Below are 143786 nucleotides of genomic sequence, written 5' to 3' on the forward strand. Positions count from 1 at the left end.
ATTTTAAAGTTGAATTTGAGAGACAGTAATTGTCACTTCCTTTTCATTTTACTGTCCGGAAAAGATTTATTCTGATGAACACCAATCTTTGGTGGCAAATACAACGTATACAATTTCAGAAACGTAAAAGTAATAATTATTTTAAAGTCGATCAAATGCGTCCAGTGTATGTAAGACCGTGTGCGTTGGAGCAATCGCTGCTGACTGGAGGAAACGACGGAGCGAGTGAAATTTTTTTCTTCAATTACCGTTCTCATTTTTAGTTAATAAAGGGACGGAAAGCACTAATATACTTAAAATGCCTCATAAGCGCCACTCGATTTATACATTTTTCGATAATCGTTCCATGGGTCCTTTTTTAGCATTAGAGTGCCCTTCAAACTTGGTTTGACGAGGTTGGAAAATGGCAAAACTTAAAACGGATAAAATGTATTATTCATTCAAAAATGTATTTTACACTCGTAATATGGCACAAAAATCTTATCATTTGTATATCATACTAAAAAGGAAACAACAAGTATAAAATTATAAATTAAATTAAAACAAATAAAAGATAGAACAATGTTAGACTATAGGAACTGGTATGAGAACTCAGCGAGTTCAAAATAGCTTGTAGGTCACTCAGTAGATGGTGACGTACCCTCACTTGTATATTTGATTTTTGTATGACTTTTCGAAATATTTTCCGGCAACTGTTCGTGTGAGGATTGGAGTTCAGGATGTTTTTGATCATTTTCTGTAGGATGAGAACCGAATAAGTCTCACTTCAAATTTTTGGCAGATAAAATTTAAGACGATGTAAATAAATTATACTAATGTAGAATCTTTGGTGTCACATCAATCAAAACCTCTGAAACCCGCGTAGATCAAGTAGATAAAGTCAATTAAAGAGCTCAAACATGAATTTTTTTGTAAAACTACAAATTTTGACGCTTGTTTTGTCAAAATGATACATTTTGAGGGACGATGCTGTAAGAAGATTTTACGAGAAAACCAATGGGATCATTTTTTAGACCTTAAAGTCTGTGAAAACGGAGTTATGAGCTTTAAATGCCACAGTCGTTTTCACACAACACTCTCAAATGTCGTTTTCACTGACTTACAAGGTCTAAAAAATGATCCCATTGGTCTTCTCGTAAAATCTTCTTACAGAATCACCCCTCAAAATTTACAATTTTGGCGAAATAAGCATCAAGATTTGCAGTTTTACAAAAAAAATTCATGTCTGAGCTCTCTAATTGACTCGGTCTACTGTGCGACGGTACACGGGAAAAAATCCTCTTGCGTGGGACCCGAAGTTTAGGTCATATGGATCTCTAGAGGAAGTTTTCAGATTGAGCATCTAAACACTTAAGGTCTAACTGTCGAGGTTCGGATCACATATCTGAAACTTCAGTTCACATCTGAAGTACTTCAAATGTGAGAACCGAAGTTTTTCGGATGTGAAAATCGAAGTTTTTTGGATGTGAAAACCGAGGTAACTCAGACGGAAGAACTGAAGTTTCAGATGTGTGATCCAAACCTCAGCAGCTGGACCTTAAATGTTCGGATGCTCAAACTGAAAACTTCAGAGATCCATATGACCTAAACTTCGCGTCCCACGCACGAAGTTTTTTTCTCCGTGTAGTGCAGCTTTTGGCTCAGAGCCCGAACTTGTTATCGGGGTAGCGGCGGTTCCTCTTGATATGCTCCTTGCGGCGGCGAGTCTTGTGCTTGCGAAGGAGGACGCACCCGATGGCGACGACGACGAGGACGATGGCCGCGAGGAGGACACCGGCGATGAGGAGCTTGTGGTCTTGGATGATGGCCGCCGCGGAGGGCGCCTCCGGCTCGGGCTCCCCGAGGGCCACCCCCAGCCCCGGGGCAACCCCCGCCGCCTGGGTCAAAAACGGCATGCTCCGGCCCCGGGCCAGGCTGCTCCGCGAGGAGTTGCAGAAGTCCTGCCGCTTGTACCAGTGCACCAGGCGCTTCCCCTCGTACTCCTCCGGCGACGCGCAACTGCAACGTGAACAAAGGAAGCTATCGTCAAAAGCAGAGTACTTATATGGAGAAAGTACGGGCATGTTGGTAATGGAGATGTTGCATGTGCCGCAATTTGCCGCAATAAATCTCTAGAACGAGCTAGGACAACCAATTAAAATTTAGGGAGTCGGAGAGAGAGGGTGATCCAATAATTCCGCACAATTAGCACTGGTGCATCACCTCTGCATGTAACTTTTGAACAAATTAAGGTACAGACTTTAAATGGAGATGTTACATGTGTGAGGAATTTGCGATCTGACTATTAATTCTCATGTAAAACTTCGCGCGAAACACGATGGTGCCACTAATTTTCTCTGAAACCAACTCCCCAGCTCAAAGAACTCTCTCAAAGTTGAGGCTGTAATGGAGGGGATATCCCACGCTATCCTGAGAGTCCACGTCTACATCAAGCCGACAAACTCTCCATGCAAAGATAGGGAGCAAATACATTAGCAGGGTTGCCGTGTTTCCAGTTTTGGAGTCCCCAAATAAAGTGGCAGCCCTGTCAATGTATTTGCTCCCTATTTTTGCATGGAGAGTTTGACTTGATGTAGCTTCGGATATCCCATCCATTACACCCTCAACTTTAAGAGCTTTTTTTGAGCTAAGGAGTTTATTTCAGGGAAAACCAGTGGCATTATCTTGCTTCTCGCAAACTTTTACTTGAGAATCAATAGTCAAATCGCAAATTCCTCTCTTATGCAACATCTCCATTTGGACGTATTTCTGCCAAACGGAACTACAGGCGAGTGGGAAAGATGGGATGTGCCCGTTGAAGCTCCATAGAAGACAATGTAAAATTTGGCCTGGTTCCCTTTGGAGGAATGGAAAAGCGGGATTTTCAGTCAGATTTTTTTTTTTTCAGTCAAACGGAACTATGTGCCAACTGAATGCGGCACTCATGAGCCATGCGCATGGCAAAAGAGCCTTGTAAACAGGACTCATGAGTTAATGCGGCGGAAGGGCGACCTTCGTCGCTGCTGACGTCACTGGCGCTTTATAATAATTCCCATTCATTTTTACGGCCCTCGACTAGCGAGCACACCCCTTCTTTTCCACCTGTCTCTGGTTCCGTTTGGCAGAAATACGTTCATAATAGGACGTATTTCTATCAAACGGATCTATGTCGATTATGACGTGACCCCTGTTATGCACATATTCTTATGGGTCTCAGGGCTCATGTCTTAATGCACAAAGTTCCGTTTGGTAGAAATACGTCCAATATGCGAAAAGAGGAGAAAAGTCAAGGAAGTTTTCAAGAAATTACGTTGAATGGTTTTTCAAAGAGAAAGTAAAGTGTGAGAAAGAGTCTAAAACTTCACAAACGGAGGTACGTGGTTTCGCACCTTGGCCATCGAATTGACAAAAATTGTTTAAATAGAAAAGTCACATCTGGTAGTTTTACGACTGGCACGTGTTCTTTTTTTTATCATAAACGGAAATTTCTAGTTAGATAAAGAAAGTTTTTCATTTCCACGCAAAAAATCTCGGGAGGATTTTCTGCTTCGTACAAACTGACGAGAGTTATCTTCACCGAAAATTACGATTTTGTCGCCTTTTTTCACACAGTCAATGCTATCTCATCTACAACCCTGAGTTAGTCAATATCACTTCTACTCGTGAATCAATGGGTTGATTAACTGTTACTTTTACTCATAAATCACCCTCAAACGAGGACGAAGATAGCAGCCTCTGTGAACGGTTGCGGTGAAAGATCCTGGAAAAGAACGGGAAATCTGGAGGAAGATGAGAAAACGACGGAGGCAGTGACATTCATCGGAACTTGAAAATAACGCTCGGTGATTGCTTGTGAGGGTTGATCGTGGCTCCCTCGCGTGGTAGGGGTTAGGGGTGGGGCGGCGCTAGTCCCGCGGGGGAGGAGTCTCAAACTAACCCCCTCCCCGAAGAGGGTCCAAAGCCGCAGAACGCGACGTCTCGCAAGGGTGAGATCAGGCGCATTACACCGTGTAATGCGCGTGTCCTCCTCATCCTTTTTTGCAATGGACCACTCTGCCGTGTTAAAGAAAAACGTCGTATGAACCTTCAAACGTTGCCAAATTTCCTTTGATAAAACACGAATTTCCTGGTGAACTTGTGAATGTTTTTCTTTCAACTTTTTAGATAATTTTGTTCGCAATTTGATCTAAAGTTCCTGAAAATTTCAAGTAAAAATATTTATAACATTCCTCAAAAATAAACATTTTATCGGAGGAAATTTGGTAACTCTTGAATGTTCATACGGCGTTCTTCCTTAGCACGGCCGTTTTAAGGAAAAACGTCGTATGAACATACGAGAGTTGTCAAATCTCCTTTCATAAAATGTTTACTATTGAGAAAAATTATGAATATTTTTCCTTGAAATTTTCAGGAACTTTATAGATCAAAGCACGAACAAAATTCTCCGAAAAATTGGAAGAAAAATATTCATAAGTTTCCCAGGGAATTCGCGTTTTATCACAGACAATTTGGCAACGCCTGAAGGTTCATACGGCGTTTTTCCTTAGCACAGCAGCACTAGACTACCGCGGTCGTATGCTGTAAACCTTCAGACATTGCCAATTCTCCTTTAACAAATCGTGTATTTTCGGGAAAATTTGAAAATATGTTCCTTTCGATTGATCAGAAAATTTTGTTCGTATTTTGATCTAAAGTGCCTAGAAATTTCAATGAAAAATATTCATAAAATCTTTCAATAATAAATATTTTTTAGAAAAAATTTGACAACATTCGAATGCTCATGCGGCGTTTTTCCTCGGCACGGCAGTAAACGGAGTGAAAAATTGAGACATTACAAAAACGTGTTCTTGCATCAAAATTTCACTTGAAACGTGATGGAGGCATTTTTCGAATAGTGACCATCTACAAGCATGGGAATCATTTGAAGAATGTAATATTTTCATCTGAATGATACTGCACTGGTCATATGACCTATGGAAAACTGAACTGAGGCCATATTTATGGGTCGAAATTGACCTTGGTAATGACACGAATGTGTGCTTGAATTCATGTTTTGTGCCTTCAATTCTTGGCGACGCAACTTTAGGTACGCTTGTGAAAGGTAACCATGCACCTATACCTAAGGGGCTCAGTGCTGATGTTAGATGCAAAAATGTACACATTTTTTTTGAAGTCCCAAAGTATATTAGGCGAGCACATTAAATATATAATGTAAAATTTGTAAAACTACAATTCTCTCTTAAAATGCGATGGTTCTTTCTATGATTTCTCTGGCACATGGGTATAGTCAGTAAGACATGCGAAAAACAGTGCTACTTGTAGAGTAATTAATTTTTATACCCATTCCGTCACGCTTTGATCATAGCATTACTAATCTCCATTAGACTGATGTAAAATATAAAAATTTGAACTATGTAAAAACTAAAATAGTACCTCAGATCGTTCAGCAGGCTTGGGGAAGACTTCATTAAGAATGGAAGCAAAAAGTCAACCATCCATTTTAGCGAGCATCGACAGTCAAACGGATTCCCCTGAAGATCGATTGTCTTGACTTTGTTCCAGTTGAACGCTGACTGCTCAACCGTCGTCAACTTGTTGTTGCTTAAATCAACCTGTAGAGAAAAGAATAATTAAATTTTATATGACGCGGGAGCGCCGACTAAGACGGCTAAATTTTATTAATAATACTGCGGATACTTCTTTATCATGTCTGAATTCTAATTTTCTGCTTCATTCTTTTCAGCTCATTTTCATTACATATTTATTTATTTATTTTATTTTCGTACGTTAAATCCCCATTATTGGAGCTATGGCACAAGTCAAAGAACACTAGGAATCACAATATACAATAATTAAAAATTTAAATTATAATTGTAAAATGTTAAATTAAGTGGTGGTTGGTAGAATGTTACTCATCAGCTGAAGTCAGGAATTCGTTTATATCATAAAATGCCTTGGTTAGGGGGAGATTTCGAAGTAAATTGAAGAATTTCTTATTAAGATTTTAAGCCCTGATACAGTAATGGAATTAATGTCACCACCATGAGGAATTATTTCATGAGATTTTATAGAAGTTAGTTTATTAAACACAAAACCCCGTCACTCCTGACCTGTTGCTAACTTAGCACGTTCAGTCTCATGGCCTGTGATGTGCCTTCCATTTCAGAGGATAGGCAAAACGCGCTCCTCCGTGTCAAAATAGTTGCATCTTGAAATACTGATCCAAGCGTTAAGCATTCTGATAATATGTGAAAGGCAACGGGTGACGAAAAAAATTGATTGCTATGATGGCTTGTGCGATACATTTGCAACAATTTATGTTATTTTCAAGAATATGATCTTTTAGTCACGAACTTGAACCAGAAATAAAAGTTTACAAGGACTTACTTGGCATAAATTCTTATCCGCAAAAGTTCCAATAATACTACTGAGTTCAGGATTGTGAGACATATTTAAAACCGCACAGTCAAGCATTATCATCGCTGAAACATTTATAGAGCAAATATTATACTTCCTACATAGCCATTCAATACACATTTTCCCAGGAGTCAGAGAATTCCATGGCATTGATATGTGGCTACTTATGATCTTAATTACAAGCGTGGGCGATGAATCTTAACATGAGGGCAAAGTTGATTTTGGTGAAAAAAATTGCAAATTTCACATTACACAGCATTAGAATTTATCAACTTCTTTTAAAAAATGTACACTTTTATCCGTTTTCATGCAAAAACCACTCATGATTCAAGCTAAAAATTATCGCGTATTCGTTTTTGATTTGTGAATTAATTTTAATCACACTTAAATGATTCCTTGAGATCCTAATAAAGGAGGCAACTTTTTCAGAGACTCTAACGGAATAATTGTTGTTTTCCATTGTGCTTAGGTACATCTAAATAAGGAACAAATATCAAAACCACTCTATAGAAATTATCCCACTTTTTATTGGATTAGAGGAAATTAATAGCAGATGTAATCAAAAGTAGAGTAAAGAACACAATAAAATTGAAGGACAACTCTATTAAGGAATAAGAGAATGGGATATATGTAATGAATTGAAATAAATGTCTCATCTTCACTTTATGAAATAGGCAAAAAAATGTCTCTCAGAAGACGGAAGTGTTTTTGCAATTGCAATCAGGGTCTCCCGACTGTATTTCATATAATTCATAGATTTACCTAGGCGATTTTTTTTTTTTTTTTTTTTTTTTTTTTTTTTTTTTTTTTAACAAATCATAATATAGCTTTATCCTCAATGGTACGGCTGTGTAAGCTATAGAGACTTTGACTCTTGAACCAAACGGCTCATCCCAGACACGTTTTATGCTTATTCTGAGTTTTCAATGAACATATCTTTGATTCAGGCAACACTGCTCAAATTTGTTCAGTACTATTGGACGTATTTCTGTCAAACGGAACTATGTGCATTACAACATGAGCCCTGAGACCCATAAGAACAATAAATAAAATGGCTCACGTCATGATGCACATAGTTCCGTTTGACAGAATTACGTCCCTTTACGAGGAATGAGATAGCTGTTATCACCAGCAATAATATTCCATGGCTGATAATATGTTGCTAAGGAAATGACTCCAAACTTGATATCTCATGAGGAAAAATCTTAGTTTCTCGCTCCTGCCTGAGATTCAACAAATGGATTCTGTCACGTTACAATAATTTTGGAATAAATAAGTGCGGTTTGAGGTGATCTTGGATATGCTCTCATCACACCATCGCAGATCTCAAAGCAATCATCAACTGACAATTGAGTGGTATTCGTTTGTTCAGCAAATACTTACGATCAAAGACTGACGCTAGACTTGATGTGTGGAAGTTCTCCAGCGTAGGAACGAAATTCAAACTCAAAAATGTCAACTTATGGAAACCAGAAATATTGAGTCGGTCACCGATCAAAGGATTTCCATCCAATATCAAACTCTTCAGTTCACCGTAAAATTCAAAACAGTTAATAGTTGTTATATTGTTCCACGAGGCATCCAAATCCTGAAAGCATGTCATTTTCAATTTATATTTTGCATTTAGCGTAGTTAATTGTAAGACCGCTGATACTTTATAAGTGATAGGAAATTATTTTGGATGTTTTAGAACTAATTAGAGTTACTAAAACGTAAAATATTCCGAAATTGTTCCTTTTAAACGATGTGGATTTCGGTTATTTGTCGAAATTATTTGAAAAGATCCAAATTTCTAATTTTTTTCAGACATCATGCAGATAATAAGTTAGACGTATTTATGCTAAAAGGTACTAAGTCACCAGTGAACCATATGCGCATTGTTCCTTTTGGTATAAATCTGTCAAATTTTTGAAATTTCTGTTTTTTTTTAAATTTTCTTAAAAAACCCAATCCTTTGGGATCTTATAATGAAAGTGTAGATTATCATCCGTTTCTCGTGATCCAACGCGGAGATTCACTGAGCCGATTTCAATTTCTAAGTCTGTCATTTATTTTTGATCGTTTTGAATAGAATCCATGAAGCTGTTCTTTCGAGGGCGTGGCGCATCCACCGGAGGTTAGGCGGTATTCTACCGTGCTAAGGAAGAATGCCGCATGAACATTCGAGAGTTGCCACTTTTCCATTGATAAAATGTTCATTTCTGAGGAAACTTATGGATATTTTCCCTTGAAATTTTCAGGACTTTTCGGCAGAATTGCGAGCAAAATTATCTGGAAAATTGATGGAAAAATATTCGTAAGTTGACCAGTAAGTTTGTGTTTTATCAAGGGAAATTTGGCAACGCCTGAAGGTTCATACGGCGTTCTACCTTAGTACAGTAGTATTGCGGCCGGAGGGTGCGACCCTTAATGAACTGAATTTAGTAGGTTTTTTAGCAACACGAGATTTTTGGATTTAGCCAAGGCAATGGATTTAATAAATGGATATAAATAATGAAGATTACTTTATTAATGATCCAAATTCATCACCCTGGCTAAATTTAATAATCTGTTCTTAATGAACTGTACCTCATTTTGCAATTAGGAGCTACAATTCCTGGCTCAGTCTAGACACAATGTACTTGTAGCAGGCAATTAGCAATCGGCGGCAATTTACAAGCCAGTGGTAAATAAATATAGAAAAAAATAAAATTCAAAAATAAAAGAACAAGATTAGAGTGCTGATAATGTGAATAGACACTTTTCCATCCAGAGAAACACGGCAGGACTATGCACGCTCAGAAGAACGTGTAGTGAACTCCGTGACATAGTTGGGTTGAGATCGGACAGGCAACTGAACTAACATCTTGACAAAGCGTAGAATATCACAAAAAATGAAGGCGCTTCAAGCCGAGCTCATACTTTTGGAGACCGTAACCCTTAAAAATTGCATTATGCCTATGCGCATTATTGCGATTTATTGAAACAACGTATAAACCACTTGCAAATTACCGGCGATTGCTAGCTGTCAGCGACTTATATACCGTTAGTTTCCCGATGCACATAAGTTGTTTTATGGATGAGCCAAATATTGTAGTTTCTAATCGCAAAAAAGGTACAATTGATGGCAGTGGAAGAGAGGATTGTTCCTTACCTCAAGTTTGGGAGAAACCTTCAGGACAGCCTCCAGGCTGGATAACTGGTTGTGGCTGACGTCGAGCTTCGCTAGTTTCTGAGCGACGACTTCATCCAACCTCTTCACCTCATTTCGGGTGAGCTCCAAGTTCTTGAGCGAGAGGAAGGACCCTGCTATCCCAGCAATCCGGTTCGACGCCAGGAACAGGTCCTCGAGCCCGTCGAGCGCCCGCGGCGGCTCGAACCGGAAACTGACCAACCGGTTCGCCGACAGGTCCAGGACCCGCAACCGCGGCATCCCGGCGAACGTCGCCGCCGTCACCGCGTCCATCTGGTTCCGCGAGAGGTTCAGGTGCGTCAGCTCCGGGAGCCATAACGCGTCTAATGACGTCACGTCTGACGTCGTGACGTTCTCCAGAACCGGTTCCCCGGGAGACGGCAAGGAGCAGACAACGCTCCCGAAGAGGAAGTTTGAGGATAGGTCGAGGATTTTGAGTCGCTTCAGCTCGAGTTTTTCGCACCAGAGCTTGTTGAGCTTGTTTTGGCTCAGGTCGACTTCCTCCAGAAGCGGACTGTGCTCCAGGACGTTCAGGTCCAGTCTGCTGAGGGCGTTGCGGCTGAGGTTGAGTACCTGAAAACGGGGAAAGAACAGTGAAATTTAGCTATTGCATGCCATAGGGATTAGCAATTGGGCGTATTTCTATCAAACGGAACTATGTGCATTTAGACATGAGCCCTAAGACCCATAAGAATATATTCATAACAGGGCTCACGTCACAATGCACATAGTTCCGTTTGGCAGAAATACGTCCAATTGGACATATTTCTATCAAACAGAACTATGTGCAGAGGGAAAGATGGGGTGTGCTCATTAGTGCTCGGGCCAAAAGAATGAATGGGAAATATATAGCGCCAGTGACGTCAGCGGCAACGACGAGAGAAACGACGACCGGGAAGGCGGTTTTTGACTCATGAGCCCTGTTCACAAGGCTCTAGATACATGTCCACGGCTCATGGGTGCCGCACTTAGTTGGCTCATAGTTCCGTTTGCTAAATTGGAGAAGCAGGATTTTACGTTCTGTCCAACGGAACTGTGTGCACAGTGTATGAGCCGTGGACATGTGACAAGAGCCTTGTGGACAGGGCTCATGAGTTAAAGACCGCCTTCCCGATCCTCGTTTCTCTCGTCGTTGCCGCTGACATCACTGACGCTTTATATTTCCCATTCATTCTTATGGCCCGAGCACGAACGAGTACACCCCATCTTTCTCTCTGCACATAGTTCTGTTTGATAGAAATACGTCCAATTAGAGGATATCGATGGCCGAAGTGCGACACCACATATCTCCATTGTAATGTTTCAAAAGTTCCGTTCCTATTTTATTTTTTCGCAGAGGGAGAAACCAACTTTATAGATTGAAATTTACACGGATTATGTTGTCAACAGGGAGGAAAAATCAAATAAGTTTTTAAGAAATTACGTTGACTGGTTTTTCAAAGAAAAAATAAAGTATGACAGGAAGTCTGCAACGTCTGAAATGGAGATGCGTGGTAAAGTTGCAATTCGCGAGTAGAAATTGTACAACACTGAAATGGATTACATTTTACAATAAGGAGCCACTATTTCTGGCCTATTTTAGAAACAACGTATATGTCATTGATTTCCCAATGCAAATATGTACTTTTATGGGAGAGCCAGAGATAGTGGTTCCTTATTGCAAAATGTAATCCAAATGTAGTTCCGTTCTTTCGCGAGAGAAACGATAATATAAGGAAAATAGATTCACTCGTTACCTGCAAAAACTCCAAACTCTCAAACGCCGCATGCTCTATCCGGGCGAGCAAGTTACTGGAAACATCCAGAAATTTCACCGTCTCCAGGCCGGTGGAAAAGTCCTCCGGGAGACTCTCGATAGAATTGGCCGCCAGCGACACCTTGCGGTAAGCCACCGGAGTCTCGGCCTTCTTCAGGTGGTTCAACGCATCCACAGACGTCAGATTCAAACCCTGGATGAGCAAGTCCACGTTGTGGATAACTCGCTCGGGAGGAACGACCTGGTCGGCCTCCACCACGAGAAGCTTTCTCTCGTCGAGGGCCCCGGGGCGCGGTGGGCCCCGCGGAAGGCCCCGCGGGTGAGGGTCCTCCTCGCACTGCACTTCCAGAGTGTCTATCACTCCGTCGCTGAGTAGTTGCTCACGGTCGCAACTGCACTCCAAACACAGGAATTTCAGGTCCTTGTAGAAGGCGGCGAGTGTCGCACTCACGATCCAAAGTTCGAGGAGGAGGAGGAGATGCACGTTGCAGCTCATTTTTTGTTCGGTTTTCAGAGTGGCTTTCACTTTTTTCGTCGCTTGAAAGCGTAGCGCTCCGTTATCATGGCTGATAACCTCCGGTCGTGACGGAAGCTCGTTAGGTTAATCGTTGCTCATGACCTAACCTCAGTTGATTCACAGAGAGGCCGCCATGCATTAGGTTGTTTCGGAACAAGAGCTGGCTTCGCTTTCGGGTACTTTTCCTCTCGTTCGGAGGGAGCGGGCCTTGAAGTGAGCTGGAAACGGAAAAGAAAGAGAGTGACGAGGGAATCGAATGTAACTAGGTATTATGAGAATACACGAACCGATTGCGGTGCGCGCACGGGTCGTAAAGACAGTAAGTTGGAATTTTTTGCCAACGTGCGTTAAAAATTCAGCATTAAGCTGAAAAGCTCAAAACAGGAGAGAGAAAAAGCTCATTTCAGCCAGGGCCGGATTTAGGGGGTGGCCACATGGGCAGCGGCCCATGGCGGAAAATTTAGAGGGCGGCAAATGTTGTAATTTTTTCAAATGTAGGTATCAAGAAAAAAATCTGATTCAGAAAAAAAATTACAAGCGAAAAAAGGCGAAAAAATTTCTCATTTCCTGAGAGATAAAGTATAGAAATTTCTAATTTGTTCGTCTTTCGCTGATACAAGAGATAAAGCCTTTAATTAGTCTAGTTGAGAGAGAAACCAAACACGCAATTCGGCCTGGAGCGGCACGGCTGCGAGCAATGATGACGAGGACTTGAGATGGAAAAGAGAAGCCCTCGGCAAGTCGGTCAGCATGAAATACATATTAGCGCCTATAAGACTCCATGAATACTTCACGCATTACATCAAACGGATTGCGGTCAGTAGCGGTTGGCGTGAAACCCGAAACAGGTAGGCGTGATAGTGCCTACTAGACTGCATGAATACTTCACGCATTGCGTAAAAAAACAGTGCGATCAGCAGCGGTCAACGTGGAACGCATAGCGCCTACAAGAATGTATGGATACCTCACGCATTTCGCCAAACACATGGCGCGATGGCGGAAATTAAAATCATTAAACCACATTCATGTTCATTCTTTCATAATTTTTTCGTTCATTTCTTATAAATGAAAGGCCTCGTCCACACAGAGATAGGTTCACGGAACGTAATTTTCGCGCAAAGTTCCGTGAAATTTTACTAGTGGTTGAGAGGGTTTTCACATGAAATGTGTCCAACACGACTAAACGCGTCTCATGCAACCCTCCTCCTCCGGCACGTTCACTTGATGGTTTTTTATCGATGTTTCAAAACGAATGAGAAGGGGTGGCAAAATACAGGCGGCCCATGGGCGGCAAGTAGATAAATCCGGCCCTGATTTCAGCACAGTTTTCCCTCAAAGAGATATGCTGTTTGGTGCAACACTAGTTACGTCCATCCAGGAACAAATCTCTTTGAGGGAAAACTGTGCTCAAATGAGCTTTTTCCCTCTGTATTGAGATATTCAGCTTAATGCTGAATTTTTAACGCACGTTGGCAAAAAACCCCGAACACAAAATGAGAATACTCATACAGAGTAATTCAAAAGGCCTGCACCACTAGCGGCAGGCATCTACCTTACTACTTTTGAACAAATTAAGAGAGACTGACATTTTGTAGTTGCTCCTAGGTAAATGGAAACGACTCTTGGGCAGCCCTAAAATTGTTGAGGGACCACCCTGAATGTGCGCACGAATCTGAAGGGTTACAAGGCTGTTGTGGGAGACTTTTGAATCATCCTGTGTGCAGGGCCGGATTTACCAATAGGCTACATAGGCTATAGCCTAGGGCGCAACATTCTGAGGGGCGCAACATTTTTGAGAATTTATTAAAAAATGTGACTTTTGTTACTTCTTATTTTCCAAAACCAACTTGCAAACGGAAACGTACCTCAAAAAACTGTTTAAAATCGTGTTTTTTTAAAGGTGAATTTGAACATTTTCCTGACACCTAGCACTCTCCTTCTGATCTATAAGGGAGGGGCGTCTGTGACCCCCCCCCCCCCCAACGAGAGCGCCTTCTTTTATGGGCGCCACCCTAAATTTAGCCTAGGGCGCTAAAAATGTAAATCCGGCCCTGCCTGTGTGAGGAGGTTTAACAAAAACGAAAAATCTATTTGCAATACTGCCGTGCTAGGGAAGAACATGCGCTGCAAAATGCAATTAATAATCTAAAAATTTACAATGGAACGTGTATATATTTTTCTTCAAATTTCACAGAGATTTTAACTCGTAGTTGAATCTACGATTCCTGGGAGTTTCAAGAAAATATATTCAAAATTGAACGTATTTCTGTCAAACGGAACTATGTGCATTATGACGTCAGCCCTGTTATGCATATATTCTTGAGGATCTTGAGGTGGGGCTCATGTCTTAATGCACATAGTTCCGTATGACAGAAATACGTCGAAATTTCTTAAAAATGAGCATTAAAGCGTTTGGCAACATCTGAAGGCTCACGCAGGTTCTTCATCAGCACGTTAGAATCATATTAAGGACTCCTATCGTGAATGGACTGTTACAAATTTTGGATTGAAATAAGAGGCCGGAATAAATACAGGGTGATCCCGGGATCAAATCGCTAAGCTGCAGGAGCGGTCTCAATATGAGTCAATATAAGGCTTTTTACCACTATAGACTTTTTTTCATAAGTGACTCAATTCGTAACTACGGCCGCCATCCCTCCTGCTCTCGTAAAAAAGTTTGAGAAAGTCATCATTTTTTTTCTGAATTATACGGCAGTTATGAATCAAAACTCAGGAAAAATTACTATTTTCTACCTGTAATTGCACCACTAAATGCATTCAAGGCCTTCAAAATATTGAAGTTTTAAGTTCAAGGGAGATCTCAAAGAGTCCAAATGATGGGGAACCAAATTTTTACCTCAGAAGAGTTGAGATCCCTTGAAATGACCATTTAATTTGAATTTTTGAGATTTTTGCGGCTATGACTGAAATCAGCACTAAGAAATATATCGTGGACTGTTTTCTCTTCTGAATTTGTTGTGACGTAAACATTAAACAATGACGGCGTGTACACAATGCTCAATGAGACATTATCATATCCACAGACAAGCATTTCTATTCCCGGAAAATCGAATCCATCTCCATTGGCGTTCGCTGATAGAAATGTAATCTCGGATCCTTTTTGATTCGCAGAACGGTAATTGATCCCGACTAAGTCGTCGCTGTGCCCTACATTGCCGAGTTTCCTTATTCGAATTTTTGATCGTAAATATTATGATCGCATGGAGTGGAATTTTCATTTACACGATTCATTGATTCCTCTGGGGAAATAATTTTCTTAGCATATATCACAAAAATCTAAGATAGTCTATTTTACCTGCTATGGTCGAAAGTAAGAAATGCTATACCTGTAAATTACTTCTAAATTTTCAAAATAATAGCATGCTGATAACTGGACAAGGAAATCATTTATTTCTATCTGTAACATTGCAGATTTTCCGGCACTCTTGTGCTTCCCATTGGCGAAGGAAATAATGTTTTTTTCCGCGAATGTTCGTGATTTTTTATTTTTTTTCAGGAGTTTTTTATTATAAGAAACAATTCATGGGGCTTGGTGGTTTCCTTTCATAAATATAAAATAAAAACGTAAATTGGGCGTGATTTTGCAATTACGACCTACAATTTTTGGCTCACTCGTAAAAACACCAATGTGCACGTAAGGAAACTAATAGCACATACGTCGATTCTAAAGTGAGCAGGATATTTTAGTTCCAAATTGCAAAATGCAGTCCAATTTTAAAACACCGTGATCGAAACGCATGACACCTCTGTTCAGTCATCAATATCTTTCAACTAGGCTGATTTTGGATATTAATGCTGATGACAGACAATTTAATTGTGGCCCACCCACGAGAAAAAAAATTAGACCCATTCAACTAGACTCAGTGTAACTGCTTCCCACGTTGCCAGATTTCCACGTTTATTAATTTCCAAAAAGTTCTAAGCATCGAGACTCTACAAAAAAACATAAACAAGATAGAAACCTAGTTCTTATCCGTAATGGATTTTGTATGAATCACACAGACTCTGTTTTAAGGGCTTGCCGTTCGAGAAGACTTCGATGCTTAGAGGCAGCTCTAGATTGATCACTTATCCGGACAGCAATTTGTCACTGAAAATCAAGGAGACCCTCACACTGAGCACGCACATTTTCACAAGCCATTAACTATGAATGTCTTTGCATCGGTTGCAACGCGAAGTGGAGACAGAGATGTTGAATCTCACAATCAGCCACACAAGACACTCATCCAGAACCGGAAACTTGAAAAGTGATAATTTGCAAGTTGCTCCGTTCTTAAACAACTGTTGTTTTCTTTAGTCTGCTTTTAGCTCAAAATATAATCATTCGGTTGAATTATCCTATGAATCATAATTTTGCCACAGGAAACCGCTCTTATGTCACGCAAACGGGGGTGAATGCTGCTGTGCTAAGGAAAAACGCCGTATGAACATCCAAGAGTTGCAAAATTTCCCTCGATAAAATGTTTATTTTTGAGGAAAGCTACATGTATTTTTCCCTGAAATTTTCAGGGACCTCGGGTCAAATTGCGAACAAAATTAGCTGAAAAATTGGAAGAAAAATATTCCCAAATTTTCTCTAGAATAAGTGATTTACGAAAGAAAATTTGGCAACGCCTGTTGGCTCATACGGCGTTCTTCCTTAGCATGACAGAATGGGGGGGAGGGGGGTCTGCTTTTGAGTGATGGGAGCATAACCACTGCGAGGGAAAGGGCAGGAGAGTGTCTCATATCACGTGACATTGCGCAAAAATTGTATGAATCTCCACTTTGTCAACAAAATTTGTTGGCCTTCTAAAAGTATCGACCAAAAAAAATAATAAGGATTTCTTTCTGTAAAATGAGGGTCCAGCGATGCGTATGACGTACTTTTTCAGGGAGGGGATCTACGCTACAAATGTGTGATGGTAAGAGAGAAATCAGAGATTTTTAAAATTACAAATTTCATTGCGTTACATTTCGCATCATTGAAAGTTATTACTCATAGTGCAATAATGTGAAAATCATGAATGCATTTGTCTGTTGAAGTTTTGCGATTGAGACACATTTTAGTATTGAAAAGGAAAAATAACTGATAAGAAAAGGGTTCAATGGAGTTCATTCGTCAACATTTCTGCTTGTGTCAAATATGTACACAGTGACAATGTTGATTATCATCGGTGAACTCTGATCCCAAGCAATCAATCAATTTCAGGTTCAAAATTGCATTTGCACCAATACAGATTTCTGTGGGATTTTCACAACCGAATTTGTAACAACCAAAAACGTTTGGTGTTCACCTTTGATGCGAAAGTTCTGTTATAAAGGGCAACTAAACTTTTAATTTAGAAAATTTTCGCAACTTGCAACTGGTCAGCCTTGAAAAACTGAGGAAAATTATTTCCATAAGATAGGTATGGGGAAAATTGTTAAAAATTCAAATTCAAATGCAATGCAATCAATGGGTCAACGGGCATCGGGCAAAGACACCAATCATGGTTTTTTATTAATGTTTCATCCAGCAGAGACAAGTTGCATACAGCAGAGATGATAAGTTATCACACTCAATCACACTTAAATGAAGATACCACAAAAAAACACTTTTATTTATATCGAGCCTCGCTCTTGTTTGCGTAATATAATATGACCATGACATTGTTAGATACGCTCGAGATCAGAAGATAAATTGGTGAAATTTTCAGCTCGGAATTCTCAAAATTATCCTGGTAAAAATGAACTTTGCACTGGGGAATTTAGCAACATTGAAATGCAGTTACGTTCTTTCGTGGGGTTATTTTGACTCCTCTTTTGCAGTTCACAAAAATCGTCACTAACACGGAAAATCGTTTTTCCCGTCGCCGACACCATCGGAACTTCATTGCTGATCATCATGGAAGTGCACTTCTGCCGTAAGGAAAAACGCCGTGTGAGCATTCGAGAGTTGCCAATTTTCCTTTACTAAAATGTTTATTTTTTTAGGAAAATTATGAATATTGGTCCTTGCAATTTTCAAAAGATTTGGATCAAATTACGAACAAAATTATCTAAGAAATTGGTAGACAAACATTCAAAAATTTTACTGAAAGTTAGTAATTTGCTAGGGGAACGCCTAGAAAGCTTTGTCAACGCCTGAAAGCTCATACGACGTTTTTTTTTCTTTTTTTTCTTTTTTTTAACCACAGGAGTAGACGCAAGATGCGATGGAATCGGAGCGACACTTAGGTCAAAAACTTATCAATTCTCAATGCTTATACATTTAGCAATTTCAGAAACAACTTTCTCACTAATGGGAAACTTTTTCGACCAGGAACTTTTTTTTAGATCCCGGAATCGTGCGAAAACGAAAACCGCGATGAAATTGAAGCGAAGATAAGGTCGAAACCACAAATGAATCAGTGAGAACGGAAACACACCAACTCGGTAACTTGAAAATACTCAATTTTCATTAAAGACAGTCAATTTTCCCAAAGGTCATTGAAGTTACCGTATCTGTTCCAACTTGGACATTTAAAGTGTCCTTAAGTACTTGTACTTCGGCACCAAACATATTTGTCTTAGACCAATTTCTGTGCAATTTTGTAAGTGTCTTGATTATTTACATTTTTTCGAGTTGGTGCGTTTTCGTTCTCACTAATTCAAATAGGAACGCATTTAGCAAAAAGGAACCAGCGCGTTTACAGTGTTTTGAAAATTGTGAAAATCCTCCTTTCCTTTAAAGAATACTTGAGATATGTATACTTTTAACATTTAGACGATTATTTTCCTTTAAAATTGACAATTTCTTGTTGGGAAGTCAAAATTATTTGCTATTCTGGAAGATTTTTCATATAATTATGAAGAAGCAACATTTTTACAACACTGTAATCGCGCTGAGTCCTTTTTGCTTAGCGCAGTCGGATTTATCCTGCAATTGAAATATTACTCAGTTCCTCAAATTTGAAAGCAACATATACAAAAAAATAGCAAATTTAACTTTTCAGTTAAAAGGCTTACCTTCCAATCTCTATTCACAGCAATATGAGGAGAAACTATTTCACTTATCGCGAACTTTTCGATTAGGAACTTTGTAATCGATTCCGAAATGACGCGAAGACGGAAAACGCGAGGGGATCGCGGCGTCGCGACGCTTAAGTCGATTACTCTCGGCGAGGCGTGGGCACTGTTGCGGGCGTCGGGCGTTCTCGATTACGGCGGGCGGCGCTGCTGATGAGGCGCTCGGCGTTATGCGGGGCGCTATGCGATCGCCTCACCTGTGTGAAATTGACTCATTTAATCTTATCTATTGTTTGTCGGACCATCCTTCCATGCTCTAACGCTGCGTTTCCGACGACGACGACGCCGTGTTAACGTCGACCAGGCTTGCTCCCGATCTGAGTCACGGCCGCCGCACAGCCCGTCCGGGGTATTCGAAATCCAGACAATGCACTTGGAATCCGACTCAAAATCCATCGCAATTCTGGCGTGCTAAGGAAAAACGCCGTATGAGCATCCCAAAGTTGCCAAATTTCGTCTCTGAAAATCGTTATTTTTTAAGGAAGTTATGAATATTTTTCCTTGAAATTTTCAGGAACTTTAGGTGAAATTGCCAACAAAATTATCTGAAAAATTGAAGGAAGGACATCTACAAATTTTTCCGAAAATTCGTGATTAACCAAAGAAAATGTGGCAACGCCTGAAGGCTCATACGGCGTTTTTCCTTAGCATGGCGGTAAAGGACGCAATGAACATATACGGACCACGTTAAGCGGATAGGAACCAAGCCACATCAGCCATTGCCAAATTTAATGCGGCAATTAAATTTTTTGCATGCAGACGGTTGTGCGGATTTAAATGCAAATTTCGATGAATTTTCTACTTGGTGCGAAGTAAATTCCTTTAGATTTTCAAAGGAATCCGCATAAACGTTCTCTTGTGAAGAATTGCATTGCCGTGTAAAATTTGGCAATATATCTGACTTGGCTTTGTTCTCTTCTGCTAAACGCGGTGTATATGAGACAGGAGTCATTTTCTGCTATGCTAAGCAAAGAACGCCGCCTGAGCATTCAAATTGGACGTATTTCTATCAAATGGACTATGTGCTTTATTGCGTGAGCCCTGTTATTCACACATGCTTATGGGTCTCAGGGCTCATGTCTGAATCCACATAGTTCCGTTTGATAGGAATACGTCCAATTTGTCACTCCTCTGATGTAAAGGCGTATCTCTATTTGCAGGCGAGCCGCGGGAAGTAGAAAGTAATACTTCGACTCACGTGGAAATTGAAGCACGCCCTCAGGTCAGAAAAACGACGAAATGATCTTTAATGTCCCCCGATTACTTTTTCCTTTTTCGGGGAAATAAAATCAAACTTCAAGCCATCAAATTTGTACATAAAACAGACTAGGAGTCGCATTCATGGTCTTTCTTGAAACAGCTCCTTACGAGGGGAAGCATCATATTATTTACATTGTGATTAAGGTCAGCTAAAAGGAAGATTCATCCAAAAATATTTGTGTGCAAATTGTTTAAATGTACAAATAATAAAAAAAAATGTGATTAAGGGAAACTCTTAAAACAGAATCATAAAGAGGACAATTTTTGCCAACCTCGAGTAAAATTCAGCCGCATAAGTACCAACTTCTTCTTCAATTGGACCGCGTTTAGCAGAAACAAACCAAGCCACATCAGCTATTGCCCAATTTAACGAGGCAATTGAATTTTTTACGAGAGAAATTTAAAGCGGATTCTTCGAAAATGTAAAGGCATTTGCCTCGCACTATGCAAAAAATTCATTAAAAATTGCAAAACAATCCGCACAACCGTATTTGTATAAATAATTATATTGCCTGATTAAAGTTGGCAATAGTTGATTTGGCTGGGTTCCTTTCTGCTTAACGCGGTCCAATTTCCTCGTCTTTCTAATTCCTTTTTCCGATTCTATTCTGGCAAGCTTTTTCACTTCTGAAAAACCAATAGGCATTCTTCAAACACTGCGGCAAATTATTGGGAACTTGAGCACACAAAAAGGAGCATGGTGGTGATCAAAATCCTTTGTAATAGAAGCACAGCAATATGTGTGAGGTGCCAAATGCGAAATCCTGCTCTGCGAATGGAGCTACGGCGCTTTTCCTGTGTAGGTTAGACTGCGCTCCACTGTGCGGGTGGAAACCGCGCTGAATAATCTGACAGTGCGACAGCATCCTCTTGGCTCGCTTCTCGTGGACAATGGTTGGACATATCATCGCATTACCAGTGCAGTGTGACGCTTTTTATTTTTGTTCACTGCCACAGTTGATAAAATAACTGTTCGACTCGATAAAGTCGACTCACAGTGGACCAATTTTGAACTTTTGAGGACTTTTACGTGACGATGGTGAAAGTACCAATCCACGTGTCCCTTTTTGCAACTTTAAAAATCTCCTGTCATATTTGCCTTTCCCGAAAAAAGCCACATCATAATTGTGTACGACGCTTCGTTTGATTAATCTTCGCATTTTACAGTGCGGCCTAAAAATTTATTGCACCCATATATTTCTTCAAAAAACTTTAATATGAGCGGGAGTTTGCAACACTGCAATCGAGACTCGAAGTTTGGTAGTTTGAGTATCTATGTGCGATTCGTGCAAGTTACCGCAACCTCTTTGTAGTTCGCTTTAAAGAAGAATTTTACCACTGTTTGGCGGGTGCAACAGGGTCAATTCCCGGTTCATATCACTTATCTGTTACGTCACAAATTGAAAGGAACAGAAGTTCAGATAAAACGTGTTAGATAAAAAAGAATGATAAACGGGTGTGATACGGTTAAAGGGATGAAGTCCACAATTTTGGATTGCATTATCTTTCTTAAGTAAAGTGTTTCCTTTTCCTTCATTTCCGAATTTTCAAAGAAAACTTCCGAAACCAATTTTTATCAAATTAGCCTGCCTTCTTCAATTCCCTAGACCAATTCCTTGATCAATACTGGGATATATATTTCACATTTGCAGACTCAACATCAATTCCAGTAATGAATAAAATAGACGGGAACAGACACAATATGGAAAAAGAGCTAAGAATAAGATGCGCGAGGATGACGGCGCAGAGATACAATTATTCGTACTTGATGGATGTCCGTGTTGCATATGTAAAATTGAAGGCGCGATGGCGCAGGGCGTGAACTCGCAATGGTGGGCTCTATGTTGCTAGTGAGGTATCGCTCAGCTCAGATTTGGGAGAAAATTTAAAAAATGGGTCAAATTACATCCCTCCTATCTTCAGTTGTGTTGCTCACGTGGTCCTTAAAGTTTCACTACAGATATTTCGAATCATATACAAGAAAGAAATCATATTCAAGATCACCTTGAAAGTATTTCTGTTTGAAACATTTTCAAGGCCGCAAAATGATAATAAATTATACAGACAGTAAAAATAAAAACAACTTTATTTACATTTAAATTCACATATTCACAATTCACATGAAGAGTCCTCATTGTATGAGCAACTCTACGCATAGGCCGAGATGGAATTGAAAGGTCTAGTAGTGCATGGACCTTTTAAATAAAATTTTATAGAAAAATCGAGCTAGGGCCCTTTAAAGCATCTTTACGAGGTAACAGAATGATAGGTTTACAAATAAGAACCAAAAATTTGAGGATTTGACCGCTATAAACGACCCATGAGACGAAATGAATATGTTTTCCCCAAAGAGCGTACGGCATCATATCTACCCCTGGCGTTAATTTATATAATTCACAAATTATGCACTTGGTAGATTCATGTAATGACCTTCACTTTAAAAGCACCCAAGGGTCAGGGTGAAAAAGGGCCTCATCTCACTTATTTTTGGTTCACGAAAGTCAAATTACAATTTTCAGCTACTTCCTCCGTGGTATCTCTGACAAATTTGTACTTATTGTTCCGTAGAATTCTCTTCGTTACTGATATGGAGGCATTACGGTGCCTCCCTGATGAAAATTTGGGAATGCATTAGTATACGATTCGATTATTATCAATCAGTTAGACTAGAATAGAAAACAAAGCACTTATGAAAAAATCTACATTAATGTTCGACATATTTGATCACGCTTCAAGATTTGTAGCAAACGCAAGATGCAAATTTTGAATTAGCAACTATTGCTGCACAGAGGATGCTTTCTGGCCTACCGCAAAAATCGAGGGCAAAGAGGCAAAAAGCGTGATCTTTGTACTCTTTTCTTGTCTCCGCGTCAATTCTCCTTCCTTAGATCAGATAGCACCATAGTCCGCACGTGATATGTGTTGGCAACCTCCCTCCATTTTATAGTGTGAAAATCATTGTACAGGTACTTCTAACGAAACCGATTGAAGGGTCATGTTTCATGAACTTGAGCAGGGACTGGAATTGACATTCCAGGATGATCTGAAAACGGGATAATGGGAATAAACAAAATGCATGAATGAACAAGTCAAAATTGTGCAATTTAAAACGGACCAATCTGTTTAAGAGTCCGGTCAATTTTAGGATTAGAGTTGAAATTAACCCGTTCAGACCAAATTTTGTCATCATTTGCTGTCATAAATTAAGAACGAAAAGATGAAAAAACATGACTCAGCCTGAAGTCAAAAATTGCTTTTATGTCCAATATTAGTAGGTAAAATTGCTTTTAGGTTAAAAATACTGTAGGAAAACATTTTTGGCGGTCAAATTGTTAGGTCAAATGACCTGTAGATAATATTTAAGTCAAACGTGAGGTAACCCTGGTTCCGTTTGGTAGAAATTCGTTCAATTTGGACGTATTTCTATCAAAGAGAACTATGTGCAGGTGAGAAATATGGGGTGTGCTCTAGAAAGGTGGATAAGAAACATTGTGGTCAGTGGGCGTGATTCCTTTTGAAGAATTGGAATAGCGGAATTTTAAATTGAGCAAAGAGAACTACGTGCCAACTAAATGCGGGATATATGAGCCGCGGGCATGGCACGAGAGCGTTGTGGACGGGGCTCATGAGTTAATCACCATTACGACTGGCCCCGACGACGGCATCCATCTCCGTTGACGTCACTGGCGCTTTATTATTCTCGTTCACCCTTACGGCCAGAGAACTGATAAGCACACCCCACATTCCTCACCTCCACATAAATCTCTTTGAAAGAAATACGTTTAATTATTCTCGACGATAGGAATAATTATAGGAATACTAACCAAGGGCGAGGAACTTAGATGAGCTGGCTCTTTAGGAGACTCACACGCAGGTGTCGATATACTGAGACTCCCGCTTGAACTCGATCATCTCGCAGATCTTCTCGCTCTGGTCGGCCTTCTGGTACTTGATGCTGGACTGGACGGAACCGTGGAGTCGGGTCTCGCGCCGGGGCCTCAGGCTGAGGAACCAGAGCCGGGGCATCGCGCACGGGGGTGAGAGCCGCCCGCTACGGATGAGGAAGGCGCTCAGAGCGGCCAGGATGAAGATCCCCGCCACCAGGGAGGTCATCTGGAGCTGCGTCTTGCTCGATGTCAGGGGGTGACCGCCGCTCGTCGAGAAGTGGCACATCGTCTTGATGTGCTCGATCAGGCTGTCAAGTCGGTAGCCGCGCAACCACTCCGGTGAGGTGCATCTGTGTCCACGGAATCAACGAATTCAACGAGTTAATTGGATCAAACGGGGAGGGGGATAAAAAAAGAATTACAATAAGCGAACTAAATAAAATTCATGGGAGAAAACTTTAATTTACATGCGATAACACTGAAAAAATAGTTTTGTTCACACGGCTCCTGCACGTTTTTTGTTACAGCTACAAACGTTTCCGTTGTGGGGACAGAGTACTCTATGTGCTCAGACCGAAGTTTCCTGCAAGTATAACAAAAAAGTGCCTACTTGAACGCTGAAAAAAGTGCAGGAGCCCTGTGAAAAGAAGGCTCTGTCTTCAGCATTGACTATCTTTTGCGTGAATAAGAGACAACACACAAAGTGTCCCGGGGTTTTTAGGAATTTGAAAATTCGAATATTTTGAAGTAACAAAACTACTGACTATCAATTTGAAGGAGAAAATGTGTAGGAAACTGCAATCTTTGTATATAGCATCCTGCGTTTACGTGTTTGCATGTATTAATTGTGTCCACAAAGTAGCTGAAATTGCCCGTCAATCTGTTTGAAGGCACGAGGATGTAGTCAAGCATTAATGAGGCAGCTGCAAATTAACCAGTATCTTAAATATTTGAAAATGTCAGAGCAAGTGAGGCTTAATCGCACTGGAAGGGTCCAAAACTTCACCCAAAAACCTGCTTATTTCTTCATATAGGGTGTTTATCTTTCGTATCGAAAATTTCAGGAAGTCTTGAAAAATTCATGCAGGGAATTTGCACAAAAAATATTTCAAACCATTTTTGAATTAATTAATAAACTATTGAGCTACATTTTGCAACGCAATCATGCTCTGTTCTCTTCATATAGGAGGAGGGGGATTTCTAATCTTACCCGTGCTTGAGGTAGGCCAACTTTTTAACTCGGCTTAAACGAACATAGGTTTCACTCGAATTATTCTTGAATTTACTGTAAAAGTAATTCTAACCTCAGCTAATTCAATTTTGAAAAACTAAAAGATGGGATCCTAATAACGGCAAAGTAAAACTATCGGGAAGTGTGATTAGAGTGCAACTAAGACAATTTTAATTTTTTCTGTTCTTACTTTACTTCCATGAAGAAATCAGGGTCTTCATACGATCGCATCGCTATCAAGGAAATCAACCAGCCCATTTGACAGTCACAATTCCAGGGATTGCTTTGCAAATCCAAATTTCTCACGTGATCCCATTGCGTTACATCCTTCAACAGCGTAGATAGAGCATTATTCCTCATGATTACCTTGAATAAACGAAAAGAAACTGATGATTTGAATTATTCGAGTAATCAATGCTACTGTTAATGATTCATTGGATTGGACGAATTGCAGAATATAATGAATGGAAGGACCAGATTACACCTTTTTTATTTCGGAAAAAGCGTCTAAAATTGAAGAACGGCGCCGTATTTTATGACATAAAATATTGTGTGTAAGTGGAATAAAAACAGACTGCAGCACGAATCCATATTTAGCAAAATTGCGATGGTAGCATTTCGGAATCTTTCTGCTCTAAAACTTAGAGAAAAATATGTTACAAAATATGAGACAAAAAAATCAGTTTTAGAGATCTAAGAAGGAAAATGACCCCAACAATTTTTTGAAACAATTCTAGAATTGGACTAAAATCCGTATGCAAACATGAGAAATAACCATACAGCAACATCACTTGCTGACACCCTTAAAACATGTTTCTTTCCACATTAGCTGTATCCACGGCCTACAAATATTAGAAGACACATCTAGAAAAAGATAGAATAAAAACCGCGAATATTTAGTGTGATACAGGTGACAGTGGCAGGTTTTTATGGACAATTCTCCTTACAAACCAACCGCATAAATTTTGTGATTTTGCTAAGAAATGTTAAAATCATCTCTGGCGCAACAGGACCGTTTCTCGTCGCGAAAATCTGACGTAATACGCTCGCCTTTTTTAGGTATTTTAAAAATCGGAATATAAAGAAGTCCTCATTTAAACTAAATACATTCTAACATTAGGAAATGTAGGTAACATGCGGAAAAATATATGCTAAAAGGAACTATGTGCATCGGGTTCGCATGTAAGATAGTTCCTTTTAGCATAAATATGTCCACACAATCGATGCCTGAGGGCTATAATGCACCCTCAGACGCTGAACATGTCAGGTTGTTGTTCGTGCCCACTCGTTCAAGTCTCTCAATCATTCACTTAATTCTCTGCCTCCCTATCATAAGTTTTCAATTCCTTCCACTCCAACGGGGAAGCGCCTCTCAGGGTCTTAAACAGTTAGGTTTTTATATTTTTGAAGCAGCTACGATTACCAACAACTATGCTCGAAATATAGGGTTGTTGAATTGGAAACATTTTCACGCCAGGTTAAAATCAGTGCAGAAATCAAACAGTCTTTGTATTGAGTCAGGATTCGAAACCGTTCAAATACGAGGAGTCGCGAGCCGGCGAAACGCGTCCGCAATTTAACTAATTTTTATGTGCAAGTGAGTTGTACAATTTTATTTGAACGTTCAAATACTCAGAGAAAAGCACCCTAGATGTTCCTCGCAACTTAATTTCAAAAGGAATTTGAGTATTGCTTCTTGCGAGTCGAATGACAGTCGCGGAATGACCTGAGATAGGGCTATTTTAATTTTTTGTCAGGCTCTACGATTAAATGGACGTATTTATGCTGAATGGAACTATGTACAAGTAGAAAGATGGGGTGTGCTCGTTAGTGCTCGGGCCATAAGAATGAATGGGACTTTAAAAGCGCCAGTGACGTCAGCGGCAACGTACAAGGAGCCACGACGAGGAGATCTTTAACTCATGAGCCCTGTCCACAACGCTCTTGTTACATGCCCACGACTCACGAGTTAGCGCTCAGTTCATTTTGATTTAATGGAAAATCCCGCACTTCCATTTTCTCAAAAGGAACTATATCCACTTTTACATTGTTTCTTATGCAGCTTCCACGAGCCCACCCCATCTTTCCACTTGCACATAGTTCCTTTTAGCATAAATACGTCCAATTGTAGGGGCAGACGCATGTTGTACTGCTTAGAGAAAAAAAAGGAGGTGTTCGCATTTCGGGCATCTTGGAATTTTTTTGATGACGTAGATCGGTACAGCGACGTTTATCATCGATTTTCTTGGAAACGGTGTAATTTATTGAAAAGAGTCATTCTATAAAAAGTGCTTGAAATTATATCATGAGTTGATTTAAGCAAAAAATGGGACACTATGGTCCTTTTTCCTACTTCGAATTCCGGATTTCGCTGGTCAGGTTGTACCGACCTACGTCATAGGGTAAACAAACCTCAAGATGCAAACACCTCCTTTTTTTCTCTATGGTTGTACTGACCTCCTCCGGTGGATGATGGAAGAGATGCGGGCCGACGTCGGTGAGGACCGGGTTGTAGGAGCAGACGAACCTCCTGAGATTTGTGAGATGGACGAAGGACCTGGCCTGGATCCGCCTGAGTCGGGACATGCCGCTCATCTCGAGGTCCTCCAGCTTGCCCAGGTCGCTCAGGTCCCCGGCGCTCACCTCCATCATGAGATTGTCGTTGAGGTTGAGCGAGGTCAGGGTCCGCCGCAGCTCCCCGAGCTCCGAGGGATCGCCTCCAACTTGTTCCCGTTCAGGTACAGCGTCTGGATCGGGGTGTGTCGCAGCATCTCCCCCGGGATCTTCTTCAGTTGCGTGTAACCCATGTCCAACCACTATCAAGAGATTTGAATTTGAATTTAATTTATTTTTGTTTTAGTACAGAAGTATATTCAAAGCTTATAGACAAATAGGTAACAAAAAAAAAAACAACAAGAAACGAAAATACCCAAAAATAAAACACCCACTAATGACACATGGACATTGTTTCGCGTGTAGCCTCTTTGTTTGATTTTATTTTATTTTGTTTCATTTTTCCCTTTTTCCCTTCTCTTTATTTTTTTCCCGTTTCCCCTCGTTTTTCTCATGGAAAAAATGAAATTGCTGCTTTAACAATTCTGTAGTCAAAACAAGTGCCCGACATGTTTCAATGTAGATTTCACAATAAAAAAATGTCAATTTAACCACCCTCAAGGTTAAGTAAGCTTTCCACTATTGCAAAATGGACATTTGGAACATGTCGGACATATTCTTTAACAATTTAATTGTTAAATCAGCAATCCGTGATTTGCCGCAAGCAATTAGCAATATCCGGCAATTTTCAAAGGGATTGTTCCGATAAATCGCAATAATACGCAAGGACTTGAAGATAATTTCATGGGCCTTTGAAAGTACGATCTCGACTTGGAGCGCCTTCAATTTTTCGTGATGCTCTACGCTTTGTTGCGGAGTTAGTTTAGTTGCCCCTGGGAATTCACTACACACTCTCCTGGGTTTGAGTGTGCCTGTTACCATACCACATGTTTATGCAGCACTATTTACTCTACGAGCAAAGTCACTGGTACTGTAGTCTTGTTCCTTTTATTGCTGAGTTGTCAGTTTTTCTTTGGTGATTTGCATATTGCTGGTGACTGCTGATTACTTGCGATTTACGCAATTTTCACGAGGATGATTTTCCTTGAGTTTTAACTTAGGATTATCCCCTAAAATTGTGAAAGTACCTCAATTTTTTGGATGATATGGACATTTCCAATTAATTTCTGTAATACCACAACTCAAGTAGGGGTAGTGCGACAAAATTTAGATTAGTAATCTAATTAATTGGGGTATTGCCACGGTTAATTGGAAATATCCAAGCTGGGACTTATACCTCCTACCTCTTTGTGCTGTGAAAGGTAGCAGCTTAGTTTCAGAATTTTTCTCTTGTCCTTTTCCATCTCACTACAATCCTTTTCTATCGAAACCTCAGCTTTTTGTGATTTTCTCTTCTCTTTTTCATGTAACGCTTTATCAAGAACTTACTGTCAAGCTATTATTGATCGTTATGATATTCCATTTAACGTCCAACTAGTCAAACGCTTCTTTGCTCATGAAATTTTCTGTGACGTCCTTATTACTATAAAAGCAACCGTCTCCCACATTTTCGGCCTTCCGCCTGTCAGTCTTTTTGGAGCTCATAGCTTGTGATTTCATCTTTGTCATTCGTTGTCCGATCGCTTTCACACCCACGGCGCTACCCAAAATTGCGCGTTCCGCGATTCTTCATATTACAGTTGGTTTCCGGTTTTCTCTTTCTTTTGCGCAACTGTATCTCCGAGAGACGAAATCCCGAATAATTTTGCGATGCGAAATAATAAGGTGAGAAGAGTTTAAGGGATTTAATTTAATTGTAGCGCTTAAAGTTCGCCTTACTACTAATTTATGTTATTATCTGTTACGAGATCGACTTATCATCATTTTTTAACTCAAAATTTCATCGGATTTTTGTCACACGTTGCACGTTGAAAGTAAAAAAATATTGAAAAATTCCAACCGCTGAAAGAGTAGATAAAGTATCAAATAGGTATGAAACTTCGCACCGTTCCAATGAAATTCATTCTCTGCGGCATTGATCCCTCCCCAAAGAATTAGACGGTTTTAACCGAAATCAGCCTACCTGCGTTTCATGCTGTCTAATTCGTCATCCCTCTACCGTAAGGGCGTATCCGTGTGAGCCCCGTTTTCCACATAATTCAATCCCTCCTGAGGCTCACGCATAGAAGCAAGTACTCCAATGTGCTAGAGGGCTGACGAATTTCCTTTCATGTTATAATTTGTTTGATAACTGAACTACTTAACGCCATTCTGCGAGGACATCAAGGTCCAAAAATTAAAAGAAATAGTATTTCAGTTAAAAACTGAACGGTGCTAGGTCATTTTTCCTAATTTTTTCCCTTGTCACAAGTTTCCCATTACTTTTTTCAACCCCATTTTTTTATCCCATTACAGTGAGTCCTACGAGTGAGATGTCCTACCAGCTTTCTTCCTCCCCTGAGTTAGGGTACAAGTCCTAATTGTACCTGATACTTTAACATGATTAGAAGAAAGGAAAAAGTTCTCAGCCTTATCTTGCAACTTTTATTGGTTTCTAGGAGAAACCCTCACTATTTTAACGTATATTTTTCATATTTACTGATCGATTAATTGGACGTATTTCTGCTGAACGGACGAGTAGGAAATGTGGAGTTTGCTCTAGAAAGGTGGATAAGAAACAAAGTTAAAGTGGGCGTGATTCTCCTTGGAATAATGGAACAATCGATAAATGGAAAAGTGGAAAAATGGAAAAAATGGAAAAATGGAAAAGCGGGATCTGACATTCTACCAATGCGGCACTCATGAGCCGTGGGCATGGGAAAAGAGCGCTGTGGACAGGGCTCATAAGCTCGTGCCGACCAAGAGGGACAACATAGACGACTTCGTTGCCGCTGACGTCACTGGCGCTTTATAATTCCCACTCATTCTTACGGCTCTCGATTAACGAGCACACCCCTTCTTTTCCATCTGTCTCTAGTTCCGTTTAGCAGACATCCAATTGAAATTAAGATGAATCGGAGAAAAATTCAGTGACATTTTCAGTTGTAGATGAATGTCTTGAATTTTCCTAGTGAAAATATAATTTGCGAGGAAGAATTTTTCAATGCTGAATTGTAGTTATGTTCTTTTGTGAGAGAATCGACGAATTATGTCCAACTATATGACCAAGAATTTTAATTGTATTAAAAATACATTTATCTATTTCCGCCCAATCAAGGTGTAGCTGGTATTATGCAACTCAAACCCACAAAAAATGACTTCCATTTGGAGGACTGTACCTTAAGTCTGGACAAAGTGGAAAAAGCTAGTGTCGTGGTGTGGTCGACGATTTTGATGGGGTTGTTGTCCAAGTCGAGTTGCTCCAAGAACTGAAGATGCTCGAAAACGCTTCGGCTCAACGAGTGAATTTGGTTCCCGCTCAGATTCAGGATTTTCACCGAGAGCGGCTCGTACAGTTCCCGACTGAAAGCTCCGCGAAACACATCAGGATTCAGCGCCTTCCCTACGAAAAAAACATTGATTTAAAGAGGCCTCAACCAGGCATACGGGTATTGATATACCATCAGCAAGGGATATACTATCAGCAAGGGATATACCATCAGCAAAGGATATACCATCAGCAAGGGATATACCATCAGCAGGGGATATACCATCAGCAAGGGATATACCATCAGCAAGGGATATACCATCAGCAAGGGATATACCATCAGCAGAGGGGGGAAGGGGGAGGGCAGGTATGTTGGAAATGAGAGAGAGGTCCGAGGAGGAGGACAACTTGACCTTAGTACCAAACAAACAGAGAAACTATTCATCCCAATTTCTCTGTATGCATGTACGTACTTAGTAATCTTCCGGAGTGAATGATCCGTTGCGAAGGATATGGTTTTGATTCTCTCAAGTAGTTATAGGTTCTCTCGTTACGTATGTAGCTCGGTGATTTTGTTTGTAGTAGTTCAGTTAAATTTTTCAAAATGTTGTCTATCCTTGTAGAATCTAGATTCTTGCCATTTGCAGCGAGTCTCTCTCACAAAATTTAGGGGGAAGGTGGAGGCCGTTGTTCGCGTATTTAATGACCGGCGGCAGTCAACACGATCAGTTCTTTGGTTTCTCTCAACTTCTCTGCTCTTCTAGTTTTGGAAGTCAATTTCGCAAATTTGATTGACTCATTCAGGATTTTGCGAAAGAAATCCCAATTCGCCGGCCAGGTTGGCCTGGTGGTCAGCGCGTCTGACTCTAGGTCAATAGGTCCCTCAGTGGTGGCGACAAATTTTCATGAAACTGACGAGTGGATCTGCAGAAACAGATTCCACTCGGCCTCAATCCCTGAAAAATTGAACGCTTGGAGCATGGATGTGCACTAACCCTAACCCGATGCTCATTTAAGGTTGCAGAATCCTCAAATGGATTAAACACCTCAAATAACTTTAAAAAGAAAAGAAAAAGAAAAAAAGATAGCCTAATCCGTTGTGGAATCGGTGGCTTGACTCTTGCGCTTCAGGATGATTTGTCAGTTTGCCAGTTGATTTGAGTATAGTAGTTGAATTACAAGTTGCATTAATTTTATTTGAGTATAGTAGTTGAATTACAAGTTGCATTAATTTTATTTGAGTTGTATTTTGCGTGGAATAAAAGGTTGAGGTTTATTTGTCTGCTTAGGTAATAGTTCTAATTCTAACAATGAATTTTGGTATTCTTTCTTGTCCTCACTAGGTGAGAAATAACATGTATAAATTACAATATTTTTCCATTTAATAGATACGATATTGTTGCCATGTCTTTTTCTGTGATTCTTCCTATCATACTACAATTTGACTACACTGCTACATTTTAAGCGTGCCAGTAGGGCTCGCTTTTTGAAATCACTCGGATGTACCATAGTACAGCACACAGATCAACCAATGCTATTCAACGGGTCGTCCAAATACTTTTTTCCTCGAACCCCTTCTTTGTCTTTGAACCATTACACTGTCAAGCCCTGGTGGTCTTTTACCAAAAAATCTAATGAACTGCTAATTGGAAACCATTGAGAACATTTTTCTGTCAAAACCGTATTATTCAATTTGACAGGAACCTCATAGGAGCTTTCTTACGCTCGGAGGACTCAACTCTAGAACCTTTTTTCCCGCCAAAACTCTATAGCCAATGAGCGTCTTGCACTGTAAGTGCAATCTGTGATGAGCCTCGTGACTCATTATACTATGTACTAACCATGGCCCCTGCCGAAATCCACTTAAACCACTACAGTTATCTCGCGATATAGCTTTGGGTGTCCGGTTTCGAGCAAGGCAATAAAAGACGGCGAGGCGATTAACCGATTAACCATTCACCGTGATGCCAGGATCCACCAAATTTTCTCAAAAATTGTTTTCCGTCTATTTAGCGAGTTTTTCTTTACTTTCCGTTGAAGTACAAATAAAAAGAGACCTCATTTGTATACAAATCGGCCGAATAGGAGAGAAGTTACAGTTCGAAATCCAAAGAGATTAACTGAACGCGATTTCGATGCACGGCAGTTCGCCCAAATCACGGTCGTGCGCAAATGCCGCATATCAGCTTAAAATCAAGATAATTGGACGGAATCTTTAAAATTAATTTACATTCAACGTTCATGAATCAATATTTTCTCCCAAATTTAGCAAAAAGTACCAATTGATGCAAAAAGCAAAGACGTGAAAATAAGAGGTATTTGTCCAACATTTCAGTTATTCGGCACGCTTTTCCAACATACTCATGTTGGATTTTTTCTTCTTGTTTTTTTTGGTTCCATAACTAGTATGAGACCAGCGTTTTCTTCTATCGAAAGTTGTTTAAACATATTGTGTGCTGAGGGTCTACCATCTAAATTACAAACTAAGGCAGTGAATTCATTACATGTATTTGAAAAAGAGGTATGATCGGATTCATCAGTTACTTGATCTCTTGCCGTTTGAATATTATTTCTAGTTGTGTCATTTGTGTTGATAAAAGTGTGAAATCTGTCATCTCAATATTCTGTTCTTCTAATTGTAGGTGCTTATTTACGTATTTAAGGTATACCTCCACATGTCAGTCATTTCATCCACATGTTCTGGAACTTTTGTTCTATGCATTACAGTATACCGGGTAGAATATACTGGTTGGTAGATGTTCTAGATTGTCTGGGATCTTCTTCCTTATACAATTTGTACATTTTTTAACATTTTTACATTCATTAATTTTACGTCTGGTTTGCCCGCATTTTAGGCAGAGAGGTTCTTGTTTAGAGTTTGGATAGTTTTTGATTTAGTAGAATGGATCTAAACAAATTAGACAAGGTGTGATCAGTATGATCGGTTCGGCCTGTGCCATTCCAGAATAACTTCTCAGGAAAAATTCCTTCTGTTCTACAATTGTTTTAAGTGCAAGTAATTGCACTCTCGTGTACAGCGCCACTTTTCCGGGGAAGTTATTAAGTTCTTTTTCCTAAAAATATTTATTTTTTCGTCTAATCCCTCTCCGATTGTCTCATTTATTCTATTCAAAATCTGTGTCCCGCTCATGTTTTCTGGAATCGGACTTAGTTTGATTACTTCGGCTCTAATTACTTCTTCGACTTAAACGCCCTCGTCTGAAATTTTCCCTCTATTACTTTTGACAGTTTTTTTATCATTAGTCAGAATTTTTACATATGTTTTCTACCCGTCCTTTGTTGAGTTATTAGCAATTATTTTCGTATTCTCAGTAAGAAGTGCTATTTTTTCTAGTCGAGTTCTTAAAAGTTCTGGTTCAATTTTTTTCCTGCTATTTTCAAGGTGAAAGTGATGGTCATTTCATTTTCTTTAGTCATATCATTTTTAAGCATTCCATCATACAATTTTCTGGGTTGAATCAGCGGAGAGAATGGAGATTTTGCACGTGTGAGGAATTTGCGATTTGACTGTTGATTCTTAAGTGAAAGTTAGCGAGGAACACGATGGTGCCACTGGTTTTCTCTGAAATCAACTCCCAAGCTCAAAAAAAGCTCTCAAGTTGAGGTCAAAATGGAGGGGATATCCTGCGCTATCCTGAGAATCCGCTTCTGCATCAAGACAAACTCTCCATGCAAAGATAGAGAGCAAATAAATTGACAGGGCTGCCACTTTACTTGGGCAGGGCCGGATTTACTTACTTGCCGCCCATGGGCCGCCTGTATTTTGCCGCCCTCTTCTCATTCGTTTTGAAGCATCAATAAAAACCATCAAGAGAACGTGCCGGAGGGGGAGAGGCGTATAAGACGCATTTACTCGTGTTGGTCACATTTTTTGCGAAAGACCTCTCAACACTACTGGCAAAAGTTCACGGAACTTGGCGCGAAAGTTAAGTTCCGCAAACCTATCTCTGTATGGACAAGGTCCTCCATTTATAAGAAATGAACCAAAAAATTATGAAAGAACAAACATAAATGTGGTTTAATAATTTTAACTTCCGCCGCCGCGCCGCGCTGACCGCACTGTGTTTGGCGCAATGCATGAATTATTCCTACAGTCTTACATGCGCTGATATGTGTTACATGCCGACCGCCGCGCCGAGAGTTTCTCCTTTTCATCTCACGTTCTCGTCATCATTGCTCTCTGCACCGCGCCGTTCCAGGCCAAATGCCTTGTTCGGTTTCTCTCTTAGTCTTAACTCGACTAATTAAAGGTGCTGTCTATTGTATCACAGAAGGATGACAAAATTAGAGATATACTCTCAGGAAATGAGAGATTTTGTCACCTTTTCTCGTTCGTAATTTTTTTTCTAAATCCGATTTTTCTTAATAGCTACATTTAAAAATATTGCAAAATTTGCCGCCCCCTAAATTTGCCGCTATGGGCCGCGGCCCATGTGGCCACCCCCTTAATCCGGCCCTGTACTTGGGGACTCTAAAATTGAAAACACGGCATCACTGCTAATGTACGTATTTGCTCCCTATGTTTGCATGGAGAGTTTGTCTTGATGTAGAGGTGGACTCTCAGGATGGCGTGGGATATCACCTCCATTACAGCCTCAACTTTGAGAGCTTTTTTGAGCTTGGGGGTTGATTTCAGTGAAAACCAGTGGGACCATCGTGTTTCTCGCGAACTTTTACAGAAGAATCATAGTCAAACTGCAAATCCCTTACACATATGCAACATCTCCATTCTCTGTTCAACGCTCTGCCGCCATCTCTTTACGGGACGCCCCTGTCGCTTCATCCTAGGCGGTACCCTCTCCTCTCACATGCTTTGCAGAAGTCCATGCTAGCATAACTGCCTGGACATGACAGAAGTATCATATTCTATCGGAGAAATTAGCTTGTTGTCTCTAGAGTACCTGTATAGGGAGAGTACCGACAGATCGGTTCATGGAGGGCTTAGGGCCGAAAAGTGCAGCCACCCTTCTAACCAACTTCTAACGCACAAAATTTCACTGCCAGTCTGCAGATTCCAATTCTAACCAAGATGGCCAAGAATGTACAGAAATGAGCGTTCTTCCGCGAAATTGAGTAAATTTATGCAAAAACTGAGTCAAACACGTGCTTAATAAAGGACGGTTCGTAACAATAGTATCAGTAAATCGCTCTGGATAATTGAAATTCATAGGTTGGCTGCCCTTTTGGGCCCTAACTTTATTCGCGGAGGCATCGGTGAAGGCCTGATGGACTTTCGGAGTTTCAGATCCGTCGGTACTTTCCCTATACAGGTACTCTAGGAGAAATGAGCTTGCTGTCTCACCTGTGATGAGGTTATGGCTGAGGTCGAGCTCGTGGAGGTTGGTGAGGTTGGTGAATGCCCCTGGGAGGATCTCCTGGATGAGGTTGCGGCTGAGGGAGAGACGGCGGGCGCGTGGGAGGTGCGGGAAGACGCCGACGGTCCTGATGGCGTTCGAGTCGAAGCTGAGGGTGAGCTCGATCTTGGGCTTGGCCAGGAGCTCGGCGAAGGTGGCGTGCTGGAGGAGCCAGGTCCCGAGCCCGGCCGTCGAAGCCAGCGCCTTGCCCGAGCAGTTGAGCACGACCGCCCGCTCCAGGTGCCCGAACCCCGTGTCGCTGTAGCAGTCGAACGCGAACGTGTCTTCGCTCGCCACCCACCCGCACAGCAGCACCGGGATCGCGACGCAAGTCGTCAGTAGCCCCGTCAACTCCATCTACAACGAGAAAGAGAATCAAAATACCTCTGCGGGCTCGTTGTTGAAACCGATACACACGGAGAAAAAAAACCTCGTGCGTGGGACCCAAAGTTTAGGTCATATGGATCTCTGAAGTTTTCAGATTGAGCATCTGAACACTTTAGGTCTAGCTGTCGAGGTTCGGATCACACATCTGAAATTTCAGTTCTTATATCTGAAGTACTTCAGACGTGAGAGCCGAAGTTTTTCGGATGTGAGAACCGAAGTACTTCGGATGTGAAAACCGAAGTACTTCAGATGTAAGAACTGAAGTTTCAGATGTGTGATCCAAACCTCAGCAGCTAGACCTTAAGTGTTCGGATGCTCAATCCGAAAATTTCAGAGATCCACAAGACTTAAACTTTGGGTCCCACGCACGAAGTTTTTTTTCCGTGCAAAACTGTAGACAAAGAAGACGAAAGGGATATGAGAGGATGCTATTAGTGGAAGCGAGTGGCTACAATAGACAAAGGACGTAGGTAATGGACTAACTAACAGCGACCCACGACAGACCCAATAGTCAGTCCATCATTAACTCCCTTAGTCTATAACAAACACTCATTTTATCCAATAGAATCGCTCCACAGTCCTTATTTCTCCTTTGTCTATAGCGTTGTCTATCTTCTCTAATCAGCCCGCTGCCGTCCCATGGGAAAACACTGTATGAGCCTTTTCATGCTGCTAAATTTCCTTTGATAAAATACGAATTTTTTGGTGAATGGGCCTGTTGCATGCAAGAGATACAGCCGTGTGAATAGACTTTTAAGAGGTTAAATGACACGAAAATTACGATGGTCACATTAAAAAAGTCTGAAATACACTCCTTACTGCGCAATTTGCGTTTTTAGGAACGCGCTTTTTCAAATTTCCCGCGTCTGGGGGCAGTTTTCTAACGGAAACAATTAACGGCAACTCGCGGCTATTTCCGGTCAACTAAAACTGACAACATAACCTAAAAATCGGAGCTCGTGATATCGTGAAATGAAATGTAGAAGGATTGCGTTGGATATTTAAAAGTTGATCAATTTGGTTACCGCATAAAGCGTATATGGACCACTATAAGAGATCACGTTGGGTTTGTAAACAAACTGAAGGAAAAAATAACAACAACAACAACGACTCGGCATCTTCCGGAAATCACCGAGCCCGCCGTTTGCTCGTTTCCGGTGATTAGAAAACTGCCCTCAGACGCGGGAAATTTGAAAAAGCGCGTTCCTAGCAACGCAAACTGCGCAGTAAGGAGTGTATTTCAGACTTTTTTAATGTGACCATCGTAATTTTCGTGTCATTTAACCTCTGAAAAGTCTATTCGCGCGGCTGTATCTCTTGCATGCAACAGGCCCATTTTAGAATATTTTTTCTCCATTTTGTCAGAGAATTCTATTTGCCATCAGGTCTAAATTGTCTAAAAATTTCAAGTGAATATATTCATAACTTTCCTTCAAAATAAACATTTTATCGGAGGAAATTCGGCAATTTTCGAATGTTCATATGACGTTTTTCCCAAGCACGGCAGCGTTGGCGAAAGGCCAACTATGGAGAGTTGATCGGAGGAGAAACCAAAATTAAAATGATGCTACTTAACATTCTGGATGTAAAAAAGTGTGCAACACTTTACAAAACGTTTAGTTAACCGGCACGGCAGTTTTTATAGCAATGTCAAGATGTATAGAGCTTTGTGAGTTTTCGCACACTTTATGACGTCCAGAATGTTAAGTTAGCATCCCTTTTTTTCGGTGGAATAATGCGAAAAATTCGAAGGAGCATCAATTTTGACATATTTAAAAGTAGATAGGAAAATTAAAAAATGAAATACGGAATCGATGGCCGAAGTGCGAAACCACGTATCTTCATCGCAATGTTTTACAATTTCCGCTCATGATTTATCTTTTCGAAGAGAAACAAGCCAACTTTAGAGCTTGAACTGTAGACAGAATATTCTCCTAACAGCGAGGAGGGAGAATCTCGGAAGTTTCCCTTCGGAAAGCTTTCGTTGGATTCATAGATTTTTTTTTTCCGAAGGACGAATCAATAACAAAAAAGGGTAGTGTGGTTTGAACTGTGGACAAGCATTCTTTAAAATGCAAGTGCAATCAACAATGCATCAACAACGCACAATGACAACGACGACAATCAACAGCGCAATCAACTTATGCATTGTGCATTTGTCAGTTCATTGAACATTTTGTCCAAATTATTTCAACTATTTTCACAGAGGTCCCTCCAGGCTCCAATGGTTCCAAAGTTCCGCAAGATACTGAGCAGATATGAGAGCAGATATGAAGAAATTGGCGAAGGAGCAACCTTTCTAAAGTCTTAAATCCAGGACCTTATCCAAATTGAGTCAAGAGGGGGTCTTCTTCAATACACCATACCGAGAATGTTTTATTGGTTTTGTGCTTCTGTGGGCATGGTTAGGCATGGTTTGGTAGCTTGGAAGAAACGATCTCCCGCCTTGGAGATAAAACGGTTCTCAATGTTGATAGGTCTCCTCATAGTTGTATAGGTCTCCTCAGACATGCTAGGTTGTTGTCTATCCTTTTCATTCCATGTTCTTCAGTTTTTTTGTTTGTTTTTTAAAATTATTTTGTGTTCTTGTACAAACACTATATTTACGGTGTAAATTGCAATTTTCTCAGCTGTAGATGACTTCATATTGCTCTTAACCTAAGGGCTTAGAACCATTTTTTTTTTTATCCGTATGTCAGAAAATACATAGTTACGACGTAATTATTATCCCTGCGCCGCTCTAGATGATAATTTAATTAACTCACCATTAACAATGAGGTATCTTTCCGAAAGGTAACTTTGTACAATGGCAACTATATAATTTGGTACAAGGTTTTTAACGAGACTGTCAATTACATCCTTCCACCTCAAACTATTGAATGCATTCTTAACATCAATCCCTATGAGGCAGAGGGATTGTCTCTATTTAAGGGGGACGATTCGATTGTCATCATAAATTTAGAACTATTTTTGTAAATAAAAATATCCACCTTGCACGCCCGTTTTCATTTTTCTATCTCGTCTTTATACCTTCCACATTCATACATACAATTTGAAAAATAAGAATATAGAAATAAGAGAAGATAAGTGAGGTAAGCCATGGAGAAACAAAAAAAATACAAAAATACGAAAAGATAAAATAAAAGTAAAAGTAAAATGGCATCTGAATTAGAAAAAATGGCATTGCTTTATGACTAACATGTCAATGCAAACTATAATCTTTGACAATTTAACAGGATAGTGACAATAGAGCTACCTGTAAGGTGGTTTCTTGTGAATGTCTTTACTAGAGCTCAAGACTTCGTATAAATAGGCGCTTCAGCCGTCTTATCTTGGGGTCGACGTTTCCCATGCAGTGAAACTTTCACGTTAAAGTTTCAGGTGCAGCAGGTGATCAGGATTAAAGGCTGGAAACAACCTCTTTACACCCGCTCCCACCCAGTTTAATGGTGCTTTCCTCCACGTCTATTCAAGTTAATGTCCGTGTTTTAGTAATATTTTAAAGACTTTTTCACAAAAAATCTACCGAAAAGCTCCGTGGAGAAAAGGAATCGCGGATAATCGAAGCTCGGATAAGCGAGACTCTACTGAGTAACAGTTTTACGTGTTGGAGAAGTTAAAACATGCCTAGAAATGGACTAACTATAAGCCGATCGATACACGATGCATTTGAGTGAGATTCGAGGCAGCTTGAAACGCCTTCAATATTCCATGACGCAGAATGCTATACCCACATACGACGAGGCGAACAATCAATTGCGAGCGCAAGTCATTGCTTGCTGATGTTTGGGATGTGTGAATCAATCGAGCACGTATGAGTGCACGGTTGAAGTTGTGCATGTGCGTATACGTTCCATTAAATTGTCTATGGAGATAGACAACCTAGTGACTTAGTCCACGGAGACTTGTAAGTCTAGAGGCGGGTTCAGCAATTTAGCAACACCGGAAATCCTCCATGTAAACCTATGTTAAATAATCGCTTCTTGTCGGAGCACCTGGCCCCTTTAAAAATCGATACGTTTTCATGGGTTTAAAGGGAGAAAAACAATGTTGCCAATTTGCTGGATCCGCCAAAATAAAAATTAGATATTTAAATGTTTTTTCCCCCGCAAGTCCATTTTTCGGACTGCATATTTCAATTTCTCACACCTTCGATTCAATCTGATATATCTGAACAAATTCTGTCGCAAAATAATGGTACAACTCTCCTCCCTTCTTTGGTATCAATTCTCGTCGACGGTGAAACATGAAAAAAATGCCATTTTCGACCGCGGTTTTTCAAAATCTTCATTCCACTTTTGACAGATCACAGGAGAACGAACCAAAACTGATGCTTAAAAATTTCACAGAAGGAGAGAAAACAGGGAACAAAAAAATTACATTATTTTTACATTTAATAAATAAATCATGACAGGAAGTTTGCAGCGTCGCAAAGCGAGATTCGCGTATTTTCAGTGCCGACGACATGCATAAAATGCCAATTCATCGATTGCTAAATACCGATGATTTTGAAGTAAGCATATTATACAACATAATGTCATTAAAATACTTTCAGAATTCATAATTAACTTTCCAGGAAGCAGCAACGAATGGTATGCATTAATGCATTATTTGATAAAAGCTTCCATAAAGACTGCAGACAATGTTTTGCTTTTTTTTTTATTAGAAATAAAAATGAAAGATACCGGCATAAGTGTACACTTTGAAGTGCACATATCAGAATAGACACCTTAATTGCAATGATCATGCACTGGCAAACAACCTGATTTTTCCTTCTCTCGAGACCGAAGACAAATCAAGTCGACGCACATTCAACTGACAGTCGAGGCTTCAATGACTCGTCCACGCTACTGACCTTCCTTCGCATGCGTAACTCGCAATCGTCCAGTATCTTATGCGGAATTGAAGAACAGTTTGCAGGACTGATTCTGAGCGACGATTTTATAAAACGTGTTTTTTCCTCCTCTCTCCGAGCTTCAATCTACGATTTTGCAGGTTAGCATGGCTAATCAAGAATAAGACAGGCAGGTTTGATAGGTTGGCGCTGTATCGAGATATCGACGGTGAAACTACCAAACCACGTATCTCGTTTGCAATGTTTAAAAGTCTACGCTTACATTTTATTTTTTTGAAGTAGACCAAATCAATATCATTCCTTGAAATTTTCACGGAATTTTCTCCGCATTAAGAGGAAAAATCACAGAAATTTTCAAGACTGGATGTTAAGTAGTTTTTCATTTAAAAAATAAAGTATGACAGGAAGTCTGCGACGTCGCAAACCAAGATACGTGGTTTGGTAGTTTCACCGTCGATATGCGAATTCGCGAAAAAATGGATTACATTTTGCAATAAGGAGCCACTATTTCTGGCTCATTTTAGAAACATCATATATGCCATTGATTTCCCTATGCAGATACGTGGTTTTATGGATGAGCCAGAGATAGTGGTTCCTTATTGCAAAATGTAATCCAAATATCGATGACTAAAGTGCAAAATCGCGAGTCTTCATTGCGGTGATCCACAATTTTCGCTCAAATTTTATTTTCTGGAGAAAAACAAGCCAACCTCATACCTAGAAATGTATCCGGAAAATTCTACTGAGAAAGAAGAAAAGTCAATGAAGTCTTCAAGAAGTTACGTTGACTAGTTTTCCGAAGAAATAATGCATGACAGGAACTCTGTAACTTTGTAAACGGAATACGTGATTTCGCTCATTCTTCCATCGTTATATTTTGTTTACCTCTTATAGATATGTACTATACTTTCTGCTCAGTTAAATTCTCCCTTATACTCCGTTCAGATAAACGTGCCTCAACAAAAATGCGAAGGCAAAATATGAAAACACTCCATATGCCCAGTTTAAAGTGCAGTTTTGATACTCAGTATTCATCTTTACAAAAGTTTTGAGCATAGAATTACCCTAAATCTGTCCTCTGGATTAAATTTCATTTTTTTCCGTGCAGCCAAATCCATGTGTTTTATATAGATAGGTTCCATTTAAAAAAGTCCAAAGTAGTGGCTCCAAATTGATCGGTGATATTCACATGTAAAACATGATTTTTGAAAAACCTACCTAAACTGAACAAAAAAAAATAAATAGTAAAAAAGGAGAAAAAAATAAGAATATTACGAAAAATTATGGGGGAGCGCATTTTCATGAATACAAACAGTGAATCATTTTAAAGTAGTGGCGATTGAATTTTCAAAGCGCTCAAAAATAAAACACTTCCTTACCTCCTATTGGCCGAATCCTCCCTGCAGAAGAGCAGAGCTGCTGCTCCTGGCGGAATTCCTCGTAAACTCGATCCCCACCACCACACGACGATCCCAAAACAAATATAACACTTGAGACTAAAGTGGAAAAGTATTTTGACCTGGTGAGACACCATCAAAATTCAGCGCACCTTTTATGACGTCACATTTTAAGTTGGATGTTATGCTCGAAACGCGGCACTCGCCCGAATTCCCCGTGCAAAAACGACGTATCTCCGCAGAGGAAGGCTCGCACCGACCCGGCCGTGGGTTTTCAAATTTCGACGAAGAGACCGAACATGTGCGCGCAGAGTCATCGCTGGAAAAAAACGACGTTGGTTTAAGAAATTTCAGCGGAAAACGATGAAGGCGGAATTGTGAGGAGGATGAAGAGTAAAAGTTAAGAGCGACCAAGCTGCGATGCCACTGTCACGGCGACACATCTCTGAGCTTTTATCTCGGTGATAATGCGACTTTAGATAGCTGGCGCTGCGCTGCGCTCACCTGAGCTTTGCTATTTGAACAGGCGAAAATAAGTTGGAGCCCCAGTGATTTATCAGTTCGAGTGGCCGAGAAAGCTCCTCGAAGGATTGACTCGATCTTTGCAGAAACGACGCATCGTCACTTTCCAGACGAGAGAACGGTACTGCATTTCAACGTTGCTAAATTTCCGCTTGGAAGTTGTGTCTGTGCGCTGTAAATATGTAATGTCGACGGTGAAACTAGCAGATCTCGTTTGTGTTGTTTAAAAATCTCCGCTCCAATTTTTTTTTTCGGAAAAAAATGAACATATTTATGCTAAAAGGAACTATGTGCATAGGGATTGCGTGTAACATAGTTCCTTTTAGCATAAATACGTTCAAATCAATTTCATTCGTTGAAGTTTTCACACAGTTTTCTTTGTACAGAGAAGAAAATCACGGAAGTTTTTAAAAATTGACGTCGAGTGGTTTTCCATGTAAAAAATAGAAAATTACGGGAAGTCTGCAACGTTGGAAACAGAGAAATGTGGTCTTGTAGTTTCACCGTCGATATATCGATGGATGAAGTGCGAAACCACGTATCTCCGTTTGCGACGTTGCAGATTTTCCATCATGCATAATTTGTTCTTTGAAAAAATAGTCAAACTAATCTCTTGCTTGATTGCTTCCGCTCCATATCATCCAACAAATTGGAGCATTGTACCCCGAGTACCCTGCCATTGGACGGATTTTTGCCAAACGGAACTATGTGCATTAAGACGTATCGACGGTGTAAGTCGGCAATCACATAACTCGGTTTGCAACGTCGCAGACTTCCTGTCATACTTTATTTTTTGAACGGGAAACTACTCATCCTTGTTAAAAATTGGCGATAAGAGCTGCGTTTCAAAATACCATAGAAATTCTTGTGGCCGGCTAAAGAAGGCTACAGAAAGTCATATAGCTGGCTGTAGAATGCGGAGAAAATCGTACGGCCGGGCTATACAAAGCGATAAAAAAATATGCAGCCGGGCTATAGTTCCTATCGCCGGGCTTTACACTTTATCGCCTGGCTGTTGCTTTTTCGCCAGGCTATAAGAAATTGTGTAGAAATTCGTGTGCTTTGGAAATCATTAAGTTTGATACGGAACCACCTTAATATTTACAAAACACACATTATATTTTCCTTTAATACATATTTCTTTTCATCAATTAAAATGAGAATAATCCATACAGGATGTGCAAACATTTCAAAATCATGAGTTGAATAACGCTGACTCCGCCAGATTAAATATTAGAGCCTAACACAAAGCGGCGCGGCGACGCACTGGCGCCTACAAACCTAACAGGGATACCTCACGCATTGCGCAACGCGTGAAGTATCCTTGTTAGGTTTGTAGGCGCCAATACGTGTTTCGCGCTGGCTGCCCGCCTGCCACGGCGCTTGAAACAACTATTTCACACCAGAGGTATTGCACAGTATCATACGAAACTGAAGGCGCTCTAATATATTAGTAATGGCGGGCATCCATCAAAAGTACGGAGCTTTCCTCGCAAAATAAATCAAGATACTACGGCCCAAAAAGAGAGCGGTAGTCCAAAAACTCACTAAGTCCTAGCATCCGTAATTAGTAACGTTTAGCATACACTTTATTGTCTGACTGTTACTTAATCTCCATCGGCTATAAAAGGCTATAAGAAATTGTGTAGCCGGCTATAGAAGCTATTGGAAATCTTACAGCCGGCTGTAGGTCTATGGTATTTTGGAACACAGATTCTACTGCCAATTTCTACCAGGGCAACGGCAACTCTTTGAAACGGCCGTGACTTTTCTTCTCTGTGCGAAGAAAATTCTGCAAAAACTTCAAGGAATGATGTCAATTTGTTCTCCTTTAAAAAAACAACATAGATGCGGAGATTTTCAGACACCGCAAACGAGTTATATGATTTCTGACTTACACCGTCGATATGATCCCTGAGACCCATAAGAATATGCGCATAACTGCACTTCGTACCTAATGCACATAGTTCCGTTTGGAAGGACTACGTCCAATTTTAGGGGATAACCCCAAACACTCAATTATTGTCCAACTCCATTTTGGCCACTTGATTTCATTTCGTTCCCCTGCAAGTTCCCAAAAAAGGGGACAATTTCGAAAAGGCACCTCTATATCTTACCGTCATGAGGTACATATCGAAACTCGGTGAAACTACAATGTGAATTTAATCGGTATTACACGAAAACTATCCACGAACTCGCCCACGGATCACGGGCACATTGCTTATGACATTGGACCGTATTTCTTTTCCGCATGAAGCACATTACAAAGCTTTCATGAATGGGGAAATTTTATGACAACCCTAAACTGAGTTCTTTGTCTCGCAAATCGCCAATAAATTAGGAAACGGTAGAAAAAACGATTAATTTGTAAGCTTTATTCTTTCATTCTATTAGAATTGGTTACTCTCGTAATGGAAAAACACGCATTAACTAAACTGTAGAATTTCTGCGTATTAACGGCTCAGCACGAGTGGTTTCAATGCACTACATTGTTGTTAGAGTTAAAGTTAGTTCTATTATTAGTTTTATTTACTTTACATTCTACTAATTTACAAAATGCGACGAAAAGTCCTGAGAGGAACCCCTCGTGAATTGCCCGGCAGAGATTCAAGATTTGATTGGCCCCTGCTCCTTCATACCTCTCCGTGCACTCGTACCGCAAAACCGTACTCCCCCCCCCCCTTCACCCCCTCCCCCTTCAAAGTTGAATCAGACATAGTGGCTTTTTACTGAAAAATTAAGTCTAAATCTACTTCAATCCATCAAAGTTGTCGATGCTAAGGGTGAAATTCGCATTCTACCTCTAGATGACGCCCCTGAATGGTGATACAGTAATTATCAGCCTGAAAGCGTTGGTGAGGTTTGATGGGCATTCAAACTTTCACGTGTGTCCATACTCTACCAATTAAGGCGCTCCAGAGTTTTCATGCGAGACTCGGGTGTTATTTGTTTGTTTTCATTTATCGAGAACAAATTAAACGCGATAGCAATTAACTGATTAACCGAGATGCTCCTCTGTTTCATATCTGTTAGAAAAATTCTAAAGTCTGCTTTAAGTCTAATTTTATTACCACTGGACCGCCAGACAAAGTATGGGTATCAGGGCCGGATTTACCTACTTGCCGCCTACGGGCCGCCTTTATTTTGCCGCCCCCTCTCATTCGTTTTGAAACACCGATACAAACCATCAAGTGAACGTGCCGGAGGAGGAAGGGTGCATAAGACGTGTTTACTCGCGTTGAGCACATTGTTGGTGAAAGCCCTGTCAACACCAGCAAAAGTTCACGGAACTTTGCGCGGAAATTAAGTTCCGTAAACCTATCTCTGTGTGGACGAGGCCTTTCATTTATAAGAAAAAAACGAAAAAATTATGAAAGAATAAACATGAATGTGGTTTAATATTTTTAATTTCCGCCACCGCGGTGTTTGGCGCAATGCGTGAAGTATCTCTACAGTCTTGTAGGCGCTATGCGTTTCACGCGCCGCGCCAACCGCTGCAGACCGCACTACGTTTGACGCGATGCGTGAAGTATTCACGGAGTCTTGTAGGCGCTAATATGTGTTTCATGCTGACCGGCGCGCCGAGGGCTTCTCCTTTCCATCTCAAGTCGTCGTCATCATTACTCTCTGCGCCGCGCCGCTCCGGGCAAAATTTCGTGTTTGGATTCTCTCTTTCAACTTCTGTCTCTTGTATCACCGAAAGACGAACAAATTAGAAATTACTATACTTTAACTCTTACGAAATGAGAGCTTTTTCCGCCTTTTCTCGTTTGTAATTTTTTTTCTGAATCAGATTTTTTTCTTGATACCTACATTTGAAAAAATTACAAAATATGTCAACAGCGTTAAAAAGTTATCCCTCTCAGGTTTTTAACCTGCTGTAGATTTTTAAATTTGGCTCAATACAGAATTCCAAGAAAGTAGGTTTTTCTGAACCCTAGTTCTCTCCCCCACGCGTGGATCCAAAATTTGACAGAACATTGCCTGGAGATGAGCTGCTGTTTCTATTGCTTTATAGCAAGAAAGTGACTTCGAGATGGTTGAATTCCCAAGTAAAATAGGTGGCAGGGCATATATCAGCTTGTGATTAGCAAGGTCCATCGTGTTTACTCCGATAGTTGGACGTACTTCTGTCAAACGGAACTATGTGCATTATGGTGAAAGCCCTGTTATGCATTTATTCTTATGGGTATCAGGGCTCATGCCTTAGTGCACATAGTTCCGTTTGACAAATATACGTCCATTTAGTAGGTTTGAACTGCAACACGATTAAGAAGAATGAAAGATTAAGCTGCATTAAATCAAACCGTGGATATACCGCTAAATTTGGTTTCAATGTGTAATTGTGCTCTGGTACTTGAGTTTTTTACCATGCTGTAAATATTGAGTTTATGCAAATGAATATAAAAACAATATCCTGCATATATAAGCGATTAAACTCTGCCGTCCTATTCGGGACCTCCTGAAAAAAAAGAGCGTCCCGTTGAATTTACCGCCTTTTTCATGGCGCGAAACGTTCCTGTCGTTTGACCCCACGTTTCCGTTTCCTGTGATTTCCAAACACGGGAACAAAAATCAACGATTGAGCGTTTTTGCAGGCAAAGACCCCCTACGAATGAGCAGGCGATCACAGAGCGGGAGTAGCTGGTGGAGCGTGCATGAAGCTCGCTCGGACTTCATGATTATACTCTGTTGCTCTCTCCTCTCCTCTACTCTTTGCACATCACATAATGGCGCCAAGCACAAATTTCACTCTCGGAGAAAAATTAAACTGCTCAGCTCAGGGAATTGACCTTTTTGATCGGGATTAAATTTCTAAAAGAGTTCAAACCAAGTACTAACCAGGGCAATTCTCAAAATTCTTTGGCAAGACATTTTTCTGATATAATTTAAGGATTACCTAAGGAGGGAAAATCTTTAGCATATCTGGAGAAATCACAAGCTTGTGTGGGGGCCCCGCAGCGTTCTGAGGCATTGAAATCAAATTCTAAACGTACCTAACGTACCTACTTACATTTTGAATTTTGATGGAAAATAAGGGGGGAGAGGCTTCATTTATATCTGAGCCATGGGGATGCCAGATGATGAGGGATGAGTTTGAGGATTTTTGCGCTCAGCAGAGATGTTTTCAGGAGCATTGGGGGAACTAGTTAGGAGGAGGGGGGAGAAATATTACCCTCTCCTGACTTCAAGAAATATGAGGGCTTTTGCTAAGTTAGCTGTGTTGCTAGACTTTCATTGTGGAATTTGTAATTCTACCAAAAATATTTCCATGTGAAGATGAACCATCAAGCTAAAAATTTAACTCAGCATTCGCACAAATTTATAAATTTTTTTTGTGGCACAATGGTACAACTTCTGGGAAACATCCTGTTAAAGGTAACGAGGCACTTAGCATATTTCTTGAAAAATTTGCTAAAAAAATATCTTTGCACATTTCTGCTTTTGATAACTTATACCTACAAAAGTACATAACGATCCAAAAAGTGGTAAATTTTACCAGTCAGGCATCAAGGGGTGAAATATGGGAGCATAAATATAGCATTAGGTACCTACCTAAGATGACATTTGAATCAGTGAGTTCGAAAATACACCAACTCGGAAAAAAAATTTTTCAGGAAACACTTAAAACTTCGCAGCGGGCGAAGAAGTTAGTTTAAGAAAAACTTTTTTGGTGCCAAAGGACGCAAGAAGTACTCTAGAGACTTTAACGCACCAAGTTTCAGATACTGATTTTTCATAGTCTGCCCTGAAAAATTTATATTTTTTGACCTGAATAACGCTTGCATATTTATATAACTTGTTGGCACAAGGTATACTGAACCGAAAAAATAAAACCGCATCGGATAGTCGCCCGTTTCCCTTGATCGGCCAAAAATTGGTATTTCCAATGAAATTCTTCGATTCTTCCCTTTTCCCGCGTCGCCGTTTCGAGCACTTCCGATTGCAATTTCGAAATATCCTTTTGCGTGCAGATGCTTCTACTTATCCATAAGTGTTACTAAACCGTAAAAAAGTGAAAATCGAAAAAAACCCGTGTTGGAGTGTTTCCGAACTCACTGATTCATTTTACATTATTGGAAACATGATTATGTGGATGGATAAGGTGGGGAGACGGCAGACGATAGGATGGGTTAGAGTAGGTATTGGTTAGAGAGCGCTCGAACTGCTCTGAGTTCCCGTCGCGCCACGCAGCCATCTTGCCTGCTCATTCCGAGGGGGTCTTTGCCTGCAAAAAGTAAACATCAAAATCAACAAAAGCGGTTCCACGCATTTGAGGTTATGTGTCGGATTATCAGGGCTTGTCAGTGACTAGGTTGTGAAACTTTGATAACTAATAAACTGCATAGTGAAAAAAGTTCGTTGTGATTTAATTTTTCTGAAATATGAATTTTTTTACGTGACTCAAATCTTCGAATAGCACCTTCCACCGGTTTCTCGGTTTTTGTCACGGTACTTCTCATACGTTCTAGCATCAAGTGTTCAGCTGTCAGAGTGAAGATGAAGTTCAAAGTGTTCGAATTTAATCTCCGAATCGCTATCATGATTCTATCATCTTGTCTGAATCATGTAGTGGGTAAGATATTGGAAGATTTTTTTCCATTCAATAGTTTCTGTCCCTATTTTCTTAGGTTGTTATCGCGAGGTTATTAGTCCTCGAATAAATATTCATTCCGAGACTGCGCCTGCTACAATGAATGACTAAGAACATTTTAACCAGAATGCTTCACAGTGCAGTCTTTTCCTATTCCCAATGTCACCGATGAGATTTCAAATTTTACTAATGATTTCCTTCATACCAAATTATATCTAAGTACATCCGTGCCCAGAGTCTATTCAGACGATAGACAAAAGGGCTGATCTTTCAAATTCTACCCGTCTTTAATCTCTGAAAACTCCCATCATTGGGATAGAAAATTCGGCAAGCATTGAAAGTCTTCATGCCATAAATTTAATAAGGTCTTTCCAAAGGATGGTGCATTTTATTCCAATGTAAACTAGATATGCGTTCTAACATAACATATTAGTTTCTTGAAGGAATTCCTCCAGTCCATCACACAGGTTTTTCTATACCTACACTCATTTTGATTATATTGCATCCACCTTCCTGCCTAAAATTTAAACCTAAGCTTTACACGGCTCTTCACACTAAATTGAAAAGTTGCCTCTCTGGGTTTCATTGGTAAGTACGCAAACTCTAAAATCAGAAAAAAGACTAGGGTGATTTCATATCAGTCCTTATCTTCCTCAATATCATGTTACTTTCAATTTTTTCTTTATAGATTATTTACAGCAATCTGCTAATTTTCAATGTTTCTTTTCAAGTCAAAGGTAGTGAACAGATGAGTATCCATGATAGAATGTACTTGACAATTGACAGCACGGCTGCTTGCTTCCGAGTCATGAACGGCACTCACTCCTTTGGATGCTCTTGTAAGTATCATGAAATGAATGGCTTTAAAATGGTTTTTCCACCAATGAATTGACAAATTATTTTGTCATTACTCAAGTGTAACCTCCAAAAATGCATGGCAAAAAAGTATTATAAATGTGTGCCAGGGGCTCTCAACCTGTGGTCTGCAGCTGATGAGTGGTCAGGGTGTCTACAAGTCTGGTAAGTCCAGAAATAGTACTGATTTTTGAAGAGGGCTCCGAAAGTACTGTAAAAGTGCAGAAATTTGGTAAGAAGGTCCGGAATTCTTTTCATTTTTTGTCGCAATTTGAGCGAGAAATTCAAATGTTTAAAATTGTTTGAATTTCGTCGAATGGAGGTACTGAAAAAGAACTGAATTTTTCTGTTGAGGAGGTACTGATTTCTTGGGAATGTGCTGAAAAAGTACTGTAAAAGTACTGAGTTTTGGCCAGCCTGTTTTAGCAGACACCCTGGTGGTGCTCTGCAAAGGCTCACCTACATTGGTTTCATTTTTTGGAAAAAAAAAGGCAATCGCTGAAAGAAAGAAATTTTTTGTAGAAAGAAACAATTGTCACAGCCTCTATGAAATTGTAGGCTGCCTGTAGTGGTAGGTAATTCCCCGCCTCTTTAATAAAACAAATTGTGAAAGTCAAATTAAAAAAGCATAAAACCGAAAAAAAACAATGAAAAGGATTGTTTGTTTTTGTTGGTGATGCGGAATCCACAACATCTCCTGGAGAAAAAATTGTCTGCGGCTAAAGGAGGTTGTGAACCTCTACTGCACACAGAAGAAAATCATTATATACTGAGAACAATGCTTTAGTCTGGGCTATAGTGTTATATTGAAACTAGGATGCTCGTTATTGCAAAAGTCACTTTTTAAGTGTGTCCAAAAATTATACTCTTGTTTGAAATGTACCAAGAGCATTGTGGAAGCTATTATTTCTTTTTCTCCGCATGAGTCTGCCTTAAATAAATTTCTCTACTTGTAGGTGTTGAAATTTGCTCAAGTTTTAGGGAATTATCTCATATTAATAATTTGCTTCCAAAACAGGATAAACAAACATGGAGACCGAAGTTTGACATTCTGACAGGTCTGCACATAGTGCTTAGAGTGAATCCAAAACTCTAATGAACACATCGACTTATGTTTGAAGTAACAATTCGGATTTTACAGAGGACAGAGTTAAAGCTCAAAGCAAAAATTAAATAGTTAGCGTTGTATCATCTGTACCCAGTACAACCTGTCACGAACCTTTCACTTGCAGAAATATTGCCTAGAAACCAACAAGTTCAATCTTACTGCGTCTTGGGAAACGCAAGCCATTGCATCCATTCAAAACCATGCATAAAGGACCTCTTTTCTGTGGTTTTTTTCTCTTGAATGACTAAATGCATCAACTGCCATAATCCATATGACTTAAAGCTGCAGATTTTTTCAAAAAGTTGTCGCAGCACCTGAATAGTCTGACCAAACTCTGCTTGCACTTAAGAATCCCATTCTTTTCTATAGATTAGCAGCTGTCATACATAAATACTAACCTCTTTTTATTCTACTTTTTTGTAATTTTTACAGCAAGCTTAAACGGAAATGTGGGCGTTATCCATTTGATTGAATCACCTGCTGATCTCACATGGTTGGTCAATGGTACAGGGAAGGGGCCATATGTTGTAGCGCTTCGTCCTCCAATGTTTCGTCAGTAAGGAACAATCTATTTCAAAATCATCATCGAATATAATTGAATAAACAAGAATGTGCCTCTCATGTTCAATTTGAGCTTAAAAATTACGGAAGTCTGGTATTTTTAAATTTTCCCTTTTTTGCAAAAGTATTTTTTCTAAAGGTACGCCAAAATTATTTTCCAATGTATTGAAACAAGCAGTGCCCGAAAAGTTGAAAATTTGAGTTTTAGGTTGTGGGACACAAGGACAGGGTGTCTACAAGTCCGTAAACAGTACTGATTTTGTAAGGGCGGTCCGGAAGCACTGAAAAAGTGCGCAAAGAAGGTCCGGCATTTTACTCACTCATTTGTCATTTTTGTCGCAATTTGAGTGAGAAATTCAAATTTCTGAAATTTTTCGAATCTCGTCGAATGGAGGTACTGAAAAAGTACTGAATTTTTCTGTTAAGGAGGTATTGAATTTCTTAGGAATGTACTGAAAAAGTACTGTAAAAGTACTGATTTTTGGCCATCCTGTTTTAGTAGACACCCTGAAGGAACAAAGACAAGAAAAAGGTCCTCTTCTATATCTCAATCCAAATGTCTTTCAAGAGATATCAAACAAGGAGTCCCTAATAGGAACTTTCAAGTAGCTCTATGTTCTTTAATATCATCATTTTGTAGTTGAAAAGCCGCAACTTCAACTGAACTCATGCACAATTTTCCATAAAATCTTCGTGTAAGTTGACCCTTTTTTCTTATTTTACAGGAGCACCCTATCGCAACTAATTGGGAATGAGAAAATATCGGGCATGCTTCTAATGAGTGCCCCTAGTGACCCCAGGGTGAGTTCATTCTCCCATGCCGACTCGTGTCCAAACAGGTATTCGAGTCTTCCAGGCTCGTGCGATCCTGAAGCTCCATGGAACGAGAATGGAACAGCTTTGCTGCTCCAGGATTGGGGCTTCCCAATGTTTTTCATAGAAGATGAAGAGGCCATAAATAACATCACACAAGTAAGTTACTTTCGTAATCTTGTTTGTTATAGGTACAGTAAAAGTTCGTTAAGTCAAATCATTGGGGGACCTATGAAAATTTCAACATAAGTGGCTGGTCGACTTGCTCATTTTTCCGCTTAACTTGCAATGGAGATGTTACAAGTGTGAGGAATTTGCAATTTGACTGTTGATTCTTATGTAAAAGTTTGTGAGAAACATGATGGTGCCACTAGTTTTCTCTGAAATCAACTCCCAAGCTCAAAAAAAGCTCTCAAGTTGAGGCCAAAATGGAGGGGATATCCCACGCTATCCTGATAGTCCACCTCTGCATCAAGACAAACTCTCCATGCAAAGACAGGGAGCAAATACATCGACAGGGCTGCCACTTTATTTGGGGACTCTAAGACTGATATCACAACATCCCTGCTAATGTATTTGCTCCCTATCTTTGATGTAGAGGTAAACTCTCAGGATAGCGTGGGATATCCCCTCTATATCGGCCTCAACTTGAGAGCTTTTTATGAGCTTGGGAGTTGATTTCAGAGAAAACCAGTGGCACCATCATGTTTCTTGCAAACGTTTACATAAGAATCAACAGTCAAATCGCAAATTCCTCACACACGCAACATCACCATTAGCTTGAAAATCGTAGAAATTTGACTTGAGTGTCAATGCACACATCTGGAGATTAGCGAGCTCAGTTAAGGTGATTCATGTGATTGACTAGTGTTTCGTCTTAGTGTAATAATGAGCACGCCCAAGGAACGTGTATTGAATGCCTTGTCGATTAAAAGGAAAATGGAAATTTTAGACTTTACTGAAAATAACGAAAATTGGAGAAAGAAAAACGTTTGCATAATTTTTAAAATTCCGAATAGCATGCCTAGTAAAATTTTAAAGCATGAGAGAAAATTCGTTCAGCAGAACTTCAGTGTGATGGTACAAAAAATTTAAAGAATCTTACTACCCTAAATTAGAAAAAATTCTCGCATTATCAAATCTCAAAAATCTCTCTGCAAATCTCAATCTAGTGTGAAGTTAAGAGTAAAGTGAGCCAAGCTTTAAAAAAAGGAAACAAAAAAAAAAAAACTATCAAATGCAGCAATTTTCAAACCTACCCACAAGCAAATGTAACTTCTACATTTCCTTCATGTATAAAGGTACGTAACTACAAATCTCTTTTTTACATTTCTTGTGTCAATGTTGTTTATTTTCCCTGTTTTTTCTCGTAAAAACCCGAAAAGAACCCCGCACAATCCTTATGGGAAATGATTCTCTATAGAGTCTGATAAAATTTTTGGGTTTCAGTGCTTTAAAAACTTTAATCTGCCTCTGGATGAAACTCAGAATGACCGGGCTCTCTGCGCTTTGGAACTTAGCAGCCATATGTTTTCTGCAGTCAACTCTCGTGTCTGCACCCGAAGGAACGAACTCATGTCTCTCAGCAGCTCTTTCTCACCAAGTGAGTGTGAATCTTTTATTCTTACTATGATGTGTGCATTTTTAATTCAGGGCTTGTCAAATTTTTAAATGTGTAGCAAACAAGAGGTATCAATGATAAGCTTGATGGACACAGTTGGAACTATTAATTTATATTTTAATACCTTGATTCTTTGAAAAATTAAAACATTCATAATCTTTCATATTTCAGAATGCTTGAATCAGAAATCATAAAATTGTAATTATATGTAATCGTTTTGGACCATTAATTATCAGCATCAAGCCACACCTCCTCTTGAAGAATTTTGCTTTTGTCATAACCAAAGTTTTTTTTAAAAATATGAAGTAATGTGGAGATCAAACATCTTAATCCGCTCGTAGGGTTAAAAAAATTTCTAAAAGTTCTGAGTTACGGATTTTGCTACTTTCTCTTTCTGTTTCTCACTCAGAAGAAAAGGAAAGAAAATAGTCTTCTTTTTCAAGATCCGATCAGCCAGGATGTGTGTCAATATAAAATGAACCATAGAAACATGTAGATGGCTGAATGACGCCAATAATTCACCTTGCAATTTATTTCAGTTGTCAGTTACTTTCATTTGGTTAACAGAAAATCAATTTCACCAATTTTCCGTAGGACAGTTTCTTGCCCTGCTTCCTGTGATTATCAAAATATTGGTGACTTAGATCAAGGAGTTAATACCTCTCATCATTTTTTTCTATTACTCTGTGAGTAATCTTTCCCCATCTTTTCAGTCAAATACTGCGACCCAATCGGTGGCAAGAACATTTACTTTCCAGTCCCACCGCTGAGATCTCCCAGCGAGACTGCAAACGAGTCGGTGATTATCGTAGCCGCCCGCATGGACGCAGCATCTTTGTTTTATGGCTCTGCTCCAGGAGCTCTCTCTGCTGTCACTGGCACCGTCACAGCATTATCCACGGCCAAGCTTCTATGGACTCTTTATCAAAGCGCGCCTGTTGAAACAAATGGTAATAACTCAAATTTTGTAACTTAATTTTTGTTCTCTCTCTTGAATGTTCTTTCATTTTAAGAAGGTTCCTGTGCATTTAAACTCTCAAAAATTTAATGAATCTGGGGCAAAAATGTAGAGAAATGAAGAAAAAGTTCTATTTGAATCAGGGAATTATCAGAATCTCATGGAAAAGACAGCTTTTCTTCATTGCTTGTTTTTCCACTATCTTACAAGTTTTCTTGATTAGCAGAATGAAAGTTCCTGAAAATTATTAGTATTTTTCAAAAAGAAGACTGATAACTATGAAATTGATTTTTCTAAAGCCAATTGATTCATTTTCCTCTCCATCAACTGCGACCTATTTTCACTCCATACTCGTCTGAAATGCCTTCTTATTGTTCACGGTTTGAAGGTTTGGCATATCCAAGGGCAGTTTCTTAATTGCTAACCAGCGAATAAATAGTTTTACTGTCAAAGAAGTTTTGTACATGATAAGTATTATTTGTTTAGTGCCAAAGAAGAGTATTTGAAAACAGTAGTACATAAATAACTTTCGTGATAAAGATTTCACTCCTTTGTTTATGATGTTCATGATGTATTTTCTTTTTTTGTTGCATTATGAAGAGACGGTATTATTCTTGCTTTTGAATGGTGAAACTTATGACTACATTGGCTCAACTCGTGTTGTCTACGACATGAAGCAGAAGATGTTCCCGAACCCTACCAAATATCTGAGCACTAAAAATATCAAATTATTTATCGAACTATCACAACTCATGTCCCCGAAACAGTTGTATTATCACTATAGGAATGCATCGGTAAGTATAAATTACTTTTATGATCTTATTTTCAGTTTTTATTTGGAGTGCACCTCAAATTCTAAAATTTTAATATTTATCAACCAACATTATGCCTTGACTCGTCCCAAGAGGTGAATGAAGGTTCCCTCAAGAGCCTATCTGAATAATTTTTTGATAAGTTTAGGAAAATCGGTTTCTCAATGGCCCCCTAATTTTATTCAAATTGTGTGCCGTTTGTGTTAAATGATGTTTGGTATCACTACATTTTCTAAAGAGTTTATGGTAGTAATAAACTTGCTTTTTTTTCAGTTTTGCTTAATCCTCAATTTTTCTTATGCTTTCATTTCCCTTTTACAGAATCCGGAAGTTGTTGAAAATTTCATTCAAAAGCTCTCAAAGTCAGTTCAAACAGTAAATTTCCTTCCAGTAGACGGTTCTCTGCGTTTGCCTCCTGCATCATTTCAAACATTTTTGAAAGAAGACCCGAACATACCAGGCTTCATTCTTACCAATGACTATAAGAAATTCAACAACAGGTATGCAACCCTACTCATTCAAGTATTAATATCTCAGGCTATATTTAGAGACTCCTGGAAGCACAACTGTCCATAGGATAAAGGACCTACCCAAGAAGCAATAATCATGAGATAATGAGTCACTCGTGCAAATTGTTGAATCATTCTTTTTGTTAATTTTAGATTATAGATCAGCAAAAATAATGAAATCCCTCCAAATAGCAAGTTCCTCTGTCCAACATTAGCTATTGCCGTTCAAAAATTGTGGCGTATAACATCATCCACCCCAGCATTAACAAGGTCATACACCATATTTTTGAACAGTGATGTCTTCGTTATTATTGGATGTTGAAATTAGGGGTTTGGACCTACATTTTTATTTTTTGCTAACGTATAAGCCTAAACTATTATAGCGCAATTGACATAGTTGTGTCCGCTAATTCCATCTTGTCAATTGCGCTCAACTGACCAATTGCCGTTCATTATTATTATAATCCATGAAATGACTTAAAATTACTCCTTAATTCAGGCAGTTTTTTGGTAATTTTATTTCAAGGAACAAATCTTAATAAATAGAAATAAAATCACAACTTATGAGAACTGTATCAATAGGAAAAATTTGGGCAAAACTGCCGAAATGATGAGATTCTAACAATTTTATAGAAATAAAATGGTAAAAAAAGAATCATCGTTGTTTCTGCAGTTTTGCCCAAATTCTTCCATTCGATACAGTTCCCATTTAGTTGCAACCTTGTTTCAGTGATTCATATTTTCCCCATCACAAAATGTTATTTTGGTAAGTGCCAAAAGACTCAAAATTAAGTTATTTGATCCCATTTCTATCGTAATTTTGGGAAAAAAGGAGAAAGGGAAAAATCTACTCTAAAACATCTATGTTTCCTGTGTATCATCACATTTTAATTACTTATTTACGAATTTTATCTTAATTTATGCTTTTTTTAATGGTTTTCTCTCCCTCAACAGGTACTATGAAAGTATCTATGATGATGCCCAGAATTTGGGCTATGAGTATTCGAATGGTACTAAAGGAATATTGCCGGGTTCCGTACAGTTTCTGTTGGCAAATCTATCAACATCTTTAGCCCGCGCTCTTTATGAAACAATTTTCAAGCAGGCGGCACCAGACAATGCAACAGTTACACCCAAGCAAGTATGTGATTCTTTGTTATGATGTGCAGGAATCATTATTCGGCCAAAATAATTCAATGGAATATTATTCTTTTGTTTAAAAAGTCAGTTTTACGCACAAAATTTTAAAACAAAACTATCAATCACCAAGAAAGTCACTATGATTTTTTTTTTGTCACTAACTTTGATTTTTTTATAACACAAGTACTTTTTTGTTACCTGTCTAAAAATCCAAGCGACTTGAAATCACAGGATTATTTGTTTAAAGTGCAATTTATAAGCTGAAAAGGGAATAGAAGAATGACATACACTTTGTAGTGATTGGTTGCATCGATTCACACCAATGGACCAAATCTTCAAACTGCCTGTTGACTATGGCTGTTCATATCTATTCATTTTAGTAGCCAATTTCCTTGAAGCGTAAAGCAAACTTTCACTTGTCATTTGCAATGCAATCTGATAGCAAATCTAGAATCCATTTGGCAGTTATTTTACCGATCTTATTTACATTATCATGTGTAACTATATTTTTTGCTTCTTAGGTGGATGAGCTTTTATATTGTTACTTGGAGAACCAAAATTGTTCGCTGTGGAGGTCTTTTGCCTGGGATGCAAAACTGGACGCAAAGCCAGCATCCCTTTACGTTGGTGTTGATAGGCATACGAATGTTGCGACAACCTTCACAGCTCTGACTCTGGCAGATTTTACCGCTAACAAGACTACCATCCCCTTTGAGCAATGCTCAACCGATACAAATACTTCATTGGTGAGTCTTTTAAAAATCTCTCTAACAATAATATAGAAGAATGTGTAGTTTTAAAGTTTGATCATTCTTGTCACAGATATTTTACTTTGTGTTTTGAAAACTTGACAAGGAGGAATTAGGATAGTTCTAAAATTTCCATTTTTTAGGATCTAGATGAATGTGCACTGTGGCAGCCCGAGAACATAGATATAAAATAGGACAAGCAAAGGCAGGGATGAAGCTGAAAAAACACAATAATTTATAAAACATGGGACGTTTCGATCGGCCTCTATGTCATTATCAACCATTGAAAAAGAATTTAAAAATCTAAAAGAACAAAAGTTAAAAAAAACAATGTTACTGGCCCCTGGTCATGGCAGCGAGAAATTTTTTAAGATCGGTTGATTTTTACTCGACATACGGTTAACACCGTCAGAGAAGTCGGGAAAGTATCAGGGAATATAGAAAAATCAGAAAAATTACGAGTTTTTCAGGGAAAAATCTTCAAGATAAGTACCTTTTTTTGCTTTTCAGAATGTACATATTGATGTTTTGAACAACAATTGGATAGAAAACGGTCGCATCTACTTTGCGTTTTTTCAAAATCTCATCTCTTATTTTAATATTTTGGAGGGAAACTAACCAACATCCCTATTCAAAAAGTGTCACAACTTTTACTGTCCAAGTGAAGATTACATATTTCTAGAAAGATTTTAAGGGAAAATGTTGGTTTGTTGCATTCCAAAAAATCAAAATAGGAGAGGAAATTTTGAAACATCGCAATGTTGGTGTGATTGTCTTACTTTTCTCTATACATATGCTTGGGTTTAGAAAAGCCTTTTATCCTTCGTAACTTGTCTTGAAATCGGGGAAATTTTATCCTTTGTAACATTTCTTATAATCAGGGAAATGTCATGGAATTCCATTTTCTAAATTTCATGGCTTACATATAGACAGCAAATTTGAATTTCCCTATTTTTTTGTAAAGGAATAGATATTTGCGATAAAAAAAAATAACCAACTGTTCAGAGAATAAAAGAAACAATTTCTCTCAAATCATTGATTATTAATGAAAACTATTTTCTCAGGATTGGAGTTATATCTGGATGTACGGAGATGCAACAAGTGGTCGGTGTATCAAAACGTATGTCAAGCTCACATCTGCATCTAGTCCTGCATTTGAAATCCCAGGTAATGTATATTCAAGTACTTCTTTTCGCTCAAAATTTTCTAGAAATTACTTTCATCTAGCTTTCTGTCATTACAAAATGTTCAGGCGAAGACACTCAAATTAAGGTTCTGCTTGTGACCTTGTGAGAATAAATATATAGAGCCACGATGCCAGAAGATAAATGTTAAGGGTACATATTAAGCAATTTTTTAAAGTTTATGAAAAAAAATATGATTTGAGTCTTCCATCAAACATGCTCCTAGTCCAGGCAAATAAGCCATGAAAAGGGCTATAGCCTGCAAAAATCCCGGGTAGTAATGTTTTCATCGATTCCTATGTAATTTTTGACGCTGAACCCGAATTTCAACTTTGCGCCCTTAAATGCGGACCGGAAAGTTGCCAAATTTGGCAAAAATGGCCTAAAATCGGCCTTTTTTCTGGATTATGACCTGTAACTTGCTAAAAATTGATCTGACGATAAAATTAGTTATTTTCAGAAATAAAGCTCGATAAATTTCCTGTAAAAGAGTTCCTATACTTTTTTTGCTCAATGCAAAATCAAGCGGGCTGGCGGGCTCCGAACTTTGAAAAATGAGGAAAAACTGTGTTTTTCGCGGTTTTTGCCCGATGTCTCGTGCTTTAATCGTCCGACGAGTAATTTCTGGACAAATTAAGTGAAGTACACTGAGTGAAATGAATTGATGTATATAATAAGGATAACCCAACACATTACAGTATGCGCAATTTTTGCACATTTTACAAAGTTCGGAGCCCGCCAGCGCGCTTGATTTTGCCTTGAGCAAAAAAGTGTGTAGGAACTTTTTTATAGGAAATTTAACGAGCTTTATTTCTGAAAATAACTAATTTTATCGTCAGATCAATTTTTGGCAAGTTACAGGCCATAATCCGGAAAAAAGTCCGATTTTAGGCCATTTTTGCCAAATTTGGCAACTTTCCGGTCCGAATTTAATGGCGCAAAGTTGAAATTCAGATTCAGTGTCAAAAATTACATAAGAAAGGATGAAAACATTGCTACCCGGGATTTTTGCAGGCTCTTTTCCTTGTTTGCCTGGACGCATATTCCCAAACCCCGCGTGGATTGTGAAATCCCGTTTAGACCCCAACCGAAGCCCCTTGTGCGGGTCCGAGACTCCTCCGCACCGGCTCGGCTCAGGTAGTCTCTCATCTCCGTCCAACCTTCATGCCCTTCCTCTGATTTCTTCTCAACAGTTTTGGCCACGAATTAATCGATGTAATATTTATTTATTCAGTTGAATCTTTTGAAACAGCAGAATTTGAGGACTTTTTCGGTAAAAGGGCGAATGGAGCTTGCCATGCTGTTGCGATTGCGCAGTTTTCTTACCGTTCGCGGCAAATGAAATTCATTCACAGTCGATTTATGTCCTTTAAATCGCCAGGAAAAACTCTGAGCAGATTTAACGAAAAATAAACAGCAAAACAGTCGGATAGAGAACTACGTTGCACAATCTTAGCAGAAATGGACGTCTCATACGCCCTTTCACCGAAAAATGCCTAAATTACGTGCAGTGGAAATATTTTTTAATGCCGAAAATTTCGCAATGCAAAGTCATGACGTCACCTTCGTTGATCGCATGATCAATAAACTTGTCTATTGGCTATGCCTACCGTTATGTTCTTTGTAAAAAACATTTTTGATGGAAAATAACTCTCGGAACATTTTTAGAGCAGCGCAATGCATATGCATCTCACAAGCCTCTTTGATTAGTGGAATTTGCGGAGCTTTTGTACTGGAAAAAAATGATTACGTAAGAATTAATATTCTTGAATTTGCCGCTAGGAGGAGATTTCTCTTGGCTTAAGCTGCAAAATGCGTACCTACTTTGAGAAAAAAGCCGCTGCCGCTCATATCGAGCAGGATTCGGCCTTATTCGAGTGACCTTATTCTTGATTCAAGAGCAGTATTCTTGACAAAAAATTCAAGTAATTTTTTTTTTTCTTTTTTCAATTATTTCCTTTCTTTTACTTATATAGTTCTGCGCAGAACCTATCACCTTGCTTGAAAGGATAAACAGTAAACCTGGTGGTGAAGAAAAGTTATAAAAAAAAGTCTCTGCATTTGCGAGGATGAATATGCACTTGGTGTCTCACCCGAATCAATAGGAGAGCTATTAAAACCCCATTAAATAGGAATAGAAATTTTTATGAAAAATAAATGTTCCCCAAAAAAAGTTCATCATTCAACTACGTTGTTTGAGAGACTGAACATAATGAATGAAGGCAGAAACCTAAAAATACTGTCAATGGTGCATTTCAAAATGCACTCAACATGTGACAACTCTGCGAAGGGCTTGTTTTGAGGAGGAAGAAGATATTTTCCGGAAAACAAAAAGAGTGGACCGCGAGGTCACCCCCATTCATTCCGAAGGGTTGAAGAGACAATCAGACGGGGCGGCGAGACGCGAGACGGGAGAAAGGAGAAAGGAGAGAGGATGGCCGCAGTGCCCAAGGCCACTTGCTGAAGAGGCCCATGCCGACCGCGGCAGGGCTCAGAAGGCAGCGGCTAACGATTTTGAGGACAGGCTAGATTTTTCACAATCCACGCGGGGTTTGGGAATATGCTGCCTGGACTATCTCTAGTCTCATGCAGAGTAAATTGCGTTCAATTTAATTCATTTTATTGTTATCTAAAGTTTAACAATTGCATACCTCAGATTCTAACATGGTAAGTCTCTGCTCGTATTTTATTTTTTATGAAAAAAAAACCAACCGACAGTTTCTATTCGAATTTTCTGTGAATTTTTATCATTCTTGCTATAAAAGTTGCAAAAACTTGCAAGGAAATAAATACATGTTTTGATCAGTTTCAATTGATGCAAATCAAACATTTGAGACTTTCGAACACTCCTATGTATTAAGTTCTGCATTTTTCGCTTCTAGCTATTGTTATGCCAATTAAGGTCACCAAGTTTTATGTTGATGTGACAATTTTATGAAAAAGTATTGTGTAAATTCGTTTGGATATGAAAAAAGCCGCTTACTTTCGGCTGTAATTATGTTAATCAGTACTTGGTTATTTTATATTATTTTTATTTTTTTGTAGATTACAAATGGGATTCAGGCGAGTTTCCAACATGGACCGAGTCTGTTTGGAGTGAGTTCAGCATGAGAATGTTCCTGAAACCATCCCGGAGCTATGAAATATTTTCGTTATCTCTCGGTGTAACGGTTATTATCTTGTCTCTCTTCCTAGTCCAAAGGGTTAATCACTGCGCTGGTTCTATCTTCAATTCAACTCCGTAAGTATGCTCAATGCTTCGAGAGAATTAAGACTCTGAAATCATGGAACTCTAGTTTTTAGATTGTAATTTTCAGTGTTTCCAAAAAAAAACTTCTTTCAATTTTCCATCTCTTCAAGAAAAATGTATGTGCTTAATCATACAGAACTCTCGAGTAAATTTCTCTAGAATGTCAAAAAGATAAATGTAATAAGCAGAATCACCTGGAAATTTTCCAAAAAATCATTTTATGATCAACTCACTTGTAATTTCGTTTCGCTAAAAAATGAAAAAATTGAGTTTTGTCATCTTGCCTTATTTAATTATCATAACGAAAAATTGTCTGCATCTTTCTCAAAGAAAGAAACTTCCGTTCAAACAACTGTGTTATGATTCATATAGCACCCCCAAATGTTTCGCCTCAATTAATCGACCATTACAGTTAGTAAAGAAACTGAACATCAATTCGGAAAATCACGGTTTTTGGTGGAGAATATGAGACCTTTTAATGATTCTTATTTTCTCTGAAGACTTTGATTATATGAACTGATGCTTGCTCAGCCATTTTTTTCCAAAAATTTCAATCAACCGTTTTGGACAGCTTGAAGGGCCACATGAAGGAAATTGTGGTTTTTAAAACTAAAGTTCATTCTGCATGCTCTTAAAATGTATATTGTGAAAAAAGTGTAATTTATCTTATTATTTTATTTTTCAGGTCAAGTCCTGGTAGCTAGGGCTTAAATGGAAATCACATAGCGCTGACAGTCCTGGAAGGAGCTGGATCCCCCGTTTCTGTATAAGGCAATATCTTAGATTCAAAGATATTCTCCTAAAACAACTTGTACTTACAAAATGTTAAGTACTCATAATTTATTTACTGTAACTGTTTGTTACTGTAACTAATTTTGTGCACTTATCTGTAATTTCAGGGATTCATATTCCCTCTGAAAGCTCCCCACTCAATGTGTTACTGTCTCATCTCCTCTTCGTGTTTTGAATATAAGTTTCAATGCTGCAATGGGTCAGTTGCATAAATCACTGAATCGTGATTTGAAGGTTGAAACTTATAAATATGTAAAGAAGATTAAAATCCTCTCACATGCAAAATTTCTGTATCAATATTAGTAGCGTTATCTTTTCTTTAAAAACCTGATCGATTATGGTCTGTCAGAACTGTCAAGACTTGATTCTGGGATCTATGCAACTGTCTAGTTTTCAGATAACTGTTTCCTAACCATGAATTATGTATCTCAAAGACCAAAATTTATTAATCAACAACTCTAATCAACATCTTACAACTGTAAGATGTGTTTCAGGATTTAGTAAATGTTAGTGTTCCTTTATGAGTTCCATTATTATTAAATCAACGTATGCGAAAACGTCCGATGACGAAGACAGCGTTTCAGAATTTGAATGGACAATTTTGTCGTAACTTAACAACTTAAGATGGTTTAAGATGTTAGGAATGTAGAACAATTTTATAAATAATCCCCTAAGTGTAATTAAACGTTTACAGAAGAGATCAATCCTATTCATCAGTGTCTTCGGACAAAAGAAACCCAATTATGAAACCCTGTATTGGACAACGGACGTTTTCGCATATGTCAATTAAATTTGGTCAGTCACCCAGGCATTGTTTGGATATCATCAGTGGCGATTTTTCAAGTTGGCAACACTGCTGTCCCTCCATTCAAATTCATTAAAAATATTGATTGTAAGTGAGGCAAGCTGCCTCGGTAAAAATATAATATTTTATATACATTTAAATGGAGGAAAAACGGTGTCATCAACTTTCAAGAATTGTAACTGATTTGCATGTGTAGCTGGTTTCTCTGAACTTCACTATTATAATGGTCACCAACTTCAAGTGCAGGAAATTTATCTGAAATTAGATTTATCAATGTATAAGATCAGTATTGTGCCTTAAAAGTCCAGATGCATTCTGGTCTTGAAGCCAGAAGGAAAGCCTACAACGGAAAGTCGCACTGATTTATTTTTGTCTTAAATGGTACGATATTTTCATTATTGTTTTTTTTTGGGGGGGGAGGGGGGGCGCCTCAACAGGTAATTTATCAGAGATGATTAATCAAATCTTAAATGGAGGAATATCAGAGAGATTTGCTGGGACCCACAGTGATCTCTAGTCAGAGGAAAGTTTCCTTTAATTCTTCAAAATTGGATTGAACTTAGAACCAAATTATTGAGTAAAATAAAAAACGATTTTGTATTTTTGTCAAGAGTTTTAAGCCCTCCAATCTCTAGGGTTAAAAATCAATGAGACTGCGTGAAGGCTGTATTTAGCAAAAGGAAGTAAAGTGATGTTTTCAAGAAAAAAATATCGAAACAAGTTTTGACTTTGTCCAGAGGTTTACGTTTTCTTGCCGAAAATTTGAGGTTTACAAAAAATATAGTGTTTAAAGATTTGACTTAAAGTCAATTTTTTATATTGAGCCTTTGGTAGAAATTAATTCCCTTTGCTAATTGCTGTCATGTAAAATTAAAATTGCGTCCCGAAAAAGTCGTATAATTGATTTTTTTCTTGCATTGAGAGAGGCTATTCATTATCTGTGATAGGTAAAACAAGACGAATGCATTTCTTGAGTTGATTATTGTTCCCTATATTTAAGAATTTTTGTCTTATTTGAATTAAATGGCACTTAAATGATTAATTTCTCTCCAAGTACTAATTCAGTATATGATTTAAAATAAACTGAGCCTCATTCTTTTTCGCTGGTTTCTAGTCAGGCAATTAGTTGAAGAAAGCGATAATTTAAATGAAAAAGTCCTTGACACTCAATCAGCGTTAACGAATCAAAGTCAACGATGCAATTTTAGGACAAACCAAATTGTGGTTCCAACCTTGGCGATCAGTATAATTAACAAAAAATAGGTGTATTTTTTTACAATTTTTAAGATCGTTTCAAAGTTTTGGAAAGTCTAATTTTTAGGTAAATTTTTTTCTTTTTCTTTTGCTTTGTCAATTTTAAAAAGTTTCCTCCATGTTTTCTCAGGATCCTACAAAATTTGGGAAAAAATAATTTTCTGCCCTCCTTTGCAGTTCGCATCACTTGCATTCATATGGCTGATTGTTTGACAAGGATTACAAAACACTGTGAAAGATGAATCTTCCCCTTGTATATAATTAAGTATTTTTTTTTTCATGTGTTAAATTTTTTGTAAATCTTGAAAAAGCCCTCTCTTAGCTTTAATATCTCATTGTTAATGCGTCCTTTGTACAGTATTAGTTAACTAAAAAATTCAATCTATTTGATATATGCTATTTCTGCTCAGTCTGTCACTCAGAAGAATTTTATCATGTAAGTGTCAAGCAAGTTGTCTCGATCTATTTTTAATTATGATGAATATTCATTATGGATCCAAGTATTATTTCAAAGTATGCCAACAGAAACTTAAAAACCAAACATTTTTTTCATCCTTGATAGTTTTTGAATGGATGAAACTGATTGCAATTTGAAAACATTGATACCTTTTGAAACCTCAGCTTATTTGATGTTGAGACTGGTGATAACTATAATATTTTAACATTCTAACAAGTAACTAACTGCTGCTTGCATTTTGTATTATGCTAAAATCTACCTGGCAGCCTTAAAATTGTTTTTATTATCCTTCAGCTCAAAAATAAGTATATAAACATCGCTCGAATGTATATATTTCCATAAACTTAAATTTTTTCCATTATTTTGTATGGAAAATGGCAATTTCTTAGAGTTCAAAGATGACACAGTGCGGAAAAGAGGCAGTGTAGGAGAGAAAAAACATTCCCCTCAAACAACCCTTTTTGCTTTTGGATCTCAATTCTTTCTTTTAAGCTGTGAACCAAGAGGCTTACCAAAAGAAAAACCCATACAACAGTGGTGGCGTTTGAAGCGCAAAACCACAGTTCTGCCGTGCTAAGGAAGAACGTCGTATGAGCCTTTAGGCATTCCCAAATTTCCTTTAATAAAATGTGAATTTCCTGGTAAACTTATGAATATTTTCCTCCCAATGCTTCAGTTAATTTTGTTTGCAATTTTACCGTGAGATTCTGAAAATTTAAAGGAAAAATATTCATAACTTTCCTCAAAAATAAACATTTTATCGATGGAAATTTAGCAACACTCAAATGCTCATACGGTGTTTTTCCGTAGCACGGCAGAGTTGCAGCCTTGATTCTAATGAATTCAAACCTTCTTTTCATGTACTGCCTTGCGTTATTCCGGGCGAATAATCTCTAAAGTTCGTATGTGATGGAATCATTCCGACTAAGTTTTTTTGAATTTTAAAATCGAAATTCTGTGTCTGATGGTCGACAACAATGAATTTTCACTGAAGTGTAATTTGCTTAATTTGATAAGGTTAAATTAAGCATGTTTTTGTAAATTACTATGCTCTGGAATTGTCATTGGAATGATGGCAATAAATTGGTTTTTTATAAAATTTAAAAAAGTTTTATTTGTATAATTTGTATAGATGTACTATAAGATCTTCCGTTAGTGTTATCACAATAGTAAGGCAGAAGATTCTGTAGAAAATACACAAAAAAATCTTACAAACAGATCTTGCTTTTTGGGAGCAACTTAATCCTTAAGCTAATGCAGAGATGATTTGGCTTCAATAATTTTTGTCAGTTGAAAGAGTATATACATGTAAAAGAAAAAAAAGCGTCAGCCTGAGAGAGCAGTTTCCTTCTGGTTCTTCTTTTAGTTTGTTTGTACAGGATAGACTTTCACAAAATGACAAAAATGTTTCCTACTTTTTAAAAGTGGCTATTTCATTGTTTGATTGCGCTACCACACAAAATCAAAAGAAATTCACCTCGCTTAATGCGGATCAATTGCTTAGTTGCATTATATGGACATCCCTGTTGCTGATGGGTTTTTGTCATATAAAATAAATCAAAAGAGAATGTTTGCATAAATGTCTACTGATTCTAAGGAAACATGACACATTCCTCCTCTGATTCCAAGGTGGGGAATCTTATGAAGAGGGAATTTAAAAAAGAGCAAATCGGTAACTGGGCAACTAAACTCGTTCTAACTGATGTATTTCTTTCCTCTGAAAGAAAGATGTTGGCGTTTTGAACTCGTGGTACATTAAGATAAAAGCCATTGGAAATACTACTCTCTCATTTTACCTTACATGCTAAAGATTACAATAATTAATAGAACACATTATATTAAATTTCCCAAATTTTAAAATTAAGTAAACTGCAGGTAAAAAAATTAAGGAAATAGTAGAGGTACAAATTCGAAAGAAATGAAAGACAATATTAGGACAAAACCTCTAGACTACCGGCGAGAGCAAGGTCGAAACTGCACTACAGATTGTACATACACACATCTTTTTAAAAAAATGCTATTTTATAAGAAAATATGACCCTTACATGTTGCACTATTTTCTATTACGTTTTGGAAGGTCCAATGCAGTTCCTCCTGAATTAAGAAACGTTCATGTTCTTTGATGCCCTTGTAAACAACATTTTGTTAGAAAAAAATTGAATAAGGTAGACAGGAGTTACGGCATTTCAACTCTGTACGGCAAAAGAGGGGTCCAAAAACTAAGTATAAATGCTACAAAACAAAACTGTCATGGCTAGTATTATAGCTTAAACCTAAATTTCAATCTACTATAGACAATTTTCAGTCTTGATGAGAGAGCTTTTGAAAAAAGCGGTAGCTTCTTTGTTCAGAGAAAAATAGATAAAATACAAAAAACTTTGCAAACATTGGCAAAAACTAAGAAAATATCTACATATAACAAAACATAAGTACAAAAGTAAATGCATTACTTAAATTAATCAGAAATTTTTTACTTATAAAAAATAGAACATTGAGAAGTAACAGAACTTGCGCTAGTGTTTTTCAAAGTAAGTGGCTGGTGGAACCTTCTCGTATCACTTATGAGACAGAGCAACAAATGAAAATATTGGTAAAAATGGTTGAGTAAAAATGATGAAGCTATGACAGAATAAGAAAATCTTATAATCTTTCAAGCAAATCTTTTTGTCTGTTGGACAAAAATGTGAAGGCTGAATATTTTGGGGGAAAAAATAAAGCCATTTTGCTACATAATCTGGAAAAAGTTAGAGCAAAATTAAATACTACACTTCATTTTTCCCTCAAAAATATGAAATTCTGTCGGCTCCGTTTCGTATTAGGTACAACTAAACACTCCTTTCCATTCATAATTGGCTAGTCAACAGAAAAGTTAGAAACCAAACCTTTTAACTATTCATGTCCTCAATTCAACGCAATATCTTCAAATTCATTCCCTCTTGCCGGCTGCTCATTCACTGGCGGGGACGATTTGTCTTGAGTAGCCATCTTCCTCAGCTCAGGATATATGCTACGGATACTTATGATTATGTGCAGCAAGTTTTTCATAAGGAACATAGAGATCTCTGTGTGGAACATGATCCACGCATAGACTCGGACTGACAAAAATGGCAGATCAACGAAAAACAGGTGGAGCAGATGGTACAACACATGAACTGGTATCATGAGTGACAAGTTGCTCTGGTTTTGCTTATCGGGTAAGCTCAGTTTGTAGAGGGACAGGAACGGCAAAATGAAGTTCAGTGCAACCAGAGTGAAGATTAGGTTTTCGTACGGGATGAGGACGCTGTCTGGCAGATGAGATGCTCTCTCTTTCCGCTGCAACATAGTAGTCTGGAATGAGTACGTAAAGAATAAAAGGTGCATTCATAATAGTAACGGCATAGGCTCCTCTTGGGTAATTCACATTTTTGCACTAGTATGCATTCAAGAAGGTCTGTGTAGCATCCTTAGAAAAAATTTGGAAGCCAGAGTTGGATAATAAGTTACCTAGCTCAAAATCTTTGCACAATGTGTACTTAAGCTCTGTTCCGTTAGACAGTGAAACTGCAGAAAGGCGTAACTCACTTAGCAACATTGCAGACTTCTTGTCATTCCCTATTTTCTGCATAGAGAAGTGGTAGACATCAATTCTGGAAAAGTCATGTTGTTTTTTTTTTTTTTCCTCTGTATGAAGGATATCCTGTGAAAATTTCAAGTCATGATGTTTGATTAGGTCTCCTCATAAAAAATTAAATAGGAGTGGAGATTTTGGAACACCGCGACCAAGATGCGCATTTTGGCAGTTTCACCATCAAGTTGTTAGCATAGTGCAAGGCAAGGCCTGTGTGCTTTCAACATCTATTGTGCATGCCAAACAATTTTCAGGACAATGATAGGTATAAGGAAATCCTCCCTTCCATTTGAAGAAAAAAAAAAAAAAAAAAACCCATGAGGACACCTATTTCGTTTGTGTCATGTTTTGGGGTGCACCTATGAGGGTGTTTTAATGCTGCCTTTACTACGCAAAAGTGTTGTGCTGGGATTTATTTATTTTATTTGCGAAGATAAGTATATTAGCCTGAACATAAAGGCTCAATACAAGTCGGATTGGAAAAAGTTACAAAAAAGAGTAATTTGGGCTGTGCTGTCGCGTTTAGGAAAAAAGTTGTATGAAAATTTAAATGTTGTCATATTCTTCTCGATGGAACGCAAATTTCTGGAAAAAAAACAATGGGTGATATATTCTTCATATTTCCAGGGATTTTATTTCCAATTTTCTGAAGTATCTCTGATTTAAAAAAAAAAAAAAAAAAAAAAAAAAAAAAAAAAAAGAGAGAGAGAGAAAGTCCAGATCAGTTTGCTGTTTCTTCAAGAGAAAATACCCATTTTTTTTTTTTTTTTTTTTTTTTCCAAAATTAAATACATATATTTTGTCTGAGGAAACAAGGCAAAAAACTTTTAAAAGAAAACTCTTAAAAAGTGTTTCAATTTTCGTTTTGAGGTTTTCCTTTAAGAAAAAATTCACAAGAAGGCAAATTTGAGGGAAAGAGTGTTAAAAAAATCTTAGGAAATAAACTGTCTGTACTTAGTTTTTCAACACGAAAAATGTTTGAGAATTTATTTTAGAAAAAAGCTGTTTCAAAAGCGGTCATGGTTTTGAAGACTTTTATGAGTACTCATCAGAAGTTAAATTTTACTTCCAAAAAATAGCGAAAAAGGATTTCCGAAAACTAACATTTTTACAGTGCCTAGGACTAAATATAATATCGCGACGAAATTTCCCGTGATTTTAATTATAATCGTTCGTAAAATTATTGTAAATTTTTCAGAGAATCTGTGCGCCGATTTTTAAAAAATATTCACTCATTTTGAAGCATTAACTGTGGTTTGCAACGTTTCAATCGAGGCAAACAAGCTCATTTTCGCGTGGAACCATCGATATTTGAGTTCGTTTACGGCAGGCGTGACATATAACTATTCGACCACTACAGTAAGCATGTTGCGGCTTTGCCGGATTGAAGGCGCGTCAAACTGCGAAGATGTCTTGACCGCCCTGCCAACTCTGACGGGTGGGACGAACGCTAAAATCGCTGCGACACATAGACGATGCGTCATTATTTATGGCTCCCATCTAATTTTCAGCATAGGAAACAAAATTAACTATCCTAAAAGCTACGATTCAGATTCAGGGACCTTGGTTTTACTTCGGTAAAAAGAAAAAAAAGGAAAATAGGACTAAATATAATATCGCGGCGAAAATTCCCGTGATTTCAATTAAAGTCGTACGAAAAATTATTGTAAATTTTTCAGAGAATCTGTGCGCCGATTTTTCAAAAATATTGACTCAAATTGAAGCATTAACTGTGGTTTGCAACGTTGCAATCGAGGCAAACAAGCTCATTTTCGCGTGGAACCATCGATATTTGAGTTCGTTTACGGCAGGCGTGACATACAACTATTCGACCACGACAGTAAGCATGTTGCGGCTTCGCCGGATTGAAGGCGCGTCAAACTGCGAAGATGTCTTGACCGCCCTGCCAACTCTGGCGGGTGGGACGAACGCCAAAATCGCTGCGACACATAGACGATGCGTCATTATTAATGACTCCCATCTAATTTTCAGCATAGGAAACAAAAGCAACTATCCTTAAAGCTACGATTTAGATTCAGGGACCTTGGTTTTCCTTCGGTAAAAGGAAAAAAGGAAAATAGGACTAAATATAATATCGCGGCGAAATTGCCCGTGATTTCAATTAAATTCGTACGAAAAATTATTGTAAATTTTTCAGAGAATCTGTGCTCCGATTTTTAAAATATATTGACTCAAATTGAAGCATTAACTGTGGTTTGCAAAGATGCAATCGAGGCAAAAAAGCTCATTTTCGCGTGGAACCAACGATATTTGAGTTCGTTTACGGCAGGCGTGACATACAACTATTCGACCACGGCTGTAAGCATGTTGCAGCTTCGCCAGATTGAAGGCGCGTCAAACTGCGAAGATGTCTTGAGCGCCCTGCGGACCCTGGCGGGGGGGACAAACCCTAAAATCGCTGCAACACTTCAACGATGCGTCATTATTTATGACTCCCATCTAAATTTCACCAGGAGGAACAAAAATAACTTTCTGAAAGCTAAGATTTAGAATCAGGGACCATCCTCGTTTTTTCCGTAAAAATAAAAGAAAAACAACTATTTCCAGACTTTTTAAAAATTGCCTGGTCAAGATCGTTGCTATTAGGAAAGAATCTTGAGGGGGACAGTATTTCATAAAATATTTTATCTCATACAACATGCAATTTACCTCTTCTTGTTGTTGGTCTGTGATTAAAGATAGCATATCAACCGAATCAAAAATTTCAAAGCCAGTTTTGACACAGACAGTGGTGACATAAGCACGTCTCTCAGCAGAAACAAAATCCCAATTGTGAGCCTCCACAAACAGCATAAAGGTGATACTCGTGAAAGCTATTGTCATCTATAAACATAGAAAAAAAACAAGTTAAGGTTCGAGGGCTCTACATCAGCAGAAGCATGTGTAAAGTTTGAAATTGCTGCACTCAGCAGCAGCGCATTTCAAGCCATATGATAGCTAAATGACAAATATTAAGTGCCTCCTTAGAAAATGCCAAAAATTACATGATAAAAGCGTTACAAAAACATTGCTGGAAAGTAAATTTTGGCAGAGACATTGTGAGGTTTTCACCACCATTTATTACCAGGCTAAATGGGACTCGAAATCAATTCTTAAACCAAGCTTTGGGATCTAATGAAATTCTGACTTCTCTCATCTGTAGCATTTCCTACAGGAATTAAGCAGGAATTAGAGCAGGAATCTGCAGGAATTAGAGCAGCTCACAAAGAAAGATTAGCATTTTTATAAAACTTGGTCGTCTTGATTCTTAGACTCAAAAACCACATATTTATTTTGTTACGCAGCCTTGCAAACTTCCAGTTCTTACCGCTTTATTAATTAAAGAAAAAACTAATCATCAGTGGCGTGGCGTGACTTTATCCGATAGGTGTTCGGTAGGAGTGTCAACCACCTAAGGGGGGGTCAGGGGGGGTTTACCCCCCCTCCATGAAAGGGGGGTCCGAAATTTTTTAAAAAATGAAGCCGCAAGAACACAATTTTCATCCTTTCTGGTGGAACACAATTTTCATTTAAAAAATTATTTAAAAACACAAAGATAAAACACACTCACTTGCGTAAAATTGTATAAAATAATAACCGGGACGCGTTTCGGGAGCTTAGCTCCCATCCTCAGCCGCGACTCATCCTTTTTGGTGAAAATTGTGGCAATAAATTGACGTTTTATTTTATTTTTTTTTTCACTGATCGTTTTCCTGTAATTTATTTATTTTAGTGAATTTTAGTTTCCCCCAAATTTATAGTTGTAATTTTGGTGAGAGAGTTCTTTCACCTCGACGGTGCTCATCTCCTGCATAGGAAACTTAAAACCGCGCCGAAAAACGACACAGAAAAAAGCCGAGCACTTCTCGAATACGACAGTATTAGAACTTTCCCGCTTGTTTTTTTTTGTTTTTTTTTTCCTTTTTTGTTTTTTTTTTCCTTTTTTTTGTTTTGTTTTTTCATTTTTGTTTTATTTTTTAAATTTTTTTATAGCTTTTTTTATTTTTAAAGGAATATTTGATTTATTTTTTGATTAAATGAATGAAAAAAATTGTTGAAAAAGTTTTTATTATAATTAAAATTTTCAAAAAGTATTTATTATTTATTCAGTATTCTTCTGAAACCATAATTCCAGCTTCTTGAAAGGAGAGAAGATCACGTTGAATTGCACAACACGCACCTGCGAGAATAAGTGGGAGACTGAGGAATGTGGAACTGAGAGATGCGGCCCGCGCGCTGCCCGCAAGCGAAGAGGAGAAGCATAGGACGAATTGGCAGAGGGGAAATTCGGCCGTTCGCAGGGACCTGCGGACCACTGGTAAAGGAAACAGCTGGACTGATGAGCGACTCTCGTCTCTCGTTCTCTCCCTGTTCCCTTTTCTCTCTGCTATGTTCACTTCGCGAGCGCGGTCCGCACTTGTCGGCCGAACTCAATGCTCCCGCTCCGCTCTGTCCTCCGCGCCAGTGCCTCCCGCTCTCTCGTCTACCGACCCTTCTTCATCATTGCACCGAGGTTCTCTCTTCTCACCGAAGTGGGCAGCTCGCCCCGCCCGTTCCCCTCTCACTCTCATCCAGGATAGGTGGCCCCTCGCGGACCCCGCGTCTCAGGATTCTTTCTCTCCGCCACGCCGCATATCGCCGTCGGAAGAAAATCTCCCGATAATTATTTGCGGTCTACTATTCTGTATTGTTTCCCACATTGTTAGCCATAATTTATCAATTGTCTCAAAATATTTTAGGGTGTTCGGCGAACACTGCGAACCTATGGACGCCACGCCACTGCTAATCATCATAATTCCTTAAAGAGGACCCTTCACCCGTTGCTGCCCTTGAGGAAACTGAGAGGATGGTGATGAAAAAGCGGAAAGAGAGAAAGCTCACCTTAAGCGTTTGAGGTCCCAGCAAATCAGTGGTTTTCAAGTTTAGAGACAGTCCAGACCAGTAGATGATGATGATCTTCACCAGCAAAAACAGTATGTACACCAACCATGACATGTAGCTCAGAGGCAGGACACCCAATTTGCTCGTTGGGAATTTCTTCAGGAATTTTTTTGGTGAATAGATAAAAGCGCTTTGATCTGGTGGAGTTCCATTGGACTCCTCTTCCTTGGATTTCTGAAGATAAATGTATGTTGCTCGCATTCCGACCATGGCAAGCACAACGCAAATGAAATCTCCGAGGAATAAGAAATGTGGAAGGGTTTCGTCTGGGTATTCGTTCATGACATAAAGATTCAAGCATGCACCCTGCAGTGTCATGATTATGCCAAGAAGGACCATATCACAACAAAAATAGAAGCAGTTTCTTATGGGCTTAGAGACGATAGCTTTTATCATAGGAGGTACTGATCGATCCATGATGAATTGAGTCGGAGAATTTCGTTGGCACTACAGTGAGTTGGAGCGTTGGCACATTGATAAAGATGGGCAGGAGAAAGTGATCGGATTTCAGTAAAATTTCAAGAAAACAGAAAACAGCTCAAAAAGAACTATTTGAGCAAACAAAGAGATGAACAATGGTCAGAGAAGAGCAGTTACTCAGCACCTGGAGACTTCAGGCAGGTAAATGTTGTTTTAAAATCACACTTTTGAGTTTTAAAAAAGATTCAACAAGAGAGACAACACTATAAATTGATAAAAGTATGGAGGTATTTTCCAACGGTAAACTTAATAATGGTGGAGATAAAAAGAAGTGTAAACAAAGCTTATTGTGATAATGGATGGATCACGAATCACGAGTTGACGACTGATAAAGGAGGGAATATAAACACACTCACACAAACAAAAACACAATAAAGGAATGGCATTGTGCTGACATCTCAGCCAATCAGGTTCAAGAAAAACTGCAATTCTTTAGAACAGCTGCAGCGATTCAAAAGTGCATCTGCACATGTACACCAACCAATGAAACATTACAGCACTACGTAAACTCTATCTAAATTCTTACATTGTCTTCTCTTAAGATCAATTTTCATCGAATTCAGAGGTCATAATAATTTAAAAATGGTTGCATATCGTATGAGATTGCATTCAGTCATTATTTCATGTTTAAAAAATTGTCAGAAAAAAGCGAGTAGAACTAGAGAGATTGGCAATTTACATAATCGGGATCAAAACAAGACGGACAGTGTTGACGAGTTGACGTAGTGTTGCAACGTTGCCGTAAATTATTTACAAACCCCATAACTTACTAATAACTTACAAGTGAATTGAAGAGTTTTCATCATTGCATCACACTGTGTTCTCTCCTTCATTTTAATTGTTTATCATTAATTTTAACTTCTCGCTTTCATCGTCGTATCAAATAAATTCTTTTGAGATTCCGCGTTTTTAGGATCGCGAAGTCAACATAACCTCAACTCAAGAAATCGTTTCGAAATTCAACGTCGCGTAGCGTCATGACGTGGAGCTTCGTGTAGTACGCGTTGTCACTTCACACTTCACATCAGCAGCCGGCCGTCAATTTTTCGTGAATCGTGATCGTCAATTGATCCCGTGCTCTTGAAAATTCAAGACATTACTTGTTGCTGTGCGTCTTAATCTCCCAGACCAGTGCGTTTTAGGTCAGTCACCATGATTAGTCAAGCAGTGTTCGTTTTTCTCTCGCTCGTTGCGCTATCCAGCGCCGAATCATGTGTCAGCCCCGAAGTCTCGGCCTCTTCTTACTACACACAAGATGGTATCGTATTGACGCATGTTGGTTTCATCATTGAATTCAGTCTCAAGTGCGCTAACAACGTCAAAGATCTTGCGCTTGTTGCGGAGGTAGATGGCAAGCTCCTCCCAGAGGCTAAAGTGACAGGCAACGACCGCTACCAGGTCAGCTGGGTTGAAGATATCAAGAAGTTCCGCAGCGGAGAACGTTTTGTCAACCTATTCGACGAAGAAGGTGCTGTAGCTTTGAGGAAGGCACTCAGAAATGGCGACGACATCTCATCCATCAAACCTTTGGTCACAATTGCAGTTAGTCATCCTGGAACGTACCAAGGTCCATGGGTCAACTCAGAATTCCTTGCAACTAGTCTAGCAATCGGAGTTTGGTATGCTGCTTACTCTCTCAAATCGAAGTTGCTCGCTCAGTGAGAATCTTAGTGAGTACCTGAATAGCTTTAATTTAACCTTGTCCATCTAAGGAAGAATCAATTTTGTTGAAACCCAAAACCAAATTTCATGGGGCTTTTTGATTAACAGTCTTTTAGTTCATCCCTCAGGTACTTTTTTATTGTTGAATTTGATTCCTAGCTATCATGACATGTATTTGCACGTTGATGCTGGGTCATAAATATCTAGAGCTCGCGCATCGTACATTGAGACAAACGTCAAAGTATTGTTTATGCCTCCAGTCATCAGTGGTGCCCTCTGACTGCATGTATGAACCCGCTGAATGGTGCAAGTTCGGAGCTAATCAGAGATTGACGTTTGTCTCAACATACAATGCACGAGCTCTAACACATTACTCTTGACGACTGTTCCGATGTCAGGTATGCATCAACAAAGTGTTTTAATACTCATGGAAGGCCAATGAAGCAATTGTTTTGTAAAAAGAAAAAAAAAGCTGTACAAAATAGGTAAATTAATTCTTTTGTTTTTTCTATGTCTAGGCGGTAAGTAGGTTGTGTCTTTAAAATTATTGATTTTTCTGTTTTAAGAAAAATGTAAGCTACAAAGTTATACATATTAAATTACCTAAGTACCTCCAGATATTGTGATTTTTTCACATGTTTATCTTGCTCCTCTTCCCGATGAGTTCCAAAAAGACCAGAGTTCACACACAATTTATTGGCTGAGTTTTAGGTTTTGGCAGAAGTTCTGCTGTCCTTATTTTTGCATTGATTCTGAGTGCATGGATCAGGACAGATCGGCTGTCTCCTCTGAGAGTTGGCCAGTTATTTTGCTGTGAACTCGGGCAGCACGAAACTAAGATGGCAAGGTAGAGTCCAAATAAGTTCATACCCTTCTTAAGTGTGACAGAAGATCAGCTGTCTTGAGTTGAGCGCAGAATTAAAATGTAACTGTGGAGATGGCGGAACTTCTGTTGCAGTCTAAAAGTGCATGAACGTATTCGGAGAGGGGGAAAAAAAGGAGAGTGAAGAAAGGGGGAAATAAGGCAATAATTTGTAAATATCTGTAGAATGCAGAACGTCTCAGCAAATCACATCCTGTTTCTCAAACCGCTATAATCAACACAAAAGAATGAAATTATGGTCACTACTCCTTTGTTTTCTTTATCGGGAACTATGGTCACTTACTTTCTTTCTTTTTCGCCTGATGAATATTTAAATATTCATCGTGCGAAAAAGAAAGAAAGTAAGTGAATGAAATTATGATTGAAAAAAGCCACCCAAATCAGAATACTTTGTAACATGTTAATTTTATGATCGGATCATTTGAGCATTCTCTTTCCTATGAATGTTTTTGTGTGTTAAGTTTTGCTGTCGTAAGATGCTGAGGCATTCTACACTTCTGAAATTTTTACTTGTTTTTGCCTTTTTTTCAGCTTTTTTTTTCTTTTCTTGTTTTTATCTCTTTTGTGTTTTGGTACTTGCTTTGTCTACATGTTTCTCTAGTCTCTAAAGGTAATTCTTATTTTTTTTCTTATGAAAGAAATTGATATCTCATATTTTGATAGAGAATGCTCTAGAAAGTTAACGGAAAATCTTTAAATTCTCCCAAAAGTCGGATCTAATGTTGCAAAATTTCTATTCCTCTTTAAGAATAAACACTCGCCCCATAGCGTTTGTTTATTTTTCTGTAAAGAACGAATTGATTGCAGATATTTTCAAGCACTGCCGTTTGTTGAGATTCTTGTTTTTTGACACCCTCTACTTAAAGAGAAAAATATACAATACAGTCTGTTTTGATTGTATGATAGAAAGTGTATTTTAAGCAAAAAGTTAGGAACTTCGGTAGGAAAACCGGTAGATGATAAATTCATTAAAAGTAAGATTTTTCCCATATTGATTCTAACGCTGAAGAAAATAAATCAACAATGATCTTCAATTTCAAATTTTATTTTCAATATATGAGTAACAAAAAAACCTTCACTTATTTTTCAATAGAAAGTTTGAAAAAAAACTGTGATGCTTACGAATATGACTTAGAAAGATAATAATGAAATTATTAGAGTATGACTAAATGCTCTGTATTTAGTGGCTCTTCAAGCTTTCAAGTTTCCTCCTATAATCTCATTATTTTGCAACATTCTCTAAGGAGGAAAACTTTGATTTGTAAGTACGGTTGTTATGCAAATGCATCCAGTTTGGAATATTCTTCGCAAACTTAATTGAGGAATTTCAACAACAAAAATATATGGTACATCAGAGAACATACACTGGAAAAAAAACACCTTTGATCTAGAGTCCAGACTCTTAAAAACATCCACAAAAAAAAATACTCTTGATTCAATCGGATTTTTGCTGAAATCAAGAACCAAGCCTCTTAATTTGAGCAGATTTCCCTTTGATTTAAGCTTAAATCTGATTGAATCAAGAGTATTTTTTCTTGTCAATGTTTCCAAGAGTCTGGACTCTAGATCCAATGTTTTTTTTTTTTTTTTTCCATTGTAAATAATACATAATAGAAATTAGGTATAAAATTTGTCTTTAGCTATGCTGGTACCAAGGTATGTACCTAATTTCATACGCATCTTTTTTATTTTTGGCCGCGTTTTTATGTGCTGAAAGCTCTTATTCTTAAATAACCATTCAGTCGGTAAGTATGCCCTATGTATCACAATAATTTGATGTCATCAAGCAGAATATAGGTCGTTTGAAATTAGGCATCTGTCTGGTAGGTACATGATATTTGTAGTTCCATCCTGCTAACTGAACTTCTGCTCGCTGAACTTCTGAACTGCTTTGCTGTTATGTTGGTGGTGTTATTACTACAAAAACCCTCAAAAACATTTTCGGGCAAAAAATCCGGTCGAGGAAATTGACGTGTTACATCTTATTAACCAAAAACATTCCCTTTCACCCCTCCAAGAAGGTTGATAAAACTAAGTAAGTAACTATGAGATGACAAAAACCTCTCTTAAATTCTCAGGGTCCACCAAGGCCACATATGTCCAAAAACTTACTCCTTATGGTTTAAAAAAAAGAAACAAAAAATAATCCCTCAACAATAAGAAAATTTTAAAAAAACCGATTTTGTGGTTCACAGATATGTACATAAATCCTTCGAATGAACTTGAAATCAAAAAATCGGTCGAGAAAATTTAAATGAATTTTCTCCTTCAATTATGAGTTCCGCAACAAGCACGACTCGCTTGAAGCTTTCCATACACGAGCCGCAAGAAACTAATTTCTTCTTTCTTACCTACTGAATGTGAGGAGAGCGGGAACATTTACTTTTTCCTTCATTTATACAGGATGCAACAAGCATGACTCTTGCGTTTGCAGAAACCCTTTCATTAAGGAGATCGCGAGAGCCTTTACCGCGTTCATTTCCAAAAGGGATTACTCCAGAATTTCACATTTTAATAATTTAAACGATTCATCTGTTCTTCTCTTCTCTCCTTCTGTCCATTGACAGAAATACAAAATTTTTCCGACTCACTGACGCGACCGGCTCGATGCGTAAACAAGTGTGGATTACCTCTAAAGTATATATATATAAAAAAAAAAAAAAAAAAAAAAAAAAAATACTGTCAATACTGAACTCCGCACACCTGATATTTTACGTGCACTGTTTCACTGGAGTAATTACATGCTGGGAGCTGAGCTTAGAAAGCACTCGCTAGGTCAAAATGGAATAATACTTCAGTAACACATCTATCTAGCAATAAGTATAAATAGCAATAAGTGGGTGCAAACATAACCTTATGACTCGATGTAAACAAACACTCAATACGTGAATGACACAGAGCGTGCACAGAGGCTCCCTCTAGCAAACTGGTCCTCATTTAAAACAGAGAACTGAGATTAAATATCCATTAAAAGGGTGGAGATTATCCCCTTACATAAGCAGCAAGAAAGAGGGGCGGCGATTTAAACAAAGCTTTCCATTCCGATTTAGGTGGGTATATCCTCTCACTTACTGGGGCTGATGCGATCAGGCAAGGCTCATAGACAAAGTAAGGATCATGAAGACATACTTCTGGCTGGATAAAAAGATAATTGTTAATATAATTGTACTCAGCCTTGATTGACACAATCGCACTTATTCCAATGGAACTGGGTAGGAACTGGCACCTACGTATATTACTACTGTAGTCCTCTTGACAGATAAGCAATTTATTCTGTTACGCTTTTGTATGGAGGAAGAATGGGCGCACCCATTTCACACGGTAATCGATGCAAGAAAATGAAGCCTTCATTGTGTTTTCATCATCAACTTATGAAATTATGAGAATAATACGAGTACATACCTTTCATTAAAGACCTTGTTACTATTGTTGGGCAAAATGATGTTTCTAACAACTCCTGACGCAAAATCAAAGAGACTCGGAAGAAACCAATTTGAGCAAATGCTAACAGTCAAAGATCTTTGATTGTGTGACATTAAGTTGATCTATGATTGAACTGTTCCGAAAAGGGATGGAATTGTGCCTCACATACTCAGGTTCGCAAGCCACGCGTAACAAGAACGGTAGAAGAGATAGGAGGATTCCAAGATAAATCATGAAGGAAACATGTTCTTAATGTAAATAACATACACTTCAGAGAAACATAATCACTCCAGAGCACATAGGTTGATGGCAAGATGTAGAGCGAATAAATTTCGGTCGAAGTTCAGTGACAGTCGCATGTGAAGGCCGAGGCTCATATTCCAGTAATTTTTAGACTTTAGTCACGAGCATGCATTCTGTGATGTAAATGCTGCTTCCTCTTTAGAGTTTGGCACAATTTCGGTGTAATTTCGTTAACGTAATTTACCTGAATTACATCTATCGCTTAGGTCAGGTACTGACATAAACATGACGACATAACCTCACTTAAAAATTTGTCACATATCGTTCAATAAAATAAAGATATCTTTTGAACATTTTAAGAGAAATTAAGGTATATCGGGCTCCAGTAGAACACGTGAGACGTAATAATAAGAGTACGTACATATAGTAGTTAGCATCTACAAAGAATTAAACTCTTATCCAAATAAGGTAAATCTATTCACAACTAGTTAAAGAGGTTGGTAACGACCGACCAGAAATCACTTGAGATTTTTAAGAAACCAATGAAGTAGTGTATCGGGATAAAAGTGGGCGTAATAATATAAGTGTGTAATATTAGTTAGGATCTAAAATGAATTGAACTTTTAAATTAAATCTGTTCATTATTCACAAATAAATACAGTAGATGGAGGTTGATAACGACGACAGGAATTTCGTTCCCGAAACTCGGACGAACCTGAACAGAATGAACCAATGGCGTTGAACCATTATGTTACTGGTTTTTTTCTAAATTCAAAAATTATAGCTAAAATTTTGAAGGATGTAAGCGGATGCTGGATTATCCGTGAGATAAAGCGCTTTTTTATGTGGCAAAATGAAATCCTCACATCTTCACGGAGTGCCCTTTATATAGGCTCCATTACGATCTGCGGCCGGGTAAGCGAGAAATCTGTTGTTAAAGATGGTCATGACGGGCAGTTTAGTCGTATTTTCCGTAATTTCTCTTTAAGATCACTAGGAATGTTACAAAACTGTAAAAACCCATGGACGCGGTAACATGACGATTCTTTAGGTACCCACTTTTATGGGTCTAAGGTTTACCGTTATCGCGGAGTTTGAGTGACTTTCTCAGGACCCTGGATTCTTGAAATTCAAATTTCCCGGCAAAGTAAAAAGTAAAATTTTCCTTGTTTTGGGTCATTAAGTGCTTATAAGTTTTTGAAAACTCAATGGATCTTAATGAAACCCTTAAACGCCATCCGGCTAACTTAGCTGCGTCCATAGACACCAAGATCGTTGGAATCCGTGCCGCCGTTTGCTCTGAATTCCATTCTAAATCGAATCAATTTTCAGATTAAGGGAGTTGCCTGTGACTAAGAGTGTCGGCCACCCGTTTGTTATCGGGACTTTAGTAGGACGTCATTTTCCTCGACCGGGGGTGGCTACCGCCACTCTTGACTTGGAGTGCAAGTGGAGGACAGCATTGGAAGAAGGGCGCTCAATCCTAACCTGCTGAGGAATAACGTTGTATCAGCATCGATTGTTGCCTTTTCTTCACTATAAAATGATTAACCTTTCAAAATTGTATGAGTGTTTTTCTTAGAAATTCTCAGATTTCCACCAATGTTGCTCCATATAACCCTCCCCTTAAATATTTGCGTACTCCAAAATCACTTGCCGTGCTCAAGGGAACCACCGAAAATCAAACAAATAATAGATTTTGGGATACTGTTGTAGGCACGCATGCGGAGCAAAAAAGTAACAACACTTAGTTTCTGACGTGGAAAAGTCATGTGTTTTTTTGGAAGAAATTTGGCAATGTTCGAAAGTCCATTCTCGAAACTTTTTAATCCATGCAAATAATCGAATCAGTGACGTGCAGTCGCAAGCTAGCGACCGACGTATCTGTCTCGAGATGGTGAGCTTTGCGGTGACAGCTGGAGAAGTCAGTGCGCCTTCATATGCGTGCGTATGCAACATAGGAAGCTTCAAAGGTGGAATAGTTGTTTGGTGTCGCGGCGTTGCTATCTTCGCTACATCTGCATTCGTTGCGTCGCGAGTTGCTAAGCGCTGAGGGCGCGTTATTTCCGTCACTTATGACTATGATCTTAAGTGAGACGATTTTATCCTTCTTCTTCTTCTACCTTTACCTATTCTATTTTTATCCTTATTCTTTAATCAGATGCAAATCAATAAATCGCCAATTTTTAAAGATAATCTCGCTCAGTCCGACCTTGGATCATTTTCGTGAGACGTAAAGTGTCATTTCAACAGAGAAACATAGAAAGGAGGGGGGGGGCAATGGGGGTATGAAGTCGCGTTTAAATACAGATTTTAAGTCATCTGAAGTATTTTTTTCTATCCTTGGAAACTCTTGAAAATGTTTCAGAACTTCTCGGAAGATCCTTGAAAGTCCTACGGGATGCTGTCATGAACCTGAGGCAACCGGTTAATTTTTCCTTGAGAAATAGTCAATGACAGTGCCTTTTGATTCCAATTGATTCCAAAACGAAGACCATGATACTCTGGGAATGTAATTATAGACGTTCAATTTGTAGCACTGACTGAAACACCTCGTCAAAATCGTCCGGTTTCAGTCCTGGAAGGGTCGTTTGACCAAGGGTCGCCTTGGCCAGTGAGTCTGCCGTAACGCGGTGTCCGCCAGGTGCTTCATTTCGTCCAACTTATCGTACAACGGCTTAATCCGCTGTTGAAACCACTCCTCGATCGTGAACACGTCGAAGTAGCTCACCAATTGCGACCGCACCAACTTCTCCAGAAACGCGGTCCGCTTGTTGGCCGATGTCCACTCGTCAAAACGCAGCCTCGTCCAGACCCTGGAGGGCAAGAATTTGAAATTAGAAGGGGTAAAAGCAAAGCACAATACACATTTCGTCGTGTTTCGAATGAAAGAATGTGATTAAGTTCATGAAAAATATTCACGCTCATATAATACTTAGGGTGTCCCAAAAGTACCGGGACTGGTTCTGTAACTTCAAAACTAAGATAGATATAGACATGATCTTGGTCTCACTTTAAAGATCAACTCAATACCTATCGATTAAGACCAAGATCAGCTCAATCGAATAAAAATTGACCGAGTTATGGCAATTTGAAATCAGTGAGAAGAGTTTACCCCTACAGTTTTTTAGGAAGATTTTTCGCTTACCAGGATTCAAAAAGTTAATATTCATATCCACTTTCCTCCGAATCTTCTATAACTTCCTTTTGCTTTTCAAAGTACCGTCCATCAAACCGGATGCACTTTTTCATGCGCTCTTGCCACTTATCCAACATTGTTTTCCTGAATTCTTCCTCTGGGATAGCGTTGAAAAAGTTCTGAACTGCATTCTGGATTTCGGTCTTCGGTTCGAATCTCCGTCCGCGAAGCTCCTTTTTAAGCGCAGGAAACATCCAAAAATCACATGGAGCCAAGTCAGGGCTATAAGGGGGATGAGGGATTGTTTCAACTCCATTTTTACTCATAAATTCACGTGTTAAGTTCGATGTGTGAGGCCGCGCATCGTCTTTATGGAGTATCCACGAAGCTTTCAAGCCCGGCCGTTTCCGGAGGATGTGCATTCTCAACTCCTTTAGCACTTTGCAATAATACACACTGTCAACTACTGTTGTGTTTGGTGGTACAAAATGTTGATAAATGACACCTCGAAAATAAAAAAAAAACACCATAAGCATCACATTACAGGCCGATTTTTCGATTTACGGCGATGAAGAATCTTCCTCAAAAACCGTAGGGGTAAACTCTCCTCACTGATTTCAAATTTCCTTAACTCGGTCAATTTTTATTCGATTGAGCTGATCTTGGTTTTAATCAATAGGTATTGAGTTGATCTTTAAAATGAAACCAAGATCATGTCTGTATCTATCTTTAGTTTTGAAGTTACAGAACCAGTCCCGGTACTTTTGGGACACCCTATGTAGTTCACGCATTGCGTCAAACATAGGTAGTGCGGTCGGCGCGCATGCATATTAGCGCCTACAAGACTGCAGGAATACTTCACGCATTGCGCCAAACACATACGCGGCGGAAGCTAAAATTATGAGATCGCATTTATGTTTTGCTTTTACATTTTTTTCGTTTATTTCTTATCGAAGGAAGGCCTCATTTACACAGAGATACGTTTACGAAACTTTACTTTCGCGCGAAGTCCTGTGAACTTTTGCTAGTATTTACACCGAAAAAAATAATATGCTGTTTTAGCATCTAGGATGTCAAAAATGTGTCTGGTGATCCCAAGATGCCGCCTTTACTGCCCCCGCAGTTGAATTTGCATTCACAGGATGTAAAATTAACTGCGGGGCAGTAAAGGCAGCATCTTGGGATCACCAGACACATTTTTGACATCCTAGATGCCAAAACAGCATATTATTTTTTTCGGTGTAGGGTTTTCACAAGCAATGTCCCCAGCACGAGTGAACGCGTCGTATACATCCTCCTCCTCCAACACGTCTATTTGATGGTTCTTATCTATGTTTCAAAACGAATGAAATGGTGGGCGGCAAGTACGTAAATCCGGCTCTGTCGAAGTTGGCAAAAGTTGTCCTTTATATTATCCTATATTTAGGGCTTTTTCAAACCTCTCTTTATCACAGTTTACGCAAAACGGGGCTGCTCAAGGAAAGGATCTGTGTAAAGAACGACTACTGCCGTGTCAAGGAAAAACGCCGTATGAGCCTTCAGGCGTTGCCAAATTTCCTTTGGTAAATCATGAATTTCCGGGATAATTTCTTAGTATCTTTCCTCCAATTTTTTAGATAATTTTGTTCGCAATTTCACCTAAAGTTCCTGAAAATTTTAAGGGAAAATGTTCATAGCCTTCCTCGAAAGTAAGCATTTTATCGAAGGAAATTTGGCATCTCTTGAATGTCCATACGGCGTTCTTCCTTAGCACGGCAGACTAAGAAAACTACCTTTAGACCTTCTAGTCCACCTAGGATTGCTCATAGAGCCATTTAATTGAAATTTTTTGCACCTGAAGGGGCTCATGAAACCCTCCCGTACGTTGACAGCCGTCAACCACGCGTTCTTCGACGTGAAGTCCTCGAACATTCCGTGGACCTGCGACGCAACCTCCAGGTACTCTTGCATGGTGAAGTAGGTCTCGTGGCCGAGGAATGAGCACTCGTCAAAACGCACGGTGTCAAGCTGGTTCGCCGCGTCGGCCGGCAGAGCGCACTGGAGCAGTTTCATCGCCCGTTTCGCTATAAGGTTCCTGTATTCGGCCGTTTCGTGCACTGAGGCGCTGTTCTTGTGGCAGTTGCTGATCAGGACCAGGTTCAGAACGAGAGAAGGGATCGAAGGAGGGAGTATCTCGCAGAGGCCGGCAAAGTGGTCGTAGCGGGACCACCCGGTCAGGATCAAGCCCACGATTTTCGTGTCTCTCACGAGGAAACCTGGAAAAGAAACGAGGATTTAGATGTCATCACAGGGTTGCTGGCGATCTGGAAAGTCAGGGAATTTCTGACACATCTACGAATCACTAAGTAAAACCTATTAACGATGAAACTACCAGACCACGTATTTCGTTCGCGGTGTTTAAAAATCTCCGCTCTCGTTTCACATTTTTACACAAGAACATGTCTACATCATTTCTTTAATTTTTTCAGAATTTGCTTCGCACGAAGAAAAAAAATTACCCAAGTTTTCAAAAATTGACGTTGAGTAGTTGTCCATTTCAAAGAAAAAGTATGACGGGTCTGCAACGAGTTTCACCGTTGATATCACTCATCTTCCTAACGTTTACCATTCCTGGTCATTTTTATTGAGGCCTGTCATTTTTCAATCAGCTACTGAATGCCTTTTACCAAGATTTGATCTCTAAATAAGGGAATTTTGTACAAAGTTCAGCAAAAGTATCCAATAAAAATAGATAGAAATATTGCTCGGAGGTCAAGAATAGTCAGATAAATAGATTTCTTATGTAAATTGTGAAGTAAGGAGTGCATTTCGGACTTTGCCGATGCGCTCATCGTGATTTTTGAGACACTTGCTATGAGTGACAACTCTTATTTTTGCTCCAGCAAAAGTTTGCCACAGGCCCATTGTCAGGGAATTTCACCAAAATGTGTCAGGAAAATCAGGAAAACGTCAGGGAACACCGGAAAAAAAGAGGTGCTGTAGTAACATCCTGGATGTTAAAAAAATGTGCGACAACTCTTGAATGTTGTCATTACCACTGGCTGTTAAAGTAACATCCTATTATGCTACGTTAACTGCCAGAGTGTTAATAGCAACATTCAAGAGTTGTTGCACATTTTTTTAACAACCGTAAACATCCGGGACGTCATGTCCAGGCAGTTATGCTGGTATGGACATGTGCAAAGAATGTCGGAGGAGAGGTTGCCCAAACAAGTTTTGGATTGGGTACCACCTGGGAAGAGGCGACGGGGACGTCCCGTAAAGGGTTGGCGGCAGGGCGTTGACGAAGAGATGTTGCGGTGTCAGTTGCCCGATAACCTCTGGGAAGACAGGCATATGTGGCGTTTGGGTGTCGTAGAACGCCAGAGTGCGTTGTAAAGCGGCTTATATATATAACATCCGGGATGTTACTACAGCATCTTTTTTTTTCGGTGAATTTAATTCTCCAAATTCTGTGGGAACTTAGTAAAATTTCAACTATGAGGCTGGTGGTGGAATCTAGACAGGGTGAAAAAGAGACCTGTTTTGAGGAAGCGGATCCAGCTGAGCTGATTCTCGAGGTGGAACGTGAGGTTGGGGAGGACGGCGAGCTCCCCGGTGGCGCCCTTGAAGGAGCCAGCGACCCAGATCCGAGGGAAGGTCTTGGCGTACCAGAACCAGTTCCAGTCGGGGAGGCTCCCAGCCACGTCGGTGCCGTAGACCCAGACCACCGGCTCGACCCAGTAGCGCAGCTTGGAGATGGCAAAGTACCCCGGAAGCCAGTGCCGCATCATGTCGTCCCAGATTAGGGTCTTCACGCCCGGGTAGTTCATCTCGATGAAACTCGCCGTGTTTATCACGTGTTTCTCGAATATCTGGCTGGAAGAAAGAGAGCGAGTTCTGTGTCAATGGATCAACAGCCTGATTCTTGAAATTTTGTGTTTGTCAGGTGGACATAGATGACATAAGTTAAAAGCCGGAGCGTATGATTGGTCGGCTATGTGTTATCGCTGCTTTATATCGTACCTTTGTTAGGTGGAATAGACGACATACTGTCGGAAACTCAAGAGGTGCCTTTAGCTTGTTGTGAGTTTCACCCGACATAGGTACGACAAAGCAGCGATAAGTCATAGCCAACCAATCACGCTCCACCTTTTAACCTATGTCACCCATGTCTACCCAACAAACACAAAATTTCACCAATCAGGCTGCTGGTATGACTTAGAGTCGAGTGCGGGCTGAATGGGCAAAGCGTGATTAAGTTCCAATCGATCAGTCGTAATAGTGCATGTATTAAAATGTGGCTTGGTAAGTTATTTTTGCGTGAATAATAGCTTTTCACTTGGTACGAGTATTGAGGAGGAAAAATTTAATTCGCACTGAAAAATAAATCTCGGTATATTTACTAAGAAAATGGTAAAATTACCCCAGGGGTAAGAATTCTTACCCAAGGGTAAGGATTGAAGGTTCTATTTGATCCCAGTCTTTTCTTGGTAAAATTACCATTTATGGAATTGGTAATTTTACCAAGATTTCTCGGCAAAATTTTTGAACTTTCTCGGTAATGTTACTGGACCTTTGTAAAAACGGCATTATTTTTTATCGACTGTGGTAGAATTACTGAGATAAAATGGCAAAGTTACCGGGAATTGATTACCAATAAAAGTGGTATTCTTACCCGGAAAAAACATAAAAAATACCGGTTTTTAGGTAAGCTTACCAGTCTGTCTTGGTAAAATTACGAATAATTGGTAAAACAAGTGAGATGGTAAAGGTACCAACGGACCTTGGTAAAAACGCCGAGAATTTTTTTTCAGTGCGGTGCTTTAATTCATACATTGTGTAGTAGACCACTCCTCCAAACGTTCCACCATTGAAACCCCGGGACGATAACATGCAGTCAAAATGACAGGAGCCTCACTAACCTGGGGGTATCATCCGTAGCCGTGCAGACAGGGCAGATTTTGAGATGATAGACCTCATCGCAGCCGATATGTATCCACCTGGCCGTCCTGTGGACAGCCATCACCTGTCTCACCATCTCCTCGATAACTTGGCGGGAGTGGGCTTTCGAGGGGCAGATCACTTCCGGGTACTGCTGCACTTCGCGCAAGTTCATGAAATCCGCAAGTTTCAGCACGTACTCCATGTGACCGAATGTCTGGATCAGGGGAATTACTTCCATGTCCAAGGAGTCGCAGATCTGCAGCAAGTCTAAAATCTGCAATTGAATCGGAGCCACGTGATAAACGTAAATAACCTATCATATATCTTTTTTCTATACAAATTAAATTTGTTTAAAAATTTTCTCAAAAACCGATTATATACTTAAGTAACTTACTTTTTTATTATTCTTTACGCACAATAGCCGTTTCGGACAGGCTGCCCATCTTCAGGTGACTGAATTGGTATGGTGACTGAACCGAAATGGCCATTGTGCATGCGTAAGCAATAATAAAAAAGTAAGTCATCTAAGTATAATAGGTTTTTGAAAATGGTGTAATTTGTATAGGAAAAAGTGTTCATAGTGCCGATAAAGTGTTAGAAAAATTGTGCAATATGCTACAATATAGTTATCATATATCGTCACCTTTCGGCCGTAGTATCACAAGCGCCATGCGACGTTTCAAAATTTTCACCGCCATTTCTTTTTTTTACGGAGAAATTTTACACTAAACTGTCCGAAAATTTCAGTGAATTTTCCTCGCGCTGCCGATACAATTCAGCGAAATTTTCAAACAGATTCAATCATCAATTTCTCTGTAAAATAATAAAATGGCGGCAGAAATTTTGAAACTTCGCATTGGGCTTGTGAAACTTTGGCCTGAAGGCGACGATATGTCAAAGAGGAGAACAAGCCTCGGAAAATACTCTGAATGGATACAGACAACTTCGCTCCAACCAAAATTTCCTGGAGCATCTATGCGAACGTCCATATAGGTAATATTTTCCACGTCGGAATTGTTTTTGAGATAACTGGGATTCCTGTTGCTTCAATGGAATTCTTGTTACAGTCCCCGTTTGGACAACGGGGATTCTAGTTGTCTCAAAAAGAAATCCGACAAAGAAAATACCAACTGAACGTACGATGTGTCCTCTTGGAAAATGTCTTCATGCATTGAAAACCACCAAATTTCGAGACGCTACTTTCTCCACCCAGCTGAGTAATCGAACGTTCGAACCTCACAGTCCTGAAAACCAAACTTTGGCTCCGATCATCATCAGTCTTTTGTACAAGAAGTATACACATCTTTTGACCTATGACTGAAAAATTCGTTTAACCGAACCGTAAACTTTGCCGGGCCATCATCGAAGTTTGGTCTATTTAACCCAAGTACCTAATCATCTCTCCGTATTAGCGGAAATACCTCTGAAAATATGTGAAATTTGAACATTTTAGTTTGAAATATTCGGAGTTTATAATGAAAGGATATTTTTATAGGTATATTCTTGGGGTACTTACAAAGGAATCCCTAAAAAAAATATGTTGCCAATGTCTTTTTGTTTCGTTGGATGCGGTTTAAAGTGCTTCAGTAACCGGTTATGTTGTCTCAGTTGATCCTTGATCTCACATCTTCCAAAAACTAACTGTAATGAAAAAGATCTTACCTCTGTTTTGGTATAGGCGTTGGTGGCCGAGACGTTGCGGAGAATGCCCTCGAAAGGGAACATGTCCTCGTATTCGATGAGGAGGGCAGTGGCGCCAGCGCGAGCCACGAGTTTCAGCCATTCTTTTAAGTAGCTTATAGTCGGTGGTGCACCTTTCAGGTCCAAGTGGACGACCCTTAAAGTCTCTGCATGCACACCTATCCAATGATCGCATCATACAGTATTAGTGAAAAAAACGTTCGAGATTTTTACAGCTGAATAGAATAGAATAGTTTTACTTTATTTATATTCTGTTGGGATAGACCGCTGGGAGGGGGGGAGGGTTTGACATGTTCAATATTTTGAGTATTCACAGCAATAATCTAGTGCACACAAAACTTTCATAGGTGCGTTATTTAACTCATTAATTGTGAGAGTACGAAATTTTAGTAAAGAGGGTGAGTAGGCATAATGGTCATTTAAGGCATTTTTCTCAGAATCCTAATATAGAATTGAGCTTATAGTTCTTTTGGATATTTAAGGGGGCTGTGCTCTCTGATGTTTTGATATACGCATATAATGGACATTCAAACAGCAGGTGTTCTAGGTTTTCTAGGAGATTGTTAAAACTAATTACAAGTTTATAATGCTTTCTGTGAACGCTTTTAACGTCCACATTATATGTAACTCATTTTCCTCGAGATATGATATTTTTTTACATTTTTGTAAGCCCTTGCTACAAGGTGGAAACTTTAAAATCGCTAACATGAAAAAATACGTGTGGCGTAAGGCACGTAATCTAATCGAGCGCGTTTTAATTAGTTGTTAGTACCTATTAAACGCAACGGAAACTAAAGCACCTTCAATTTTTATACATGCAACACAAACATCCCATGAGCACGAATAGTTGTATCCGAGCTAGGCGTTTCAGCCGTTCGTATCTAAAAAATTAAAATGGCCAATCAAAAGCAATGGGTAATGTGAGTTGGTCCCTTCCTGCCTAACGCGGACAAATTGTAGTCCAAATCTGGTCTCACCTTGAGCCACCTGGGGTGAATTGGGAGAGAGATTCGCCGTTTCATCGCTTGTCATGAGTTGTGAGAGACGTTTCCACGCGTACCATTTTCCAGAGTCCTCGAGTTGTGGATCACTCTCCTCTTGGTAGAGGGTCGATGCGAAAGCCAAAATCCAGACACATGTGCCAACCGATAAAACCACGACCAGGTGCCGAAATCTAGTCCGCGATCTCATTCCTGGCGGAAGTCATCAACTTGGTTCGCGGCAGGTCCCTCGATCATAACCACCAACAAGAAAGTTCATTTTTCGTTACTGGACTTTTTTCTAATAGTGCTGCGAACCTGTGGAGATTTCAAAGATCATCAGGGTGTTTTCGCAAATAGGAACCATCTTCTCTGGCTTATTTGGCTCGCGCTTAGCAAAAAGGAAACAAGCCACATCAGCCATTGTCAACTTTAATCGGGCAATTTAATGTTTTACATGAAAACGATTGGGCGGATTTTTGTACAAACAATGAATTTTCTGCATGGTACGAAACAAATTCCTTAACATTTTCGAAGGAATCCACAAAAACGTGCTCTTGTAAAAAATTAAATTGTCCAGTTAAATTTGGCATTGGCTGATGTGGCTTCACTCCCTTTTGCTAAATGTGGTCCATTTGTAAAAGCGCCTGCGGCGTTCACAAAGGTATCGTGGGCAGATGTGCCATTTGGACTAAGTTTAAGAGGAAGGAGCCAAGTCAAATCTGAAACAAGCCGAGAAAAATAAGTTCGTGGTTTTATTCCTCCACAAGGCTCAATTTTAGATGTTATGCTCAATGATTATTTCCACATCCGAAATATTTTTTCTTTTGATTTTTTACAAGAGGTAATATGCGGCTAGGCAATTTGTAAACGACCCTTAAATTATTTTTGCCAAAATGTGACTTGGTTCTTTTCTGTCTAGCTCGGTATTTATTTTAAGTTGAGCCAAGAAACCCTCTCGCTCAATGCCCGTTCCTCAAGTAGGTAGTTGTAGTTAGCATCGGTTAGACTACATTGGATTCTGCAAAAGTAAACTGCTAGCGTTCGCACACTGAAGTTGTAAGACTTGGAACCTGCAAAAGTATTTGCTACTTTTAAATGCTGTTAGTAAAATGCAACTTATGGGTTTGCGAAATGTGTACAAGTAGTAGAATTATTTTGTGGCATCTTATATGTTTTTATACCTAATTTATAATTGCATGGCATAAATTTAATTCCTAGAACATGCATGGATGCACTCTACGTAGTAAAGAATAATAAATAAATACACTAAAAACAGTTCTAAGACAGAGTGTTCTATATGATGGTGCCGTGTCGAAACAGAAGCAAGAGTTAAAAACGCCTTCAATCCGCGCTGATGCAACATCTCCTGCACAGCCGAGAAATACGCCGTTCTATACATCGCCGCGATTGTTGTCTGTAGTTTACATTTCGATGTGCACACTGTTTATATTTTCACGAATATTTTCTTCTTTACCTACTTACTCAATCACTGTTCTCATGGGGTGTTTTTTTGTGTTTGTTTGTTTCTAGCTCAGTTTAAAGCGAAATTCGGAGTCTCAGTCCCTCTGTGAATGAGTCAAACGTCCTTTGTACGATTGTTCATTTCGTTGCAAAAGCAACAAGGCTAATGAAAATGAAACCACACAAAATTCCTCTTTTGGAATCTCCATTCGTTTTTTTCTCGCCGGAAGTGTTCATCGGTGCCGAAATAGTTTTCATCGACGGAAAAGGAGGACAGAACGAGTTGCAACGATACCAACGTGAGGGAATACAAGACGACTTCAGAGATCCTGACAGGTAAGGCTACGTGTAACATACAACTTATTTGAACTGAAAATTTGGGGTTATCTCTAAATTTCCTCATTCTTTTTTGAGGCAATGTATATGTTTTGCTGTGCTGCCAAGATTGTGCAAATTTGAATATAATCAAGCACACTGAAGGACGCACACAAGGCGTAGAACATAGCTTTAGGATGGCTTTTATTTGCTAAATAGCAATGAATTCTATAGATCGTTGGTGAACCTAGGAACTCGTAAATTGTTTATCGAGACTTGAAATGAGTAACTTGGTTTGCTACGTTGCCAATTCCCAAACGCACAATTTTTTTTTTTTTTTTTTTTTTTTTTTTTTTTTTTTTTTTTTTTTTTTTTAAAGGATCGGTTTTTTACACTTATTTAACAACCCCAAAACAATACCTATTTACTCATTTCAGGTAGTGAAACATTTTTTCATTAAGAAAAAACATTAAGTTTTCTACCATTCTTTGACGCGTAAATTTTGCAACACCACCGTCGAGCATGTGCTTTTGAAATTTCACCTGCGGCAGCGATATTTGCAAAGTTGCAGATTTTCTGTCACGTTTTATTTTATGATTAATTTTACTCAGCTCATCTGTATCAATATAAACCGAAACAATCGATAGCATCGAAATTTCCAAACTTCGGGAAGAGGTACAAACACAGCGGAATTCCGATATTGCATGGATTTTCGCATGAACTCATATCTTCTCGAATTTCATGCCCTCTCCTTCTAACCCGATGTCTAATTGGTCTCCGAGTTGAGATCACGCTGGCTCACCCAAGATTTTAAACTAAAAGTCACTCGAAAATTACTTGTACATGGTACATAAAAAATATTCGAGGATTAAACTACCAGACTGCAGAGGCGAGCGCTATAGGCCAAAATAAATCCTTTACCCCCTTAAGGTTTATGCCAGAAGATGATATTCAGATTTTTTGAGTGAAGCGTCCTCTTTTTGCGAAGTGGATTCCGCTTCAACGAAGTGAATTTCACTCCTCCTGGGAAAAATAGACTCCGGAAATAAGTGCACTTCGGATTTCACTTCGGTATTTCTAAGAGTGCAGTATAATAAACCATTTACCTAAAAAACTATTTCGATCAAACTATTTTCGATCTCCCTCGCTTTTCACTAGAATCGCAGCCAGATGAAGCTCTCTCTGGAAATGACTTTCACGCCGCGCCGGATATCGTCCGAAAATAGTTTCAAAAGTCTTTTGGGTTCATAATCGACGATGAAGTGTAAATATTGTATTGCAAATTTTCCGTTTGGATACATTTTCGTCTCCAGGTGGAACTCTTCCATTTTCTCCGGACTTGTGGCTCTCAGCGATAACACGGCAGTATGATGAACCACCTAAGGCTAAAAACTTTTTACCTTAGGTTATTGACCCTTCGTTTTTTTTCATTGAAAAATCGCTCTTTGGCTGTGACCGAAAATGGTCACATTTTCACCGATATCAAAAAACGCTCATATATCAGTCACGTGGTAATTGGGTAAATTCAAAACTTCCTCCTCGGCCTCGTTTTCTGGAACACGGACGACCTTGTAATAATTCGTACGCGATGGCTGTGCATGGAGTTCTTAAATGCGTCGGAGACTTGCGACTCAAATGCATTTTCCTCGTAAAATTTTTTGCGAGGAACAGGATGATACTACTGTTTTTTCTGAAAGCAACTCCTAAGCTCAAAAAAAAAAACATTCAAAGTAGAGGCCGTAATAGAGGGGATATCCCGCACGCTACATCGAGAGTCCACCTCTCTGGCCAAACTCTCCATGCACGGATCGCCGGATCGGGATCATAATATGCATTAGCAGGGTTTCAATTCTATTTGGGTGTTATCAAAAAATGATCAGTATACCACGTGGCTCCAATAAACTCATAGTGCCGCAATCACACGCTGAATGTGGGAGCTGAATGTGGAGGTCATCGGCTCGATGCCTGAATTTTGCGCGTGACGCGCAAAATTCAGCAACAATTCTCAGCAACCATCGGACTAATGTTGAATTTGTCTGTACTATTCGAGTAGATTTGATACACATCTGGATGAAAATAAATCGAATTTGCTAAATTTCAGCCGTTGGGCGATGACTGTTGACATCCACATTCAGCTGTTAAATTCATGACGTCCTGCTCGGCCTCGTTTCCTGTTCGGTAAAAATTTCCGCGTTCATGGTAGTTTTCATTTATTACTTACTTTCGATAATTACTTGAATGAGTGTGGCCAGAGAGGCAATTTAACAATCAGAGCTCAAACTGGTGATAGGTAAGGAGAAAAGTGGGAGAGAGAAAGAATCTGATTTGAACGGTGACACGAAAAGACGTGCGAAATCCGAGATAAGACTCCCAGATTTTCCTCGTTTTCAGCAAGTTCTGAAAGATAGGTACCGCCGCACTGGTCTCACATACTTAAGTAATAGAGAATTTGAAGGTGTCGGAAACTTTGTGAATTTCATGTTTAAAATGATGCTACTAGAAAAACTAAGCTCGAGGATATCCTTGGTTTCCAAATTGGACAATTATTGGAAAATATATGACAAAATAACCTAATCTGCTAAAATACATGTGTTTTAATGGAAAATGCCGCCAAATGACGTCGCAAGGCGGCAAATTTTCTCACTTTTAAATCAATTTTTCAACCATTTCCCTTGTGAGAAAATTTAATGAAAAATACTGCGAACTCAGCTCTTTAGACACTCTCAGATAAAGCAATAAAATTTTTGTGCGCAAATTCCCTATTATCCAAACTTCCACCGCGAATTCTGCGAAATTCTGCGAAAACGGTGCTTCGTAGAAAGTTGGCTCAACGATGACTTTTGATAGCACCCAAAGACGATTTTTATGCAATAAAAAAAATCAGAATTCGATTGTGGTACACATCCCCACAAAGAGTGCCTGTGCGGGGTCCTTGCGGGTGAAATTTCGCGCGAATGAATTTCATGAAATTGTCCATCTTTGGTCACCTACCTTTAAAAAGTCTAGCGTTCAAGTCGACCTCCCGTATTTTTCTTCTTCTTAAATCACTCCCTGATGAGTCTCTCTCCGAAAGCAGTCACAATTCCACCAATTACCCAAAAACCGGTCACATATTAGTCACGTGGGCATTGAGTAGGCTCAAAACTCTCTGCTGAGTCTCGTAGACGACCTTGTAGTAATCTGGACGCGGTGCGTGGAGGACGATTTCGCGGGAACGGTGGCCGATTCGCATTTAGATCGGAGGCCGCGGGGCCCGGTGGAGGGTCGGGCTGGAGGGGATTAAAGATAGCCCGCGGGGAGGGCTCGTTGCAGGGACACTCGACACATGAGCACACGACACTACGCACGGACCTCGACGAATGAGTACACGAGCGGGACTGCTCGACTGCGCGACACCGACTCAGGCCGCTCGCTCCCCGCTTATCAACGCTGTTGCACAATGCACCGCGAAACGGGGGAAGAATTCGAGCATTGTCTCGTATTCCGCCTTTATCAGTAGTTTTGAGGAATCGGACGCTTTGAAAATGTCCAAAATCATAGTGTAAATATTGCAGGGTTGCCGGAGGTCTGGTAAAACGGGGAAATCAGGGACGATCAGGGAATTTTCGACGACTGGGAAAATTCAGGGAATTCGTGGGGGAAGTCAGGGAATTCGTCGGGAAAGTCAGGGAATCCGTGGGAAAAGTCAAGACATTCGTGGGAAAAGTGAAGGAACTCGTGGGAAAAGTCCGCGAATTTCTGACATATCTGCTAATCACTGAAGCATATTACTGATCTTCCAACTGTTTACCTTTTCTCGTCTTTTTTACGGCTTGGCCTTGGCATCTTTTAACCAGATATTGAAGCATTTTTCCATAATTTGATCTCCAAGCGAGGAAACTTCGTCCAAAGTTTAGTGATTTAGCGTTTAGCAAAGTCAGCGTGTCTAAAAAAAAGTAGGAATTTTGTTTAAAAGTCAGGGAAAAAGAACACTTTGGAGTCAGGGAAAGCAAAAATAATCTAGGATGAATCAGATAATTTGAAGATGAAGAAATTATGGCATTCCTGATATCTATGTCCAAAGTGCGAAACTACATATCTCCGTTTTCGGCGTTGCAGACTTCCTGTCATACGTGTCTTTAACATTGAAGAACTAGCCAACTTATTGCCATGAAAATTTTCTTGATTTTTCTACTCTATGATATGAAAAGTCCATACAGATTTCAAGCTATAAAGTTAAATTGTTTCTTCTCCGAAAAATAAAGTAGGAGCAGAGCTTTTAAAACTCCGCAGCGGAGATGCGTGGTTTCGCACTTTAGCCATCGATATGATATAGACGTTTACTCTGCCGTGCTAAGGAAGAACGCCGTATGAACATTCTAGAGTTGCCAAATTTCCCCAGATAAAACATGTATTTTTGAGGAAACTGGTGCATATTTTTCATTGATATTCTTAGACATTTTAGATAAAATTGAGATCAAAATTGTCTTAAAAATTGGAAGAAATATATTTATAAACGTTCCCAAAATTTGTGATTTACCGTAGGAATTTTCGCAACGCCTGAAGGTTCATACGGCGTTCTTCCTCATTACAGCGGTACTGTTTATATTAAAATTGGTCAGTTCATTTAGACCTCCAGCTTGCTGAAACATGCGGTGTCTAGTCGAAATGAGCCTCTGATATCCTTCCTTAACATTAGTTTTTGAGGAATTGGACGATTTAAAAATTTCCAAAATCATCGTGTAAATATGACCCAGGCGTTTATTGTTTACACTTAAATCAGTCGGTCCAGACTTCCAGCCGGCTAAGAAAATCGAAAGCAACGTATGTCAAAGTGAGCTTACCACTCGGTCTAATTTGATGTACAGAAAGGAACTCATGAGATTAGATTGTTTGTAATAAGAAGGAATTTCGTGAACATATTTTGATAGCATGGCATTGAGATCAGAAAGTTGAGTGCAAATTTCTGATCGTATATCCACGTGGAAATTACAATAACGCCATATTAATTCACCTTCGATTTCAGTATATGGCAACACGAGCTCCCATATGCTCGAAAAGTGGCATTATCGTGAAATGCCTCGCTTTTATTATATATAACGCACTAAGAAAATAGCTTTCTGCCAAACCGAAAGAGGTTACTGTAACGCCGTATCAGTTTGCTTTCAATGTTTAGTACTGGCAACTCGAGTTCCTATGCGCTCGAATAGTGGTATCGTCATGAAATGGCACACTCATATTGAGCATTTACACACCGGAGAATTGTACACAAGGACAGTCATTTATTTAGCAGTCATGTCCATTTGCCTTCAATTTGTATTATAGGCAACAAAAGCTCCCTCGTGATCGAATATAGTGGTATCATTCATAGTCAGTCGGCCTCTCTCGGCGAATATGTTGCACAGATAGTTATGTATTCATATAGATTTAAAATGCAAATTATTTCATTTTTTTTTTTTTCCAAATTCCATTCGATCTGTCTTGAAAATAATTCTTAATGTCCTGCTCTAGAGTTGAGCTCCGGTCGAACTTCTCGTTGTATGAATCGTTTTCTACGTCAGATTTTGAAGAGAAAATAACTGACTTGTTTTCTAATTTAGACCAGTGGCGTGGCGTGAATTGCGATGTATCGACTGTTCTGCCATTTAAACCTATGGGAAGGATCGATAAACAGGGTGTTCGCAGCGAACACCTTAATAATCGATTCTTTACCATAGGTTTAAATGACAGAACAGTCGATACATCGCAATTCACGCCACGCCACTGATTCAGACCTTGTCCTGTGACCCATTTTCTTCACTTGAAAAATAAGAGGTGAATTTAAATATAACGATAGCTCCAAACAATACTGACAGCGTTTTAATTTATTCAACACGTGAGAATAGTTATCTGTAATTTGAGACGTGAATTTTGTACGGAAATGTTTTGAAAATATTTCACTTTTTTTTAAATACTGAGTCTAATGACCTTCAGTGGCCAGTTATCCCTGGATCTTGATCGATAAAGTGCATTGCTAAATCGTATCAGGTCATGCGATATCGATGAAACAATCCAGGCGTTGGGTTCGTCAAAGTTTGATCGTTGACAAATTCATCGTGGAGTAACAATAAGCCCACCGGTAGGGTTAATTTTTGCCATCAATCCTTCTATTTCCTAATACCATCTAGGGTATTGACTTTCAAAATTATAAGGTTCGTTTTCATATGAATTTTAGATATCTGAGAGTGACAAGATAGAGATGAGACACAATAGCCCGAATGCACACAACAATAAAAACACATTAAAATACAAAAATAAATGGGTTTACATTAAGGGTTACAATTAAGGAGAAATAAAACAAAACCAGGATGTTTCGGGCCAATTACATGCCCATTTTCAACTGGAACAAGAGCTAAAAAATGTAAAAATTAAAACAAGAAAATGAGGATTGAACTGACCGAGGTAAGAATCAGTGCAAACTCCTGGTTGCACCAGAGTTTACTCCGGAGTTTTCACTGATTCTTACCTCGGTCAGTTCCATCCTCATTTTCTTGTTTTAATTTTTACATTTTTAGCTCTTGTTCCAGTTGAAAATTGGCATGTAATTGGCCTGAAACGTCCTGGTTTGTTTTATTTCTCCTAAGCCTTGTAAACCCATTTGTTTTTTTATTTTAATGTGTTTTTATTGATATCTGAGAGTGTACATCCTTGATTAGGTATTTTAAAAGTCCTTGATGGATCCTTAATTTTGGCTTTGAAAAGCTGTCAGATGCAGCTTGCTCTGGCTCTGACCTCTTTGAGTTGATAGCTTATTTTATAAAGGATCAAGAGAAAAATGAGAGATTCATGCACAATTAGGGAGCAGTGCATTACGTAAGCAACGCGAGATGCTCCTAATTAAATTGACTAAACTGTTGCACTTCACATTATTTAGTCTCCCGGTCGAGCCGGTAGGTTTCCTGGCTTCGTGCTTCGTATTCGCTTTCGTGCGATAATTTGTCAACGCCGCCGCTTTTTTGATAGAAAACATTCTTGCCAGGAGAACTGCGGACCTGTGAACTTTCTTCTTCTTACAGAGTGCGTGCTCTGAGAGAGAAAGAAGAATGAAAGGTAAATTTATTATGTCCACGACTCATATTCATGCCCGTGTTTTCAAAATAGAATACACCGTGTTTTACAGTATTTTTACCGTCCCAGTCACAAAATCACGCAATGTAAGTGCGCTTACTAGATGTACGTGGCGAAGAGAATGTTAGCGGCAATTTTGAAATGTTGCAATGGATATCATGCTCTTTTGTAATTTGCAATATCCTAAAGGGAACTATGTACCTACTTATAAATTGAATCGAAAGGAAATATGTAACATTTAAATCCTGTGTCCACATTGTTTCTTTAAATGAAAAACTGAACACAGTTGCTCACAGCGTAATTGCGCACACGTTTTTGTTTTTTTTATCCCGTATCTTTCGCCTTGTTCTACGGTTATTGCATTATAAATTACTACGTAGTGTGAGGAAACTTGCCGTTTGAACATTCGAAAATATTTCTTGATGGAAGTAATGATATTTTGCTCAAAATTTTCACATGTTCTTGATGAAACTCTCGGAAAAATTTGAATGATGTGATTTAAAAGCATCCTAAAAAATTGGGAATTTTATCAAAGGGAGGATTTCAGGGAAATTTTGCAAGTTGAAAACACCGTTTTTCCTCCATTTATATCCATTAAAAATATCGATTTAGGCGAGACAAGCTGCCTTACCAAGAATCGATTGTTTCACATACCTATAAATGCGGGGAAAACAGTGGTGCCAACTTTCAAGAGTCACCGCTGCGTAATATCACGCGAATACTATCGTGCTAAGGAAGAAAGCCGTATGAGCATTCGAGAGTTGCCAAATTTCCTTCGATAAAATGTTTATTTGTTGAAGAAAATTATGAATATTTTTCCTTGAAATTTTTAGAAATTTTAGATCAAATTACAAACATAATTATCTGAGAAATTGGCAGAAATGTATTAAAAAATGTACCTGAAAATTAGTGATTTGCAAGAGGAAATTTGGCAACGCCTGAAGGCTCATGCGGCGTTCTTCCTTAATATGGCGGAATAATAAGCTGAGGTACGTCAACGAGCGTCGTACGGCTTCCTCAAGACGTCCACATCCAATATATCAAATATATTTTCTTCGATATTTTTCGATATATTTTCTATATCGATATTTTCTTCTCTTCGGTATGAGCGTCGGCATAACTCGTCATTAAAGCTTGAGGTTGAAGCGCTGTACAAAACTAAGCTGTGCCATGCGTTCATTTTGGGCGCTTCTGGGTACCAGATGCGCCCTTTCCAGCCGTTCGACTCCCCCGATGTAACATGTACTATACTACATACCATTTTGCCTTATGGGTAATGACGCCATTCTGGTACACCCGGAAAATTTGATTTTTTTCTGCATCTGGTATTCGTAAAAGTTTTCGTGAAATGTTTTGCTTTTAAGCATAACAATCTCGCACGGACGTATTATCTGGTTAAACTATTTTGGGACTTCGTTATGCTTAAATGCCTCATATTCGAGGTTGTAGTTTCAGATTGATTCGAAAAATCACGAACAGTCACGTGATCTCTTCATTTTAGTGACGTATTACTGTGCTATTTTGTGATTGGTTCATTTTCTCGGCGCAGCATCGTCAAGCGTCAGCTGTTTGCGGCTCTGGGTTGAAGGTTTAAGGTTATTTTGTATGTTATCCAGGGCCCAGTTTTCCCTGGTATAGGAGTCGCTTAGAAGGGTCTCTAAGCGTGAAGATGGTGATGTTAGAATAAACTAAATACCTTACCTTTCTATTAACCTCCTTTCCCACTCATGTTCATTAAATTCTAATTTGTTATCCTGTCTATAGACATAGAATAATAAAGCTGACGCCTATAGAAGGAACACTCGCGTAAGCGGCCGTTGTGACTCTCGCCTGTTGTGTCCAGGTTTGGTTAGGTCCCGTTGCCCTATACTTTTCTGAACCCGCCAGCTCTTTGCAAGGTTGTCAAATGTAATAGTAGGGGCCCAGCTAATTGCAGGGTTGCCAAATGTAATCAGTGGTGCCAAAGAAGAGTCTAATGTTATGTAAGTGTAAAAGTCACTGCCACAGAGTAAAAGAGTTTGAGTATCAAGATTAATGTAACGAAAACGATTTCCACAGCCTCGTCGTGCTCATGCTGGCCAGATGACTGATAAAATCACATGTGATCAGCTACAGTTAGAGTGTTACAGTTGGCTATTGCCGCCATTTTCATTTCTGAATGTAAACAATACCCGCCAGCTCCAGCTCAAGAGCTCCAGGTCCCTGTTCTTCTTCTTCGTCACGAAATCTGCGAGAGTGTCCTTTCTATAGGCGTAGCCTTATTATTCTATGCTATAGATGGCTGTAGGTTCCTCTCTTGGAATATAAGCCAATAAACCATCAGAAGAAGAAGAAAGGTTTAAGGTTATGTCAGAGAGAATAGAAAGTTAGAGGCCCGACTCGATGCTAAGGTAATTGAAACAGATGCGCTCGCAGCGCGCTCGCTGGCAACGTACGCAACTACTATTTTCTATTGTTTTCCAGAGACTAGCGGCGGGTATGTTAATGCCGGACCACCTTCACGTAGGCAATTTGTTATACATCGTCCGTCCGCAATACTCTCGCTTGGCCGTATGAAAACGTTCCTCGCATGCGCAGTGTTAAAGAAGCGCCCTCCAACGCTTTGGCGTTGGAACTGCTTGTTTCACCTCGGATCGGAAATTTTTGCGAGTTGATCCTAGACTGACGGTCGTTTTATCAAAAATTCGTATTCGGCATGGTCTCGCATGATCTCCTTCGACAGTACACTGTGGGTCTGGGCTTTTGATTATAATGCATGTTAACATATAACAAATTCATGTTTTATACGAAGGTAAATAAATAAATACAACCTAAATACGCCCTATCTTGTGTCGGAGGCCAGAATCTGCTCAGGTGTCGGAGGGTTAATCTACAAAATTGAAGAGGTTATTCCAGAGGTCATCATACAATTTTATTCGTAGCGTGGGCGGTTCGGGAAGTGGTGGAACACGTTAGTGGTGGAAACTTCAGGAATTCTATTTCTAAATTTGAATCAGTGAGAACGCAAACACACCAACTCGGAAAAATGAAAATAATCAAGACGCACACAAAACTGCATAGTAGGTGAAGAAGTTAGTCCAAGAAAAAGTTTTTTGGTGCCGAAGGACAAGCACTTAAGGACACTTTGAAAGTCCAAGCTGGAATAGATGCCTTTATGGAAATTGACTGTCTTTAATGAAAATTGAGCATTTCGAGCTACAGAGTTGGTGTGTTTTTGTTCTCACTGATTCATTTCTGTCATGCAGTACGTCCGCGCTAATAAAGAAGGTCGTTTATAAATTTGAATTTTGCCATGAGATTTCTGTATCTTCATTCCCCCAAGACAAGTATTTCTTTCCAGACAATTTTATCCGATCAACTTATACGTACGATAAATACATTTCTTTGAAAATTTCAAGTACATTTCGTTCAAGAGCAAGGAGAATCCCTAGAAGAGAAAAATATTCTTAAGTTTTCTAGAAAATTCTCGCTCTATCAGCTGAAATTCGGAAAATTACAAATAATGATAAGACCTTTTATTAAGCACGGCAGAGTTGAGTCTCCATCGTGCGCCCTGATCCGGATTAGATGCGAAGTACGGTTTTTTATGAAAGAGAGACCGACGTGAAAACGCGTTTTTTCAGGACTTACGTTTGGCCAGTAAGTCTAGAGATCAGTACGACATTAACCCCTTCTGCCACACGGATAAAAAATCAAAGAAAATGAGTAAGAAAGGATCAATAAAATTCAAATTTTTAGCCTTGGTTACCCATTTTTTGCGCTTTTTGTCCTCGTCACATTTCGGGCTGTATCATCGTTGTTATTGCGTTCCCTCTATTTGTATATTGCTGCTGATTGTCTGTAAGCGAGCAATTTCGCTCTATAACGAAAGGAATCTTCCTTCAACCAAAATTGGACGCATTTGACTCAAAAGAAACTATATCCGTTGGGACTTAAGCCTTGCCAAGCATGCATTGTTATGGATCTTAGGGATTATGTCAGAATGGATATGGTTCCTTTTAATATAAAGACGTTCAATTCAATGTGCTTCCTAATTTCTTATTTTTTTTTTGAAACACTGAGGACAAGTGAATTTTCTGCGTGTGAAACTAGAAAAAGCTGTTTTCCATATTATTATTTCGCTTCAATGAAAGTAACGTGTTACATAATATCTCAGAAAGCTATTTCGCGACTTACAATTACTTCCTGCCATTTGCTGGTTTATCCTCAGAAGAACTCTTTCCACACCACCTTAGAGAACCCCTTTTTCAAAATTAAGATATTTTCAACCGTTACCAAAACACATATGACTTCAATTAATGTTTGTTTTGGTGACGGCTAACTCATCAATTTGAACTGGGAAAAACCGACGAGAAAACTTGATTCTTATCAATGGAACTCTTTCCACACCACCTTAGAGAAACCCTCGTTAAGATAATCAGTTGGCCATCACCAAAACACAATTTACGTTAGTCAAAACTCATGACATCACTGTGTTTTGGCGATAGCCATCAGATTATTTTTACCGGGGAAAGACCGACTTTTATAAACACTTAATTTCTCAGGAGGTAAGTTCAGTGGCGCGTTGCTAGTGTATTTTCTTCGGAAAATACACTATTTCTTTTTTTATAGTGGTTGCTTCCCCCGTAGGCCTACCAATCCACTTCATGACTAATTACAGAAAAAACAGAGAGGGATGAAGGAGTTTTACGTATCCTTCCGCCTATACTAATGGACCATCTTTTTTTTTTTTTTTTTTCGCCGAAATGGCCGAGGGTTTCTTTTACCGCCCTCTAACTTGCACCATATCGGGTCCTGGTTATGGATTCAGCCGTCGTAGGAAAGCGATGGCCGCCGGCCGACTGAACGAAGTGCCGAAACACCACTGCATCCTTCGAACCAAAGCTACGGTAACGTACCGCCCCCTGTTCTAAATTTACGAGGCGTTAGAATATTTAAAATTCCTAGACCCACTCTCTATTAGGGGAGGGGAGACAAAGAAAAAGAGCGAGCCCTACTGGCACGCTTCAAAAGACAAAGAAAAAAAGAAAAAAGTAACATAATTGAAATTATGTTACTACGCGGGAGGGGTTGGGGGACTCTACTTTAAAACGCGAATCTACAAGTAATTACTGGTTTTCTTTCCTCTTTGTCTTTTAGAAAGCAAAAAAAAAAAAAAAAAAAAAAGTTAGTAGAAAAAGAGGAGGAACCAACACCGGGAAGTGCGTTAAATCGCTAAAAGACAAAGAGAAAAGAAACCTCAAAAAATAAAAAAGAACAACAAATTAGAACTAGCATGCGATAAGCAACACATAACACACACGAGCAACATGTAACGTTTAAAAGCAACACGTAACATATAAAAGCAACATATAGCACACAAGCAACATGTAACACGCAAGGAACATGTAACACGTAAGCAACACGCAACACACACAAGCAACACGCAACACACACAAGCAACACGCAACACACACAAGCAACCCGCAACACGCATACGCAACACACATATGCAACACACATACGCAACACGCATCAGTAGAAACATATAACACATAGATAACAAATATAACACATAAAAAACATATAACACATAAATAACATATAACACATAAAAAACACATAACACATAAAAAACATATAACACATAAAAAACATATAACACATAAATAACATATAACACACAAATAACATATAACACATAAATAACATATAACACATATAAAACATATAACACACATGCAACACATAATACCTTCACCAACGAGTCCTGGCCAGGGACTGCCCGATCCACCCCCTGGTGCCTATATTTATAACGTACGGCGTGGTGCAAACAAAGCCCGGGAGCATTTTCAGCTGTGACGTCACGTTGGCTATCACCGTAAACCAATCAAATGCGTTGAAAAAAACATCGAAGTGAAAATAAAGTACCGAGGTTGGGAGCCTATCACGATTGAGTTTGCTCTTGGAGGTCTTAGAGCCTGAAAGGGCAGCCAACTTTTCTCCACGAAATATTCGAAACCGAATTGTAGTTGTTGCCAACCTTTACTTGACCCATTGAAGTGAAACGAGAGTACACCTAGGTTCGAAGACTTTCATAAGTAAAATCGTCATTTGGAGGCCGTGTAGGGCTTGAAAGGGCAGCCAACCTCCCCACATGAAAAATTCAGTCGTTGCCAACCTATAAATTCGAAGGGAAGATCCATCATAGTACCAAACCTAGTCAAGGAAAAATCCCTAGTTTTCGGAAAAAGAAGAAAAAAAAACTAGTTAATCCATCCATGCTCCATGACGACTCAAACGTCATCAGACGTTTGTCATTTGAACTGACCAACCCCAGCATCGTTTTTTTGGGTGACGTTATTCTAAATTCCAGGGTCCCTGGTCACACCATCAATATTTTCCTCATTATCTCAAGGTCATGTAGTTATTATACAAAATATTGCGTGGGCCACCAAAAATTGACGGAAATGGTGTATAATGTGACGTCAATGTCGGTTAATCCACCGCGTGACCTTGAGACATCGACCGAAATATTGTTAATGTGACCACAGCATATTTTGATCAGCATATTTGAAGGAATTTGGAACTAGAATACCTCCACTGCAGCAATGCATTGTGGGGGAATACTTGTAAGACCCTCGTACACGGTCAAATTGCGAACAAACTGAAAAGTCCCCGATGACCCGAAATCACATCACTGGCCAGTGAAGTGTGAAAGATGACATCTGACTTTGTTCGTATTGTAATCGTGTGATGATAAAACCAAGAGTTCCTCATGAATTTCAAGACGGAAAATTGGACGTATTTATGCCAAACTGAACTATGTTCATTATAACGTGAGCCCTGCTATGCATACATTCTCATGGGTCTCAAGGTTCATGCCTAAATGCACATAGCTCCGTTTGGCAGAAATACGTCCAATTGTTTCTCCTTGCCCGAAAAGGTCGGTGGCCGTGGAGGTTCACTTGGACTTGGAGCAACCATGATAACTCCCAGGAGATCAAATTGCATACTCAACGAGATGAAAGAGCTTAGAATGGTTGCGATGAGTTGAAGTTGAAGTAAGGGCGCCTAACGGCTTGTCCCTTTGACCTTGGTCGGAAATCCTCTATTATCTCTGTACATTATTTGCGGCTCGTTTTCGTAGTCACTTCTTAAACAGTCCAGTGGCGTGGCGTGCTTCGATATATATTGATATTTCTCCATTTGAGGCTATGGTAAAGAATCGATTATTAAGGTGTTCATTGCGAATACCCTGATAATCGATCCTTTTCCACACGTTTAAATAGGAGATCAATCGATACATTGCAAAGGACGCCAAGCCACTGAAACGGTCCTCTTTCTGCAGAACCAGATTCTACTCGGCCTTAATCCGTGAACGATTTAAAAGCCCAGCAAGGGTGTGCCAATCCCCTGATACGTACCTACTCAGCTTCACTATATCATGGCAATCTTTCCTCCGTAGTTTTTATTTGCTTTACTGGTAAATTATTAATAATCCCTCAAAAGGATCTATCATGTCAAAGTTTTTAAACCGTTGAAAACAGTCTTTGTATGATGTTTTGTTGAGGATCTGCAGGCTGAGTGGTGAAAATGATAGACAAAGCTATAGACAAAGAAGACATAAATAGTATGGAGCGATCCCATTTGTTGAAATGGGTGGTTCTTATAGACTAGGGGGCTAATGATAGACCAACTATCCAGTTACTCGTGGGTTGCCGTTAGTTAGTGCCCACATCTTTTGTCCATTACAACCACCCGCTTTTTTGTCTTCTTTGTCTATCGCTTTATCTATTAATATCATCGATCAGCCTGCTGGAACGACCAGTCTCATCGGCTCCATTATTCATAGTACGTTCTCATCGTTGGCTCAGATTGAAATTTTAAAATTTTCCCCTGGTGCCAAAGTATCGTAGTCACTTCATATTATACAAAGTCTTGTTCTGACGAGTGGCATTGGCTTCATCATTCATAACACATTATTACTTATCTCGGATCGAAATTCCAACATAGTTCAAGAAACTCAAAATTCTAGATGGAAAATGGCAACGAGGCATGGATTAAATGTCCTTGCTTGACTGGTGGCATGTGCTCCATTATTCATAGCGCGTTTTTATTTTTCTCGAACCTATCTCTTAAGTACCCGAAAACTGATCAAAATTATACGAAATTGCCACAATATTAGGTAAGAATATAAATGCTGGAGATGTATAATGGACATTTTCAACCCTTTCCGTCCCGAATAACGCGATTTATAAACACTAGATTTTGATTTTTCGGTGCAGGGACTTTGATTTTACCAGCAGGAAAAACGATACTTTCCCATTCGTCACCTTCCGGCCGAAGTGTCACAGGCGCCATGCGCCGTTTCAAAAATTTCCGCCACCATTTTATTTTTTTACGGAGAAATTGTCGGTTAAATCTGTTCGAATATTCCACTGAATTTTATCGGCAGCACGAAGAAAATTCAGTGACATTTTTGGACAGCTTCGTGCAACGATTTTTCTGTAAAAAAAATAAAATGACGGCGGAAATGTTGAAATGGTGCATGGCGCTTGTGATACTTTGGCCGGAAGGTGACGATATCTGATTGTGAAATGTGATAGGTTTGTTGGCCGATTCGTGAACGGTTGTTTGACTTGTTGCAGCCTTCAAGAGTGAAGGAGTTTCTAATCGCTGCCACGGCCACGTGTCTTTGGATTTACCGTCCCTGTTTAGCGTGTATTGTGTTGCAGCAGACTCGATTGAAGGGGCTTTCAGTGCCCCTTCGAAACGTTGATTTGACCCACCCAAAGAGGGGTCAGAGTCACCATCGACAGAGGAAAATACAAGTTCAAATGAGTGAGGTGTAACGTGTTCACGACACTTTCTTGCGAAATCGCTATTCTTCGCGTTTGAAATACATGAATTTCTTCAACTTGCGACGATGAATTATTAGTAGGAAGAGAATTTTGACCATCTCCAACATTGCGAATCTCAGCACCAGTTAACTTAAAACTAAAGACAGGAAACGGCGATTTCGAGAGAAAAGAAATATTAATTACTATGAATTTTATTTTATTTTCAAATTTATGTCTCTTCCTTTCAATATATTTTCCTTTTGTTCTTATTTTTTAGCTTTTGCCTAGTTTGATGGTCAAGAAAATGTCGCATCGACGGAAATGGCGAATTTCTAAGTGTTGCAATACACAGTTTCGGTTGATTTTCATCCGGATCGAATACGCTTTTCGCATTTCTACACGGACGATTTGTTCGCCGTATAGTTTCTTTTAGTGTATTTTTCGAAGGGAGTACACAATTTTATCTCATTTACTAGGAAGGCCTCGCGGTCCAAACCACTTCTCGCCTTGGGCGTTATGCGTTACGCATTGCTCTTATTTAGTGCATTAGTTTTTAGAGCATTTAGTGTCATTTAGTTTTCCATGTAGTACATTGATGTTTTTCCGAGAATACGTCGATTTAACGTATCAAAATATAGCTTAAGGGCTCGCAATAAATGGACTGAATTTTGCGATAAGGAACTACTATTTGGACTGCATTTTGCAATTTGGACCTATAAATTCTGGCTCACCTGAAAAAACACTTATGTGCATAGAGAAACTAATGGCACGTACGTTGTTTCAAACCGGGTCGGAATTTGTAGTTCCTAATTGCAAAATGCAGTCCATTTCTGACTCATCTATAAAAGCACTTATTTGCATAAGAAAGAATACTAGCGGCATATACTTGTTTCTAAAATGAGTCAGAAACGGTAGTTCCGAATTGCAAAATATAGTCCAATCGTGAGAATGAAATGCGAACACTACGCCTTCCGATAGCACAAAAATGCACCAAATAGCTCGTAACTTATTCCATAAGTTGCCAGATCGGTCTCCGTGCAAGATTTTAATTCCGATTTTCCGACGCAAATTAGCAAAAATCGCCCTTCTCAAAAATCGCCCTTCTCAAAAATCGCCCTTTTCAAAAATTGCTCAGCTCTCCAAGAAGATTTTTCGGAACACGGGCGGTTTTGATGCAGGAATTTCATATGTTGTTGATCTTGTTTGTAAAATAATTATTTATCAAAGTTTTTTTTCCCCATCAGTGAGGCGGGGTTTTGTCTTCCTATTCGTTGATGATTTCGATCAAGGCAAAGCGCCCTCAGTTAGTGTTGCATATGTGACGGACGCTAGACGAATTTCCTTATAACGCCTGCATACCACTATTCGGCCTCCGCGGATATCCGCGTTGCATACACACGGATGTGAAGGCGTTTTGATAGTCCAAGCACTCATCACTTCACCCGCGGCGGCAGGCAATACTGCAAAGCTCCTTAAAGAGACAGCGCCTTCAACTCTTCGTTTATACTGCTACGATATTTATCAGATACGAATCATCGCTCAGTAGACTATATCATGCTCAGAACATCGCGAATTTGCAGTATCAAAACTAAAGCACAAAAGGTACGCTTTTACGCTTGAGCGCAATTATTTGGGTCTGAGAGATGTATCAGCAAATAAGTGCAAAGTATTTGTAATTTGTAATATAAACGAAGAGTTGAAAGCTATCCGTATTTTTAGATTCACGGAGTACTTGGCTGCCGCCACAGGTGTATTGGTGAGTGCCTGGAGAGTCCAAACGCCTTCTTCCCTGAGTGTATGCAACAGGGACATCCTTGGAAGCCGAACAGTTGCATCCAGGCGTTATAATAACATTCAGTTAGCGTTTGTCGCATGTGATATGAACTGAGCGTGCTCGTATGTTTCTCTCAAACTTTAATTTGATTCCGGCGTCGTCTATATTAAAAACTATCACCGATTTTCATCTCAATTCAAACTTCGACGTTTTCAATTGGACATATTTCTGCCAAACGGAACCATGTGAATTATGACGTGAGCTATGTTATGCATATACTCTTATGGGTCTCATGGCTCATGTCTTAATGCACATAGTTCCGTTTGATAGAAATAGTCCAATTCACAACATTAGATAAATACATCTATTTTAATGTGAGTTAATCTTCATTTAATCCGTACCACTGGCTATCGAATAACACAATGAAACACATAAATTACTACTGCCATAACGCTGTGCATCAACACATTAAAAAAATATGAAGACTTAGACTATTTCTGCAAAACTCGAGTTAAGTTCAGCAGGTTAACTTTAGAAATGGAATTTTTTTTTATTTATTTATTTTTTTTTACTACTTCAAATAGGCCACGAGGGCTAACAGCTACAGTCAGTTTTTCTGAAAAGTTACCGTGAATTATCTATATGATCTTAAGTATAAGTATCGAAGATTTTGAAGCGATATTTTCGTTCGTTTTATTTTCTTTTAATGTACCGAGCCAAAAAAAATTAAATATCATTCGAGTTTTTGAATCTTTACAATAAGGATACATATTTTTCTTTTAATTATGGTAAAACTGGAGCAGAAAGTCAAGAATGACGACACGCAGTCCTACAGCATTCCTACAGTCTTGTAGGCGCTAATATGCGTTTCACGCCAATTGACCGACTGCACTGCGTTTGGCGCAATGCGAGAAGTATTCATGCAGTCTTGTAGGCGCTAATATGGGCTTGACGTCGACCGCACTCTTTGGCGCGATGCGTGAAGTATTTCTAAAGTCTTGCAGGCGCTAATATACGTTTAACGCCGACCGCACTGTGTTCGGTGCGATTATTCGAACTCGCGTTGGAATAATCGCGGCATCGAATAATACTGCCCTGCTAAGGAAAAACACCGTATGAGCCTTCAGGCGGTGTCATATCTCCCTTAATAACCAACGAATTTACTGGGAAAATTCTGAATATTTTTCTTCCAATTTTCCAGATAATTTTGTTCCCAATTTAATCTAAAATATTGGAACATTTTAAGGAAAAATACGCATAACGTTCTTCAAAAATACATGTTTTATTCGGAGAAATTTGGTATCTATCGAATGTTCATACGACGTTTTTCCTTAGCATGGCAGAATAGAGCTTAAAAGGCCCATGTTGTGTTGGCCGTTTGAGTATTCCAACGTTGCCTCGTTTCTCTCGATTGAATATTTTTCCCGAGAAAAGTTAGGAAAGTTCTTTATACCCTTAACCAATATTCAATATTTTTACTTCATTTAGCATCGGAAGGTAAGGCATCGATGACTTGTCAACAAACTAACCTAAACTAGCGTCAACATAAAAATGCGTTTATTTCCGCGTTATGCGTTTGCGTTTTTTTTTCTGCGTTTTCCTGTTTTTCCAAACTTCTATCTTAAAGTATCTTCATTTTACATTCGTGCATTCCTGTTGCAGATGTTCAGATTTCTATTCACGCAATCCTTGTGCATTTTTCGCGTAATCCTAATATACTTTCGTAGACCTTTCGCGCAATCCTGGATCGCTAATGATAACAGTGTTTTCAAGTAAAGTGCCGCCCTCCTCTTCTATTTCTAACCTGAAGATGTGTTTGTTGTGTGTCCAAAACGCAGCCACGATAGCATGCCGAAGATAGCACCCACGGCTGTTTTGCCGAACATGAAAATTAATAATACCCTTTTCATGTAATTGAAATGAAATCGGTCGATTTTGAATCATCCAAACGATATCCAAGGGTCTTTCGGATGATTAGTGGCAATGGGTCACTGGGTCAGTTGCGCTGGTCACAGAATTGTATTGTGATGCTTGATTCTTGTAGATCAGTCAAAAATAATAAGATCTGTCCAAACAGCAACTTCCTCCGTTCACTATTAACCGACATATCGCGCCTTGAGAAACTCGATTCATGACGTCATCGACCGAACTTGTGCATAACATGGTATGCACTATCTGATGGCGTCATGAATCGAGTTTTTCAAGGTGCGATATCTCGGTTAATATTGAAGTTAGAAAATCGCTGTTTGGACAGGTCTTATTAAGTTTAACCGATCTGCAAGAATCAAGCATCAAAACACGATTCTGTGACCAGCGCAACTGGCACATTTGACAAGAACGGAGGCTTCCAGTGCTGCCATTTTACTTTATCAAAAGATTCCGATTTCCGGAAGCATATCCCGATTTGCTAAAGTTCCGAGAAACATTCCGATTTTTTAAAAAATTCCGGGGGAAAATTCCGAAATACGCCCAGATTTAGTTCCGAAGATCGTCAAATTTGAACAAAATGTCCCTAAATTTGATCAAATAAATGGTCAAACTGGCGAAAAACCGCAAATTTCGAGGAAATTCCGAAAGTAGCTGAGAATTCCGGGATATTCAGAAGATTCTGGTAAAAATTCCGATTATTTGAAAAGTTCCGAATTTCGGAATTGATTCCGGGAAATGGCAATGCAAATTTCGAGGAAATTCCGAAATACGCCCTGATTTAGTTCCGAAGATTGTCAAATTTGATCAAAATGTCCCTAAATTTGATCAAATAAATGGTCAAACTGGCGAAAAACCGCAAATTTCGAGGAAATTCCGAAAGTAGCTGAGAATTCCGGGATATTCAGAAGATTCTGGTAAAAATTCCAATTATTTGAAAAGTTCCGAATTTCGGAATTGATTCCGGGAAATGGCAGCACTGGAGGCTTCTTGCAATGACATTTTCCAGTCTAACGCTTGAGAGCTGGTTTTCTGAAAATTTCATCTTGGCGCTAACTGCTCTTTTGGCTACGACGGGAGGGTTCGAGCACGCGACGTGGCGCTGGGCGCGGGGGCGCGGGTGGATTCTAGCGGAATTCTGGTGGGCGCCGCGCGCGAGCCCGTTTTCGTCTTGGGCATCGCCGGTCGGCGGCGGCGGCGGCCAGCGGGCCAGTTGTCCGCGGTCTCTCCGGCGAAGAGGTTCACGCTTGTCGAGCAGTCCGCCTCACGTGTCGCGCTCCGCGTGTTTCCCACGTGTCTCGCGCCACCGCGTCATCCCTCCAACCAGCGTGATTCGCGCCTAGTTTTCCCGACTCCAACTTCGAATTTCCGGGTCAGGGAGTATATTATTACCCAGGCCACCCGAATATCTGCAATTACGATGTTTGGCAATGCTTCATGAAAAAACATCTCGTGATTCGCCCCAAGTTTTTGCTATCCAGCGGATTTTCGACTTCGTTTTAATCCAAGCCACCCGAGTATTTTTTGTGAAATGGAAGAACCGAGAATCTCGTGATTTGGCCTCGCGGAGTTTCCCACGATTATCCGGTCTGCGGAATTAAATTTTTATCGAGCTTGACCTTATGTTCGCAGATACGGCGTTTTAGAAAAATTAGTGAAATACAGAAACCGCAGCCTCTGCACTTCGTATTTTTTTTTTTGTAAACGCAGGAATCTCACATCGCATAATTTTCTCCATCGTCAGCCCACATTCTCGTCGAAGTTTTTACGTTCGATCGAATTTTAGAAAGATTGTTGTTTTTGATCGTTCAAAAATTTAATTGATTTTAAAGCAGAAGTTCAATCAGTGTGTGAAGTGAAATAGGCTCCCTGGAAGATTTCCGAAGCTTCCTTTGGTGACGTCCAGTGACTGAATCAGTTTTTGATGATTTGATTGTGGTTCAAACGACCCGAAAGGTTTGGCAGTTATATCCACGGACTCAGTTTCGCTGCGAAAAAGCTCTTGTGGATTTGCGGGGCGTGATTTTGTGAAATTTACAATCGGGAGTGCCTTTTTGGTTGATAAGCTTTGAAAATGGTGCGGATTTAGAAGTGAAATTTACGCAGTGTTTACCTCCGAAGCCCCATTTTGGAATCAAGTTATGCGATAGCTCCTTATTTCACAGGTGGGACTTGAATCATTGCCTCATTTTTTCTCTCTTTTAACTTGTAATTTTAAAGGTCTGCAAAAGTCTGCGCTTCCAAGTTAGACGTTGCTCTATGAGAAAAATAAATAAATGAGGACTTATCTGTAACAATAGCGGATGTGAAAAATTATCTTTTCGAAACACGCTTAAAAAACTGTTTTGTTCACACAAAAATTTAATATGTTTGGCTCTGGCATAATGTACAGATCTCGAAGATCACATCTCAAGTATTTTCTCAAAATTTTCTCGACGCCAAAACAGTTTTTTGAATGTGTGTCGGAAAGGTAATTTTTCACATCCGCTATTGTTACAGATAAGTCCTCAAATGTCAGGAACCGGTGCTTGAACTTTTAATCTATTTTTCAGCACAAAATTGAGTGAATTGCACAGGATTCCAAGCATTACTAGGTTCAAAGCATTACATTTAGAACTGAATGCCTCAATTTAGTTATTAAACGCACCATACCAGTTCAAAAAAATGCTTAAGCTGCAAGGGAGCATTTTATTTTTAATTTCATAACCATGGTTTTATGAATTCACAAAAATATGGTTAAACCATACGTAAATGCATTGAATTCTCACACCCCCCTTTTTTGCCACCGGCAATTGAGCCAGCAACATATGGATCTGGAATTGCAAGATAATGCTCATTTTCTCCCGGTACACAATTTGACTCACGTTTTCAAGACAGCCATATATCAAATATAAAAATTAAACACTGATTGCTAGCTCTACTGCAACAATTAAATACGATTGGGCGTATTAAGTATTTTCTTACAGGCAGTTTTAAATGAATATTTTTAATTTATTCCTACCGTAACATTCCGTAGTTTTTCTTGGCATTTACTCAGCGTGCACTCTAGCTTCTCCTTTTTTCTCTTAAATATCGATTGAAATAGTTACTCTCCGATGATATTTGAAGAGAGGTTGTTACAGAGTGATATCATCTGCGTGCAACACAGCCTTTGCTCTGAGATTTTTTGTTTCTAACAAAATTGCAAATTCCTAGGCGTATAGATAATCCCAAAAGTTCTTTAAAAAATACATAATTTAATCTTTTTTCCGCAACATATAAATGAAATTTCTACAAATATTTTACAGTCGAGATAATATATTATCAGAACAATCTTTCTGTTCGCTCCGAACCCTCGTCAAAAAAAAAAAAAAATTGCCGATGAGCTTACAGGCGAAAATGTGGGAAAAATGTGGAATTAAAATGTGGAATAATATCAAGGAAATGTGAGGAATATCCAAAATGAAATAAGTAGAAACGTAACAGATGGCAATCCACGATGGACCTTATACTAAATCTGTCAGACAACACCAAGATTCGCAGATATTCTTCGAGTACTCCAGACTTACGTATTACCTTTAAACATCGTCTCCTACCTCTTTGAATTGCGGGTCATATACCCACGATAACGAAGGAGCATCTTACATTCCGCTTCGTATACTTGTTTTAAAGGCTCATTTCGTCACTCTCCTCACGAAAAAACGTAACTTTATTTCGATGTTGCACAATTTCCCCTCGCATCTTGCATATTAACTAGAAAAATTTTAGGCATTTTTAACTTAAAATTTCAATAATTTTCCTTCGGATTTCATGCAAAAATCAGAAAATTTTGGATAACAATTCCACAGGTACATTTTGGTAAAATAAATAAATTGTCTGAGTCAATTTGACCAACTTTGAATGGAGTCACGGTCCTTCTTCCGAGAGACGACGATTTCTGCCATGCTAAGGAAGAACGCCGGATGAACATTTGAGAGTTGTCAAATTTCTGGATAAAATGTCTATTTTTGACAACATACATAATAATGATATACAAGGAACAACATTTCTTGAAATTTTCAGATATTTAAATTAAGTTTCGTAAAAAATTGTCTGAAAATTTTTGAAAATAATATTCGCAATTTGCCCAGTAAATTCAGCTCTTATCAAAGGAAATTCGGCAACGTCTGAAAGCTCATACGGCGTTCTTCTTTAGCACGGCAGATTCAGAGAGATGTCGGAGTGATCCGGTGTGCTTGTGGTTGCGTGCCCAATTTTTCAAGGGGAAACATCCGAATCCGGGGAGGGAAAGTATACGTGCTTTGGAGCAAAGTACTTACGTTAAGCCACCCACCTATCTTCCGCGCGTCGGGATGAACTCTCAGGTATTTGAAGGATTTAAGGAATAACAGAAGAACAAAATCTTGAAGCGACTTTTCAGGCGCGCGAGATGGGAAGAGGGTGGTATTCAGACAACGCGCGTCATATCATAGACTTAAGCGACCGCGACCGTCGGGCGAGGAAAAGGGCCAAAGGAAAAACTGAAGGGGGTGTGCGGTGCGCCTTGGGAAAGCTCAGGGTTGAAGCGGGGCAAATAAAATATTTGCTGCGTTAAAACATTTTAACGCTCCTCGCTGCGATGGCCACGCAGTGGGCGAGATCCAGGCGTTCTTTTGAGCAACCACAGTGCCAAATCACGTATCTGTGTTTGCCACGTTGCAGACTTCCTGTCGTTTTGAACAGTGATTGCACTGTCTCATTTTCACGAAGACTCGTAATTATATTCCTCGCAACTTGCATTTCAGCAGGAGAATCTTGGATATTTTTAAATGAAAATTTCACTAATTTTTCTTCGGATCGCATGCGGAAAAAATTTGTTTGGCAAAAAGGGCACAGGTACATTCTTGTAAAAAATTAAATTGTTTGACTCAACTTTACAACCTTTGAATGGAGTTACATTCAGTCATCCGGTAAATAAAGATTTTTCAGGGACTTATACTGTCGTGCCAAGGAGAAACGCCTTATAAGAATTTAAAATGTTGCCAAAAATAGTTATTTTTGAAGATCGTCATGAATAATTTTTTTCCTTGAAAGTCTCAGACACTTCAGATCAAAATAATTACGAACACAATTCTCTTGAAAAAACGGAAGGAAAATAGTCACAAATTTTCCAGAAAATTCGTGATTGGTCGGAGGAGATTTTGCAAATCCTGAAGCCTCACACGCGCACCGGAAAAAAAAGTCGCCTGGATCCAGAGTCCAGACTCTTAATAATATTGACAAGAAAAAATACTCTCCATTCCATCCGATGTTTCCTTGAATCGAAGAGCCAAACCTCTCGATTTAAGCAGATGTCCTTTTGATTCAAGCAAAAATCCGATTGAATCAAGAGTATTTTTTCTTGTCAATGTTTTTAAGAGTCTGGACTCTAGATCCAAGCTTCTTTATTTTCCAGTGATATTTTTGGGACCGGGAAGGTTTGCTTAGGAGGAATGCACTCAGACGCTTACTCATGCCTTTACGCATCCATATCGCTCATCCGTGAGCAAGGAAATTTCTATGTCGCTGAAGAATACTCAGGGTGACTCTTTCAGAAATCTGAGGGGCTCAAGGAAATGTTCTATATTGATAGTGAATCAGAGTGAATTTCCTCACAGTGCTCGGCGTACACTACACAATACGGTGCACACTCCGGTAGGCGCAGTGTAGGCAATTAGCACGTCAGAACGTATATGTAAAATGGTGTAGTGTTTGAAGTATCTACGGGTTGTTGAAGGCGCTATATCGGGTGCCCGCAAGCACGCATTACCTGCTCGCGATAGTTTAAATTCGCGGAGTCAGGGATTTAAAGCACTACTGCCGTGCTAAGGAAGAACGCCATATGAACAATCGAGAGTTGCCAAATTGCCCTGGATAAAAAAATATTTATTTTTGAAGATAGTAATGCCTATTATTTTTCCTCTTGAAAGTCTCAGACACTTCAGATCAAAATAATTACGAACACAATTCTCTTGAAAAGACGGAAGGAAAATAGTTACACATTTTCCAGAAAATTCGTGATTGGTCGGAGGAGATTTTGCAAATCCTGAAGCCTCACACGCGCACCGGAAAAAAAGTCGCCTGGATCCAGAGTCCAGACTCTTAATAATATTGACAAGAAAAAATACTCTCCATTCCATCCGATGTTTCCTTGAATCGAAGAGCCAAACCTCTCGATTTAAGCAGATTTCCTTTTGATTCAAGCAAAAATCCGATTGAATCAAGAGTATTTTTTCTTGTCAATGTTTCAAGAGTCTGGACTCTAAATCCAAGCGACTTTTTTTCCAGCGAGCGTTCGTCCTTAGCACGGCAGTATAATATCGTACTTCCTTTTCATCTCTGGTCGGATCCTTGGTGCGGCGGTGGTGGTTTCATATGACCCAAGCTGCGACGCGCCCGGGTCGTTAGACTAACCCGGCGCGCGGCGTGACAAAATATTTGCATTCGGAACGTGGAGCGTGATTACAGCTCCTTTTATTTCCTGCCCAAGTCGCCCGAGCTCTCGTTACCCGCCACGAGATTTCCAATCCTGTTCCTCGCAACGGATCAATCAAAAACCACTCTCGCTGACGGGACAGCAAAGGCTCGTGCCCTCTCGTTGTCTTCTCTGAGCCCGTCGTTAAATGAACGCACCAGCGGGCTCATTATTGAAATTGACAGACAAAGCTATAGACAGGGAAGACAAAAATGAGTTGGAGGGATCTTATTGGTGGAAGCGGGTGGTTACAATGGACAAAGGAGGTAGGTAATAGACTAACTAATGACAACCCACGCGAGAACTGATAGTCCATCATTTATCCCCTTAGTCTATAAGAACCACCCATTTCAACCAATAGGATAGCTTCATACTCCCTATGCCTTCTTTGTCTATCGCTTTGTCTATCAGTTCCAACAATCGGACCGCAGCGGGCTGAGTATTGAAAGCTCTAAACGAAGAAGACGACGGGAAATTGGAGCGATCCTACTGTTGAAACGGTTGGTTCTTATAGACTGTAAGATGTGAAATGATGGACTACCTAAAGTGTAGGATTTCTCGTGGATCTACCTACTTAACTCCTTTGTCCGTCCCAATTACCCGTTTTCACCATATTGATAGCTCCATATCCCTTTTGTCTTTCCTGTCCATAGCTTTGTCCATTTAATATTGTTCATTCAAAAATTTTCTGAACATTTTGTAGAAAAACATTCAGAAATTTCCTAGAAAATTCACATTTCACCAGAAGAAATTTGGCAATGTTAGAAGCTTTATATGACGCGTTTCTTTAGCATCGTAGGTTGAGTGTAGCAACACACTGTGAAAGAACCACGATTAAAATGACGAGAATAAAGTGTTCCATTTCTTCCAGTATGTGTACCATTACAAAATTATATTACCACTACGTTATTATAATTATCTTTCAATGGTAAAAACACCACCAAGATTGGCTATTGCTCTTTTCAATTAAAAGCTCACATGAGAGGTTTGAAGGACAAGGCAGTTAAGTGCAATTTATGCAATTTTGAGAAATGCGTGTTTGAAGTTTCGAAATTACACAGATCCTTATGGCGCGGCGGAATAACAGTTCAAACTGACTTTTGGATGCTTAAAAATCGGAATTTGGGAGCGAATTTTTCACAGAATATACATTAAGACTAGATCTACTTGAAATCATTAATATCTCAATCTATTGAAGAACCGCACTTATGTGTATTGTCCTCCAAGCCCCTTGTATGGAACAACACTATTTTTTCTCAACGCCTAATAACTTAGCTTGGAGTATTTCAGCAAGAATTGCTGAGCTTATCTTATGTGCTTACAGAATTAAGAGCATCATTTCTTTCAAACCAGGCTTGCATTCAACAGACGGAAGTTTTTCCGAGCAGCTGTCTTTTGTGTAGGTGTCTTATCCAGTCCACTCATGGCGCAAAAAAAGTGGTCACCCGCAGATTGGCGCGACGGTTTTTCTTATCGACGACAACTCGTTACGGTCTGGTGCTTCCTTGACAGCTCATAGTCGCTTTCATTGCCAAGTTGAGACGAAATTTTTGGTTTCTTCGTTACAAATTTCGGTGAATTTTAGAGTGTTTTCGGAGAAAAATCGAAATACACGTTTGCGCTCTCCGCCCTTGGCCCCAGGACCATGTAAAGAGCACCGATTTCGAGTCGTAGATCACGAATGTACATCGAGTTTTTCTAACTGATAATTTCACTGGTTTTTCTAATGATCGCATGCGAAAATCAGGAAATAATTTGGCAAAAAGGGCGCAGTTATATTCTTGTAAAAAATCAAATTTTTCGAGTCAATTTTGCGATTTTGAAATGGAGTTACGTTCTTATATCTGGGAAACGACGAGTTGAAAAGTTGAAATTCAAAACCTGGTGAGCGTCACTAAGTGATGCCGGGATTGTACAACTGGATTTTTCATCCAAAGGGATGGCGGCAGGGCGTTGACGAAGAGATGTAGCGGTGTCGGTTGCCTGATAACCTCTGGGAGGATAGGCATATGTGGCGTTTGGGTATCGCAGAACGTCAGAGTGCGTTGTAGGACCGACTCTACAAATATAAATATGTCATCCAACTGCCTAAGAATAACAATTCTTGTGTTGAAAATAAGGCTACAATTCAGAATGAATTTCCTGGTAAAATCTCATGGGGCAAAGATGTCTAGGTTCTTTCACAGTGAGAAATACCGCACACAATCCAAAGCAACACCTAATTGCACTGAACCGGTTTTGAATTTTTACGCTATAAGCTAAGGGGTCCCGCTAAGGAGGACTTTCGTGTCGTACCCCCTTCCCGAAATTCAATTTTGACGACGCGCCTAAAAGCCCAAAATTTCCACACCAGTTGGCAACGATGGCAGCTCGTGGAAAGCAAGAATCGAGTCCGGACTTCAAACAATGCCTCGATTTGACGTTATCTCAAACTTTTCAATTCACGGTAGCCAAAATTACGATGGAACCAACTGCTCCACCTTGCTATCCGTTCAATGTCGTAATGCCTTTTTAAATATTAGACAACGCTGTATCGATGCTTAGTTTTACGGACCGCTAAGGGGGACACTTGTCTCGTACCCCCTTCCCGAAAAAAGGGGGGTTGGAAGGTAGTAGCTGAGGGAAAGTCTTATCTGCGGAGCTTCATAACACTACACGTTTCGTTCTTATCCGTCAGCGAGGAAAAGGGCGTAAAAGGCGAAGACACAAAACTTACTTCAGACAAAATTGATGTCCCAGCTATGTTAGGTCGAATTTCTCGCAAAATTGTGGCATTACATGGTTCAGTATTTTGTCCAAATTAAGACATCGTTACAGAGATCACATTATTTGCTGTTATGCCAATGTGCAACCTATGTATTTATTGAGTATTTTGTCCGTAAGAAATTTCGTGTTAGATCAGTGCCACTATGAATGAACTGTATGAGTCCTTTGTAACAAAAAAATTCTTCCCATTTGTAAAAACTGGAATAACTATCAGAGGATAGGAAGTGCCCAAAAATTGACGTCATAAAAGCAGAATACCAATATAAGGCTTTATTCCAGAGAACAAGATGTCTCGCGCAAAAATCACACATTTCTATCGACCACTATTATTGGTATTTGTTTGTCATCAGCTCGACACTTAATTACTAAGCTTTCTAGGGCATTCATACGGACCTCTTACCAACTTGAACGAAATAATGCCATATTATAAAGACGTAAGATTTCTAGAAGACTTTTAGAATGTAATTGACGATTATACGGAAATTTGAGGAATTATCACTCAAAAATTCCCGCTCGAATTTCTTTAAGTCCGTTTGCTCAGAACTTTCTTCTTGAGCTTACTCCTCCCTTCGATTAACTAGCGGAACGGCTATATCGTATAGATTTACGGCTAAATGCATGGTGGTTACTTTTTTTGGATGGTTTTTACTTCATATCATCAAACGCCGCGAAATGTTACCGCGGCGAAACAAACGGAGCAACTATTCGTGCTCTACGGATGCGCGTGATGCATACGTAAAAAATTGCAGGCATTTTACAGATGGTCACTTCATCGGATGGTTCATTTAATCGAACGCTATGACATTCACCCGTAGCTCACCCAATGTAGCAACTATTCGCGCTCTGCGGTTGCGCTGGTTGCCTAGGCAGAGCATTTCAGGCGTTTTACAGAGGGTTACAATCTTTGATGGCTCGTTTCATCCAATACTATGGCATTTAACCGTGGCGTACCCGATGGATAATCCGTGTTCTGCAATTGTACTTGTTACCTGCACATAACACCACTGCACTGCCGTGCTAAGTAAAAACGCCGTATGAGCATTTGAATTTTGTCAAATTTCCTCTCGGAAAATATTTATTTTTGAAGAATGTTATGAACATTTTACCCTTAAATTGTCAGATTTTTTAGATCAAATTACGGACGAAATCCTCTGAAAAATTGGAAAGGAAATACTCACAAATTCTCTTGAAAATTCGTGATTTGTCGAAGGAAATTTGGCAACGCCTGATGGCTCATACGGCGTTCTTCCTTACGGGCTGTTTCACGGCAGTGCAGTAGTGTTATGTGCAGGTAACAAGTACATTCGTAGAACACAAATTATTACGTCATCAGGTACGCCACGGTTAAATGCGACAGTATTGGATGAAACGAGCCATCAAAGATAGTAACCCTCTATAAAACGCCTGAAATGCTTTGCCTAGGCAACCAACGCATCCGAAAAGCGCGAATATTTCCTACATTGGGTGAGCTACGGGTGAATGTCAGCGTTCGATAAAATGAACCATCCGATGAAGTAAGCATCTGTAAAACGCCTGCAATTTTTTACGTATGCATCACGCGCATCCGTAGAGCACGAATAGTTGCTTCGTTTGTTTCGCGGCGTTTGATGATATGAAGTGTTAACCATCCAAAAAAGTAACCCCCATACATTTAGCATGGCATCGTGCCCGCACTTCCCACATGCCTTGAGGCAAAGAAAATCTGTGGATCCGCTAATAAAGCGGCAACACTGATGAATGGGAACTTTGCACATCTGGTTGCGGTAGGCCAGTTGTCTGTTCTCCGTAGCACAGTGATACTTGGATGGAGGAGCAGACCAGCTCCCTCCCCCAACCCACCGATCGCCGAGCTAAATAGCCGATCGTTGTTGCAGCGCTCTTAGAAGCGATTTTTCAATTCCGCCTATGTTTTATTGCCCATAAATATTTACCGCCTCGATCGCTTCCGCGCTAATACGTTCGTTGACGCGTACGCACTCCGCTCGGGCGCGTGGCTCGCACGGTGTCTGGAGTAACGAGTTTAAATCCGGGAAAAGAGCTTTTTGCAATTTTAATTTTAGCTTAGGAATGGCACTAAACTTTAGAATTCCCGTCGTTGCAAGTTTCATTCATAATACAAGATGGCCGACGAGACCGTCCAAGAATTACGTAAGCTACTTGCAAGGGGAGGAAGGGGTCCAAACCCAGAAAAATTTCAGCTAATTTCCAGGCTTTATCCATCATTTTCTGAAAAATAAGGGGAGATGGGGCTAGGGGAGGGTGGCAAGTTTTACGAATTCGCACGAGAGTAGGAAAGTCAAGCTCAGATTTCCGGAGGCCTTTCACTTGAAGAGAAGTAAATTTCTTTCAAGAAACAAAAATCAGCTAATTTTTAGACTTCATCCATCATTTTCTGAAAAATGAGGGGGTTAGTCAAGCTAGTCTTACATAAGTAAATGACGAAAGAATGGTTGTTTAATGGGTGTCTTCTAACGAGGAGAGTGGTATCGAAAATTCGGCCAAAATGCCTTTTGTATTACTTGAACGACCCGTAATACTCCGTGCTAGGGAAGAACGCTGTATGAGCCTTCAGACGTTGCCAATTTTCCTTTGATAAAAACCGAATTTACTGGGATTATTGCGAATATTATTTTTTCAAAATAATCAAATATTATTTTTTCAAAATAATCAAAAAATTTTCAAACAATTTTGTACATAATTTAATCTGAAATATCTGAAAACTTCAAGGAAAAATATGCATGAGTGTTGTTCAAAATACATGTCTTATAGCGGGAAATTTGACAACGCTCGAATGTTCAAACGGCGTTCTTCCTTAGCACAGCAGAATACATGAGGGTTATACGCAGAGAGAATTGGAAAACACAGGAATATTCATGAAAAGAGAACTCTGGGCTATGAAAAACCGGGAAAAGTCAAGAAAAAGGACAAAATATCCTAAATATGAAGAAATTTATAGGTGTGTGAAATCCCATGACTTTTACTCCGAAATGACAACTTCACATTAAATAAAACTCGAGTACATTGTTGTTTTCTGAATCGAACAACAACTGGAAGAGTTATGGCACAATGATCTAATTTGCCAGAAACAACATGTTTTTAAGCGTGAAAGTCCGCCGCATATGGCGTCACTAGGTGATAATATTTTTTCCTCATTTTAAATCTACTTTCTTGAATTTCCTGTTTCATAGACAAATTGTTAAAATACCGCAAAATCAGCTGACTAAACACTTTCTTGTGAAGCGACAACTTTTTTTCTGTATTAACATATAATGAAAAACGACGATTTTATTCACGTGCTTCAATCTGATGTGTCAGTCTTGCCAGATTTGAAAATATCATTACTATTTATCTCCATGTATATTGTCTCGAGTCAGGGAATAGTCTCTATTTTAGTTAGAAAAAACCTGAAAAGCTTAGAAAATCGCAACTCCTTTCTGTGGCCACTCTGATGACAATCAACGATTGTGACGCCCTGAAAAGCCCTTAAACAACTCACAATTTTGGGGAATTTCCCAAATTTTCTTGAGAGATCTTAAAAGTTACATCATCTGTGACCACCGAAAAATTAGTCTCCGTTATGTTATGACTTTTGAAATTTTCGAGTGTGTCACCTGTAGTTTTTTCATTCTGCGCATTGTCAGTGCAAAACGTTAACACGAGTGAAAAGAGTAATCGGATCACGAACTTAAAAATCATACAAGCGTCAGAGATTTCTGTTTTAAAAGTCAATCCATATTAGTTTCCCAAGGAAATAATGAGTCTCAGTAAAAAATGCGTGCAAACAAAGAAATGAAATCTGTAGTCTCAACGATGTCAAAACTCAAAACAAATGTAACACGCAATTCCAATATCCGTCCTTTTTCCCCCTTTTTTTTTCCTCGATAAAAAATAAACCAACTGTTACTCGTAGAACTTTTTATAAAGTTTTTTGCTTGCTCAAAATTATTCACAAAAAAACGTCAAACAAATATTTGGCAACTTTTTCTCTCAAAGGCACGAATATTCACTTCAAAATGTCCAAAGTTTAATTAACAGGGCGATGCGCATTTTTCAACCTCAAGCATCAATATGCTTTTGATATCCGCAGCCAATTCTCATTTTTGTTTTATTCTTCTGTTGCAGGTTAGTAAATGTTCACTTTAAGTTGGTGGTAGCATTTCTCAAGACCTATGATTTTTTCTGAGGTAAGCTAATATTCTACAAGAGACAGCACTCTCAATCAGTCGAGTTAAGAGAGAAACCGAACACGCAATTTTGCCTGGAAGAGGCGGCTTAGAGAGAAATGATGACGAGGACTTGAGATGAAAAGGAAAAGCCCTCGGCGCGGCGGTCGGCATGTAACACATATTAGCGCCTACAAGACTGCATGAATACCTCACGCATTGCATCAAACACAGTGCGCATTCGGTCAGCGTGAAACGCATAGCGCCTACAAGACTGCATGAATACTTCACGCATTGCGCCAAACACGGTGCGGTCTGCCCGGCGCGGTGGCGAAAGTTAAAATTTTTAAACCACATAAAACCACATGTTTGTTCTTTCATAATTTTTTCGTTCATATTTTATAAATGAAGGGTCTTGTCCGCACAGAGGTAGGTTTACGGAACTTAACTTTTGCGCAAAGTTCCGTGAACTTTTGCTGGTAGTGTTGACGGAGCTTTTCCAAAAATTGTGTCCAACACGAGTAAACGCGTCTTATGCACCCCTCTCCCTCCAGCACGTTCTTTTGATGGTTTTTATTGATGTTTCAAAACGAATAAGAAGGGAGCGGTAAAATACAGGCGGCTCATGGGCGGCAAGTAGGAAATCCAGCCCTGACATGAGCTAATACTCAAAAAGCTAATACTTTTTGCTTTTCTTTGCTCTCTGCTTTTCTTTCAATTCATAACAAAATTCCCACCGTTTATTGGCCAGGAGATTTCTCATCAGTATCAAGATAAATTATGCTATTTGCAACGTACCAAAAAGTAGAAAAAGAATGATAAAAAATTGCATTTTTTAATGAACAGATTTCCTGGAAAAGAGGGTAAAAGCATCCAAATAGTATCTCGGTCTCAATTTGAACGCCACTATGATGATATAACGCCTCTATACAATATGCTTGTCGCAAAATTCAGCTAGAGCAAATAGGAGAGTTGGTACTCATAGAGAATGGCTCAAAAATCACGATGAGCGCATCGGGAAAGTCTAAAATACGCTCCAAACTTCACAATCTGCGTAAGAAAGATGCGTTTCTTCAAAGCTTCTCGCCTCAAAAACGATCCAACGGCACAAGTGAACATCTAGTGATAGAGGTCGTTCCATCCAAGCGTTGAGCACTAGAATACCACGCAATATTCAACACGGCCGACGCCAACCCGCCAAAACACACGAAATTTTATCAAACGCCATGTTTATGTATTTACATTTGCCTTACGTTCATAAAGAGTATAGTACTTCCTCTCGATTTGCTTGCGGAGGCGTCAGCCATGTTGAATATTGTGTAGCATCTTAGTGGATTACACGACTCCTCATACAAATTTCTCACCTGTGACAGAATATCATTTTTGATGCATGCAGCTTAAAAATATGCAAATCTCTTACGTAGATTGTGAATTTAGGGGTGATTTCAGACTTTCCCGATGCGCTCATCATAATTTTTGAACCATTTTCTGTAAGGAACGATTCTTCTTTTTGCTTATAAGCTGAATTGCAACAGGTCCATTAATCGTGCGTAATGGATGTGCGTGTTACATAGACAGAGACTGAAGCAGGCGCTCCCACTTTTTTCTTAGAGGAGACCAATAGACTAGAGAAATCCTCCGAAATTTCCCAACTTTCCATCAAACGGAACTTGGTTTCCTTGAACCTTTCTTGGGTGGGTTCTGATGTTGGAGGTTGAAAGGGCGTCGCGTGGCTGTGATGAGCCCGCATGGGCAACATCGGCGTGGACGCTCATTGCGATGTAGTTAGCCGAGTGATAGATTTTACGAGTGCTCAACACAAACCGACCGCCACCGGCCGGGCTCCCGGTCTCGCAACTGCCCAGGCCACGTATTCTCCGGGCACTCGGGCAGTCCGCCGCACAGTAGTCCCAGCGGACCGATTATCGAAATTGATAGACAAAGCGATAGAAAAAGAAGACAAAAGGGATACGGAGGGATCCTATTGGTGAAAGCGGGTGGTTGCAATGGACAAAGGAGGTAAGTAATAGACTAACTAACGGCAACCCACGAGAGACTTGACAGTTAGTCTATCATTTTCCCCTTAGTCTATGAGAACCACCCATTTCAACCAATAGGATTGCTTTATACCCCCTATGTATTCTTTGTCTATAGCTTTGTCTGTCAATCTCAATAATCGGCCCGCTGGTGGAAGTGGGTGGTTGTAATGGACAAAGAAGGTAGGTAATAGAGTAACTAACGACAATCCACGCAAGAACTGATAGTTAGTCTATCATTTTCTCCCTCAGTCTATAGGAACCGCTCTTTTCAACTATAGGATAGCTTCCTAATAGCACTATATATAGCACTATAGGATGAGCTCTATGTCTTCTTTGTCTATTATTTCAACAATCACTCCGCCGATGTGCTCATTCGTATTTTTGAGTAATTTTTTATGTGAAGCACCTCTTGGTTTTGCTCTAGCTGAAGTTTGCCTTAGGTCCATGGGTATCTGTCGAGAAAAACTGGAGTTGGTGCCGACTGTAAGTCGTGCCGGAGCGGGTCTCAGGTGGAGAGCTTTCCTGCGGTGGGACCCGGCGCGGACAGCGGACAGCGGCGGCGGGCCGCAGCGTGGAGCCCCATCAAGAGCCCCGTTTGTGTCTACGTCTGTGTCCGGACTCCGGGGTCCGCGGTCCGTCCCTGATTCCCGCTCGGCCACGACTCTCGCCCGGTTTCTCTATCAATATTTTACGCCCCTCTTTTTTGTCGCCGCGTACTCCAGGCCGCCCCTGCCGGATTTACACCCAAACCGCCTCCTTTTTCTCAGCCAGCTCGTCATTGAAAATCTCCAAGGAATGCCATCAACAGTAATACACCGACTTGGCTGTCATTTAAACCCATGGAAAAATATCGATAACTAGGGAGTTTCCAACCAACACCTTAAGAATTGATTCTTCGCTATAGATATAATGGAGAACTATCGGTAATCGATCATTCACGCCTCGCCACTGGCGATCAAATACTCATTCCAGCGGTTTTATGACTTACAACCACCGTTTGCATCCATCCACTTTTGAACCCATCTAAAGCCCTCAATAGCTACGTATCGACGCACCTTCCGGCCAAAGTATCACAAGCGTCATGCGACGTTTAAAAATTTCCACCGCCATCTTATTTTTTTAGAGAGAAATTGCCGAACGAAGCTGTCCGAAAATTTCGCTAAATTTTCTTCGTGGTGCCGATAAAACTTAGCGAAATTTTGAAACAGATTCAACCAACAATATCTCTGTAAAAAAATAAAATGGCGACAGAAGTTTTTAAATGCCGCATGGCACTTGTGATACTTCGGCCGGAAGGTGACGATATTTCGTCATGCCCGCTCTTTTTCTGTACAGATACTCTTTAGTTTCGACTACAGAAGTACACAATTTCAGGGGAAGTGATTCAATACTATGTGACGTCACGGGTAATCGGTCCACGTGGCGCCACCGGGGAAAACGGGAGGTTAGGTTAGGAGGAAGAGGTCGCGGTTGTGACGGATCTGTGCGGTTGGCGCACCAATCGTAGACGCCCAAGTCGGGCGACTGCGGCTTCCCCATCTCCGACCCAATAATTGGACGTTAAATAAAGCGCCCGTTAACGCTCTACGCATGCGCTGCCCATCTCGGCCCCCGATCAGATACTCTGCCACTCGCTCACCACGCCGCCCCGCCGCGGCGCGCCGTTGCCCGCAACGTATTCAGTGATCACGTCAAAAGTCGCCGATAAATCCACGTTCCAGGGGTTGCGAGGACATGGGGCATGAGCGCAGTTTCTTTTAGAAAAATTGAGACCCGGTAAAAAAAGTGTTAGGGATAATCCCTTAAAATTTTGGTACTCCTGCGCCAGTAGTACTAGTCCCAATTGAGGCATTTTTTGGTAAATGGAGTATGAGGAGTATCCTCACACATGCAACATCTCCATTTCGACATCTGAGAGTAATACAACTGTTCGACCACGTAGAAGCTTGTGTTGTCTACACTGAATTGAGGCAAATGACGATAAGTTGAAGTCACCGCTCGTTCCACGCTCGGTGATGTCTGTTCCAACTTCTCCCTAGAGAAATTGTGACATCTGAGAATGTTACAACTATTCAGCCACGGGGGATTCGTATTGCTTACACTGAAAACTGAAGGCGAACGACCAATTAGCTATACTTACCACTCACACTCAGTGAAGTTTAAAATTGAGCTCTTGCATGTGCGAGGGGTTTGAGATTTATGTTTTTTCTAACGTAAAATTTTGCGAGAAACACGATGGTGCCACTGCTTTTCTCTGAAATTGACTCCAAAGCTCAAAGAAAGCTCTCGAAGTTGAGGCGGTAATGGAAGAGATATCCCACGCTACCCTGAAAGGTCATCGCTATATCTAGTCAAATTCTCTATACTATTCGAAGATAGGGAGCAAACACACTAGCAGGGTTGGCATGTTTTCAGCTCTCACGAAACACAGTGGGAACCTTGTTAATGCATTCGCTCCCTATCTTTGAATAGAAAATTTGATAGATGTAGAGGTGGACTTTCACGGTAGCGTGAGATATCCCCTCCATTACCGCCTCAACTTTGAGAGATTTCTTTGAGCTTTGGCGATGATTACAATGAAAAACCAGTTGCACCATCGTGTTTCTTGCGAAATTCTACATAGGAATCAGTACTTAAAGGCAAATTTCTGACACATGCAAAAGCTCCATTCTCCGTATCACCGTATCTCCAAAAAACACCGTATCTCCATTCGACATTTTTTCGATTTTTTTCTGAGGAAATACTATTTTACAAGAAAACTAGCAAATATTCATCCTTCATTTTTTCGAGTCGATTTTGGCATACCCTTAAAAACTCAAAATTGAAGAAATGAAGCCTTGTCAAACTTGGATTTTCTTGTATTAGAGCAGCATGTGTGGAAGTAAAATACAAAATTCGCAATGGAGTTACGGCATTTCTTGCTATGAACGGTAGGACTGTGCGGAGTCCCAGGAATATTTCGGTTCGTCAACAAGTGCATCGACCGGACTCAAGCATGCTCACGGTTGAATCGGTCAATTGCAGGCTAACAAGACTTTTTTTATGAGTTTCAAGCTCCGTAAAAATGCACGTATCCCAGGGTTCATGAGGTAAGGACCATGTTCGGTTTCAACATGGACCGAGCGCGGTGAACTTGCCTGGCGCGAAAAGAACGCGACCGCGAACTGCGCGTTTGTTGGACGACTTCCTGGTCGGGCAAATGGGTTTGACCGTTCGCGTAAACACAAACGCAGTCCAACGCGAAGATTCGGCCATAAATGTCCTGCACGACGACCGCGGGGGAGGGGGAGGGGAGAGGGAGGGGAGTCGCGTACGTACTCCCGTTCAAGTACGACTCGACGTTCTTGCCAATTTTAGCCGAATTTTCGCGACAGAACATGATGCGCTTTTGGAATCGGTGAAAGCCATGGTCTATAGAACGGGAAATCCGGGATTCATCAGGGAACGAAAATTCATAGGGAAAGTCAGGGAATCTGTTCCAGAAACCGGTAATCTTTTCTTTTACCGATTGGGGATCATTTCGTTTCCGAATGGAGAATTTGCATGCAAATGTTTTATTGCTTCATCTGAAAGTGCTTAAAGAGCTGATTTCTCAGTATTTTTCATAATTTTTTTTTGTATTCGCAAATCATTTTGACCCTCTGCATGGCAGCATTCCTAAATTTATTCTGCTGAATTTTTTACGAGGTCGAAAAAAATATTGTCCCTTTTTATGATGTTACTTTGCGGGCTTGCTGAAGCTCCCTTCATCATGATGTAAACAAAATGGGGCCTCGTACCGAAAGGAACTGCTTGAGGAGGACTATACTACCCTAAGCCTCTGAATATATCGTCTTTGGTCGCGATTTGGCAGCAAAGCGGTGCAGCGCGCGATGCGCACTCTGCCTAGCTGCACCTGGCTATTACCCGTAATGGTGTGCCATCAGACGTTAATAACCGATTAGTGTATTTAGTGCATTCCGCGCCGCTCCTGCTTCTTGTCGCCGAATACGTGAGCCTTTTGTCTAATGTCAACAAGCGCATTTTTCACCGGCCGCCCCCGCTCCCCCACCCCCCCCCACCCGCCCGCCTACGCACGGAGGGGGATCTCGCAAGGAATCTGCGCGATTATGATGTCATCCGCACCCGGGAGCCAAGGAGGATGTTGGTGTATCCGTCGTCTCAAGTGCATGCAGCCTGTAGGGAGCTGGAGGTGGAATATGTTTCAGAGCTTGTATGGTGGTACTACGAACGCCAGAGCACCTTACAGGGAGAATTGTGTCATGCCTTTGCTTCATTCTGATTGGTCTACAAGGTTTATACCTTTCATGGGACTCGTGGGGCCGTAATCAAAGTCGTTCCGTAAACAGCTCTTTTCCGGAAAGGGGGGGGGGGGGGCTTATGTTCAAGGAGATCCTTGACATAGCATCATGAAATGGACAATTTTTGCAAACCTCGACTGAAAATAACTTTGGTAATGGGCCCTTGAAAGGTTGCAATGATTCATCACTAACAAAACTACAAGACACGTCCGCGCGTACCTTAAAGTTTCTAAAACTCAAATAATTTTTTCCTCCGTTTTTGTACATTTCGCCGTGTCCAATCAATTTGATCCTCCAGTTTCACCGCTGAATTTTACTCGGGGTTGTCTTTTTTGTGATGCTATTTTGAGGGTTTCCCCAAACTTCCCTTAATTTTAATGTGCAGCAAATGGGGCTTCCTAGGGAAAGGAGCTGTTTCAGCGGGGTGATTGTTGAAATTGATAGACAAATCGATAGACAAAGAGGACATAATGAGTATGGAGCGATCCTATCGGTGGTTCTAATAGACTAAGAGAGAACATGATGGAATAAATAAAGGGTCCCTTGTGAGTTGCCGTTAGTTAGTCTATCACCTACCTCCTTTATCCATTGCAACCACTCGCTTCCAACAATAGGATTCTTCTATATCCTTTTAGTCTTCTTTGTCTATTGCTTTGTCTATCAATTTCAAGAATCAGACCGCTGGAACGACTCATTTTGCAATCTCAGCAGTCGATATGAATATTCGTTAGAGCATTAATGAACATATCAGCTGTAATACTGAACGATGTAAATGTTCGTTTTGATAAAAACTGCCAATTTAGTTGTGTTTTTCTGTCCGCTTTCTTTTTTTAATTTTTTCTATAAATATCGAACCGTCGAGCAGTATAAATTGAGGGCATCTAATTGATAAATTTTTGATGAGTGGCGGAAGAGCATCAGAATTGTATTCTTTCTTCGAAGTGTGGGTGCAGAGAAGAGGAATTAAGTAATTAAGCATAGGATATTTCAGAGTGGTTACATAACTCTTTATTAACACCTACAATCAGTTGAACAAAAAGTAATAACACAACTGAGCAAACGAGCATATTGACCCATTGACCGTAGCGGAAGGTTATTTCTCTTTTTTTTGTGCAATGTTTTTTTCTATCAGTCGTACAGTATACGAGCGGAAATTACAAGTATGCTCGACTCTTCTTTAACACTTTTAGAATTTTAATTTTATCGAACGAATCAAGACGCTATCCTTCCTATCCGTTTGAGTTTACGCGTTCGTTTCTCAAAGTGAAAGAAATTGCAGTTACTACGTCAGTATTTTGACATATGAACATACTGTCAGAATGCTGAAAGCTATATCCGATGTACATTTCATTCCGGAGCTTGTTTCGCCCGAAAAAAACTGGAGTGATACAAATTGTCGCTCCTCTGACGTAGGGGCGCTTAAATATTTTTGAAGCTGAACCCCATTATCAATGCAACTCTATATGCTTCTCAGATCTCACGTAAAAATAGAGATACGCTGTTGGATTGAATCGCTCCGGAGTGCAGTTGAATCTTCTTTGAGTGCTAAGTTCACTCCCTAAAAGGGCAGATTCCGCCTATACAGAGTGTCCTACTCTACACCGAGTATAATCTGGAAAATATTTGATTTCATCAAGGAAAATTAGGATAATTAGCCATCGATCAAAAGATTCCGTGTGCGTCAAGCATTTATCTTAACTATATGCAGTTTATCTCGTGCAAAAGTGAAACATTTGATTCAATTCACTAAATGTGTGGGTTTGTAGAATCAAACAAGTGTGTGTTAATTTGCGCAGAAAATCAGGATAAATGAGAAAAATATCAGGAAAATCTAGACTTAAATCTCTGTTATCGGTATGTAGACATTCTGAAAGTCATATCCCTCCAGTTTTTTGGGGCAAAATAGGCTCCGGAATTTAATGCATTCCGGATTTCGCACCGAGATTTCTAATAGTGCAGCCTAAAACAAAACCTAATCACAAACCTCCGAGACTTTTTGATTCCGCATCAGAGGAGCAACTTCACTCGACAAAGAAAAGTTGAAGCTTCATTTTTTTCCAGCCGCGGGAGTATCGCGCAAATCAAGTGGTCCTCGGTTATTTTTTTCACCCTTATTTTACCAAACCCACCCTTGCAAGCCTTTCCATTTCTACCCCTCTCTTCACCCCGTCTCGTGAAAATAGACGCAAACAACTGGAGGGATCCTCCTCATACTATTCTCCCTGGAGTTATGAACGTTTTTAAAAGTTGGCCCAATAGGGCGACACTTTTTTTTCCTCTCAAAGTTCACAAGTTATCACATCCACCCTCCTCTCTCCAAGCGTGTTTTTCCTGAATTGTGGAAGTAGTAAAATTAATAGCTCATAAACTCTCGTCCGTTTTCAGCAATCGATTTTTTTTCAGTGTATCGCAGAGCGTTTATTTTTTTTTCTCATTTTGGGTTTTGATGATAATGGTTGGTATTCCTCGCGTCCTTGCCTGAGTTACAGCAGATACTGCACCTGATAATAGACAAAATGTTGCGTCCGTCACTTTTACTCATGAGGCCTATTCAAATCATTTGGATTCATTTGTTATGGGGTGATTGTAAAACATATCAATGTATCGTGAAACATATCATGAATTTGGATCTAAATCAATCAATCAATAATTTTCGATTTTTTATGCAACTTTTGTAAAAAATTACACCTAAGCGAAAGTAAAAAAAGGAGACCAGGTAACTTTTCCTCATTTTCTAAATTTGAAACATTTCCAGGAAGATCCTGAGGTTTCGTGCCCGATGGTAGAGGTCACGCCAAATGAGTATGTACTTTTATTTTGTGTTACACTTACGTGCAGAAGAGAGATTTGCTGTTTTCCATCCAGCATTAAAAGTAAATCCAAGAAGTACTATTGCGGATCTTTCGTTTTACTCTAAGAGTGCGTGAACCTATTTGACGTGGACTCTAGTAAATTAGAAATTTCCTTGGTTTTTTCCTCAAAATGCGTCTCTCGAACGAAAAATTGAACCTCATTATGTTGCTTCCAAGCAACATAATTAGGAACCAGAATTCTCGTGAGGCAATCCTCGGTGTTCTGATTATATTCTCTCAATTTTAAGTTTTCCAGCCCCAAGGTTCCTTCTCCCGTAGACGGTCTCCAATCGACCTCTCTAAAAGCACCTATCTGTCTAGGGATACCAGTGAATTAAAAATTATTTTCCAAAGTAACTAGAAATAGTACTTTCTTATTGTTAAAATGTAGTCAAATTCTCGGTCAAATAATAGAGTCAAGTTTTTTCTAAATTTCTTTGATTCTCGTAATGTTTCTTCTCTCTTATCATTTTATGATTCAGATGAACCAATGCTGAGTGCGTCGAAAAACGGCTCGAAATTCCGACCTGAGTTGAATCCTCTATATTACAGTTTCCTCACCAACATCGTCCTTTATAAACTCTCGGTGTTCGTCGAATGAGGAGATATCCATCAGACGAACTGACGCGGCGTCGTTCAGCTCGCTTATTAAAATTATAACTGCGAGACCGAATTTTTATAGATTTCGTCGCGAAGGGTATCATATTCCCCGATGCTAAGGAAGAATAGCGTATGAGCCTCCTAATATTACCCAGTTTCTTTCAATAAAAACCAATCTTCAAGGTAGACCTGCATATATTTTCCGACAATTTTTTTAGAGAATTTAGTCCGAAATTTGATCTATAGTATTTGAAAATTTTAAGGAGAAAGATACATAACTTTATTTTTAAAGGGATTTTCTATAGGAGGGAATATACCAACGTCGCAATGCTCATACGGTATTTATCCTCAGCCTAGCAGTATAGTTATTTGGGAGTCGTATCTGGTCTCTCAATTGGAAGTATTTAAATCCAAAGGAACTATTTGGATTGTAACATGGGCCCTATTATGCATGTGTTTTCACGAGTCTCAGGGTCCAATTCACAATTAGTGAAAGTCTTTTTCATTAAATGCTTCCAATTGTCTTCCGTTTCACGGTAAATCATCTCCAAAAAATCGGCGCACTGTGGAGCGAATCAACGAGAGAAGTCGAACATAATGTTGAAACTTAAAATGCTCATATCTTTCGTTAATATAAAACGCAGAGGTTTGAATGTGGTTTCATTGGTTTTATCGTAAAATTTTCTACAAGACATGTTTTAAATTTTGAGAAAATAAACGTTGAAAATTGCACTTTTGTTTAATAACACCATGTCCAACTTTTCCCTACGGTTCGTTCACTTGTGCGGCGTGGCAATAAAGCAACTTCGGGGGGTTTTTCGTAGGCGAGGCGAGCGCGAATTCCGCGTTTTAAATGGTCCTCATTTCGACGATCACACTCTCCCGTTCCGCAAGAATTGAAATCGGTGCCCAATAAAAATATCCCAGCCGCTCAACCGGCCGCAAAATCGTTACAATGAAATTGGAACAAATTTTTTATGCGTCGAATCAAGTTTTTATCATTCTGGCGGTTTTCAAACAACTTCTGTTGCGTCGCGCTGTGCGGAGAGAAAAACTTCGGCTACGAGATCCGGCTTGTATGAAACATTGAAGTTTTGGGTCCAGGTGACCGAAATTCTCGGTTATAAAAACCGACATTAATTTCACGCAAGCAAAGACTAGAGCGGAGAATACATTCTTAGTATGACTAAAGAAAACTTTCGCCGTCCGAAAGAAAGTCCGGTTTTTATGACCGGAAATTGCAGTTATCCTGACCATAATTGTATGCTCTTTATGAACGAAATATTTCACTTCATGCAAGAAATTACACTTTAAGAACTCATTCAGAAATCTCCGATTTCCCGCAAAAAAAACGATATTTTTGAATTAATTGTGAATGTATTCTTTGAAAATTCAGGTAAAATCCGCGGTACGATTTAATCTAAAAAATTCAAGAAAGAATCCTCACTAAGTGTAAAAATAAAATCTTTCTAGATACCCAACTATGTGATTAATTAATAAATCCCTTTAAATTTTCACCATACTCTAAGATTCAGGGTGGGTCATTTAAAACGGTTTTTATTGTTTCTTTCGCCTCCCTTTCTCTAGCACTCAAGTCTTTTTGAGGATGAGGCTTGCAATGCTGCTAAGATTGTGCATAAAACTCGAGACGTAGCGACTCAAAACAATCATTTTCAGTCGAAAATAAATTCAACATCAAAAAATATCGACGGTAAAACCTGAGACCTACATGTTGGTGGCCAAAATCCGAGAAAAACTGGCTGAATAGCCTGAGTCTTGAGTGGAAATGTCTCGGATTTTATTCTTGTGTTTTAGCCTTATTTCTCTTTTCCCCCTTGTTGTTCTCCTATTACTTCCTTACAATAGTGAGGAAAAACTTGGAGCAAATTCAGGGAAAAATTCAAAGCAGAACTGTCCGATAATTTACCTACAAGTAGAAAACTACATTGTATTAACTTAGCAGCATTGGAAGTCTCATACGCCCTTACAGCGAAAAATGCCTTAATTATGTAACTTTGCCAAGGAGCTTAAACTAACGTTTATGGTTACGTTTATAGTATAAAAACGTTATGCAAACTTCATTTTAATATCTGCTTCCGTTCGTTTAAAAAAAACCTGCAGTACTTTTGGAACACCCCTTGTTCTTCCTACTAGAAAACAACGTTGCACAATCTTAGCAGTAATGGAAGTCTCAAACGCCCTTTTACCGAAAAATGCATGCATCATGTAACTTTTCCAGGGAACTTCTATACCGTGTAAGGAAAAACCACGAGCTCATGATTCCCTTGAAACGTCCTTGTCGGTGGGCGGGCGGGCCGGAGCTTTTAATCGGCGCTTTTAGTGATCCCGGCAACCGGTTTTCCTCTTCTCGCTTCCCGATGAGACCGTTTTCCTAGCGTGAGAAATGGATCGGGGCGACCACCGCCGAATGCCTCTCCGTCGAAAGCTCGCGAGGTTGCCAGATCGAGGGGGAAACCCCCTTCGAGAGTGGTGAGTGCGCGAAGGAAGGCGGGGGATTTCGGCAACAGGTCGATCCGCGGGGTTGACTTTGAGCTTGAGCGGAGCGCGCTTCCTCCTTTTTCAGAGCCGGCTGAACCCGGTTCCGACTCCGAGTCGGTCGGACTCGGTCCATTCTTCTGTCGTCCACGATGCGATGTCGTCGGTGGCGGTCGCTGCCCGAGTCGCGCCGTGTCACGTTGCCATCACAATTTCCAGCCACGATGCCGCATTGATAAAAAAATGGGGGTTTCCTCCAGTGGCGTGGCGTGCTTTGCGATATATCGATTGATATGCCATTCAAACCTATGGAAAAGGATCGATTATTAGGGTGTTCGCAGTGAACACCCCAATAATCGATTCTTTACCACAGCTCAAATGGGGGAATATCGATAATCGATCATTCACGCCTCGCCACTGGTTTCCTCCCCGATTGCTGCATTCGGAGAAAAATCTATGGCTTTATAAACCAATGGAGAGTTTGCACGCAAATTTTTTATTGCTTCATCTGAAAGTACCTGAAAAGCTGATGTTGCAGTATTTTCCATACTTTTTTTCTGATTTGGGAAATAGTATAAAAATAGATTTAAAGGTGAAAAAATGCGTTGCCTAGTGACGTTATCTAGCGGCATTTCCCCTTTAAACGCGTGTATTTTAGCAGATTAGATCATTTTGTCGCATATCTCCTCCAATAATTATTAAAATGAACCAAGGGTATCCTCGTGTTCAGCTCACTTGGTAGTGTCCATTCAAACACGGAATTCATCGAATTTCAGACTCATGCAAATTATCCATTAGTGGCTCACATGGAACACCACTGATAAGAGTAGTCGTATTCGTATGATTTCCGGTCTGTGAACCATACTAAGGTATCTCGTATATACCATCACTAAGGTATATGTGCTATTATCATTACATGTTGCCTTTACTATTATTTGTGGTGTTCCATTTGAACCACCAATTGGTTTATAAGCCATAGCATTTTCGCAGTGTAACACACTGCCGCCCTATAAGGAAAAACTTCGTATGAGCCTTCAGACGTCGTCCATCTTCCTCTGACAAATCACGAATTTTCCGGCAAATTTGTGAGTATTTTTCCTCCGAATTTTCAAAGAATTTTGTTGGTAATTTGATCCAAAGTGCCTGAGAATTTCAATGAGAAACATTTATAACTTACCTCAAAAATAAGTATTTTCTGAGAATAAATTTGGCAAAATTCGATTATTAATACAGCGTTTTTCCTTGTAATAGCAGCACAGATGTATTCAGTTTTTTCCTGTAAAATTGCATGAGATTTTTAAAGTGTACGTGAAATCTTTGGCATTTTCCAGATACCTGTGCTCAATTCATATTCATAAATATTTTAAGGTTTTTTCGGGCAGTCTCTTGGCTGATTATCGAAATTGATAGACAAGTGATAGACAAAGGAATATGAAGCGATCCTGTTGGTTGAAACGGGTAGTTTTTTAAGACTAAGAGGGAAAATAATTACCATACCAATTATAGGGTCTCTCGTAGGTTGCTGTTAGTTAGTCCATAACATACTTCCTTTCCCTGGTAAAAATTGGCGATAGGAGCTGCGTTTCAAAATACCATAGGAGTTCTTATAGCCGACTGAAGAGGGCGATAGAAAATCATATAGCTGGCTGTAGAAAGTGGAAAAAATCATATAGCCGGGCTACACGAAGCGATAAAAAATTATACAGCCGGGATATAGTTCCTATCGCCGGGCTTTACACTTTATCGCCTGGTTGTTGCTTTTTCGCCATCGGTTATAAAAGGCTATAAGAAATTGTGTAGGAATTCTTGTGCTTTGTAAATCCTTAAGTTTGTACGGAATCACCGTAATATTTACAAAACCCACATTATATTTTCCTTTACTACATATTTTTTTTCATCAATTAAAATGAGAATAATCCATACAGAGTGTGCAAACATTTCAAAGTCATGAGTTGAAAAACGCTGACTCCGCGAGATTAAATATTAGAGCCTAACACAAAGCGGAGCGGCGACGCACTGGCGCCTACAAACCTAACAGGGATACTTCACGCATTGCGCAATGCGTGAAGTATCCCTGTTAGGTTTGTAGGCGCCAATGCGCGTTCAGCGCTGGCTGCCGCGCCGCGCCGCAGCGTACCGCGGCGCTTGAAGCAACTATTTCACACCGAGAGGTATTGCACAGTATCATACGAAATTGAAAGCGCTCCAACATATTAGGAATGGCAGGCATCCTTCAAAAGTACGGAGCTTTCCTTGCAAATTAAATCAAGATACTGCGGCCCAAAAAGAGAGCGGTAGTCCAAAAACTCACTAAGTCCTAGCATCCGTAATTAGTAACGTTTAGCATACACTTTATCGCTAGGCTGTTGTTTAATCGCCATCGGCTATAAAAGGCTATAAGAAATTGTGTTGCCGGCTATAGAAGCTATTGGAAATCTTACAGCCGGCTGTAGGTCTATGGTATTTTGGAACACAGATTCTACTGCCAATTTTTACCAGGGTTGTCCACTGCAACCATCCGCTTCACCATCAGGATCACTCAATTTTCCCTCTGTTCTCTTTGCCGATAGCTTTGTCTATGAAATTTAATACCTGTTTAATTGATGTAGCGTAGAAAATTGTAATTTTTAGGAAATTTCCTAAGAATTTTCGGAATTTCGTGTCTCGCGTAAAATAATGTCATTCACCACCTCCAAGGTGAAAAATTCTGCCCTAATTTGAGGCACAGGTAGGGTCGACGCCAAATAAGTTTAAGCACCTCTAGACTGCGACAGGAGATCGTCTTACGCCGCTTTTAAATGTAAAGTAAATGCAATAATAAAGATGGCAGATCTTGTGTTGCAGTCTAAAAGTGCGTAAACTTATTTGGCGTGGGCTCTATGAACATTTGGACTGCATTTAGCAAAAAGGAACCAGCGCAATTACAGTGTTGTAAAAATGTTGCTTCTTCATAATTACCTGAAAAATCTCACAGAATCGTAAATAGTTTTTGCTTCCCACCAAAAAATTGTTTATTTTAAAGGAAAAAATTGTGTAAATTTTAATACTGTACATATATTAAGTATTTTAAAAAGAAAAGAAGAAATTGCACGATTTTGAAAACACTCTAATCGCGCTGGTTCCTTTTTGCTAACTGCGATCCATTTAAAATTTGCCGAATTCACTCCACAATTAAAATAATTAATTTTTCCTCAAAACTTTTAGATGCCTTATATTGCATAACGAATAAAATTCTGCAAATGAAGTCGACGAAACAAACTTACAAGTTTTCGAGAAAACTAATTTTCGATCAGGAAAAATTTCGTATCATCCGTAATTTCAACTTCTTTCCCACGTAGCATGACAGTACTCTCAGTATGCGCTTACGTCTTACGTGGTAAATTTAATGACGTCATTCTCCGTTTACTCGGCAATTAGTATGATACGATCCTCACTCCTCGCACCTGGGGGGTTTTTCTAGTGTTCTAACTCGCAGTTTATCAACGAAGTGACGTATTATCAGTGGCGCACTATCGTAGGTCAGTCTCAAACGCC

General features: G+C 39.5%; 7 protein-coding genes and 1 long non-coding RNA gene across 15 annotated transcripts in view; 4 read left to right on the forward strand and 4 right to left on the reverse strand.

The window, feature by feature from the left end:
- Positions 1-428: 428 nt before the first annotated feature.
- LOC109043035 (uncharacterized) lies at positions 429-19198 on the reverse strand. 2 transcript variants are annotated; one of them, XM_019060063.2, is made up of 7 exons: positions 18832-19198; positions 11305-12059; positions 9530-10141; positions 7780-7984; positions 6367-6461; positions 5413-5591; positions 429-1998 (listed from the first exon to the last, which is right to left on the reverse strand). In XM_019060063.2, exons 2-7 carry the CDS (start codon positions 11818-11820, stop codon positions 1641-1643), a joined length of 1965 nt encoding a protein of 654 aa, XP_018915608.2. In that variant the 5' UTR covers positions 11821-12059; positions 18832-19198; the 3' UTR covers positions 429-1640. The 2 variants fall into 2 exon arrangements, with proteins under 2 accessions (XP_018915608.2, XP_018915609.2); XM_019060064.2 differs by lacking the exon at positions 18832-19198 and adding an exon at positions 15825-16038.
- A 3021-nt stretch (positions 19199-22219) lies between these two features.
- On the reverse strand, positions 22220-43682 carry LOC109043034 (podocan). Of its 3 annotated transcripts, none has more exons than XM_072303410.1 (5): positions 31101-31295; positions 27727-28085; positions 25460-25635; positions 23976-24388; positions 22220-23194 (listed from the first exon to the last, which is right to left on the reverse strand). In XM_072303410.1, the coding sequence occupies exons 2-4, from the start codon at positions 27919-27921 to the stop codon at positions 24016-24018; spliced, it is 744 nt and encodes a 247-aa protein (XP_072159511.1). In that variant the 5' UTR covers positions 27922-28085; positions 31101-31295; the 3' UTR covers positions 22220-23194; positions 23976-24015. The 3 variants fall into 3 exon arrangements, with proteins under 3 accessions (XP_072159511.1, XP_072159509.1, XP_072159510.1); XM_072303408.1 differs by lacking the exons at positions 22220-23194; positions 23976-24388; positions 25460-25635 and adding exons at positions 36513-36921; positions 42871-43029; positions 43186-43682 and having other exon boundaries at positions 27784-28085; positions 31101-31324; XM_072303409.1 differs by lacking the exons at positions 22220-23194; positions 23976-24388; positions 25460-25635 and adding exons at positions 36513-36921; positions 43186-43674 and having other exon boundaries at positions 27784-28085; positions 31101-31324.
- LOC140225229 (uncharacterized) lies at positions 28581-39947 on the forward strand. The gene is made up of 3 exons (XR_011900372.1): positions 28581-29607; positions 31040-31362; positions 39158-39947. It is a non-coding gene; the product is annotated as an uncharacterized lncRNA (long non-coding RNA).
- A 145-nt stretch (positions 43683-43827) lies between the features above and the next one.
- Positions 43828-67801, forward strand: Nct (Nicastrin). Of its 2 annotated transcripts, none has more exons than XM_072303406.1 (13): positions 43828-43846; positions 51052-51159; positions 52716-52839; positions 53570-53816; positions 55107-55260; positions 55992-56228; positions 56837-57030; positions 57370-57548; positions 58512-58698; positions 59219-59443; positions 60511-60613; positions 63676-63871; positions 64566-67801. In XM_072303406.1, exons 2-13 carry the CDS (start codon positions 51069-51071, stop codon positions 64582-64584), a joined length of 1956 nt encoding a protein of 651 aa, XP_072159507.1. In that variant the 5' UTR covers positions 43828-43846; positions 51052-51068; the 3' UTR covers positions 64585-67801. The 2 variants fall into 2 exon arrangements, with proteins under 2 accessions (XP_072159507.1, XP_018915571.2); XM_019060026.2 differs by lacking the exon at positions 43828-43846 and adding an exon at positions 49995-50302.
- A 474-nt stretch (positions 67802-68275) lies between these two features.
- Positions 68276-76595, reverse strand: LOC109043013 (uncharacterized). Of its 2 annotated transcripts, none has more exons than XM_019060027.2 (3): positions 75680-76595; positions 73469-73642; positions 68276-70518 (listed from the first exon to the last, which is right to left on the reverse strand). In XM_019060027.2, the coding sequence occupies exons 1-3, from the start codon at positions 76154-76156 to the stop codon at positions 70090-70092; spliced, it is 1080 nt and encodes a 359-aa protein (XP_018915572.2). In that variant the 5' UTR covers positions 76157-76595; the 3' UTR covers positions 68276-70089. The 2 variants fall into 2 exon arrangements, with proteins under 2 accessions (XP_018915572.2, XP_018915573.2); XM_019060028.2 differs by having other exon boundaries at positions 68276-70503; positions 75680-76578.
- Positions 76596-77040: 445 nt separating this feature from the next.
- Positions 77041-78497, forward strand: Tapdelta (Translocon-associated protein delta). The gene has a single exon (XM_019060030.2). It carries the CDS (start codon positions 77372-77374, stop codon positions 77879-77881), a length of 510 nt encoding a protein of 169 aa, XP_018915575.1. The 5' UTR covers positions 77041-77371; the 3' UTR covers positions 77882-78497.
- Positions 78498-79793: 1296 nt separating this feature from the next.
- On the reverse strand, positions 79794-98372 carry LOC109043015 (hexosaminidase D). Of its 2 annotated transcripts, XR_011900371.1 has the most exons (9): positions 97947-98372; positions 93174-93494; positions 92158-92354; positions 90474-90769; positions 89090-89427; positions 87404-87824; positions 84983-85246; positions 83867-83918; positions 79794-80680 (listed from the first exon to the last, which is right to left on the reverse strand). XR_011900371.1 is itself a non-coding variant. In XM_072303407.1 (7 exons), the coding sequence occupies exons 2-7, from the start codon at positions 93385-93387 to the stop codon at positions 85003-85005; spliced, it is 1710 nt and encodes a 569-aa protein (XP_072159508.1). In that variant the 5' UTR covers positions 93388-93494; positions 97947-98372; the 3' UTR covers positions 84182-85002. The 2 variants fall into 2 exon arrangements, 1 of the variants encoding a protein (XP_072159508.1); XM_072303407.1 differs by lacking the exons at positions 79794-80680; positions 83867-83918 and having other exon boundaries at positions 84182-85246.
- A 17408-nt stretch (positions 98373-115780) lies between these two features.
- LOC109043016 (growth hormone secretagogue receptor type 1) overlaps positions 115781-143786 on the forward strand; it is a 376139-nt gene continuing 348133 nt past the window's right edge. For both annotated transcript variants that reach the window (XM_019060032.2, XM_019060035.2), the window contains exon 1: positions 115781-116728. The gene's annotated coding sequence lies outside the window, so the exon portion shown is untranslated. The remainder of the gene's footprint in view (positions 116729-143786) is intronic.

This window comes from Bemisia tabaci, chromosome 8 (genome assembly GCF_918797505.1).
Source record: "Bemisia tabaci chromosome 8, PGI_BMITA_v3".
Taxonomy (NCBI): domain Eukaryota; kingdom Metazoa; phylum Arthropoda; class Insecta; order Hemiptera; family Aleyrodidae; genus Bemisia; species Bemisia tabaci.

What these genes read in the sequence shown, in the direction of transcription:
- Tapdelta (XM_019060030.2), top strand. Translation starts at nt 77,372, where the DNA reads ATGATTAGTCAAGCAGTGTTCGTTTTTCTCTCGCTCGTTGCGCTATCC.
- LOC109043013 (XM_019060027.2), bottom strand. Translation starts at nt 76,156, where the DNA reads ATGGATCGATCAGTACCTCCTATGATAAAAGCTATCGTCTCTAAGCCC. An exon ending in TGGGACCTCAAACGCTTAAG is followed by an intron (nt 73,643 to 75,679) that starts GTGAGCTTTCTC and finishes CTATGTTTATAG; the next exon opens with ATGACAATAGCTTTCACGAG. An exon ending in CAGACCAACAACAAGAAGAG is followed by an intron (nt 70,519 to 73,468) that starts GTAAATTGCATG and finishes TACTCATTCCAG; the next exon opens with ACTACTATGTTGCAGCGGAA.
- LOC109043015 (XM_072303407.1), bottom strand. Translation starts at nt 93,387, where the DNA reads ATGAGATCGCGGACTAGATTTCGGCACCTGGTCGTGGTTTTATCGGTT. An exon ending in TTCACCCCAGGTGGCTCAAG is followed by an intron (nt 92,355 to 93,173) that starts GTGAGACCAGAT and finishes ATCATTGGATAG; the next exon opens with GTGTGCATGCAGAGACTTTA. An exon ending in GGTTTCATGAGCCCCTTCAG is followed by an intron (nt 85,247 to 87,403) that starts GTGCAAAAAATT and finishes CTTGCCCTCCAG; the next exon opens with GGTCTGGACGAGGCTGCGTT.
- LOC109043035 (XM_019060063.2), bottom strand. Translation starts at nt 11,820, where the DNA reads ATGAGCTGCAACGTGCATCTCCTCCTCCTCCTCGAACTTTGGATCGTG. An exon ending in AGAGTTTGGAGTTTTTGCAG is followed by an intron (nt 10,142 to 11,304) that starts GTAACGAGTGAA and finishes CCCCGTTTTCAG; the next exon opens with GTACTCAACCTCAGCCGCAA. An exon ending in CGGATAAGAATTTATGCCAA is followed by an intron (nt 5,592 to 6,366) that starts GTAAGTCCTTGT and finishes TTTTCTCTACAG; the next exon opens with GTTGATTTAAGCAACAACAA.
- Nct (XM_019060026.2), top strand. Translation starts at nt 50,227, where the DNA reads ATGAAGTTCAAAGTGTTCGAATTTAATCTCCGAATCGCTATCATGATT. An exon ending in TTGTCTGAATCATGTAGTGG is followed by an intron (nt 50,303 to 51,051) that starts GTAAGATATTGG and finishes TTTCTTTTCAAG; the next exon opens with TCAAAGGTAGTGAACAGATG. An exon ending in ATCACTATAGGAATGCATCG is followed by an intron (nt 57,031 to 57,369) that starts GTAAGTATAAAT and finishes TCCCTTTTACAG; the next exon opens with AATCCGGAAGTTGTTGAAAA.
- LOC109043034 (XM_072303408.1), bottom strand. Translation starts at nt 42,948, where the DNA reads ATGGAACCTATCTATATAAAACACATGGATTTGGCTGCACGGAAAAAA. An exon ending in ATCCAGAGGACAGATTTAGG is followed by an intron (nt 36,922 to 42,870) that starts GTAATTCTATGC and finishes TTCTCGTTGTAG; the next exon opens with ATGGAGTTGACGGGGCTACT. An exon ending in CAGCCATAACCTCATCACAG is followed by an intron (nt 31,325 to 36,512) that starts GTGAGACAGCAA and finishes TTTTTTTCGTAG; the next exon opens with GGAAGGCGCTGAATCCTGAT.